At 34.4% G+C, this 144179-nt stretch overlaps 14 protein-coding genes and 1 long non-coding RNA gene across 21 annotated transcripts; 8 read left to right on the forward strand and 7 right to left on the reverse strand.

Moving 5' to 3' along the window:
• The first annotated feature begins 783 nt into the window (after positions 1 to 783).
• Positions 784 to 21257, forward strand: LOC130630515 (uncharacterized). Of its 6 annotated transcripts, XM_057444034.1 has the most exons (31): positions 784 to 1508; positions 5606 to 5651; positions 9772 to 9814; positions 10000 to 10321; positions 12001 to 12129; positions 12201 to 12226; positions 12847 to 12903; positions 12986 to 13049; positions 13298 to 13329; positions 13561 to 13623; positions 13709 to 13777; positions 13901 to 14331; positions 14885 to 16541; positions 16763 to 16825; positions 16907 to 16990; positions 17114 to 17173; positions 17415 to 17468; positions 17706 to 18073; positions 18213 to 18234; positions 18479 to 18544; positions 18619 to 18690; positions 18777 to 18848; positions 18933 to 18971; positions 19053 to 19094; positions 19187 to 19274; positions 19376 to 19541; positions 19613 to 19765; positions 19845 to 19887; positions 20469 to 20504; positions 20580 to 20615; positions 20691 to 21257. In XM_057444034.1, the coding sequence occupies exons 3-31, from the start codon at positions 9782 to 9784 to the stop codon at positions 20721 to 20723; spliced, it is 4380 nt and encodes a 1459-aa protein (XP_057300017.1). In that variant the 5' UTR covers positions 784 to 1508; positions 5606 to 5651; positions 9772 to 9781; the 3' UTR covers positions 20724 to 21257. The 6 variants fall into 6 exon arrangements, with proteins under 6 accessions (XP_057300017.1, XP_057300018.1, XP_057300019.1 ...); XM_057444035.1 differs by lacking the exon at positions 19053 to 19094; XM_057444036.1 differs by lacking the exon at positions 18479 to 18544.
• An 8598-nt stretch (positions 21258 to 29855) lies between these two features.
• Positions 29856 to 31127, reverse strand: LOC130630082 (uncharacterized). The gene has a single exon (XM_057443480.1). It carries the CDS (start codon positions 31125 to 31127, stop codon positions 29856 to 29858), a length of 1272 nt encoding a protein of 423 aa, XP_057299463.1.
• Positions 31128 to 31326: 199 nt separating this feature from the next.
• On the forward strand, positions 31327 to 34380 carry LOC130630517 (uncharacterized). The gene is made up of 2 exons (XM_057444040.1): positions 31327 to 32391; positions 32544 to 34380. The coding sequence occupies exon 2, from the start codon at positions 32715 to 32717 to the stop codon at positions 34011 to 34013; it is 1299 nt and encodes a 432-aa protein (XP_057300023.1). The 5' UTR covers positions 31327 to 32391; positions 32544 to 32714; the 3' UTR covers positions 34014 to 34380.
• A 127-nt stretch (positions 34381 to 34507) lies between these two features.
• LOC130630083 (uncharacterized) lies at positions 34508 to 37085 on the reverse strand. The gene is made up of 3 exons (XM_057443481.1): positions 37072 to 37085; positions 35910 to 36491; positions 34508 to 35603 (listed from the first exon to the last, which is right to left on the reverse strand). Exons 1-3 carry the CDS (start codon positions 37083 to 37085, stop codon positions 34508 to 34510), a joined length of 1692 nt encoding a protein of 563 aa, XP_057299464.1.
• Positions 37086 to 39079: 1994 nt separating this feature from the next.
• On the reverse strand, positions 39080 to 39985 carry LOC130630084 (uncharacterized). Its single transcript, XM_057443482.1, has one exon. It carries the CDS (start codon positions 39983 to 39985, stop codon positions 39080 to 39082), a length of 906 nt encoding a protein of 301 aa, XP_057299465.1.
• Positions 39986 to 50677: 10692 nt separating this feature from the next.
• Positions 50678 to 95715, reverse strand: LOC130630524 (uncharacterized). Its single transcript, XM_057444050.1, has 2 exons — positions 95662 to 95715; positions 50678 to 52150 (listed from the first exon to the last, which is right to left on the reverse strand). The coding sequence occupies exon 2, from the start codon at positions 51759 to 51761 to the stop codon at positions 51207 to 51209; it is 555 nt and encodes a 184-aa protein (XP_057300033.1). The 5' UTR covers positions 51762 to 52150; positions 95662 to 95715; the 3' UTR covers positions 50678 to 51206.
• Positions 67204 to 67935, forward strand: LOC130630085 (uncharacterized). The gene has a single exon (XM_057443483.1). The coding sequence runs from the start codon at positions 67204 to 67206 to the stop codon at positions 67933 to 67935; it is 732 nt and encodes a 243-aa protein (XP_057299466.1).
• Positions 70678 to 99319, reverse strand: LOC130630520 (solute carrier family 22 member 7-like). 2 transcript variants are annotated; one of them, XM_057444045.1, is made up of 10 exons: positions 99142 to 99319; positions 91345 to 91539; positions 90147 to 90244; positions 88978 to 89074; positions 75800 to 75934; positions 75241 to 75436; positions 74304 to 74540; positions 73963 to 74097; positions 72185 to 72385; positions 70678 to 71135 (listed from the first exon to the last, which is right to left on the reverse strand). In XM_057444045.1, exons 1-10 carry the CDS (start codon positions 99164 to 99166, stop codon positions 70904 to 70906), a joined length of 1551 nt encoding a protein of 516 aa, XP_057300028.1. In that variant the 5' UTR covers positions 99167 to 99319; the 3' UTR covers positions 70678 to 70903. The 2 variants fall into 2 exon arrangements, with proteins under 2 accessions (XP_057300028.1, XP_057300027.1); XM_057444044.1 differs by lacking the exon at positions 99142 to 99319 and adding an exon at positions 93596 to 94053.
• Positions 97005 to 105022, forward strand: LOC130630521 (uncharacterized). The gene is made up of 2 exons (XM_057444046.1): positions 97005 to 97211; positions 103638 to 105022. Exon 2 carries the CDS (start codon positions 103719 to 103721, stop codon positions 104817 to 104819), a length of 1101 nt encoding a protein of 366 aa, XP_057300029.1. The 5' UTR covers positions 97005 to 97211; positions 103638 to 103718; the 3' UTR covers positions 104820 to 105022.
• LOC130630523 (uncharacterized) lies at positions 99467 to 103715 on the forward strand. The gene is made up of 2 exons (XM_057444048.1): positions 99467 to 101688; positions 101851 to 103715. The coding sequence occupies exons 1-2, from the start codon at positions 100801 to 100803 to the stop codon at positions 101854 to 101856; spliced, it is 894 nt and encodes a 297-aa protein (XP_057300031.1). The 5' UTR covers positions 99467 to 100800; the 3' UTR covers positions 101857 to 103715.
• A 566-nt stretch (positions 105023 to 105588) lies between the features above and the next one.
• On the forward strand, positions 105589 to 106666 carry LOC130630086 (putative zinc finger protein 840). The gene is made up of 4 exons (XM_057443484.1): positions 105589 to 105688; positions 105801 to 105865; positions 105952 to 106062; positions 106292 to 106666. Exons 1-4 carry the CDS (start codon positions 105589 to 105591, stop codon positions 106664 to 106666), a joined length of 651 nt encoding a protein of 216 aa, XP_057299467.1.
• Positions 106667 to 109195: 2529 nt separating this feature from the next.
• Positions 109196 to 111590, reverse strand: LOC130630525 (uncharacterized). The gene is made up of 2 exons (XM_057444051.1): positions 110718 to 111590; positions 109196 to 110253 (listed from the first exon to the last, which is right to left on the reverse strand). The coding sequence occupies exon 2, from the start codon at positions 110235 to 110237 to the stop codon at positions 109860 to 109862; it is 378 nt and encodes a 125-aa protein (XP_057300034.1). The 5' UTR covers positions 110238 to 110253; positions 110718 to 111590; the 3' UTR covers positions 109196 to 109859.
• A 304-nt stretch (positions 111591 to 111894) lies between these two features.
• LOC130630526 (uncharacterized) lies at positions 111895 to 113501 on the forward strand. The gene is made up of 2 exons (XR_008982086.1): positions 111895 to 112016; positions 112152 to 113501. It is a non-coding gene; the product is annotated as an uncharacterized LOC130630526 (long non-coding RNA).
• Positions 113502 to 126185: 12684 nt separating this feature from the next.
• Positions 126186 to 132215, forward strand: LOC130630518 (uncharacterized). Its single transcript, XM_057444042.1, has 2 exons — positions 126186 to 126386; positions 128206 to 132215. Exons 1-2 carry the CDS (start codon positions 126344 to 126346, stop codon positions 132156 to 132158), a joined length of 3996 nt encoding a protein of 1331 aa, XP_057300025.1. The 5' UTR covers positions 126186 to 126343; the 3' UTR covers positions 132159 to 132215.
• A 2009-nt stretch (positions 132216 to 134224) lies between these two features.
• LOC130630522 (uncharacterized) lies at positions 134225 to 139784 on the reverse strand. Its single transcript, XM_057444047.1, has 9 exons — positions 139674 to 139784; positions 137934 to 137972; positions 136963 to 137166; positions 136554 to 136634; positions 136147 to 136314; positions 135713 to 135766; positions 135288 to 135452; positions 134686 to 134748; positions 134225 to 134599 (listed from the first exon to the last, which is right to left on the reverse strand). Exons 1-9 carry the CDS (start codon positions 139723 to 139725, stop codon positions 134430 to 134432), a joined length of 996 nt encoding a protein of 331 aa, XP_057300030.1. The 5' UTR covers positions 139726 to 139784; the 3' UTR covers positions 134225 to 134429.
• Positions 139785 to 144179: the final 4395 nt, after the last annotated feature.

The raw sequence follows: 144179 nt of genomic DNA on the forward strand, positions 1-144179 counted from the left end.
CACTGAACTTGGATGTACGAAATGAAAAATCTTTTGTCAATTTTAAACGGTATATTTCTAAGCACGAATGGTAATATATATTCATATGTGACTTATGTATTGTGCCTAGCCAGTCATGATTTTCCTGGTAGTCTTTCTTTCATAACTTCAATCGGTGTTTCTATCACTTCTCACGCTTCTTTTGAAACAGTATCATTGTGTATGATGATGTCTGAACTTGTGCTTTCTTAGTAGTCTGTCATAGCATTTCACCTCAGTTGGTGTTTTAACAATTCTGATGCCTCTCTTTGACTCAGTGTCTGAAAATTTTATTTTAATAACTTATTTATTTACTTGATTATTTGACACATTTTAATATATATATAGTCACACATTCACAATTACGATCAACTATGCCATTCTCCTTCACAGTGACTTATCCTGATACGTGCCTACTTGCTTACTCATCACTCGTCTTTATCCAAGAGTGCTGCACTTACTAACTATGCCTCTTCGAAACAAAATTTTTATAGTATTTTTAGCTTTTACTTTCATTTATTTTTGTACAGGTCCTGCATTGATACCAGATATGTATATATTCTGACGTAGTCAACCTGTGTAAATATGAATAATAATAATAATAATAATAATAATAATAATAATAATAATAATAATAATAATAATAATAATAATAATAATAATAATAATAATAATAATAATAATAATAATAATAATAATAATAATAATAATAATAATAATAATTATAGTTAATTGGTGGTGCATTTCAGACCAACATTTTTTATCTTTGTATTTCTTTTTTTTCTAGTGGTAACACAATAACATTGTTTGTATTTCTTTTAATGTAAATAATCGTTGTTTTGAAACACTTTTATTGGCCTTCCTTTGTTTTTCGTTGCTTGTATGGAACTTTGGTCTGAAAGATACCACCAAATAATACATGATGTTTTTCTTGTTACAATGCGTCGTACAGCGTTGGTCATATTATTTTTTTGTGCATTCACTTGTGAATAAATAAACCCCAATTCACTTTTATTTAATAAACATATAAAGTTTTGGAAAAATTTGTTTGTCCAGAAAATAAAGCGAACTTCTAACGATGCAACACGCGTTGCGGTTTTCATGAGAACGGAATCCAGTGTCGAAAATAACGCTTTCTACAGGACCGAAATTTGTAGATATGGCTTTGCTTTTCGACCTTACCAGTTATTGGCCTGGAATTGTCAATGGTATGTGTCAATAATGACATAAAACATGCATTCGTGTGCTCAAAAATGGCTTTTAAAATACAAAACCTAGAACAGTTAGTCGGAATTGCCCCACCATTTAAAACACAATTACATCGGAAGTTGTCAATGAAACGAAAATCGTTATCGCCATCAAGAACAGTGTATATAGAAGTCAAATTTTATGTGCCCATTCGGGTTCACACCAAGTATCAACAGTGGCGCAAAGTTTTTGTGACTGTTGGACCCTGTTGGTTTTTTCTTGTGAAAAAGAGTATCTGCTAGGTAAGATCTAATTATTTATTGAATTTCTGAGTAGTATATTGTTTACCAAGGTTTCCATTAGTTAAAATTTAGCTGGGTACCTAGTTATGGCTAGCCAGAAGCTAGCTAGGTATCTCTAGTTAGGTTCTGGCTAGGGCCAGGAGCTAAACAGTTCAAGAAGGAGCAACTGCCATTTAGGCTATTATATGTAGTATATTTAAGCTATGATAGTCTATGCAGGTGATATATCATAATGATACCATTGTTTTCATTAAATAATTGCAAATGGTTGCTAAGCTGTGATATTCAACAACCCAAGGAAATAATCAAATATTATTTGGGACCCAACGTCACCAGCTGAATGTAACTGTTCTGCCCAATCTTAGGACGCTGCCCAATCTTTGGACATAAAATTGCCCAGTCTTAAGACTGGGGTGTCACAAGATTGGGCAAAAGACCAGGGTGTCACAAGATTGGGCAAAAGACCATGTTAGGCCCATCCTTGGTGCCTTTTAGATTTTAAAGAAGGGATGTATGTTCTGCCCAGATTGCGAAACGGCCTGTTCACAACCGGGACAGCCGGATTATGTATGCATGGTCCGATTATGTTTTTTCCCTGGTTATCAGCGTTCATAACCCGCTTGATTATGAACGCTAATATAAATGGCTGGCATTTTCTTCAAACTTTGTAAATTAAACATTCTCTGGAAGATAGCACACCCCTAAAAACTAGACATGGTGAAAGAAAAAAGTGTGGACGTAATTCTTAGTATAAACTACTCTTGTAAATACATTTCAACATATATACTTTAAAGTAACTAAATTTCACGGAACCTAAATTATTCTTTTTGCAGAAATTATTTTGGTGAAAAGTTATTAAACTTGCGAATCCCAAAATTTAGTATTTGCCACGAAATTTTGTTTCATTTAAGAACAACAACAACTTTGCCACCAGGGCTATTTGCTTGTCAGAAGTGATGACAAATGATATAAAGCAGTCAGCCCCGATTGTATTTGTTTTATAAGTCTCGAATAATATTTAATTGTCATACATAAGCCGGCCTTTCCCGATTATGTTCGTTCTATAATAAGTGAGAAATAATATTAGACTGTCGTATATAAAATGGCCTGCCCTGATTATGTTCCTTTTATAAGTGACAAATAATATTTTTTGAGTAATAAATCGGCCCATCCTGATTATGTTGCCCTAATTATGTATTTTCTGCCCTGTTCTTAACCAGGGCAAGCTGCAAGTCCCAACAAACATTCTCAGGCACATTAAAACATCATATTTTGGGTACTGTTGAATTGACCCAGCCAAATTTTGGACACAGTAGAGTGAAAATCATAGCTAGCTAGGTAGCTGGTAGAGAACGTGTTATACATTTAGCATTTATATACAGCTTGTAGTAGTGGCTAAATTTTAAAAATAAAATGTTTATATTTATGAAGAATCAGAAAAATCGTATTCAACCATATTATTAGTTAGCTAGCTGTTAATTTCATTGGATGAGATGTTTAACTAGCTAGCGAGCTGTAGCCAGCTAGTTAATATCATAGTCTATAGAAGAAAAACCTTATTAGACTATGCTAATATGGTTGAGTAGTTTCAATTTTTTATACATAAAATACATGGTATATATAAATTGTCAGCCTTCTGATTTTCCAAGAAAAGTTTCAATTTAAAGTTCCTATTAAGAGGTAAATTCTAAAAAATTTATTGTTCTGTTTGTCTTCCACAATTGTTCTAAGATTGGGCATGTACTTCCATAGATTGGGCAGTCCAGTCTTAAGACTGGCCACCCATTTGTCACTGTCAGAAGATTGGCCTGGCCAGTCTTAAGACGGGGTGTGTTCCAAGATTGGGCAGAACATAACCCTACAGTGCCACTGATTTTTATGAGAGTAATAAAAGGTTGAATATTCCAGCACCGCACTGAAAATGTTTCTCGGGACTCAGCCCAAAAGCTATAGGACATGTTTTTTAGACCCGGGCTGACATTTTCAATCATGAGAATTGCTAATAATAGTTTTCGCACCTGTATTATTGTTGAATTGAGATGCTGTGAAAAATGGCTTTTCGATGTCCTGAGAAATGCATAAATTTTTGAACTCTGAAACTATGATAATAGGTCCAAAAACTTTTGGCTCTATTTCATTGGACTGGTTTAAAACCACAGCATACCAGGTTTTGAGATACTCTTTTGATTTTTTAAGAAGTTATGGGACTTTTAATTTTAACCACAAATACGATTTTATACTGTTATTGAAATTGTTTTGTAAAATTACCACCTTTAGTAATGTTTAAATTCACAAATGATGTCATGGCAGTATAATAAGCTAATTAATAATTGCAAGCATTTGCATACTCTATTTCATTGGACTGGTTTAAAACCACAGCATACCAGGTTTTGAGATACTCTTTTGATTTTTTAAGAAGTTATGGGACTTTTAATTTTAACGACAAATACGATTTTATACTGTTATTGAAATTGTTTTGTAAAATTACCACCTTTAGTAATGTTTAAATTCACAAATGATGTCATGGCAGTATAATAAGCTAATTAATAATTGCAAACATTTGCATACGTGCCATTAAAATTAGGGTTAAGTATCCCCTTTAACCTTTTCCATGAAAATCATAAATGCAGTAAATATCGTAAAAAAGCATAGTTAAAAATTTTTATTACGTTCTTTTAAATCAAATTGTTATGTAATTGTATATAATAACAAATTCCTCATGAAGACTCCCAGGAGCTAAATAATTTGGAAAAGCATTTTTTATATATAGTTTGTTTGATTTTACTGTTGGTATATTACTTCTGCAACTAAAATAAAACACAGGCTACAACAACCTGTAAATATCAGATATTTACCTAACTAGTCTAAAATCTCCTAACTAGAATACTATCCTAATAGTATAGTAGCCTAATTTGTTTTCCCTAAATGATGAAGATTGGTTGCATATAGGTAATCTTTACTTATATCACTACATAAAGCTTTTTTGTTTTGATAGATAGATAGATAGATAGATAGATGTGCATATTTTACATGGCTAGCCTCACAAATATCGAGGGATATACCCTGTCTATTATTTCCAGGAGGGGCCATGGCTTAGATGGAGAGTCCTAGAGTATTTAATGCTCATTTTGAGCTACGCAGACCCAATTAGTAGGGCCCACGCTCTACCAGACAACTCCCGGCAACATCCAACGGCCCACACAGTGTGCCATCTCCCCAATTTCCCTCACATGACTTGGGTTAACCCGGGGCTATGGTAACATTCACTCGCCCATGTTGAATCGCCGTCAAGAGGAATTGAACCCCGGTCTCCCGCACAGAGTACGAAAGCTATAACCACTAATCTACGGCGCCACCCAAATGTAATTTATTAACTATGTTTCAGCTGTTCGACAGCCATTCTTAAGTACAAATCATTGGCATAAACAACTATTGCAATATTTTTATACAAATAATTGTATATACGACCATATCCGATGATCATAACCTTGGCCTTAAATGGACTGTCCGGTGAAAAATGATTATAAAGTATTATTTTAAATTATCACATAGAAAATACCTTTCTTTTTTGATATTATTCACTTAATCATACATAATCAAACTTTTTATCGTAGTTGTTGTTAATGCATGGCTTCATCTTGTTGCTGCAAATGTCGGAAAAGGTCCTGAGTTAAAAATTTAATATGCGTAATTATGCATGTTACGTAAGAACAGTGGTGAAAACATACTATATGCAGTGAAAGTGTGTAGCGTATTCGGTAGAAAATATAACCCTCCCCCTAGAAGTTAGGTGTTTAGAAACTTATTTTATAAAAAATTTCAATTTTAACCTCTTCTCTGCAAATTATGAAATGCGATTATTACTATGCCTTCCTGGAACACAAAAATCATGGTATTAGGTTTTCGTTATGAACCGGAAGATTTATAAAATACGGGTTGCTCCTGAAACACATTGTTTCAAACTCCGTATTGAATTAAAGTTGAAGTGTATATACCCTAAAAATTAATGCACAGCTATAAACCATCTCATTTTGATAACATAATTTTGTTAACATATTTTTAGACATTTATACTAACTTTGCGTTATATTTTTTTAGACTGAAGCTTTGAAGTTTTGTGCAGTTTCCTGGTTTGAAAGAATTGGTAATATTTTAGTAAAAGTTGTTTGTATACAATTTACTGCCTCATTTCAAGTTACCATGAAATACTGTAAAGAAGTAACTGTAGCTTAAAGTTCCTGCTGAGAATTTACAGGCAATCGGTAACCTAATTGTAGGGGAAAGGGTGGGGCAGAGGACAAGAAAATTTTACCACTTATTTCAATTTATTAACACCCCTCATTAATTTGCGTTCTTCAATAAAAACGTTGTGGAGAACAAAAATATTTATATAAATAACAAAAGCTATCCAATCCTGTAGAGGAAACATTAGCCAATGTTTACAGTGTCTGATACAAGCAGAATACCTGTTGCACTCTATACATTACCCTCCTAGCCCTCTTCCCCTTGATTTCGGCCCCCTACCCCAACTATTGAGTTGAAGGAAATTACCATCCCTGCCCCCACTCCCACTCCTTAATAAGCCCCTCCCACTACAATTAGGGTTACCAAGTGTAGTCTTATTTCTTTCATAATACAACGTTTTTTTCATAATACAAAGTCAGTAGTGCTGCTAATTAATCCATTGTTACTTTTGCTGCCAAAAATATTTTGTCAATTTTTAATCGGGGTAAAAAGATAATTCGTTACTTGGGATGTTTTTTGCTATTACCTTGTATCACTAAAGTAATATAATAATTTTTTATTTTTTAGACATTTTCAGCGTTACACGTTTTATAAAAGAACACTTGGTGTTCCAGTTTCTTATTTTGGGTACTTTATAAATTTAGTTTTAGTTAATCAAATCTACTAAAATTCCTTTAAAAAATTTCAATACAAAACCGTGTTTATTCCAAAATTTCCTTACATAAATTTTGCCTGCAAAATTATTCTTGCTAAAAAAAATCAAACATTGATTCGAATAAAAGTGGATTTCGTTTCTGATGGCAGTATTCTTAACATAACATTTAGGTGATTTGAAAGGCAAGCCCTTTAAAACGAAAAGTAATTTCTCAATAAAAGACTTTTGATAATAGAACGTACAATTTATGGTAACTTGAATTTCTATTACTTTTGTTATTGTAGAAAATGTATGTGTTTGTGCGGTACCTCGTATTCAGTTGATACGCCTGTATTTTATGCATACACTCGTATTCAATGTAGGCAATTGTATTTGTAGGGAATGTAGGCGCTCGTTTATAATGCAAACACTCGTATTAGTTTTAATGCAAACACTCGTATATAGCTAATGCAGACACTCGTATATAGCTAATGCAGACACCCGTGTATAATGCAAACACTTGTGTATAATGGAAACACTGTCGTATATGGCTAATGCAAACACTCGTATATAGCTAATGCAGACACTCGTATATAGCTAATGCAGACACCCGTGTATAATGCAAACACTTGTGTATAATGGAAACACTGTCGTATATGGCTAATGCAAACACTCGTATATAGCTCATGCAGACACTCGTATATAGCTAATGCAGACACCCGTGTATAATGCCAACACTTGTGTATAATGGAAACACTGTCGTATATGGCTAATGCAGACACTCGTATATAGCTAATGCAGACACTCGTATATAGCTAATGCAGATACTCATTTATAATGCAAACACTCGTATATAAGAAGACACTCGTATTTGCTACAGACACTCGTATTTGTTGCAGCCATTGATATTCGTTGCAGCCACTCGTGTTCGTTACAGGCACTCGTATTCGTTGCAGACACTCGTATGTAGAACCTCGTATTTCAGTGATTCGATTGTATTTAATGTATCCACTTGTATTCAATACAGCCAAATGTATGTGGACAGTTGCAATTAGTATAGACACTTATCTCTTATTTGTTGCAGTCACTTGAATGCCGTAATTGTATTTGATGAATGAATTTTATTTAATGTTATACTTGTATTCAATGTGTACTCTCGTTTTTTATGCAGACATGTACTTTATGTAAACACCTGTATTTTATGCAGGCATTTGTATGTAGTAACTCGTATTCCGTTATTACACCAGTAATTAATGTATATACTTCAGTGCTTCGAATAAACGCCTGAGGCGGTTATTTAAGTTTTCGATTTTTAGAGGGGCGTTTATTTAAGAGATCTCTACATTTTCTATATACATATCTATATCATCCATATCGTCAATTATATAATGATGTAGTCCAGCGTTGACCTTATCTTCATATTTATTAAGTGAAACAAGCGTCCCTGTAAAGGAGAAGGCGTTTATTAAAAGGGGCAATTGATGAAAAAACCTTTAAAAGAGGGAAAGGGCGCGAAAAGGAACAGGGCGTTTAACCGAAGCATTGCGGTACTCATATTCAAGCAGACAATGTGTGTAAACACTTGTATTTATGTAGACGCTTGTGTTATATGTAGATGCTGGTATTTATGTAGACACTCATATTTTATGCAGAAACTTGTAACTGTGCGGAATATGTAAACACTCGTATTTTATGCAGGCACTCGTATGTAGGAACTCATATTCAGGGAGAAAACTGTATGTGGACACATGCATTTAACACAGAAACTCGTAAAACTCTCGCAAAAGTTTGTGTTTTTAACCCTAAGCATATCGGATTTTATATCCTCCATAACTTCTGATAGCTAAAGCTTCCTAAATGAAATGGAAACACAAAGTAACAGTAGGAACTGGGAAAAACGACTAAGTTGCGGTCACAAACGTGACAAGGGCCTGACAGAGGGCGGTTAAAACTTCCTTTATACTTGGCTATGACTCGCATCAACTTTCGTCAACTCGCGTCAATATAAAAGCGTAAAAAAGTGCTTAATGTAAAGACAGCAGGTGAAAAAAAATTGCCTTCAAATATGCTTCCAAATGTGAAAATCTTTATTTTGAGTACATATCTTAAAGTTTATAAAATAATTCGCAGAAAAAGACAACCGATAAATTCATATTCTTGCAGAAAAAAACGAATTCGAGTATATCCATGTCTTTTTAGTAATCGGGGTGATAGCAAGTTCCGAGGTTGATGTAAAGAACGGGATGATATTAAGGGGTGAGGTTGATATAAAGAACGGGGTGATAATAAGTGCCGAGGTTAGTACAAGGACCGAAGGTGATAATAAATGCCGAGGTTGATGTAAGGATCGGGGTGATGATAAGTGCCGAGGTTGATATAAAGAACGGGGTGATAAGTGCCGAGGTTGATATAAGGATTGAAGATCACAATGAGAACCACGTGAAATAAAGATCGGGGTGATAAACACAGCCAAGGTTGATAGAAGGACCGAATATGATAATAAGTACCCCGTGTATTATAGGATCGTAGGTGAGAATAAATGTCGAGATTCTGTAAATGCAAGTAGTTTGCTCAGATAGTTCCCTGTCGGGCAGGCGAAACAGGGAAGAAACAGTACCTGGTCCTGATGATAAACTGATCATTCTCGTTGTTTGATAACCTACACCTATCGTTTTTCTATCGTACTGTTTAATAAAATATTCTTTCCTTAATTGCGTAACGTTAAGCCGCCCTAATTTTTATCGATTTTGCAAGCGTTGATAATTTGTTTTTTTTATACAAACGGGTTGCTGGAGGAAAAGAAACACAGTAACTCGTTTGCCCACAGGCACTATTTCCGCAACTTTATGCTACTAGTCAGTAGCCCGTAGATAAATCCACGGGTTATCGTGTCCTTTATCTACCGCATTTCGTGTGTTTCACTACTGCAGTGACCATTTTGCGTGACAGACACACTGACGTATACGGGTATTATAATATAGATAAATAAGTAACAAGAAAAACCCGTTCATTTTTGGGAGTATTCAAAAAATTTCCGCAGATACAATATTTCGAGAAAGTGACAGAAACTCGCACTTTGTGGAAATTATTTCACGTTGCAATTAAACCTTATCTACTAAGATTAGCCGTATAAATAAAAATTGGATCCTGGTTGAGAAAAACAAAAACACAAAATACAGCCTGCAGTTACTATCGCGTAGGAAAATTCACCTGATACTTCCAGTTCACCGAAAACAAAGATGAAAGTTCCATTTAATTGCTAAGTACAGGTGGCTACGCCTTATGAATTAAATTTACGCATCATTTCCTTCCACCGGTGTTATTACAACTGCTTACTTCAGTAGAACTGTATTTGTATGAATATGTATTTTTATCTTTATTTTAGAATTTTCGACATGGAAGGTAGAAAGTCTCTCTGCAGAAATACAGTACGGCAATTAGTTTATGTAACAAGACTATCAAAACAATAGTTGTTGTAGTTTTACATAGCCAGATGTTAGTAATGTGTATAAAACATAGCCTATTTACCTATTGCTATGTTAAAAAAGAGTTGTCCGAATTTTTTTTAAAGTTATGGACTTGACTTGATAACAACGGTTTTGTTTATTATTAGCCTACCATTCAGAAGTACAGTTCTCACGAGTTTGATAACTTGAAAGATGCAGTGAGAAAAAAGTCACCGTGCAATGTGTTAGTTGGCGTTATTGAAAAAATAATGGCTTTGAAAAATGTTTTGGTTATTAAAGTAGCTGATGGCACTTGTGAAGCATTTGTTCGTGTCCAGGAGTACTGCGACAAATTATCCAAATATATCAGCTCTGGGGATATATTGTACCTAAAAAAAATAACTTTTGATGAGGATAAAATGGGAGAATTTGCCAAAAAATCATTGATTTCGAAACATTCAAACATGGTGTTACCATATCCAGAGCATTGTAAGTAACTCTTAGTAATTTTATTTTATTTTATTTATTTATCATTTATTCGGCAAAATTAGGTAGGTGCAAGTATTTCTTGTTTATTAACCATTTATAACGATTTTCAAATTTCTTACGTTTCAAATTTTTAATTACTACTAGTCGGTAGCCCATGGAAATATCCCGGGTTCGCCCGTCCTTTTTATACAGCATTGCGTCTCGCTAATTGGGCAGCTAAAATACCATTTTGCGTGACAGACAAACGTATACGGGTATTATAATATAGACTAGTCGTTAAACCGTGGAAAAATCCACGGGGTCGCCCGTCCTTTATATATCGCATTTCGTGTTTCCGTAACAAAAAGACAAACAGACGCACGAACACACAGACGGAATACGGCTATTATTAACGAGATAGCCGGTAGCTCGTGGAAAATCCACAGGACCGCCCATCCTTTATATATAGCATATTTCGTGTTTCCGTAGCACAACGTTTTTCTCGTGCACAAACAGACAGACGGAATACGGCTATTATTAAAGAGACTAGTCGTTTACCTGTGGAAGAATCCACGGGGTCGCCCGTCCTTTATATATCGCATTTCGTGTTTCCGTAACAAAAAGACAAACAGACGCTCGAACAGACAGACGGAATGCGGCTATTATTAAAGAGATGTGCGGGCATCGTGATCTTAAATTCAGTCGCACGGTAGCACACTTTTAAAAGTCACTTTGTTGGTGTTGCTAATAATATGATCGATAATTTTCTGGTCGGCGAGAATATGTGTTGATTTCGTCCAAACATTTGTAAGATATCTTTGTATTTCATTGTTACTGGGTTATCGGTGTCGTAAAGATCTATGTTAAAGTCATCAGTAAAAAAACGAGACTATTCCGTTTTTTAAAAATTTCTGACAGTTTTGGTGCTTAAATTTATTTAGCTATTCAATTTTTTCACTATCCACAAAGTTCAATTGATAAAATGTCCCTAATTACATGAATTTAAGATAATCTTCCGATGTTACTAGGTCAACGGTGCGGAGCATGTTTTTTTATGTATCATTATGTCAAAGTTCATATTGTTCAATATAATATAAAATCCATCGAACATTGAAGAAAGTGACTGAGCGTCCTGATGAGCTGTTTTGAGTTGTGTGATTTATTTTTTCTTTGTGTGTCCAGTAAATGTTTTGATGCGATTGATGAGAACCAGGCCACGGATTTTTCGCTATATCGCCTGACAAAATTATGTTAAAAGTTGCTATTGAATTACTGTAATATAAAATGCGTCTGTTTGATCGCTTCAGTGGAGAAAACATGAACATAAAACTTGTCTGTATAACCATAAAACTAGGATTAACTCCAAAATTATCACACCACCAAAACAGCATCCAATTGTTACCATACATATATCAAAACAGTCAATAATCCAATAAGCTAGTTAACACTTTAACAGGTACAACTCGTTTAACATATAATGTTTATGTATCCACTCCACATTTACACGTCTGTTACACATCCGATCATCTCTCGCTCAAATTTTATAATGTTTTTAATGTTAACGTTCAAGCTTTTTAACGTATTGGAGACGTGTTTGAAAAATAACTCACAATATTGTCTTTCAACGTTGAAGCTATCCCATGAATGTAATGCCTTCTTATTCGCATTATCCTTAACAATAATATGACAATATTTTTTAGGGAAAAAAATGTTTTATTTCGAACATTTGGAGGCACTTCATTCGTTTATCTACTGCAATTATAATATTGTTAAAAATACATCTGATAACGACGAAAGCGAATGGAGCATCTTTTCCTTTAGCGAAAAAGGTTAGACTATTTCATCAAGGTGTAGTATTGTGTTAGTCTGAAATAGAAATTTTTTATCTTTTTTTTTTTAGATCCAGAGTTCATTATCACAATTGCAGTGAGTTAAATTACTTTGTACTTTTAACTCTACTGAGCGAAGTTTAGGAAGGGTGGAGGGAGGGGACTTGGAATTCTTTCTGCACATAGCACTTTATAAGATAGATAAAATGAAGAAAACTTTAAAGAAGATTTTCTTAACAAAATATTTCTGAGAGATCACCCAATTCCAACACTTTGATGCATACCGTAAATGCTCGATTAAGCGCCCCGGGCGTTTGTTTGAATGTTGGCTTTTAGGGTGGGCTCTAGATGGGCAGTAAGTCAAAAAGCGCTTATAACAAAATATCATTTTTCTGTTATGTTAAAGTCTGTTTTAAGGAAACTATATTGGTCGCAAAATAAAAAGAACAACGGATATAGATGAAGCAGGTATAAAATAACATGCTTCTGAGCGTAAAGGTTTATGGTTAAATTTTCTCTGCGTCAATAAAATGATAGCGGATTTTTTAAACAAAAAGGTAGACAAACATTTTGACAAATGTTTTATGATGCATTTTAAATTTTAAAAATACTTGATTAAGTGCGCTTATTCGGGAGTGGGAGCTTAATTGAACATTTATGGATGCTTAGTAATAGTTATAATGGATAGTTATAATGCGTTTGCTATAAACTTTGCAGTCCGATGAAGCGCCAGCGCACATGGAGGAAATGAATTCAATGCAGAAAGATAACCTGGTAAAAAGATTAACTTCTCCATAATATTTTACAGCGATTTACATTTGTGTTCTTATTAATGAATTACTTGTTTTATCACTAGGTTCAAATTCAAGAAGAAGAAAGCACTTCGGAATACGAGCCCAGCTCATTGGATAGTGAATCAGGTACAATTAAGCCTGTTAGCCTGTTATTATTATGGGCTAAGATTTTAAATTAAACAAAGTCTGTTAAGTTGTCGGCCGTCCAATGAGCTCTGACAGGTTTGCGTACTTGTTTTATAGATATTTGTTCTAATTGCGACGAACTTCGAACCTCGACCAACGTTTGCAATGTATTAAGTCCGAAATTGTATTTAATCTTTTAAACATTCTCTCTTTCCTTGGTTATTTTTCCTTTGCTTTTTTGCATTTAGAAAAAGAAAGAGAAGATCAACATCTTATAATGGTTAGACATTATATCACCCTCTCTTTTAATCTATTTTCTGTTAAGCTTTTAGCCGGATTTTGTGTTTCACAAGGGAAATTTACAAATTACCCGGGCATATTATGATCAGATACAAAGTTAAGCTAAAAAACTGATAGGGGACCATTTAGTCCATTGTTTTCTACATAGCTTGAACTATTCCTGTCTACACTTTTGTTTTATTGTCTACTGAAATGTGACTTACTTATTTAGTATCATAAAGCTAAGAAAAGAAAACAGTCTGATGTCAACAAAAACACTGCAACTAACAGAAAGGTACAAATGCAATTCTTTTCTTGTTATTGTATCTATTCACACAAACATGGTCACTAGTATTTCACATTTTAATCTTTTTTATTAGAATGGAAAAAAGGAGAGTGGGAAGATGGAAACATCAGACTCCGAAGAGGACATCTTCTCTCAACGCAAGGTATTATAAAACCATAACGATGTATTATATATTAAATATATATTTTATATATAATAAATTCAGCTGTTGTGCTCAATATCTGTTGTACAATTTTTCGGATATATAGATTTACTGGTTTTTTAGACAAAGAAACTAAGACAAGCAGAGCAAGCTGCGGAGTACCAGCCACAAGACATTATTTGTAAAAAGCGTGAATTTCAACACCGCTTAAAAAAAAGGAATGCCCCTCTTAGAAAAGTGAAAACCGAATTGCAATTGAAGAAGCAGAGAAAGAAAGTTGAAGAACTCGTTTCCCAACATTTGGGTTCTGCTGATGCTATAACACAGCACTATCATGGTTTACAAAAAAAGTACTATATCTACAAGTGTTCTGTCTGTGGGGCGTTTGTGAGCGAAAAATTAAGAAGACACTTACAAGAAAAACATAAATACTCATGGTCGGATGCCAGGCTACAGGAAACAAAGATGCGTGTATTTTTTCTGTGGTGCAACGCGACAAAACATGAAACACATTTACCGTTGCCGTGTATGGAGTGCAGCGAATGGCATACGAGGTAGAGTTATTTTCTAGCTATCGGAGCTCCTCTGGGCATCCTCACCCTTGTCAGGTTTATTAGTAACTCTCTTTTCCTATATTGTATGGCTACGATACTTTGTAGCCTTTATATTAATCTTCAATTTAATTTAATTTAAAGACGTTTAGTAGTAAAGTAGCAATGTGAAAAAGGCTGTTTTGAACGTTTATTTTTTATTTTTTAATACAAATATTTTATTTTTTACCAAAAACTTTCCGTTACTTACTTACTGTTAATTCGTGTAGAGCGACCTAGACGCTGGATACAAATTGTTAACGCCCAATAAGGCGCATTGTGGCACTTTAGGCGGAGAGGGTGTAGTGGTAGCGCATTTGACTTGTAACCATAAGGTTTAAGGTTTGATTCCTCACTCTGCTCAATTTGAATATACTGTAGTCAGCCCATTTCAGCTTTTTAATGGCCGCTAATTGGCTTGTGTGGCAGGCAAACAAGTTAGAGCAATGCTATACTTATCTCTCGTACTTAGATTTCGAAAAGCGAAAACATCTCATTGCTTATACTATATTTTAAGGCTAGATCATCATCTCAAACGTCATCCTTTTCATAAACAGATGTCTATGGAAGAAATAAAAGAAACAGTAGAGCAAGCTAGGGCTGAACATTGGAGCAAAGGATTTGGCCAAAATGGCAGTAAAGTACCAAGTGAGGACAAAGTAACAGAAAAGTTTAAATCTAACCTAAATGTTGAGGCGGATGGCGACGATTTTGTGTCAAGATCACAGCCAGTGCCTTTGCAACATGATCATCCAAGTTTGGACTATATTCCGTCAGGATCTTGCCGTCTCACTTCGTCCAAACGAAAGGAATGGGGTGTAAAACCTGATGATTTTTTTAGTATTTATTTTTCCACTGCTGATGACTTGCTAGACAATTTTCAAGAAGAACTGCTACAGTCTGGCCATACAAAAGACAACTCAACTCAACATAGAAACCAAGTTGAATTAATATGGACATCGATAAGCAAAGACCTCGTCATGTTTCCTATAAATCCCCTTTCGAACATGCATTTGTTAAGGGATTATTACCATCGGCCTACATTTAAAACTATTGGCAAAAAGGATGGAGTGCAGGCGAGCACCTTGCGTGCACGTTATGGATCTTTAGGAATGTTTTTACAGTACCTCCGACGTAACGAGATTTTTGCTGGAATGAGCAGATTGCAGCTTTCCTCTCTTTCACAATCTGCTAATGATTTCAACAAGCAGTTAAACCCGTTGGTGAAGCAGAGAAAGGTCGAAATTAGAAAGAACAAGTGCAAGCAGCTGCTTCGACCAACGCATTTTATCAAGTATGGTGAGAGCAAATTTGTGCAACATTTGATTTCACAAGTGCAGAAGGGAGTTACAAAGAGGAGCCAATTTACAAGATCGTTTGCTATTCAATTTCGTGACTATTTGATCACCAATTTAGTTATTGGAAACGGATTGCGTGCCTCTAACATTATCGAGCTGACAACAAAGGATGTGGATAATGCTACAGTTGTGGAGGGCTATGAAGGACATAAAGTACTTTCCAACTACAAATACAAGACAAGTACAATTTATGGCGAAAAATTCATCGTCGTAAATGACATGCTCTATTTGCAACTTCAATTTTTCCTTCGCAATTTGAGATCAATAATTTCAAAAAACCCTTCATTAAAAGTTTTTCTTCCTGCCTCTGGAGCGCCGAAGATGAGCCAAACAAATGTGTCGGCAAGCTTAACGGCAAGTTTTAAACTTGCAAAAGTTTTATTTCAAAATGAATACCAACGCATTTCATGTACAAGAGTGCGATGTGGTCTGGCAACGTTTGCTTGTAACGATGGCGGCTTTGAATCAGGTTTTTTTGCGAAGCATTTTATGAAAAACAAAGAACAGACGACGGACATGCACTACAACTTACTGTCGAATCGCAGACATGCGTTGAATATAGCCATGAAGCTATATGCTTCTTTCAACGGCGTCGATGGAGAGAAAATTACGATTGAACCAAAAGATGTCCATGAAATAGCCGATAAGCTTAAAAAATCTTCCGGGAATCTGAACAAAGAACAGATACTTCGCTGGTTAAAAAGTAACGATCCACATGTCACCAAAAGCGAGTTGGCTGATTTCGAGGAAATGTTAGCTGAGTGTGATCAAAAACCAAGCGGAAATACTTCAAGTTTCTATGGTGCTTCGCAGCAGGTAAACAATTATTTTAAACGTTATGGTACCTAAAGCCACAAACAAAAACAATAAAAAACAATTATTTTGGCTACTTATTATTTTACTTTTTTTAACTTTTTTTTAAAGATTTATTTTAACCGACGCAATTGTTTTCAAACAAACTAAAAACTTTTGACTCATAGCTTATTCGCAAAAGTTAAAAAAGTGAAGTACAATACAGTTTAAATGAATTTCCTTAGGAGAAAGATATTGATTTTATTTCCGTTGCTAACTTGGATGGTACTACCACAGAAAACGAAAAGGTTTGTTTTTACTTAACATACAAGATAACTAGCTGATAAACAGTGGTAATAAAACTATCATGATCTTCATATAAACTTTAGCTAAGTAGCGAGCGCAGCTCTGAAGATGGCGACAGTGATAGCGAGAATGAAAGTTTTGTTAATTCCCACGATGGCAGCTTAGAGGTATAGTCCGCAAACTACATTCTTTTAAAACAAGTTTATATGTTTTGGTTTTACACTTTTAGGCAGGTTAAATATTAGACACGTTTATAATTTACGCATGTACTTATTATAATCTACCCATAGGAGCAGTGGACAGATAAAAATGTTAAAAACATCAGCAAAAAAGTTTCTACTAGGACGAAGGTATATTTTGCAATATTTGAAAAATATGTTTAAAAGCAAGACTAAACTTCAGATCACGAAGCAAGCCTTTTGGTTCCAAAGAGGAGTTATTTGAGGCAAAAATATTTTGACGAGTATATAATCGACTTTTTTTCTATTTTAATGAGTAGACTTAGTAATTCGAAAATATAGAAATATAAATTTATGAGATCGTTCATGTGAATATCGTAAGCATTCAATAAAAAGTGTTGTTGATTTTTAGGTCGAAATAACATCTGATTCCAGTGGCTCAGATATAGACTGCGATCATCTACAGGTAAAGTAATATCTTTAAGCAAAATGTCAATGGGTCTTACAGCTTTTTATAAATTTGATTTCGGTCATCACTTGGTTGCACACTATCCCTACAAACCCTTGAAACAAACAACATGTATATGTAGTAACCTAGCTTGATAGCACACAAAAGACATATAGACAGCGACATGATATTTTCTTATACTTATCTATGTTATGTTATGTATCTGTCTATGTGTTTATCGTCTGGATTGTTTAGAGTGATATCCAGGACGTTCTGTTTCAATATGACCAAAGGCGACCAGGAGATCTCATATATGCACGACAAAGTGGTGGAAGGATTGCCTATTTGATGTGTGCTCACTTTTGTGAGCCATTGATTATCCGAAAGCCATTTGATAATGAATTTAGTGTCGAAACATTTAAAGATGAAGAAGTGGCTTATTTTATAAGTAAAATTAAGAGCAGTATTTTGCGCAAACATCTGGAAATGTTTACCCCAACGAGTGTTAAATTTTTCGTACTGGCCCTAAGAAGAAAATATTGGTCTAATGTTAAGCTTAATTTCACAAAATGGAAGAGATTCAGAAAAGAAGGGTCTAGCATGATTCAAATGTGTAAAGATTAGTAAGTTTGCTGCTACTACTGTTTTTATATACGTTTTCACTCAAAAGCAGCACAGGATGTGCAAAAACCTAATCTTGAACCCCTGATAAAGTATATACATATTGGCTTTGTTTGAAAATTCCTTTTTCTTTCTTTCTAGCAATGATTTTTCTGTTACCTCGGTGAGTGTTTTATATTTATGTTTTACTTTAGAATAAATGGAAAGCCATGTCATACTTTTTAAATTTTTCTGTTCCCGTACAAATTGTTATTGATATGAAGTTTCAAAGATATTTTAAAGGTCTATCTATATAGAGCTCTCTAGAGAACGAAAAATTATAGTGATAAATACGAGTCAGAAAAATACATAGTTTATGACGGTATGTATCTCTTTACGTGTTTTTCTGACAATTCGATATTTAATAGCCTGAGCAAAGAAATAAAGATAATGACCTCCATCACACTAGTCAAACCAGCGATTACAAAGAAGAGGTAAAACAAATTAATGCTGTTTTGAAAACAGAGCCTGTATGCATTATTACCGACTATCATTATGTATATTTTAGTCAAGTAGCGCCAACCAAGACTTATCGCAAAAAGACAATGCCAAATCTGCGGTCTGCGTCAAGCAAACGAAGGTAATTTAGATGCAATGAATTTTGAAAAAAAAATATCATTTAAATAAAATCTTACCTAAAAAATCCAAATTATTTTGTGGTTGTAGAACTATGAATTAAGAAAGGCTACCGTCTATGTACCACCAACAGTATGCGACACTCCATCATTTATGCATGACGTAAGTGATTTTTTTGTTTGTTTTTATTTGGTTTGGTCTGCGAGCATACTAGATTGAATAGTCAGAATGACTTTTTGAATTTAGCCAAACGAGGTGAAGCAACAGAATCCAAAAGCATCAGAGGTAATAATATGGTTCTAATCATCATTAAGTCATCGAACTACCTTTTTTTCACTAAACACATTCCATTTTGGAATGTTATAGGTTCTCCAATCTTGTAACGACCATTTTACGCGTCCAAAAGAAGTAAGTAACACGGAGCCGGCATTACACTGAATAATCATGCTGTTTACTCTTTAAATGTTATGATTGTATCAAATAAAAGTATTACTATTTAGGAACAGGCTTTGGGGGATGAGCAATGTTGCTTGACAAATGTAGATCCCTCAAGCAATTTCATTTGCAAAAAGATCGACAGTTATATAGGTAGATCGCTAGTTCATGCAGTCCATAACAAACTCTTCCAAATATCTTCCAATGTGAGCACGCTGGTAATAAAACACTGATCAATTTTGTTGATATTCTAGGCCATGGTGTATTTGCTTTAAAAAAATTCATACCTGGCGACTTTCTTCTCCAGTATCCTGGAAGTTTAGTGACCGCGGAAAAGGGTGATAAACTGGAAAAATACTATGAAAAGAAAGGAAAAGGATGCTATCTTTACTTTTTTAATTACCATGGAAAAAAATTATGGTAAGAATTTCGTTGGATTATCAAAAGTACGCTGATGCACCTTTCTACACATTTTTTAAATATATTTTTAGTGTGGATGCTACAAAAAACAATCGGTTGGGCAAATTTGTCAATGACAGCCAGAAGTCCTACGCCAACAGCGTAATGAAAGTAAAGACGTTTGGTGGGAAACCTTTTCTTTGCTTATACGCATTGAAAACTATTGAGAAAGGTTCAGAGATCAGGTAACTATCTCTAACAAAGAAATGTAAACAATTAAATCCTGTCATCAATTATTACATTTTTTACAATTTCTATTTCTAGATATAGTTATGGCGAAACTTCTGGTCTGACTTGGCGAAAAATGGTAGGAGAAATAAAGTTAATTTAACTGTTAAATAAGGCTATCCTTTTCATAAAAACCGTGTTGTTGCTTTGGCCACCTAATACAACCACCACTTTATGTTGCGGAATAAATTTACAAAAATTAGCTAATTGAAAATATATAATTTGTCATTAAAATTAATATAAAGTCATTAAAATTTCAAAATATGTTAGTTTTTTTCAAAACACATAAGTGTAATTTCCAAAGTAAACAAAAAAGAGCCTGCCATAAATTTGACATCGCACATACCGGACGAACATGCCAGAATATGTGCTTCGGCCATCTAAGTCTGCAATGCAACAAAAACGTATTGTGCGCACACGAAAATTGCAGTGCGGCGCTTTGCTAACACATTTACCTAATATTTGATTCAGCCTCAGTCTTGAATACATTTTTATCACAAATATCAAGTGTAAAGGTACTACAGATACATTTGCGATCATTGTTAAGGACGATAGTTTTTCAGCATGATCAACAATAAAATGAAAAGTTACTTACTTTTTCTGTACATGTTATCTTGATGAAATTTATCTGATTGTTTCTTCAAATTGTATCGTTTATAGGCAAACTACAAAAGGCCATTTTCCTTGACAACTCTGGTAAGTAACTCTCATTTGCAATTTGCAGTATGAAGCAACCGCCTTTTTAAACACTTTGTTCTACTTCTTAATTAGGGTAAGATGGATGAATCAGTAGACGCCAACTTAGAGGTAATCAAGATTTATACCACTATTATTGTGGCAACTAATTCGTGTTATTTAAAAAACTTTCCATTTCCATTTTAGCTATCACCTGATCGAGAATTAGATTTAGGTTAATGTTTCGTTTGTATTTAATGGAAGGTCCGTTTATGTAAATGTTAGATTTCACTCTATATGTTTAGATAACTACAGGGTCAGCGGACGTTAATTTTTTCTATCTCTTTAATTTTTAAATATGCTACGCTAAAAGTATTGAACGATATTATTTTTAACTGCCATTTTGTATATTGCGTGTATATATGATTATACTCATTACTGCGTATCTAACTATTAACTTTTAGTTGGTTCTTACAAACTAAGATTTGGATAGTTACAGTACTATTTTAACCTAATTTAGTGATAATTTCTGATCTTTGGCGAAACTATAGCGCTGTCCCTGTAAATGTATTTATTCAATCTGTAATCAGTGTTGATTTAAAGATAATTATAGTTACGAAATAATTAGCTTGTAATGGTTGCAATGGTTGTTTTGATTATCCCAGTAATAATCCTTTGTAAACAATTATGCAAAACTGCACCATTACTTTTAGTTCATCTGTAGCCAATTATTGCTTAGTTCTTGTTACACGATAAATTAAAAGACACACAAAATGTAGCATATTTTGGTATTCTTGTCAGCGTAATTGCTGGGAAACCTTTTCTTTGCTTATACGCTCTTGTTGTTAGTAATTTAAAAAGTGGCGGCTGATCATCACAATGATGGAATTGATCTGGTAGATCTGTGACAGAAAAAAAACCTAGAGGGTTTTGAGAAAATTAAAATTCTTTCTCTTCCAAGAAAAGAATTTAGAAGGAAACAACGCAACAAGTGAATAGTTGGATAAAGCATCAACAAAGAGTAGACTTCGACACATATTTTTAAACCTATTTAAACCTGCAACAATGCTTTTTTTGCATTGATCGAGTCGGGTACTTTGATGGAGTTATCACTCTCCAAAGATAAGGCTGGGTGTAATTAAACCCCATTGCCGATTTAACTATTTGGAAAAGATAGTTTACCTCATCTATTATAAAAAGAATAGGTACGATTTGCGGATTGTTTAATACTGGTGGATTCATTTGAGATTTCTGGTCAAACACTGGTATGATGGCAATCGCAATGCAAATCAATTGCAGACAGCACAGTGCGCGATACGGATTTGTGAAGTACTGCACCACTTATTGCGACAAAGTAAAAAAACAATATATGTATATAAAATAAGAATAACAATAAAGTGAACTACACCTTCATAGTGTTTTTAGAACAAAAGGATATGTTTTTATCAAAGAAGTTACTGACCATAAAAATGTACCTTCCCCAAATAAACTAATTAATGTTTCGCCCAGAAATGCATGTTGTTATGTATTTTAAGAGTTAGCACAAAATCTGAAAAATAAACAGTTAACAACACTTTAAATATTGCATAGTTCTTCCAGCAAAAAAATGTAAAATGTAAAAAATATTCTTGCAAGGAATAAATTATTGCATGCAGTCCTTCCCCACCAAACTTTACACAAAATGTCAAAATGAACGGTTTGTGAGAAGTAGATCCGTATTAACAAAAACAGTTTTTTCAGCAACTTGAATACTGTCTTTAACCAAAAAATTTTTTTCACAAAATACAAATCTCATACAGTAGACTGCTACGAAATTTATATAAAATATTTACAGAAAGTAAAAGCATGGTGTAAAATCTAATTAGAGGGTCCAAGGAGTCTCTATTTATATATATGTATATATAGATAACGAGACAGTCAAGTAATCGAGACAAATTTAGGATATGACCGTAGGCTGTCTGGTGCGTTTATCATTATTTCGCACTTTTTAAATTGGTTATTCTACTTTGTCTAAGGGCCGGAATATTTCCCATATGAGAAATAAGGCCCTTAAGGCGGGCTTGCACGTACAGTTTTCTTGTTAAAGAAATCTTTCGAAACAAGTATTTCATAGTGTAAGGAGCATTTCGAAATATTTTAAAACATTTCTAAAGTTTTTACCACCTGCTTTCTTCTAAAAGTTTTTTCAAAGGATGCCGACATCCTGACTATATCACATGGCGTACTTTCATTCATCACTTTGAGTTTGACATTGTGTATCTTCTAAACAAACGAAGATACGTAATTTTACGAACAAAAAACACAAACTATAATTGAATTCGATGCAGCGCGTAGATTTCGCAACAGGCAGGCACCATATACGCCAACAGCAGAGGAACAAGGATGGTAAAAAACGTTTTATTTGAAGTAATATTTCCAGTGAGTAATAAAATAAAGGTGCAGTTTTTTCACTTTTGAATTTTTTTTGTATCGGGTTGACCATGGCACCTGAATTACACCATGACTCAAGTGATTACAAACATTTCGCAATAAAGATTGATATAGTGTAAAAAGCTTGAAATTTTTCTTTCGAAAGTTTTCTTTAACAAGAAAACTGTACGTGTAAGCCCGCATTTACTATATTGTTCTTTTAAGATAAGCGGTTTTTTTAAAGATAATGCTGAACTACACATTGAAGCATTCCCTCAAAATTTTAAAATAAAGCTTAAATATGGCAAATTTTCGTAAGATGCAGATAATAACGAAAACAAATTATTTCGGACTAAATTAAATAACGTACACGATTTATTTCAAGAAAATTTTTGGAAAATTTCCAGAGTGTGAGACTAACGGACTAACGATGAGCTAACCATAGTGCGCATAATATGTTAGCCAATTTCAAATTTTGAGCTACGGGTAGCTGATGTATTCGTTTCACGTTCACACTACGGTGCATCGTTAGCTCTTTTGTAGCCGAATATAATACGAGAAAGTCTTGCTATTATTACTACTTCGAAGAAGACGACGTAGCCTGGAAAGAAAGGAATTATCAATATTACGAAAAAGGAAACGACTTTAGGTCAGAAAGGCAGGAAAAATCTTTCACCCTTAACGCCAACTCTTCTCCTTCTTTTTCAAACGTCATTTTTTAATTTTGTAAGCCATTTAGTTTTAAAACAACCTTTTACAACAAAACATAAATCACTTTGAGCACGATTTATGTCGGCTTCCCTTGAAGAATGCTGAAAGTGAGCTTATCTCCCTGTTAGCCATAAAATATCAAAAAATCGGCTAACGATGAGCTAGCGATGAGTTCAGCAGTGAGCTAAGCAGGTATTTTTACGTTGACACTATGGGCTAAGGTCTTAGCGCGTCATGCGCATTATGGTTAGCTCATCGTTAGCCCATAGTGAGAACCAAGGTTAAACGATTTGTTAAGCGGGTCATTGTTCCTCTTTGGTTTCCTTTTTTTTAAACTATACTTGAAAAATAATTAGATTAATATAAATAAATTAGAATTAATGGACATTTTCAATTCTCCGACAAGTACTACAACATAATTTACCGTACACAAGGTTACAAAGATTTATTTTCTTTGTTTTTGAAAGGAGCAAAAAATTAACTTTTCTTTTAAGATGTTGCCTTAGGTAAAAAAAAAGAAAAAAAGATTAATGAGACATATCAAAAAACGAATATCAATAAAGGTCTGAAATATCCGACCTGTTATTATTACAAGTTTGTTAGACATAATAATGTCTGAATTATCCCACCGTCTGAATTATCCCACCATGTCTGAATTATCCCACCATTTGTCTGAATAATCCCACCATGTCTGAATATTCCCACCATTGTCTGAATAACCCCACCATAATAATGATAATAATAATAATAATAATAATAATAATAATAATAATAATAATAATAATAATAATAATAATAATAATAATAATAATAATAATAATAATAATAATAATAATAATAATAATAATAATAATAATAATAATAATAATAATAATAATAATAATAATAATAATAATAATAATAATAATAATAATAATAATAATAATAATAATAATAATAATAATAATAATAAAAAAGTTGCAGTTTGCTATTAGCGAAACCAACCGAACATAAAATAATATGCAAAATGATTAATTTGTAAAAATATTAGGTATTTGTACCTTTTGTACCGTTCAACAGAGTAGTTCTGTTATAACATTCAAAAACTAATAATTTCCGTACCGCTACACTAGACTGGCATCCTGCCGTGCTTCACTCAACCTCGAACCCAGGGCCTGTAGCGTTTTTTGATATGAGGATGAAACGCGTACGAGGCCCTGGTACAACAGACTTACTCAACCAATGAGAATGCGTATACGGCTTTTTTAAATTATGCTAAAAAGATAATAAATGCAGAAGTATTTTTTGCAAGCACAGCATTTTATAGTAACAACAAATATGGCGATGAGCATTACGCAGATTTTTTGGTAACTTGTTTATGAAGAAAATATTTATTAATTCACGTTATTTTTGACTTTCCTTGCATCGTTAGATAGATAGATAGATGTGCATATTTTACATGGCTAGCCTCACAAATATCGAGGGATATACCTGTCTATTATTTCCAGGAGGGGCCATGGCGTAGATGGAGAGTCCTAGAGTATTTAATGCTCATTTTGAGCTACGCAGACCCAATTAGAGCCCGCGCTCTACTAGACAACTCCCGGCAACATCCAACGGCCCACACAGTGTGCCATCTTCCCAATTTCCCTCACATGGCTTGGGTTAACCCGGGGCTATAGTAACATTCACTCGCCCATGTTGAATCGCCGTCAAGAGGAATCGAACCCCGGTCTCCCGCACAGAGTACAAGAGCTATAACCACTAATCTACGGCGCCACAATACTTATATTTTTAAAAAAACTGCAATTTAATTTTTGTTTTCACATGCTAAAAAGTAAACAGAAACTTGGTATAGATGCAACTTTTTTAGTATGTATGCTGGCTAACTAGCTAGATACTGTTAGCTAGCTTGAAGATGCACAACAATGACAAGTAATCTTTTTTATGTCACAATTCAAGGGATATTATTTGACAATTTTTTGGGATAAGAATACTAGCTAGAGCATTAAAAAATATTTTAGGAAATAAAGTATAGCTAGCTGTATAAATAAAAGGAAATATATATATACAAAAAATAACAACTAATATAAATCTTTGTTTTTAGGCAAAGGGAAAAAAAATATCACACCACATAAAGTTTATAGTGGATGTGATAAAGTGTGTAGACTGTGTGCTGAGACTGACTTAAAACGATTTAGTCAAATTTTTGGAAATATTGGAACATCAAAACAACTTCAAGAGAAAATACAAGGCACTGTGGGTATCACAATTGTGTAAACTGATAACATAAATGATATAATCTGTCGTAAATGTGAAAGAAAAATTGAAAACTTTGTACAATTTAAGATTTTGTGTCGGAATGCACAGATAAGCTTTCGGAAAAATTGCAGTGTGAAAAGGGTAATATCGTCACCAGAACAAAAATGTACCACAAAGAAACTCAGAGGTAAAATATACATTCTTTCTTACCTATGTTTTAAAAATTACATATATCTTTTTTATATATACTATGCATATACATGTATACTTTTTTATATTTTATATATATTCTTCAAATTTACTATCTTGATTTATAGTGTCACCAAAAAAACAACTGGTTTATGAAAAAGCAGGAAGCACATCACAGAATTCAACAGTGGAATATGATAAGTCTGTGTACCGTAAAGACAGATTTGTATTTCAATCAAGACTATTAAGTGAAGATCAAGTTGACCATATCAATCAGAAAGTTAAATTAAGAATCTTATATATTAATTCCCTTGCGTGAGTAAAACTGTGAGTCCACGACACGGAAATCACGGGTCACTTTTTTATGACGTGGCTGTACGCTAAAATTTAACTAAAAAGATTAGAAATGTACTTCATAGAAATCGCACATAAGGTGTAAATATATAACCCGCTGCTAATAACGATATAAATATATATACCCTTATGCCAAAAAACTCTATGTTAGCATATATATATAGGTATCGCTACATATGAAACGGTATTAGATATTCACAAAGCATACGGACTGTTAAATGAAGTTCCTAGCATAAAACGGAAATTGTGTTTACGAAAAAGATGGCTGTTCTTTTTGAGTATTCTCTACTCTTTCATTCAAAATAAATCTTTAAAAAAACATTTGAAGAAGAGCATGGTTTTATAAATTAATCATAGCAAGGTTCTGTAAGGTTTTTTCATGTTTTATTTTCAGTTTTGATTATATTATTGTTGCCAGACATGTTTTATAGCTAGCATCATAAAAAGCCAACCACCACCAACAACTAGCTAGCTAGCTAGGAATATATATATATATATATATGTAGCCATGTTCTTTATACCTAGCTAAGTCTCCAGTTTATATTTAAGTGACTAGCTATTAGCTGCTGTAGCTAGCTAATGCTAGCTTTAAACGAAAGATTCCCAGTATATATATTCCCACAAAACACATCAAACGTTATTAACCCTGAAAATTTTAAACATTTTCCTGGGTTTTTTTTGGTTTGCGAAGTTCTTTTCCTCCAAATATTCTGAAAATAAAGTTTAGAAATTACTTATTTTTAAAATGTAAATTTAATTTGTTTCAAATTGTGGGCAAGAACCTTAATCAGCATGCTAAAAGAACTGACTTTTCTTAATTTAAAATTACTAAACACAACCATTTTCTTACATTTAGTGTAAACTTTTGTGTGTATGGCTTATATTTAATACACCAAAAGAGCTACTTTGTTGATTTCAATTTTATACTCTTTGTAAGCTATTTTTTTCTTCTTTTTGACATTTCTGTTTTACCACTCAATTTTTACATTTTATAAGTTATTTGGAACAGAATGGTATGAAATAGACCAAAATACCTGATCTTAGTTGTTTTTAATTTACAGGCTGTCTGTGAAACTTTAAGGGGAACATTTGGTGGAAGACAATGGCATGACATATACTGATAGAACTGATTTTTGTTGTGTTAGATGTTATATCTGAACCTTTTTGACATTTTATGTTAATTTTGCGAGGAAGGACCATATATATATACACAGAAGAAGAATTCGATTTTACACCTTGCAAGCTTTGTTTTTCTATATTTTGTATAAATTCTTACTGGGGAGGACTCCGTGCAATATATCGAAATGACTGATCCTTCTCGATTTAAAGTTGATGTGTTCTAAATCGTATATAGTTTTGGAAATTTTGTGAAAGATTTAATGGGTAAGGGCTAGATGCAATATGTCAAAAAACTTTTTTTGTTGAATCAGAAGCACTCCCTATAACCATTCTTTTTTTTACAGTTTGTGAAGCTTTTGTGAGGAAAGAGTGTATGCAATATTATCGAAATAACTGATTTTTGTTGCAAACTGTTTTTCTTTGGCATTTTGGATTAAAATATTGTTTTAGAGGGCATATGCAGTAGATATATGTACTGAAATAGTTAAATTTTGCAAACTTTAATTTTGTCGTTACCTCTCATTTTTTACATTTTGATTAAACTTTTGTGGGAGACTGTCGGTATGCGAAGGACCAAAATAAGAGATTTTAGTATTATTTAGAATTTGTATTTTGTGTTGCAAAATTGGTGCAAAAATTGACATAAAATGAACTTATATACAGATTGATTGCTGTTGTTTAACATGACTCATTATGACTTAAGCTAAGGCGCCACGAGGAACATTTTCATGCGCGTGCTATGCAACATTGCTGCATAGCACGCGCATAAAAAAAATTACTCGTGTCCCATGCCTATTTTTCACTGCAATGCAGCAAAAAAATGTTGCATGGAGCAAACATTTTGCTCCACAACTTCGGGGACAAAATAGATCTGAATCTATTTTGCTCCCGTGCTCCGGGGACAAAATGTGCTGAAAAATTTGTTGTGGAGCAAATGTTGCACGTGTCCCCACCTTCTGCAACAAATATTTTACAAAATTATTTGAGGCATTATTTTATTGACCAATCAAATCACAGAAAGATATAAACAAGTTTTTTTCTTGAGAAGTTGAACTGCAAGTGAAGAGTAGCTAGTGAGAAAATAGCGAAAATGGCGGATGAAAAGAAAAAACTATCAGACGAGGAGAAAGTTACTTTAATAAACTTTTATAAAGCGAACCCAACGTTATGGGACAGTGGGAATATATATTACAAAAATAAAGACAAAAAAGAAGCTGCGAAAATAGACCTTGTCACTGAATTTGAGGGGGCGTATAGCTGTGATTTTCTAGAAAAAGCATTCCATTCTCTTCGTTCATCGATGCTCCGTGAAGTTAAACGTAATGCTGGAAGCGAAGTTCCATCGAAAAAGTGGAAGTTTTATGAACAAATGGAGTTTATCGTAACTGATCTAACAAAAGAAAAGAAAAAAGCGCAACTTTCGTCCGACGAGTTGGAAGAATTGATTGATTTTTATCGTGAAAATCCCGCGCTTTGGAACCACACTCTACAAGATTATAGAGACAGAGTGTTGCGCGAAGCTCTGATGGTCAAACTGAGTGAGCGTTTTGATGGGAAGTATACCGTAAACGAGCTCAAAACGTCATGGCATAACGCATTGACAAAGTATAGAAGTGAGCGCAATAGGGAGATTGGATCAAGATCCTCTGGTGCAGGTGTAAACGAAGCATATTTTTCTACCTGGGACCATTATAATCAAATGGATTTCGTTGAGATTACTTGCGATATGGATGAGACCGTCGATACAATGAACGAGGATGAACCACGTATCCCTGCTCCTAAAAAACGACGGGAGAAGAAGATGACGGAGGAGCAGTGTGCCAAAGCCGAACTGTGGAAAGCGTTGACAACTTCCATCACACAAAGGGCTGATCACCATGAAATCCGGCCGCAACAAGCTTCTACATATGGATGCGAAGCGCAATCTGCTGTCGAAAAACGTGCCCAAATTTTTGGAAGTACAGTGGCCGACAGTTTGGTCCAGTGCGAACTAAAAGATTGGCCAAGGTTGAAGAAAAAAATCATGGATATTTTTTTCGAGTATGAAGAGCAGAAACAACACCAATCTATGCCTACCAACCATCATGCTCGTATGTTCGCAGCTTCAACGTTTACTCCATACACCCCATCATATCCCATGGCAAATACATATACTGGTATGCTGCAATCGCCACCTCTACCTTCTCAAAATCAGCCGTATTCACCCGCAAATTCATCCTGTTCGAACGATACGTTTTGATACGTTACGTTATGGTTGGCAGACATTTTCTGGAGTAAAATAAATCAGAAAAATATATTAAACGTTCAGTAAATCTTATCATTTTTTATTTATCCTCGCAAAAAATAAAATTAAATGTCAACTCTAGCGCAATGCCACTGCCAGCGTACAGCACCTTCCATTACGAAATACTCCGTGAACTCGTCTCTTATTGCTTTGGCTTGATTACTAGATCGATTGCCGTAAATGTCATTGGACAGTGAAAACCATGTGCCAGTAGGAGTATCTTCTCTCCAAGCACCTTCGATAATTTCACCACGCTCATTCTCTCGGTCGACAAGACCAATTGGTAGCTCAATTTTGCCCACAGAACTTTTGCTCCTCTGCCAGTTATGCAATGCCACTGTTGCCATTGTGATGGTAGAAACCTTTTCTGGTTCTAAGTTTATAGGTCGACGAAAAATGCGCCACCGATTTGCCAATATCCCAAATCCGTTTTCAGAAATTCTTCTCTTTCGTGACAGTCGATAATTGAAGATGCGTTTGTTTACTGTCAGATTTTTTTGTGGATAAGGCTTCATCAGGTAATTCTTAAGAGGAAACGCATCATCTCCTGTTATCACATACGGCACTTTGTTGTTTCGACCTGGTAAATTGCAAACCTCTGGTAAATTTAGCGATCCACTGTCTAGCGCCTTCTTTAAATTACATTGGTCCCATATACCTCCATCAGAATTTCTACCGTTCGCTCCAACTTCCACATAAAGAAACTCATATTCTGGCCCGACAAGAGCCATGAGCACTACACTGTCTGTCCCTTTATAGTTTCGGTAATGAGACCCTGAATTTGGGGGCTGCTGAATGACGATATGCTTCCCATCGAGAGCACCTAATCCATTTGGGAAGTTCCAACGCTCATTGAACTTTCTGGAGATATCTAGCCATTCCCCCTGTGTTTTCGGAGTTGAAAGGAAGGTTGGACCCAACCTCTTTATGATAGCTTCAGATACCTCCATAACAGCTGCTGAAATTCTTTTTCTTGACACTCTGAATTGAAATTCTAAAGACCTGAAAGTCTCACCAGTCGCTAAGTAACGTAGGGCCACGCAAACGAGCTCAGCTGGTGTGATAGAATTCCTCATATTTGTATCTTGTTTCTGCAAATCCTCAGAAAGAAGACCGACTAGGTATTCGAATTGAGCGTTATTCATACGTATATACCCTCTACATTTTTTCTCATCGTTTTTTATTTCGTTGAAGATTGTATGAAAAGCGCCAAGACACTCTCTATTCCCAAGCCACGGTTGCACCCAGCAATTTCTTGGTGGTTCTTCACGATCTTCCTCTTCTTCTTCGTCCAACAAAAGTAAAGCTAAAATAACTTCTCTGTTTATTCCTGCCATATTTTAATCACACATGAACTCAATAAAAAACTTAAGGATACGGTATACCCTTTGAGCATGATTTTTTAACTTCGATTTTCGAAATAATCTTGCAGCAAATAAGATGTGGCGCCACGAGAAACATTTTCATGCGCATGCTATGGGACATGTTGCATAGCACGCGCATGAAAATGTTCCTCGTGGCGCCTTAGCTTTATATATATATTTTATGAAAATTTGTGACAGAATACTATGTGAGATTTGAAATTTTGTTTACTTTATTGATGGTAAAACAGCATGCAAATTGCTAAAAGGACTTTATTAATTTTAGATTTAAACACCGTTATTTTGTTGGCATTTTGTCTAAAGTTTGGTGAGGAAGGACTGTATGCAATATATCTAATGTTTTATTGCATTATAATTTGTCCTTGCAAATCCCTTTTTTTACACCTTAGATAAACAATTCTGTCAGAGGCACAATTTATTGTTTATTTTTCACATTGTGTGTCAACCTTTGGCAGGGTTTGCAATAAACTAACTGATTTTAACATATACAATGAGAGAGATTTGTGTTTGACATTGATCAGCTTTTTTGTATATATGTGGCGATTTGAGTGATTTAAATTTTATGGGTGAGATGTATGTTGAAATGCTTTAGGAAACTTCTTTCCGAATAATTTTCGCATTTGTCAGATGGTCAGAGCAAGTAATTTTAGTAGATTTAGATTTTAAATGTCACATAAATACTGCAGTTCCTGAAAACCTTCAATTTTTTTGGTCATTTATATAATAATGCAGATGTAAGATGCGCACTCCTGTATTGTTTGTTTTTTGATGGACGCATATCTGCTACATAAATTAAATGGAATACAGTGGATTCTTCCACGGGAAACAGCTAGTACCAAGTACAATCGCAAATATCTCATCTCTCATACCCAGCATTTACTTCTCACAAAAATGTATCATCACAGCATCTATTGAAAGAAAGTCAAAAGAATTATGCAAGAAAAAGAATGGTAGTGTTTTATATGGGACATTATTTGAAGATATGAATAACTTTAGTATTGAGGCAATTTGGAATGAGTTGAAGGTATCTCAGCCATTTTTAATAGATGTATTTGCTGCTACATCTGGATTACAACTTAGCCCCGATAGATTGCCAGAAGTTGCAAAAGTCAAGTTTTGCTTCATATACTCTATCCTAATGAATATTAAATGGGAAAAGCTATAACTTTTTCAAAGACTTAACACAGTTTCACTAATAGAAGGCGGTGCAAGTAAAAAGGTAATCTTTTGTATCTTTTTTAGCACTTTGGCAAAAATTTAGCATAGAGAAAATAACCAAATTTCACAAGTCCTAAAAATGATTTTCACTTATCAAACCTTTTCTAAAACTAGCAGAGTATAAATGTTATTAGACCATTTACTCTTGTTTAGCTTCAGCAAAGGTTACACAAGCTTGGAGTAGCTCTATCATACACCTCCCGTTCATACCTGTTGAATTTGATTGGAGGACATTTTTGTGACAAAGCAGTTAATGCAGTCAAGGAAAACAAATCATTACGTGGTACTGGTGACAATTGGGATTTGCGAGTATTAAAAGGCCACATGACCAAGGAACTTCAAAATGAAGATATCCATTTATTTGCCTCAAATCTTTACATTAATAGAGTAGATTTTAACCATTTGTCCAATGATGCCCCAATTCGTAATTTAAATGACTGTAATCGTTGCGTTTTCCTGTTGAATAGGAATGATTTAACAAGGCTGAGAAATAATTTCATGGTTTTAGTTGGCAGAATTTGCTTTGAATACCTTCCGAAGTTCAAATTTTTGAAAAAGGTAATACCTAAACACATCCAACATGAATTTTCATATGAAATGGCAAAAAGCTCAGTTATCATCAGTTTACCAATTATTGATGCTAATGAAGTGAAATATGATGATTGTGTGAAAATCCTCAGAACATATGAAAATTGGATTTTTGAGATCTACAAAAAAAGTGGCAGAATAAACGAAAGGGAGGTTGAAAATCCTATTTTTCCTAAAGACGATGCATCTAGACCTGATCAACCTGGAGCACATTTTCAGTCAAGTGAAGATGATCCTATGCGAGAAATGAAAATTCCTTTTGCGGGAGATCAATTGACCCGTGTAAGGTTTGCTGGTGCTAAGGATCTACTTGCAGATGCACATACACCAACTGACAGGTTTGAGCACTGCTCTCCGTTCAAACCAGTGATGTGGCACTGTAAAGCATCTTTTCTACAGGGATGTTATAGTATGTTATACGACAGCACTTCATTTAATCAACAAGGCACATTAAAATTCTTCAGAGAGAAATATAACCGTCGAAATGTAACTCCAACAAAAGTCTTAGATTCGTACGATGGTTGCGAAGAATTATTAATAAGTGTTGGAAAAGCATATATTGTTGTAGGGTTGATGAAACACTTTGGAATGGCCAGCCTTGATAGTTACCCTACATTGAATAAATTTAATTCAAATATGTGTCACAAAGAAACAACTGAAATACAGAGCTACTACAATGAATCCATTGGATCTTTTGTTGACAATTACATTTTTCAGAAGGGGCAATCTCCTGAACCAGGTGAAGATGAAGATTATATAAAAAATTATGCATTGTTGGTGTCATATCTAACTATGATTCTACTGCAACTGAAAGATACAGCAGCGGAAGGTGATGGTGAAAGAAATTTGACCAATCAAAAATTGCTTATGCCCATATTCAAGTCATTTAATACACACAGCAAGTATGCATTGGAGATGTTTGTGTCCATAGCACAAATAGAGTGCCTATCAACACCACGTTTGTCTGCACAACTCAAGTGGGGCTTTTTTGTAACTGGACGGGTGGTATGGGTCGAAATATTGAAGATGATTTAGCTCAAGAGATTTCCAACAACATTAGTAAGAATGTAGTAAAAAGATTAGGTGCAAACAAATCCTTAACATCTATCAGCACAATTTGCAAAGCAACAACAGGAATCAAGGCACTTCTAGAAAACCTTGACAAAGTTCTAAATGTACCAAAAAACAGTTCAAGACACACAACCACAAGCCCTTATGAGGATGAATTACAAATGATCAATGATCTACTACAATTAGATCCATTTGAATATACACCTGGACGCTTTCATCCATCATTTAGAAATATAAAAAGAAGCCCTCAGTTATACCTTGACACTAATCATTTCCATCAATGGCTTACAAAGCATAAAAAGCAAGTTTCTGGAATGTAAAAAATGTATATATATATCACACACAGGTTAGTTTACACACAAAAAATAATTCCATAATAAGCTAAGAGTAGAATATATAAGAAAACTAAAATTGATTAATGTATGTAGTAACATTACCTCACATTGTGTATTATGGAATTACTTCAGTGTGGTATACTTCTCAATAACTTTAAAAACTCTGCTACTAACAAATTCCTCCCACAACTGATATTCTAACAAGCTTTCCACATCGTTGACATACTCAATGTTAATAATAATTTCTGAAAATTTTTCAGCCAAGTTTCCTGTATCCACAATGTTATAAAACTCCATGGCTGCATCATGTGTGGCTTGGTCGTGATCTGCCAGTATATTATCAAGTTCATCTGATAGTTTCTTTAAACTCTCATCTGATACTTCTCTATATTTAATACGTTCCTCTTTTTTAGGTTCTTTCAAGAGTGAAGAATCACAATTGCTACAGCATTGATCCTGGGGTTGATAATGATATCCAAAGTGAATCATCAATACTTTACGAAGGCATTGTGTCGTAGTACAAAAATTCACCATATGTTCATCAACTTTATTTTGTTTTAAACGCCTACTGCTGATATCATGCCCGGTATAGTACAATCTTGCCAATGCTTCTTGCCCTCTTCGACCAGCCCGTCCAAATTGCTGCATATAGTCTTCGATGGTACTTGGTGGACTTATATGGAAAATTTGTTCGATATAGGGTGCATGAACACCCATACCAAGCGCAGAAGTTGCTATTATAACGCGAATGTTTGAAACTTCTTTTGCAACTTCAAGGAGAATTTCGTTTTTCATTGACTTTGTTTGTGGTGCGTGAAATTGCACAATTAAACAATTGCTAGGGTTTGTTATGTTTTCAACATACATGTGTTCCTTTAATACATTTTTTATTAACTTGTATATATACCCACAAAACCTTAATCCACAATATATAATAGTTTGAGGAAAACTTTTCTTTAGTGATTTTAGCTCCTTTGCAAGTGGCAAGATGATATTTTCAATACCTTCTTCACCAACTTTTCTCTTTTCTTTGCACATGTATACATTTTTTCTGTTTGGATTAACAGATATTATTGTTGGGGTTTTCATTCCAAGTATATGTTTTATTTTAGCCAGTGTTTTTTCTGTTGCGGTAGCTGTAAGTGCGATAAAAGGTACCTCTCTAAAAAAAGCTCGCATTGCTCCCAAGTTTTCAAATTCTTTGCGAAATTTTTTTCCCCTTAAAGATAAAGAAATATATATATATTTTAGGATTAACATTTTGTTAGTTATATATAATAATTTTGTTAGTTATATATAATTTTATATCTGTTTTATATTATATATATACATTTTTGTTATTCAGTTGTTGTACAGATATTCTTGTCTTTGTTATTTTATTAGCATTTTGCAATTAACATTACATTATTGCATATTTCCTTATTAGAGAAATTATTCTTGTATATATATATATATACATATATATATAATATTTAACTTTTTTAAAGTTGTAGCTATATATATACCTATATAAATAAAGTAGTACTTACCAGGTGTCCAAGCAGTGAGCCTCATCAATGACACATTTTTGACATTTTTTTGATAAATTTTCGTTTTCATCAAAGTTCTTCCTCTCTCACTCAATATAGCCTCTGGATGGCAAAATAGGAAGTCACAATGACCATCCAATACAAATGATGGTAAGACATCTTCTGTTTTATCACTCAGACAGATATCCTCAAACAACGTCTGTACAGCATTCTCCTCAAAATTTAAGTCACGTAGGATGTAGCAAGTCATTCCTACTTTTTTCAGAAAATTCACTTGATCTTCCATAATTGCGTTTAAACAAGTGATTACAATGACAATTGAAGATTTTTCGTCTTTGTTTCTCATGACATCTGGTAACAGTTGAAAAATTAAAGATTTCCCATATCCTGTTGGAAACACCCCAATGACATCCTGTCCTCTTACTATGGACTCCAAGCACTTGACTTGTTTGGGTTTAAAGTTAAGGTCAGGAAAATTTCGACACTCCAGAGATCTTTGAATTTTCTCCAAAATTGCGAAGGGTTCCATCGCATCATCTGTTATTTTTGACGTAGATGTAAAATTTAGAAATTCTATTCTATAATATTTAAAATAAGAATAATAATAAACATTTAAAGTGGCTATCCCAGAAAATCACAAAAACCTATAGTTAGTGGATTGTTTCCACTATACAATACTATATGTATCATACACCACAAAATGACTAGAAAGCCATTAAGGGTTGTATTTACTCTGTAATTTTACAGTGTAGCTATAGGTAGCGCTGGCTAAAGTACCCTCCCGCCACTAGAACACCATCTTCGATCGAAAACGTCACGCATACATTACGTTTCTCTGCATGCTTAATTTTGGGCGAATTTCAGTCTGTTGTACCAGGGCCTCGTACGCGTTTCATCCTCATATCAAAAAACGCTACAGGCCCTGGGTTCGAGGTTGTGCTTCACTAGTCTCGGTAGTAAAAACGGCGACAAAAAAGGAGCCTATTTTAAAATTCTACCGGCTGAAGCCGTAGAACAATGAAGCGCACTTTTGCCTGATAAGATGTTTCTGTGTTTAGTATTTATGACATAAAAATCGCAGGATAAAATTTTTCGTTAGATTCTAGCATAAGGGTAATTCTGCCTTTGGCAGTTTTTACGGGTGTGGTTGAAGCATACCTTAAAATCTGCATGTCTGTTTCTCTAAGTACTAGTTTCTGATCTGACTGTCTATATGTAGCATCAAATGTAGACAAATTCAAAATGTTAATTGCAGAACCAGAGTCAATAAGAGTGTTAATAGGTACATTATAAATACCAACAGATACAGAAAATGTTTAAATGTTCAACTCAAGAGCCTGGGGATAATTCTGTGATCGTACAGTATACAAAGATGCGGTATTAAGTTCCTTCTTGGATGATTCACCTTTATATTGGTTTAAAGGACTGTAATTTCTTATTGTAGGTTTAGAAATAGATCGATACGATTTAGAAGGAGCGGTACTGCGACAAACGTTGCCAAAGTGCCCATTTTTTTGCAATTATGACAAATTGTATCAACATCACGACAACGAACATCCGGGTGAGGGTAGGAACCTCCACAACGCAAACAGGATTTAACACTGGGTTTAGAGTGTGAAGAAAATTTCTAACCTGATGGAGCAAGAATCTTTAATCTTGTGTGTTTAATACAGTTTACCTTCTTCGCGTTCTGCTTTGATATTTATTTCGCTCTTTTCAACAGGTACAGATTGAATATTTGTATCTTCTAAGGTCTTTGCATAAACCAAAAATTGCGTTAACGATAACGTTGGATTTCGAAATAAATATCTTCGTAATTTATTACTAGTTGTTAAATTTCCAACTGTCGTTTAATTTCATTCTCTACTTGTTCTCCAATTGAGCATTTTTGTGCTTATTGGTTAAGCGGTATAAAGTATTGCTGAATGTTTTCATCTTCTGATTGTATCATAGAATAGAAAATATAAATTTCATAGCTTGTATTTGTTTGTGGGTTGAAATGTTTATAAAATACATCTGACCCACATTCGTATGTTTCATTTGTATCTGTAACAAGTAGACTATCGTAAATGTCATATACCTCTTCTCCTACGTAGAAGCAAAAGTAAAGCTACTTTTTTGTTTGTTGTCGGTAATGTTGAGATCAACACAAAGGTTCTCGAAACGTCTTTTATATTTAGTCCATCTGGTGGCGATTCTAGTAGTATCGTCTGTGTCGAATGACGGGAAACTCGGCATGTTCAACGTACTAACGACCATGATGTAAGTTTTATCATGCACTTAGCCCCAGTGCACACACACACAAAAAATATGGAGGAGGTTGTTTCTCCTCCCAGGATGTTAATTCTTCTTGGGCTTGGATTGCAGAATGTACCTTTCTTGGTATAAAAGTGAAAATTGAATATTTTCACATGCTATTATTCTTCATGTGCAGGGGGTCTAGATTTTGCTAATTAATAAAAACACAGTTTGTGCAACCTAATGGTTTTTTGGTGCCGTCTAAGAAAAAAGCTGTTGGAACAAGGCTGCAGTTTTTACAAGAAGTCTTAAGTATTTACGTCGAATAAAATTTTTTAAATGACATACATATTTGTTTTTATTATGTTGAAACACATGTTACAAGCGACGCAAAAATTCCCTTATAATTTCTTGGTAACTAAAGTATGTTTTGCAATCAAAAGCAATCTGATATATGCGACAGACGCTTTTTAAATTAAATAAACAATGTTAATGGTTATTGAAATAATACCAGTAGATATAGAAAGTTCACTGCAACCGTTAGTGCACGAAATTATGAAACGATTTTCAGATTTTACATCACAAACTTGTAAGCAGCAATGGTAAGCATATTGTCTCTCTAATATTTATAACACACGTACAAATGTTATTTTAACATAACTAGTAGAACAGCGCCCGCGGCGCGATTTGTAAAGTGGTCGGGCAACATAATATAGTGACTAAGGAGGCGGCACCTTGGTTGGCGCCGACGGGCCGAGAAAATTTTTACTATAAAGACCCTTCAGATTGGCTAAAACAAGCATCTTTAGCTATAAGCTACAGCAGAAATGTATGTCAAAATAAACTCTTTGCAGAGGAATAATTATTTTTTCTCACAGAATATCAATAAAAATCTATTTTACATTTTTCATAAAAAGTAATAAAAACGTTACAAATCGCTTTCTGTAAAAATACCAAAAACATTTTGCCTAGATGGATGAGCCCTTACAAACTCATTGGCAATATCTATTAAAGAAATCGTATCTAAGATTTCCTTGTGTACGTTCAACAATGACAAATCGTTGAACCTTTTCTGATTCATGCTAGAACGTATCCAGGTTTTCAACCGTCTCATCGTAGAAAATGATCGTTCCGGAGTAGCGGATGTAGCTCCCATTGTTAAAACCAATCGTATGATGATGACGACATTTTTTATCAATTTTCGTTTTTCGGTTGATAACGACTGTACAACATCTACAACATCGCTGAAGTTGACAGGACTGGATTCACGAAAGATAGTTGGTACCAACTCCAATTCACACAACAACGATTGATCGTCAAAGTCATCACAGAAACTTGCATTAACGGTCTTCATTTCTTCTTCGGCTGGCGTTTTACTTATTGACTTCAACAACAGTTGTTCCACTTCTGTATATACTCTGAAGGCAGGTTGCTCAAACCTCTCTTTGATGGCGCTGACAATTACGTCAATTGCTTCGAAATAGATGGCCTTATGGTGGGCATGAGCAGTTTCTGGATAGTAGGCTTCTCCAGTGCTGCTTGGATTTCCTTCCACAAATTCCAAGATGTCGTACTTTGGTCTTTTGCGTTTTCTTGGCGCTGTTGGCGAAGAAACGAAATCCATCGAACTTGCTGACTTGGTAACTGTCTCGTAGAATATATCAAAGTCTCTCTCGTTTCTCATGCCTTGCATCGTCTTGTTCGTAAGTTCAGCCAATTCTTTACCGCTGATTGCTGACATTTTTTCTTTCTGAAGTGTTATGGACAGATTATCTGTGTGAGCATAAAGCTTGCGTCCTAGATTCAGACCAAAATAGAATGAAAATGACTCCATCTGCTTTTTACACCCATTAATCCTCGACTTCGTTTCAGCGTCTAGCTTCTCATTTAAACTCTCGTTTCACAACGCCATCAGTGGTTTGTTGTTTTCGATGATCTTCTTGAAACAGTTCGACCGAATTGTCCACCTTGTTGTACTCAGCTTATCCAGCTTTCCTGCATGTTTATCAGTTCCTAGGGTTCCTTCAACATTTGCAGTCAGCTTACCCAGCATGTTCTCCCGTTTCGGTGCAATGTAATGTCTTCATATTTCATAGTAATGGAAAAGGTGAAAAAGAAAAGTTTTGCCTTTGTTATAGTTCAATTTTTTATTTTAATTATACAGAAAGACCGTTAATGTAATGCTATTTTATTTGGAACAAGAACTCTCAAATCAGAATGTTCTAGCTAAAAAAAATTATTACTTTGCAAAAAAGTGGTCGGGCCACGGCCCGGGTGGCCCGCCCGTCGCCGCGGGCCCTGTGGAATCTGTGTTATTTTTCTCGTTTTTTATGTAGATTTTGGTCTTATTTTGTTCCTAATTAAATAGACAGAACAGAACTTCAGAATCCAACCTCTCTCGTTCTTTCTTATGAAATTTTTCTTTTTAAAGTTCTCTTTAAATTTTAGTATTACTTATGTAGCTCAAAACTGGGTTCATAACAATCACGCGTTCGCGGTTACTTTAAGGAAAGAAACTTTAGCAAGTGAAAATTTAGGGAAAAACTTTCACCAATAGCCCCTTTTAAAAATTCTCACGAAAATTAATTTTCTTGAAGCACTATTTCAACTAGAATTAATTCTATCGCTTATGTAAGCCTCCAACTAGTCACTTTTACTTTCTGGCCGAAATTATGAACTGGGTTAGTATTAGCTTCTTGTTTTGCTTTTTTTTCAGTAATTATAACTTTAAAAACAGAAGATTAACATTTGAAGCGCTGGCTTATTTTCTGTATGACATTTCACGATTTTTGATCTAATTCGGCAAAATCAACATACGCGAAAAATGGGAACAGGAAGAGAAAAAATATTTCATCCTAAAAAGTAATTCTATTTCTTATTTATCATAACAAGGAAAAGACTCTCGACGACTGAAATTTTTTACGGTGAATTTTTCCACGCAGTCATATGAACACCAAGATTTTCGTCAATGCATGTTAAGATGCATAAGCTTGATCGTTCCTTAATAAAAAATTTTTTGAGAACAAACTTTTGAATTGTAGGACCTTAAATTCGTAATCCAAATGTTGAAATGGACTTGAGGATATCTTTTTGGGGAAAATTCCCAAAGAGTCCTATTTGTTTCTGGCGTCAGCACAAGCACATTTTTTTGAATTTCATAATTTTTGACGAACGGTTCCAGATATATTGGGGTTTAAAGGTTTTTGACGACGTCATCATCCCATTCATTTCGCAGCGGATTGGAGGAAACAGATTTGGGAAACTTACCCAAGTTGGTCTCATGTTATCCCTAGTTGCCAACACGGTAAAAAAAAATGATGGTTCTACCTCGTTTGCAAGTGCATTATTATTCAGAATATTCATACAGGATATAGTCACTTTAGTGTTGGAAACACTGTTATCAATGTGGGTCCTGTGTTCGGAATGTATACATTAAGTATACACCAATAATACCTACCCAATTTCCCTCACATGGCATAGGTTGACCCGTAGTTGTGGTAAAAGCACTTGCTAAACATGTCCGCGCTGTGGACCGAACGGCGGACCTTGTGATTGCGAAGCAAACTCCATAACCACAAGGCCACGCGCCACATGACGCTATATGATGTACACATCTTCCTTTAGAAGGGATAAGATTTTTGTTGGATTTGTTTTTTTTGGTTTACATTTGAAAATTACTTCAATAAATTTCAACAAGCTAGAGAGTTTGCTACTTACTGTATTTCATTGTAATTCATTAAATTCAAATTCAAATTAAGCTATTGACGTTGAATTAACGTTAATAATGACGTCGTGACATTTTGTTCTTGTCGAATAACATTTAAAACATGCATTTTTCGGCTACCTTAAATAAACATTACCACAACCACTATGCTTGTCACAGACACTTCGTATTGTTATATAAGACTAGTCGTTAAGGCCCGTGCAAAAATCCACTTAGACAGGAGAACAATGGAGGGAGAACCTTCATTCGAAATTTGATGACGTCAGGATGGAGCTGTCAATATACAAATAAAATTTGTTTACCTGTTGCCTCTGTTCTGTAGATCTCAAACCGCTGATAAAGAAATAGTATATGTTCATGCACATTTAACGAACGATAAAATAATATTGGGTTGTAAAGGTATTTTGAACCCGTCTGTGCCAATACGGGTGGTATAACCTTGCTTTGGGGATATTAAACAACTTGGTCCCCGGTGAACCCTAGTTAACCACGCAGGAGATGATGTCATTTATTTTCAGTTGTTTCCAAGATATATAGACTTAATTATAACTGTTTCATTTGCGGTGATAGGGATGGTACAACGAATTTTCCTGAATTAATATTTGTCGTTTTTCAACTGATATTTTTAAATTGCTGTCCTTTGAGAGTCGTGCAAGCTATCAAGTATTGACAAATATTATTACTAAAAAAATATATATATATTATATGACAGAGAATATAAAAAGTGTGAATTAAACTTTTGTGTTCAGCATAAGCATAACGTGATCTTTGGCTTTTCTCTACTTTCGCTTTCCTTGCCACTGTACGCTTTTCCAGCACAAAATGATAAAGTCTTGAAATTAGAGCAGGGCTACTTTGTGCGATGCACAAAGACGAAGGAAGTTGTGTGTATACATCACTCCTACCTGTTTACTACGTTTACTAAACTGAACAACAGAGTAAAAGAGAATCTGTGAGTGTAATCAATCATAGTTCCTCTTGCTGGCTAATTATATGCAAGTTCATAAAGTCGCAACACAAAAAAATATGTAAAAGATTTTCCAAAAAGTTCTAAGATAGATGCCATTGTTGTGAAGCTACTATCTATCTAGCTAACTTTTTTGTGTGAACTACCTATGTTGTCATTTTTTGGTAATAAGATATATGTTTTTTTGAAAGCATAGCATTCTATGACTTTAGAAGGCCACAATTTTTATCATCAACAATGACATGCTGAACGTAATAACGAAATAATGTGAATTTTATTTTATGTTGTTTTGTGTTAACAACATCATTTTGAGCGCATTTTTTATTTTTTAAAAATTAAAACATATTTATTTAATCTTACTTGTAAGTGTGACCTTTCAAAATAAATTTGAATTAACAGAAACAAAAGTTGAATGCATTTTTCAACATATAAGCTACATCTATACTGCTTTTCATTACATATGGTAAAGTGATATAATTGAGATTTTAAATCTTCCAGTAAGGCTCCTTGTTGATCTTTTGTGAGCAATCTTCTTATCTTGGTATACTTTCTTTCTTAATCTTTTTTCTTTTTTGTAATAATCTATATTTACCGTTCTATTGCTTCGTTTTATTTCTTGTTTATTTATTTTTTGTGTTGTCTTTTAACAAAAGATGTATGTTTGCACTTATTCTACAAACAATGTTCTTTTTATTTTGTTGTTAAATTTGCTTATGTGGTATTCATTTGTTCACATGCCTGTCTAAGTATGTCACACAAGTGAGTAATTTATTGAACAGAATGTCCTTATTCGAACAGTTATGGTGATGACTGATCTCCCTCTTTTACCCTAAAAATAATAATAATCAAAGCCAATTAAAGATAAAGATTAACCTAGTTCATATTCACACTGTAATGAGCAATTTCAGAACGCATCCATACTGAAAAGAGAAACACATGTATTTTTTTCTTTCTCAAATGACTGCATACACACTTTAGTTTTTCTGTTAATTAATTTAAACTACTTTTTCTTTCTTTTTTTTTACTGATTTATTCATCCTCCAAAGAAGGCTTTTGTAATATGTGTGCTAACACCAAGAGCAAAGATACAACATGCACACAATTTTTTTATCGTTTTTAAACGCTTTATACCGCCCCTTGCTCTCTTTCGAATAAGCTGTCTACGTAAAAGTAATGGTCTATGGTAGTTCTAACATACTAACCGGTGGCGCGTGGAAAAATCCACGGGTTTGCCCGTTCTTTTTATACTGAATTGCGTGCATCCTGCTACTTGCGGTACCATTTTTCGTTACAGGCGTATTTATACTACTGTCCTAACAACAACTTAAAACCATTTTGTCTCACAATATACTAAATTTAAAATTTTTTTACATTTTTAAGCTTCTCGTGCGCTGTATTTCGCTGTATTGGATTTTTCAATATGTTTATGATTGAAATATTTTTTAAAAAAACTAAAAATTTTTCAACTTTCAAAATAGACAGGTCATATGTGATAACGGTTTCGGACCCTTGAAACGGATATTGAATCCTTAATTCTACCAAGTAGGTAACTAAATATTTCTTCCATCAAAATGCAACCCTATATACGTGTCATATGCATAAAAATAGTTATAAGCAAAGGGAGGGTGTAACAATACTTTGTATATTTGTTGTTATGCCTTTTAACAGTTTAATATAAGCAAAAATTTCTTTGCTAACTCATGTAATGTAATTCAATAAATCAAGGATTAATTTTAGGAGGAAGAGGGGGCGGTGAAGTGAGAAAAAGAGGAGAGAGAATTTCTTATAAGCAATGTTCCATCGCTAACAAGTTAAGGGGAAAAGGGAAGGGGGAAAGGAATTTAAATTTCCAATAAATCTAGACAAAGAGGGTATTGGATGGGCCTAAAATCTCGACTTTTGAGGGGGACGTCATTTACGAAGATTTGAGCTTGTACAATACTCTTTTTTGTAAATCTTTTAATCTTTCAACCCCTGCTTACTGAGTCAAAGCATACATGGAAAAAGAATCTAATATGTGGTAATTGACTTAAGGATGTTCCATGTAGTAAAGGTGAATAGGTTTGCGAAAAATAAATCTAAATTTATATATATGCAAACGTTCAGTGTAAAGAACATTCACCTTGTCCACTATTTTCAATATCTCAATGTAATCGCTCACAAAGAAGCAAAAATCTTTCATATATGTCATCTCCTTCCTATAGAAAAATTGATAATTATTTATTAACTTGCAATATTTGTTAAATTTGTCTTTTAGGTTACAGTGATTACGATTATTGTTGTTATACCACTTGCTGTGGTGCTGTCCAAATCTAAAGGTACGTTTATGTACTTACACTTGCCATTAAAAAACATTATTAGAAGGTAGCCGGGAGGCATTTCATGTATATATTAGATAATACAGGTAAATCTGTACGGTAAAAGAACTATGCTAGGTTCTAACATGTTCAAATTCACATTTGTTGACTTCGCAATAGGGAGAGAACATTGTGGTTTTCAACATGGCTATTTATAGCATATATTGTAAAATCACTTAACCTAAGGGTAAAAAGAGACATTATCCATTAGCCTTGTAAAGCTTTCAAGGCTTACTTTGACCCTCGATGCTTATATTACCTTCAGCATGATAATATTGCATTGCTTCATGATTGTGTTATGTATTGTGTTTTAGGTATTTTTTAGAAAAAAATAATAATTTTATTCGATGCTACTGGTAATCTTCTTCTTTTTTAGATGAGTCTCGTACAGGTGAAATGTAAGTTTTGACATAACTAAATACTTTCATAATGGACCATTGTTTTTAAGAACAACTATGATGTGCGCTATTTCTAGACCACGTCACACAAATTTAAAACATAGTTGAGGTTGTTTAAGAACATAAGTTTTCTGGGAATAACAATTTGGAAAAACAAACAGGATGACACGAAAATGCTCTTTTGAAGAGTCTTGAAGAGTTTTGAAGAAGTGTATATAAATTTCATTCAGATAATTTGAATTTAACATTTAATAATTAAGTCACTTTCTTGTAGTGAAGATATACGTGTTGGCGACAAACAAAAGTATATATACAAAATAATAAACGATCTTTCTAAACAATAGTTTAGTAGTCGATCAGTACTACGTATTTTGTTATTTTTAATAAATCTTTTTGTTAATATCATTTTGGTATTACTTATTTTACACACAATACCCGGTTAGATTTTAAATTCTCTTTTACTTGTGTATATATATATATATATATATAGTGTACAAAATAATGTTTTTTAGGGAAAATGTGGTTCTACTAGTTTCACTTGATGGTTTCCGTCATGATTATCTCAGTCTTGGACTTACTCCAAACTTGAACAAAATTGGTACGTTTGGATATGTATCATCATACTAATATTAAATATTTTTCCCTTCCCTTTGAGATGAGATTAAATTACCCAAATAATACAAGTCTAATATGGTGCTACACAGCTTACATTATATTACATTGTTTTTTCTTTTTTTTAATTTTTACACTCTCTTATTCGCTGTAATTACTGCTGGTGGAAAATGTTTTGCCGTTGAAAGAAAATATCTGAATGGAACACTTCAATTTTTATTGAATAGAGTTCCTCTGGTTATATATTATCGTCGTCGTCATCGTTTAGTGTGCTGACAGCAGGTTAACAGCTTTGCACAAAGATATTCACACACCACGTCGAATGCACTATTCAAACAACAGGTAAATACCAACGCATGGTATGTAATTAACTAACACATCAACCCACTGCAACGACCAGTGAAAGATAAATATTTTGTTCACGTATTATTTACCCATTCGCTTTGCAAAAGGAGAAAGAAAAAAATAATAAATTAGCGTGAATTCGGTTTCTATTTAAAGCTTGCGTTTTTTAAAACCTCGTTACATTTACTCTATTGGTTGATTTTTTCCTTGTTGTTGTGGTACACCATACACTTGAAATTTTCAGACGTCACAATATTGGTATACGCAATGTAAAATTTAGCGTCAGGAATAAAATCATTCTGAGTTCTTTCCATTAAACCGATTCCTCTATTGCTAGTTTAAACCAGATTCTTTTTATGTTACAACCTCACAAATGTTTAAAATTGTCACTGATCAATCTACTGGATTTATATACTTCTTTTACCGGGATGTTTTAGACGCATTGGAGATCTGTTTTTAACGCCTGATAAATGATGGCAAGTATTGAGGTATACTATCTACGTTTTACCACTGTCAACAAATGATTGCATTCCTAAATGAAGTTTCGTATATTTCTTTATTTCTTAATTTTTTGTCATCAGAAATAATACCTGCCGATCATGGATGAAAGGCTATCACGGCATCGACAGCATTGAAAAGGATATGCAGGTTAAGTGGACGCTATTGCTTTTTTGTAGTTGTCGTCGCTGCCGTTGCTAGGGACAGTTTAACAGCAAATCATATTTTTACTTTCAGGCCATATTTATTGCCTCTGGTCCTGATTTTAAATCTAATTACACGTTCGAGCATATTCAAAATATCGAGATCTATAATTTGTTAACAGGTACATGAAAAATTGTGTTCTTTTTAATAGAGTTTAATTAGCACGTCAGTCGGAGGAAATAGTTTATTAGAAAAATTACTACTAGACCACTTTTGTTTATGGCAAACGTTTTGCTAGACGACTTTTGTTTATAGGACACTTATTACTAGACCACTTCGATTAACATAAAACGTGTTACCAGACTACTTCGGTTTATTGGAAACGTATTACTGGATTATTTCTGTTTATAGGAAAGTTATTACTAGACCACTTCGTTTTACAGAAAACTTGTTTTTAGACCTCTTCGGTTTATAGGATACTTATCACTAGATCACTTCCGCTTACGGCAAACTTGTTACTAGAACGTAAAGGGTAGAGATAGAGAAATGTATGTTCTGGCACAGTTGCACATCGCACACACACGCACGCCCCCAGTCAAACACAACAAATCCCATACCATCCAACACAAGTACTTACCATGCTGTGCTTAGTCATGCATATCAAAGTAAATTCCCCATCATGCTGTGCTTAGTCATGCACATCAAGGTAAAGTCCCTATCATACTGTATTGATTCATTCAAGACACAGGAAATGTGCAGCAAAGCTTTCATAAAAGACCACGGCATGTTCTGGTTTATTCCGGTCAATTCACATGTGCAACAAAGCCGTTGAATATCATGCCTGTCTGTTAAGACTTGTACCAAGCAAGTTAAAAACGCAGGACATTGGTAGCAACATGTGTCCAATATGTAGGTAAATCCTCGGACCTTGCTTAAGATTAATAAAATGGTACTCTGTTACTGGTGCTCCGTAGAACTGGGCGACAAAATAGGCGTCAGGTGTCCCATGAGATACGTGTCATTTCATTTTCTTAAACATTTAACCCAAGGGAAAAGTTCTTAGGTTTAATACACAATAACTTTGGCCGTAATTTGACACTTTGGAACTGAAACGCGGTAAAAGGTGAAGAACTGGAGCGTTTGTGCCAGGCTTCTTATTAAAAATGTGCATTTATTTCTTTTGTCTTTGAATCTCTAATAGTTTGAAAAACATTTTTAGATCTTCTTCGCATCAAACCAGCTCCTAACAATGCCACTGCTGGTAGCTTGCGTCATCTTTTGACACCTGAATGTCTAAAGACTTTGAAGCCTGTTGCAAATAAACGTAAAATTCAACTACCGAATTGTGGATTTCCTGATGATCTTGAAGAGGCTTTGAACAAATGTAAAACATGTGTTTGTCCCCACTGCGGTGTGAGTTCTCTCTTCTTCACTTAACTTTTTTTACGTGCGTATTTTTCCCCATGTCTCAGATTTTAAATATTTGCAACCTCCCATGCGTTTATGTACTTACATTTTTGTAAATTTCGAGAATTAAATTCCCCGATAAGACTTTATTTGCAAATTTAATCTTGGTTAAAGTTAGCTAGTTTTTTTTGACCATCCCAATGATATTTAAGAGATAGTAACAGTGAATAAGATTTAATATATATTATATTTGGTAAAATCACTTTAATCGTCGATTCACGATTTCGCTAATGCAGTGGCGATTCTTAAAATACCATGGGTGCAAAAACTTTAGACATTAAACTAATTAACGTTGGCATTTTGCAATTGCTGACCCAATTTTTAATGTGTTAAAGAACCTTTGCCGACGTGAAAAAATGCAACCTAACTAAAAAGACATATTTTTTCTGGTAAAAGTTGCAAAAAGCGACCATCAAAGCGTGTTAATGTAACGCGGAAATTTTGTCATAATTATGGTTATCTGTTTCGTAAAAAAAAAGAATCAATCTGAATAAGCTTGCAGACTATCCTAAGAAAAAAAAATTCGTTGTTAACCGGTTCTTTATCTCCAATTTGATATGGACAAACCATAAAAAGAAGACATTCAAGTTAAGCTGGATTCGCAAACAAAAACAGAACGGAACGGGTAATACTTGAATTTGTTTGGCCAATTTGCTTATCACTCTTTTATTTAATACTAGTCGTTAGCCCGTGGAAAAATCCACGGGGTCGCCCGTCCTTTAAATTAACCCGTTGCAACAAAGTGGACAGAAATACATCACATTTGGTATTGATGCGCATTTTAAAAATTTTGTGTTTCCGTTACGGGACACAGCTTTCGCGGACACACAGACAGACAGACGGAATACGGCTATTATTATAGAGATACACACTAACTAGATTTTGAAAAACACAATTTTTGACCCGATTCATCCCATTTTTGTGTAGAAAAGGTAGCTGTATCATAGCTTTTCCCATGTTTTCAACCTACGTTGTTATCCCATTGTTCACCCTCCTCCGTTTTCTCATTACCTTAATGATCCTCCTCCCTGCTCTCATAAGCTTAATTAACACTTTTCTGTGTTCTTCCTTTTATAGTTTAATATGTCATCGAATCTGACATTGTTCCGAAAAAATTTAAATTTGACGCAGAGAGAAGGTAAAAGAACTGACTCTTTGTAAAAGTTATTTAACATTTGTCATAGAGACTATTGACTTTTTGAAGTTTCTGTTTCTAACACTGTTTCTTAAATTCATAATAGAAAAAATCCTGATCCTGGTTGTTCTTTTAAAAAAGGGAATTACGCACCCTTTTCTAATGGTCTTTTATAAAACACTTGGGTTGGATAATAGGAAAAAACCTCTTTGCTTTATACCGTACTAAGAGGTATTTCTCGTTTGATAATCGCAGAAAACGTTTTACTCACGGATTTCTTAATTCGTGATTGTTAGTAGTAGCTAGTTTTGTGTAATACTGCTTGAAATTGTTTTACAATATAACTCAAATTTGAATTTCACCTTTTTATATAGTTACCCGATCTCATAATTTACACTTGCCGTGGGCGTTACCTGAAGGTCACCACGTGCAATGTATTCTCACACAAAAGCATTATGTCACTGGATACAGTACCAAATTGCACATTCCACTTTGGGTTGGTTATAAACTGACGAAAGAGGTTTGGATCTTGTTAGTATGTTTTGTAAGCGAGTGTCTTTATAAATTTAAGTGGGATCTACTGAAAGTTTGCAGATCCTGTCCTCTGTTTTACAGTCTGTTCGGCAAGTTAGTATGTTTTGTAAGCAGGTGTTTTTATAAGATATCACCCTTTTTTAAATTCAAAAAAGATTTACTGAAATTTAAAGAGCCTGTCCTCTGCTTAACAGTTTTTCCGGCTGTTTTCTAGCTTTCGCATTTCTAAAAAAACTTACATTAAATGCATCCATTGTAATACATAAATTTCAATACATCAATTACAATGCTGTTTATTGAATTTTCCGCCATTTTGTTTTTAGCAACTACTGGTAAACACTTCACGTACAAATTGTCTTCGTCGCGATATCAGACTTACCAGCGCACAGAGTTCATTTTGCAAGTCGTACAGTCGTTCAGGTTACGATCGAGGCCATATTGCTCCCTCAGGTATTTGTTTTTGTACCCAAATTCATATTATATTAGTAATTTTGGAGATAATCTATCCACTTAAAAGGTATGGAATTAAGAATATCCTATTCGTAAGCACGTAAAAAATTTCACTGTGAATCACCCATCTATTTTTTCCCACCGTTTCCTGCAGCATTGCTCCCTGTTAGCATGAAGCAATGTATTTTACTTGGACAGGGGTTATTACTATTAGTATAGGTGCAATTATTATGTGGTCTTAATAAGTGATAAAATTTTGTGACTATTCCTAACTTTTATTATTGCTTCTGATAAAAAAAAAATTTTGGAAAAATTTTGTACTTTACTGCGGGGTATTGCTTTTTTGGACGGGGGTAATTTTTTTGGAATTTTGGAAGCCGTTGACATTCATGTAAGAAAGTTATAAGATGTATTGGGTATATAATTATTTATTCTTTTCACTTCTTCCCAGCAATGGGTGATTAAGAATAAATAGCAAATCAATATGGTGATATTGGTATTCTCGCCTCGTTGGCTTGGCAAAGCACATATACAATACACCTCGCCTCGTTGGCTTGGCAAAGCACATATACAATCGCCTCGTTGGCTTGGCAAAGCACATATACAATACACTGCTTGGCAAAGCACATATACAATACACATTCTCGCCTCGTTGGCTTGGCAAAGTACATATACAATACATTCTCGCCTCGTTGGCTTGGCAAAGCACATATACAATACAGTATTCTCGCTTCGTTGGCTTGGCAAAGCACATATACAATACAGTATTCTCGTCTTGTTGGCTTGGCAAAGCACAGCACATATACAATACACTCGCCTCGTTGGCTTGGCAAAGCACATATACAATACACGCCTCGTTGGCTTGGCAAAGCACATATACAATACACGCCTCGTTGGCTTGGCAAAGCACATATACAATACACGCCTCGTTGGCTTGGAAAAGCACATAAACAATACACACAACTATGATGAACGGCATGATGATCAGCAACTGGATGAAAAAAACTTCTCTAGCCCATGGATCCAAACGTGGGAGCTTTATAGCCTTTTTTCTAGAGAAGAAAAACCGTGAAGATGACCATTTGTTATGCCGTGCATCTTACAATATATATCTTCGTAGTCTGTTTTCCACGACTTTCGTCATAAATTCGAAGTTTGATAGTACATGAAAAAATAAAAGATATGAAGAACATTAAACACTGTTAGCAAAAGTTTGCGACGCCAAGGCCAACTGACGATCAAGGAAGAACCCTTGCGAGAATCGCCTGAAATACTAACTCACTGCGCATGAGCAGTCACACCTGCAAAGCATTGCCGTACAGAATCTGAAAAGAAACTTAGTTTCCAGCAATCTGCGATAGTGGAAACCTCGCTTATATGTATGTTGGTTACTAAGAGGTAACCAAGGTGTTGCTAAGGTGATATATGGTTACTAGAGACAAAAAGCAGGCCAGATTTGAAGGAAATATCGATCCAGCAAATTGACGTCATTTCGCATCCCAATGACGTCATTATATTGTTTTCCTTACCTCGATTATCTGTAAATGTCATGTTCTACATATATGCTTAGTTTAATGACATGAGCATCAACATTTCTGGTAGAACGGGCCTTTTTATCTTTATCGTTAAAATAAGAATTTTTTGCCAAAATGACGTCACTTTTTATTCCCAATGATGTCATGTGAAACACATATTTTGGTATTCATTCCACAAATCTACCAAGAAGCAAGGTCATACCATTAGTAACACGCGAGAAATTAAAACGTACTGAAAATTTGGAAAAATGACCATTTTTCGCATGTGTGACGTCATTTCTAATCCCTATGATGTCATCAAATTACTTTTTTTTACCTGGATTGAGTTTGTACTAAGACATTCTCCAACTAAGCCAAGTTTCATCACTTAAGCACAAGTGGTTCAGGATTTTTGACCAGTGGGTACTTTTAACCCCTCCCCCAACCCCCCAACCCCCCCCCCCCTGTTACCAGGGCCAAAAAAGCTCAGATATAATAGGGTTAAAACGTTGCGAAAAGATCACAGAAATGTATTTTTGATTCAAAACATAGTGCGGAAATTTTGCAGAGAACGGTCATCCTTTTGGCTCCTGGTCTTGTTTTGCACGCTCGAGTTTTTGCTCCATTTATAAACAATCCAACATAGTAGTGCAATAACCTGTTCAAGATGTATTGCGGATTTTTAAAATCTTGAAGTCAGACTAGGTGTCCTTAAACATATTGAGTATTTATCATTTTCCAGAAGAAAAACCTTGAAAAATCGGGATATCAGATGTATTTTAGATGGAAATGTAAATATTTAAAAAATATTTTCAGTTGTTCTGCCTATTCATGAGTCCACATGCTTGGTAATGCCATTTTCGTTTTTACAGTGTTGGCTATATCTTGATACTTGAGTCTATGTGCTTTGAAAGCTTTAATTATTGAAAAAAACCTTGAAAATGCTTAAAATATGGAGAGAAAAAACCTTGCAAATCTTAAACGTGTTAAAGAAATTCGGTAGACAGTTTTTTTTTTGCATTTTTCCTCTAATTTAGGTGATTTTAATTTTGACGAATTTGCAGCACAGGATACTTTCATTTTAAGTAACATAGCTCCACAACACAAATTCTTTAATAAATTTGGTAAGTCACTTGCTTACTTGATTGTATAGTGTAGTGCTACTCTCATTGTTGGATTTAGCATAAAGATGTCTACCAACTTGCTATGTTTGTTCTCAAAATACTCGAAGAATCTTATTAGTAAGTTGGTAATGACCGCGGTTATGAGTAATGACTTTTAGACCTGAAATATTTAAAATGCAGCTGAATAACCTTATTATCGCCATTTTCATTTCGATTCACCTCACATTGAAACAGAAGGACCTGGCGTTATTGTTTCTGTTACTGCTATTTTATTTATTTCTCTTATTTTTTTTAAGGTGCATGGTCGTATCTTGAAGATCTAACTCGTGACTTAGCAAAGAAATATGGAAACATTCACGTCTTATCCGGCTCAATATTTGATATGAATAATGATGGCCTTTCTGACGCTGGGTTGGACCATAAAAGGTTAGTACGCAACAAACAAACAATCATATTATTTACAAGTTATAAACTTCTGTCGGTTAGCTTGTTCGCATTCGTTCGGGTTTTGCGCGCGTTTAACTGTAATAGAAAGTGAATTTCGCTTGAGTACCCGTTTCTCATAAAATAGAATTTTGCTCCCCTTTTCTTCTACGCTAATAAGCTTTTAGCTGCTTCAATTAAAACACGTGTGCAACAGAGTCTCTAGTGCAAATCTTTATGCTTGGAGAAAATAAGACAACCGTTTTTTGTCTAGCTTAACCGTATCTTATAGTGTGCACTAGTATAAACCCTTACTCCTAAAAATCGACCCCCCACCTGCATTTCAATCCCCCACAATCTTAAAAAGCGTAATAAAACTGTCGAATTAAGTGCTATTCACAGTTTTAACCCTTTTAGTCAAATCTAGCCGTAAAGTATGTACGAACTATTTTTGCATGTTACCTTGGATAAAATGTTATGCGCAAGATTATAGCGAATAAACACGCTTTGAACTGTGTTTGTAAAAATTAGTAGGTAAAACAATTGCTTTACAAGACCTTGTTTCCTAATTCCATTTACTTTCAACACAAAACGCTAGCTAACAAGGCAGGTATTGTTTGTATCATTTTTATGTTGGCTCTGAAATTACTAAAATATTTATCATTTGTTTCCACACATACTCAGGTGGCTTCACAATACCACTGGCGATGTTCCTATACCAACCCATTACTTCAAGATTCTCGCCAAATGCAACAACGCATCTAAACCAGTAACCGATTGCAACAAGGAAATAGATGCACTAGCGTTTATTGTGCCACACAATGAGGAGAAGATGTGTTCCGTAAGTTCTGTTGTTGTTGTGTCTCTACTAACGCTGTGCTTGTTTAAAACCTCTTTATATTCATCTGATGATTTTGGTTGTAAGTACTCGTGCTTTCTGTTTGAATGTAATTTTTCGTCAAGTCTTCTACTGTACTTCGCGATGCTCTTCGTTTTTTAAATCCTTTTTAAATTGTGCTTGCTCTTGGTGACTTGTTTTCGATATCTTTCGTTTTTTTTTGTCAGAAAGTTATATTTTTATTTTTATATTATATTTTTAGTCTTTTTGTAACATTCTTATGTTACTTATGGTTTTTAATGCTTTAAGACATTCAATGAATATAGACATTTATGTCTCGTCCAATTTCCAATTCCATAAAAATTTCTTTTATTTAAGATAATAAGGGACGGGTTAGTCAAAGGGTGAGAAAATTATTTCCAACAAACATTTCCTGTGTTATGATTGGTTACTTTAGAGTACGGTTATAAACTTGGGTTCTTATATACTTTGTTTAAATGTAATTTTATCATAACCTATAAATGTTTTTTGGACGTATAAAGGTAATGGATAAAATAAAAATTCTCTACTCTAGCTTTGGTCTGTTTCTGAATACACAAAGAAACATGTGGCTACAATTAGAGATGTTGAGTTGATCACTGGACTTACTTTTTTCTCCAGCTTAAAGACTTCTGACCAAGCAAGGTTAAAAGTGAAATTGAACACAGACATATGGCCGCATTGATTTTCGAAGGAAGAACACACATAATCCGCACTTTTCATTATCATTTTTTCATTTTCATTTTAATCTTCTTTTTCTTCCTCTTTTCTTCTTTTTTTTGCGTATATTTAATTTTTTTGTTAGCTAGCATTTTTAAGAAAATGGTTTTCTGTATATTAAAGAAATACGATTAGAAAATGCGTCTTTCTTGCTCTACATATTTTCGCCCCAAAATATTATAATGCCGGAGGCTGTATGTGCTTGTTTTTCATGCTTTTTTATCCTCAAATATTCTTGTGTTTACAAAAAAAATTTGCAAAACTTGTCACTGTTCTGTAATTTTTTTTTCCACAATACACCTTTTCCGAATTTGTTTTTTTTTAATGTAACGATTTCTCAAATTGGTTAAAAAAATGAATATGATTTTTGAAATTCTCACCTAAAACTTGATAAAATGTGAAATTTTTAGATTCATACAGCAAACAAACAACCTGAAAGAAAGTTTTTTTAATTTCGCACTAATTGACCTCTGCTTGAAACAGAAGCTTATAGTACAAGTCGAAAATTTGACTTGTAGTAATTGTCAGACTTTGACCGTAACATTAACACGACCATAATGTCGGATTAAGGTAAAAATTTATACATGCACCAATTTAATGATGCTAAATATAATCTTTAAGTCCAAACATAAAAATTCTAAAATTCTAAAATCATGCAATTTGGGAAACGTGTGTTAATATCTGAATCAATCTCAAAAAATCCTTCTCTAAACGCCGTTTTAACTAATAAGCGCCCTTTTATGAATGAATAGCACTCATTTCCGACATCGCTTTTTTGAGTAAGTACTTATGAAAAAAAAAAATGTTCAAAATTGATTGTTTCTTAACTCTACACATTATTTTCATCTTAATCTATAACAAAATTTACACTGAGAACTAATTCTTAATTTTTAGGTCATTTTTTTGGAGTTATTCATTATTCATTAGTAGTTTGACAGTATTGTAGTTAATATATTTACCTTGTTAGTTTATTAGGGCTAATTTATACGGTCGCAATAATGTCGCGTATGTTTCAAATCTGGTATAATGTTTTTGAAGCTGATCGCCTATTTACATTAAAACGTCTTCTTCATACGTACAGGTCTGTTGAAATAAATTTGATGCCACTGTATAAAATAGGCCTAAGATATGTTGCTCTTTCGCGATTTTTTTTAAATTTCGCGAAATTTAGATTTTTCATTTTGGAAAACGATTTCATTTTTTCTTCTGATTTACCTTGCACTGTATATAATAGGTACGTAAATTTTAACCTCAACAGTTTTATTTTTTCCACTTAAAACCGTTAATTAAAAACGAATTTGCATCAATTTTGTAGAAAGTCGTATGTGTTAAATAAAAAATACCAGTGAATAGAAAGCTTTCTGAATTATTTGACTGCACCATCTAAACCAAATTGTCAAGGGAACGACCGTTCAAATATCTGTAAAAAAACATAAAATACCCAAATAAGCATGCAGCAATTTGCTGGCAATAATGAAGTACCTAAAAACACCCTCAGAAATAGCGCCGTAAAATTTTGATCATAAAGATGACAACAAAAGTTCCCTAGCACTATATCTTGATTACTTGCAGTTAGACCCTCTCCTCTGATTTGGATTTTATTGAATTATTATGAGACAATAACAATAAAACAATTTTTACTATTCCTTTCCTTCTCATTTACCTAGCACTGTATATAACAAGTACATAGATTTATTCTATGTTTCTGCATAAATCCGATAAAATCATTTTAAATCGAGAAAAAGAAAATGCACCAATATCTTCCTTCCACAAAATTAGGACTTCCTAACTTGACTAAAATTAGTTCTCACAAAAAATAATTCATTTGAGGTATTACCTTTGTAAGGATATGTATGTATTGAATAAAGAATATCATTATATGGATAGTTCTTCTTATTTGACAATATCGTCTGAATCAAACTGTTAAGGGACTGTTCACATCACCTTTCACATGTTTAAAATTGCAAAGCATGCTGCAATAATAAAGTACCTAACACACCACTGGAAAACGCGCCGTAAAGATTTAATCACAAGAGATTGCATTAAATTTGTCCTAACAGTTAATCTTTTGCAATTGCACTCTCTTTCCAACCCCTAATTATGGAGCATACGAGCAGTTCCTAAACCAACAGGACTTACATAATGCCTCATTGAAAATAAATAGTTTCAAGTATTCTAAATTGTATTGATAACCAAGAAAGAATGGACCCATTATTTTGTAATGATTTGTATCATTGATAAAAAACTTGGTAAGTGTATTATTGTTGTTATTATTCATCGTATTCATGCATAAAAGTTTTTGGCGTACTTAAAAAGCATATTAAACTAGACTTTACTGTAAACTTCTGGAGAATTTTTAAGTTCCAAAAAACACGGGCTTACAGGCAGAAAAGTGGCAAATCATTCCGTTAGAAAAACATCGATTGGAAAGCTTTTGGATGCAAATGTCCCCGAAGTTTATGTAGCCCAACACAGTGGTCACAAAAATATTGATTCGTTAAGAAATTACAAATCAGCTAGTACCACTCACCGTTACAAAATGTCAAACATCTTGAGCTCAAATAATAACCAACTTGACGTACATAACCAATCGACAGCTCTTAATACTTCCAGTTCCACGCAGTCTTCCACCCTCTCTTCATTTTTTTCCGGAGGAAATTTTAACAATTGTACATTTAATTTTAATACGAACACTCCACCAGCGAAACGACAAAGAATTGAATTTTAAAACTGTTTTGAAAATATTCCATTTTTAAAAGTTGTATTGTATTGTTTATTTTTGAACGAGTTGTGGATCGAATGTCTGTGTACGTTCGAAATATAAAGAAAGTTACATGGTTTCCATCTAAGGCTTGTTTTTGTTAAAGACCCCTGGACTCTAAAACCTTTTTTTCATTAATGGTTATGAAATAATCAATGGGGTAATAAATGTCTGTCACTCGCATGGACCTCACTGCGTTCGGTCCATGACGTCATGACCTCGGTCTATATTTTCCCGTATAGACCGGCTAAACGGTTAATAAGCCATTAATATCAAATTATGCCCTGATAGTCTAATGGCTATGCCACCCATGCAAATGAAGGATCTATGTTCAAATCCTGTACAGGGCCAGAAAAATCATAATTATTTTGCACCAACAACAACCAGGTGATCATGAGCATATGATATAGCCATACTGAGGGTAACAGGTAATCTTGAGTTGTAGAGGGCAGAGTTCCCTTGCCTGGCAAGCATATACTTCGCCTTTGCCTAACCTCTCTATGCCTTTTCTGATCCCTGCGTACTATGCCCTTGTTTGTGCCTCCCACGCCTCGCTCCCCCTGCCTTGCTGACTCCCCTTTCTGTTTCCTTGCCTGCCTTTTTGAATAATGCTCTAATAAGCTTTCGAGGTAATATTTTGTCCTTTCATCGCTCTTATCAAACAAATGAAGTGGTGGAGAATACTATTGCGATCATGTTTAGTAAAAACTACTCTCTCCTCCTTTGGCAAGGGCAATTGTCAGACTGTTCTTCCTCTGATTTCACTTCATTACAATTTTCATCATTCTCATCTATTGCTTAAAGTAGAGGTGCACAACAATGCGCTACATTCACCCATGCACACCTGCACTAATATGATTTTATGAAGTTTATCCTACATTGAATCTCTTTTATAACTTAAAGGAAAAAACTTGTTTAGACAGAAACTTAGCACCGGTACTTTCATATGTTTCAAATAAGTATTATTTGCCTGCAGTTTCTTTGTTATTTTCAAATCATTGTCCCATAAAATATTGCATTTTATCCCGCAACTGCTGATCTGTAACACAGTAAATACTCGGTGCATATTGTTCTTTCTGGAAATAAATAGCGCTTTTGGCGGTCAATTCTGAGTGGCACATTAAATCAGCTAAATCATGTGAAAGCTCTTGTTGGTGCTCGTAGACTTCACTTAAAGCAGATTTCCTGTCCAACGTAGCAATAATACGCGGTTGCACCTTGGTGTGGCCAACAGCCTTACCCCAGAAAGAATTAGGTTGGACTATCACTATTGAAGAGGTCATGTGCTTAGGACTGCAATTAACAAAGAATAAAGATGATTCTTCTTTGTAGAAATCAATTCTTTCTTCCATTTCTGCATAAGAGATTAAAGCGATTACGTAAGCACGATAGCAAAGATTAAACTACAATCACTATTAATTCGAGGTGAAAAAAAGAATTGTTCTAGTGAATAAATCTATTATCCTAAAAATTTAGGTTTAAGAATGGGTTGATATTTTAGGGCCACTGTTGTTTCTTATTTATATCAATGATATATTTAGAGCATCTAGTGTCTTAAATTCAATTTTATTTGCTGATGATACAAATTTATTCTTTACTCATAAAGATATAAACGTACTTTTTGAAACCACTAACCTAGAATTGGCTAAATTGGCTGATTGGTTTAAAGCGAATAAATTATCCCTTAACACTTCAAAAACTAGATATACCTTTTTTCACAAACTTAGTAAAAAAGATAAAATACCTCTTAGGTTACCTGGATTAGTTATTGATCATGTAAACATAAGAAGAGAATATTCAATGAAATTTCTTGGAGTTCTCCTAGACGAAAATTTAACATGGAGAGAACACATTAAATTAGTGGAAAACAAAGTTTCCAAAAGCTTAGGAATCTTATATAAAGCCAGTTTCGCTTTGAATAAGAACTGCTTAAGAAGCATATATTTTTCCTTTATACACTGCTATTTAAACTATGCAAACATTGCATGGGGTAGCACTAATATAACAAAATTAAAAAAACTGCACATTCAGCAAAAACATGCCAGTAGGATTATATTACGACAGAATAAATGTTCCCATTCTAAACCACTGCTAAAAGAACTGGGTATTCTTAATGTATGTCAGCTAAACATTTTTCAAGTCCTTATTTTCATGTATAAGATTAAAAATTTAATAGCACCAAATATATTCATTACATTATTTAAGAAAGTTCAACATAAATATCCAACTAGATTTTCAGGTAATAATTTCCTTCGGCCAAAAATCATATCTAATGTAACAAAATTTTCAATATCAAACCGAGGCCCAAAGCTCTGGAGCATGCTTCTAAACGATGAGATAAAAAGCATTCCATCTACAAAACAATTTAAAATTGCACTAAGAAATCAGCTGTTACGAAGTAATAACGAACAAGTCTTCTTCTGAAACAACACTACGTGTGATAATTAAACGCTTTCTTTTATTTAACATAACATTTAATATTTTATTAAGTTTTTAATTATCAATTTTTATTTGACGCTCTTTTTAATGACGGCTATGTCAGGTGTGAGATGATAAGACTGCATAGTCTTCTACTTACTCCTGCCATTTTATTCTACGTACGTGATACAGTTATGTATATATATATGTATATATATATCCTAATGTAGAAATTTATGCCTGTACTTATGTGTATGTAGAACTTGTATCTGTAATTTTGAAATAGTTGTATGTAAATTTCTTTTGGCGAAAAAAAAAAAAAAAAAAAAAAAAATATTGTTGTGCTAAGTCTACCTTTTATAGCTCGTTGAGTATGTTAGCATCTCCATCTCTCTCTTTTTTTACATAAAGCGGTCTATAAAGGAAAAGTAGACACTCTTGGAATTAAAGCCAAAAGGTTGGTTCCTAAGACATTTTATAATCCTAATCATAATTCATCAACTCTTTGGGAGCATCACTTCACTTGCAGAATTGTGTAGTCTTTGTACACTTCACTTGATTATGACTCACTTATTGAACAATCAAATACACTGAGGCATTGTGACAGGCGCCTCTTAGTATTTTTTGACCATTTTAGTCAAGCTTCACCTCCCCCTCCATTCTTATAATAATCAGGAAAGTGGTATTTGAAGTTTAAATCAATGCTTTCTTCCCTTTGACAACAATTGGGATACTTTGACTCACAAGAAATTTGACCTATGCTCAAAATAATAAGCTGTAATTATTTTATAGAATTATTTAGGCTTACCTTCATTTCCAACAACGTTCTTGATTTAGTGCTAGGAACGTAGGCGGCAGCAACGTAAGCAAAGGCCGTGCGCTCTTGACTTATCAATCTTCGTCACTGCTTTTTCTGAATTAATCGTTTCAGGTTTCAAGCGCTTCAAATATTTTACACCCCCTCGTTTTAACGTTTTTTTAAACACTTCATACTCGTCCTCACTTTTGTCGCTCTCTTAAAACCATTCAGACTCAGTTTCTTACTCATTGACTGTAAATGCAATCTTTAAAAGTAGGCGAAAATCTTTGTGATCCATAATCTTATGTGTCTGTCGCAAGGGATTGTCCAACCTTATCACAGTTTTAAAGTAGCCTGTTTTTTCGTGTACGTTCTTTTTTTTAGTTTTCCGCACTTCTTTGTACTGGCGTTGTCGTAGTTGCCCTGTCTGGATTTTTACTGCTCTTGCGTTTTCTGCGTCAAAGTTATAAACAATCATTACATGTATGTTCTAAGTTTGTTCGTTAACTCCACAAAAGGGCATACATTTTTTTAGTTGTGTCTGATTTACCACCTCGTTCTCCATGCTTTTTGTCAAAAATCTAATATTCATCTGTAACATTTGTCTCAAAAACATTGTTACTAAAGACGTAAATCGAGTCTTTTTGACTATATACCTTTCTAATTTTCAACAGAGTACTGATACCGATTATGCTCTCAGGTTCTTCTTAAAAGGGCAACGAAATGTGTTGCTTCGACTGGCTTTACGTGCAATAAAGCTTGTATGTCTCTATGCAAAATTTTGAAGGATAGTTAGTTAGTTCAAAGTTTGAAGTTTGAAGTTTAGAATCTGTTTGTCTATTGTAATCACGTATGCACATAAAACAATGTTACCAAGTTTGAAGCTCTTGAACAAAAAAGAAATGGCGCGTTCGTTTGTTTAAACTAGGTTTTTAACTAGTTCGAAGGTTTCCAATCTTTTATTGATGTAGTTAAACTCATCTGACTTTTCGTCTAAATCGAATGCGCTATTGGAGATTATTCTACTTTCCTTTTCCCAGCAATCTTTAATTTTCTAGATGTTTAACGCTCGCAAATTAAGCGGTTTTGTGCTCGCAAATTGAGCGGTTTTGTGCTCGCAAAATGAGCGGTTTTATGCTCGCAAAAAGAGCGGTTTTGTGCTCGCAAATTGAGCGGTTTTGTGCTCGCAAATTGAGCGGTTTTGTGCTCGCAAATTGAGCGGTTTTATGCTCACAAATTGGGCGGTTTTGTGCTCGCAAATTGGACGGTTTTGTGCTCGCAGATTGGGCGGTTTTATGCTTGCAAATTGGGCAGTCTTACGCACGCAATTCGAGGCCACGAATTTTGCGCTGTATCGACAAATACGCTGAGTGTTAACCGGCCTTCAAATACCACATTCTAACGTTACTCCAAGTGTGTATATATTTCTGACGTTTTTAATAGAAGTTACGCAGTTTCTCGCGCTGGTGTTAATCGAGTGTTTTTAATCTATGTATACAATTTTTTAATTAAGATAAGATAAAACAGACATAATTTTTTTTGTCTCGTCAGTTTGATATCTTCATTTGAGTAATTACAATAGACAAACAGATTCTAAACTTTCACGTCTTTTCACATACTTTATATTTTAATTGTAAACAAACAAAAAAAACCCACAATACTTGCTTGATCTGAAATATTTTAATAAAACAAAGAAATAAACAAGAATGAAGAAGAAAGGCCAAGTTCTGCTACGAAATTCGCAGTGAAAATGATTTCTTATTGGTGCCTGTTACAACATGGTCACAATTCAACTAAGTAGTGAAAGAGTCCAACAGATATACTAGCAGCGTTGACAAAGAAAATGACAGCAGTTACTCATAATTCTCAGTTAATTGCTGCTTTAAACCGTCCATTTGGCACTGATCTGTTTTTCCAAGTTTTATTGTACGTTGTTTTGAGTATTTTAACATTAACTGCGAACACAACGCTTCTCTTTCTCTTACGAAAAACACGTCAAACGGCGGGAAAAGTTAACATGATCTTTATAATTCTATGCATGGCAGATGGGTGCGTTGGTTTGGTTACTATACCCATCATGCTCAGTTTTATTGTTACTTCACATCCATGTTTCAGATATTTACTGTTGAACATTTTAGCACGTATACCGCCTGTTTATTCGACAAGTTTAACATTATTTTTGGCAATTGACCGCTATGTGAGTATTATACATAACCGATTGATCACTTTTAAGTTGATAATGCTTGGTACAGTAGTATTCACTTTTTTATTTTCTTTGCCCGATACTTTTTCGGTACTGTTCCGTAAAATGCCGCAAACTATCTACTCGGACGACATTATAGATAATATTTTACTAGCCACTGGTGTGGCATTTTGTCTTTCAACCCTTTTATTGAACGGTAGATTACTACATTTCGTGAGGTGTCAAACAAAAATAATGGAAATTAAACTCGCCACTGTTGTTTTTCAGCGAAGGAACACTATGAAAATTATTAGTTTTATAATGTTGTCGCAAACAACGACATACGTGCTATACCTATCTGGTAGATGTATCTTAGCTTTTGTTTTTGATGCCAACAAAAATAACGTGCACATACGCAGTGTATATTTCACATCACTGTGGATCATATTCAGCAATTCTTTCTTCAACACTCTAGTAATAATGTTTCGCAACAAAAAAGTTTACCGATGCTGGAGGGATTTCATTGCAGGATGTGGTGGTGGAAAAGAAACAAGCGAAAACGTATTGAGATCGATAGTACGATCAGAAACCAATGGTTGAATACTGCAAGGAACAAAGAAACAAAAAAGGGGGATGAAAAATGACCTTGCCAAAAGAATTTTTTATCATCTTTCTTCATGCTATCATTATTGACTTTTAAACTATTTTTATTACTAATCTACTATTCACAATACTGTTCATTCATTATACTTTATACTTTGTGAAAAAATCTTTGCATAGATTTTGTGATTAGTGAGGTTTTCAATTAATTCATATACTTCTGACTAAGAAAAGAGGTTGTTTATTGGAGAAAATTTTAGATGCACTCTTTTTTTATACGAGGTCACACTTTATAATATTAATGAAGCCTAGATTGGGTAAAAAAATAATTTAATAACAATTTAAAAGCAATGTTAGGCTTAGTTTTTATTTAGTGTCTATCATATCAAGTCACAGTAGTTATAATAATCTGGTCACCTAACATAGCATAATCAAGGAAACAAGAGAAACAAAATTGAAACAGACTTGTCTAACCATTTATGCCTAAATGAGTTCGTTTAACAATGGTCTATCTTTAAATAAAAATGTAAAAATTCAGCTTGTGTTTGTAAACAAAATACATCTACATTTTCCAGAAAACTTTGATACAAGTAAGGGCTACATAAACTGTTATATAAACGAAGTGATATGCTGTTTTAAGACAGAAAGAATCTAATAAGCTATGTGTTAGCCTCTATGCCTCCACCCCCTGAGAGCAAAGTCATGAAAAAAAATCTGAATATTGCTCACTAAAGTCTTACTGATTTTTTTTAAAAAATGCATGTATATAGTCATAAAAAAGTGATAAAAATGTTTTTATAACATATGAAAGAATTGTTTTCATGTTTAAAAAAACATTTTTATTGTCATGGAAACAAATGAGAAAAAAGATTGGGAAATTCCTTAGATCATTTAAATGATGTAAATAATTGAACGTTAGGAAGTTTAGATAAAATACTAGAAATGATAGATTCGTTTTAAGGAAATACCCTTAAAAAAAGTTAAACTTCGGCTTTCAGCTCGAGATATTCTCAGCCACAAGTAGTAAGGTAACAACTTCTGAACTCATCTACCAGTACGAGCCTGTATGCTTATACTGTGGTCCGTGATCGGGGTCGGTTATCAAAAATTTCGTGTACAACCGTCTGACGAGAGTGCACGACCATGGTTGCCCTCGGGTAAAGGTAACTCCTAGTCATCCCAGGGTCAAGGTGACAAGGTTTGGTGCTGCCTAAAAGTGCTGCCCGACCCTCAGCCCGTAAAAGGGATTGACCGCACTTTTGTTTTATTCCTATTTTTTAATAAGCTAAGAGTAGAATTTACATTCGTGTTTACAATTTACATCAAGAATTGTTACAATGAACTAAATTTTTTCGTTCTTTTATTTACTATCTACCAAAAAGATATATTTACAGTTTAATTTATACTGTTATTTTAAGCTATTTTTGGGAAGTCTTACTCAAGCTTTGTGTTGACAAATTAGTCCTGAAATATTTTTATTAAAAAAATACAATAATGACGCAACAGTTAACGGTGAAGTTGGAGCCCCCGTCAATCATTTCTTAGAATCAAGTTTTAAACAACGGCGATGGACGATTTTGGGCTAACCACTTCATATTAGAAAGGGAAGGAGATGCTCTAAAAACGATTTTTTTTTCATTATTAATCATCCTTGAGAGTGAAGTGAAAAGTATTGTAAACAACAAATCAGTATGGCTTGCGCTACAAAAAGGTAAGGTGGTAGCATAACAATGCTAAATAACGTAAAAAGATAAAAATTATTACTGTTTCACCATTCTTTAAAAAGATAAGTGCTATTACGAGTAGTAATATTAATTCTTAGATGCTTTATACTTGATTTATTAGAAAAGATAATATTGCTTTAACCTGTTGTCTCTTCTTTATCTAAGGACGGCCAGTCGCCGTCGCGTTGTTAGAAAAGATACAAAATGCCCCTGGGGACGAGTTTGATATTGCTTATTACTGTTTGTAATAAAAAAATAGTGCCAGTGTTGTTCAAATTAAGTTAAAAATGTTTAGAAACAAACGTTTCAGGAAGGCATTACTCGTAACGTAATTGTAACGACAGCTTGAATTCCCCGTTCCCTCTATACGGCTAATTCGCAATGCATTATGGTAGTTGTATTCCGCGAAAACGTAAACAAACCATTCGTAGTAACAAAAATGGCCGAACAAGTACACTTCATCCTTAATTCTACTCAAAACCAAAGCGATATACAAAATTCTAATCAAGACAACAGTTTTTTTCAAAACTTGGGCTCTCCTGCAAGCATTGGCTCAAACTTTTCATCAAGTTCAAGCTTTTTATTGCAAGCTAAAAGTAAAGGAGGAGGGATAACTTGCTGTGTACCTCTCTGTCAAAACAACTCAAAGAAGAATCCAGACTTATCTTTTTATGTCATTCCTAAAGACTCAGAGCTTCGAAAGAAATGGCTTTTTATGATCAGTAGAAAGGATTTTGTACCTTCTACATCGCATAGAGTTTGCTCTGTTCATTTCACTGGTGGAAAGAAGACATATATGAACAATGTTCCCACAATAGTCCCAAAAACTATCAAACCAACAGCTAGCAAACCAAGAAAAACTCTCAACAGTACAAACTGTAAATTGCAACTATTTTCTCCTGTGAGGGCTACGACAAATGACATTGCTGCAGAATTATCTGTGGAGGAAGAGTTAAAACAAGAGTTGGAAAAATTGAGAGCCGAAATTAGTTGTATGAGAATTCATGAAAAGGAACTTGATCAAACTATTGAAAAACAACAAGCCACTATAAGTGACATAGCATTTTCAATTGACCGGTTTAAACACAATGAAGCACACTTTAAGTTTTATACCGGATTCGAATCTTATAAATTATTCAAAGCAGTTTTAGAATATTTACAACCAGCTGCAAATAAACTAATATATTGGGGTTCAAATACTAACACTGAAAATACAAAAAATATAAACTCTACAAAACGAGGCCGATCACGATCATTGAGCGCAGAAGAAGAATTCTTTATGATACTGGTTCGAATTCGATGTGGACTTTTGTTAGAAGATATGGCTGTTCGATTTAATATGTCGACAAGTCACATAAGCAGAATATTGATTACATGGACAGATTTTTTACATTCACAATTCCGTATGCTTCCAATATGGGCTTCAAAAGAAACAGTACAAAATAGAATGCCGAAATGTTTTCAAAAAAGTTACCCAAATACCCGTGTCATATTAGATTGTACAGAAGTATTTGTGGAAATGCCTACGTCATATCGCACACAGTCCAGTACCTTTTCAAATTACAAACACCATAATACAGCAAAAGGATTAGTCGGAATAGCTCCTGATGGATCAGTGACATTTGTCTCTGATTTGTATGGTGGACGCTTTTCGGATAAACGAATAACAAAAGATAGTGGTATATACGATTTGCTAGAGCCTGGGGATTCTGTGATGGCTGATAGAGGATTTGAGCTCGAGGAAGATTTACCTGATGGAGTAACATTAAATATTCCACCATTTTTAGATGGAAAACCTCAGCTAAGTTTATTAGAGGAAAACGAAACTAGAAGAATAGCATCTGTACGTGTACATGTCGAACGAGCAATCGAACGTATAAAAAATTACCGAATTTTACAAACAGTTTTCAAACTATCAATGGCTGCTGAACTCAATAAGATATGGGTTATTTGTTGTTATTTAGTTAATTTTTTACCACAGTTGGTACCAGATGTAAATACGAATGACTAAAAATTATAAACTTTCGTACACTATATATATATATATACTAGATCATGAAATATAAAGACAAAACAATATTGTGAGGAAACAATTTTATTTACTCACACTGTTGTTCTGTAATGTTGCTGTGCATGAAAGTGAAATAAAAGTGTGTTAGCTCAGGCAAAGTAATTCTGTTCCATTTTTCCTTTTGAAAAACTATTGTTTCCACATGTCGGTCAACTTTTGTATAAACAATAAAATCAATTTCATTGACTTGTGTTACTGCCATCACACCTTGACATTGGTGAAAATAATTATGTCTTTCTTTGAGAAAATTTTTCAGCCATAACATTACTTTTAACTCTCACTTTCTTCACGTAGCTCTCCTTGAATAGTTGGTATCCAAGAATTTTATGCTTTGTAGCACCCTTCGGCTTGCTATCACAGCTATTTCCAAGAACTAAATATTGGTGAATTTTCTCCTGGGTGATCGAAGGCATAGCTGCAAGATCAGTTGACCATTGACTTATATCTTCGTGTGTTCTTTCCTCCACTTCTTCGTCCCTCTCGGCATTTGTTAATTCTTTAAAAACAGGTCTTGGTACCACACAAGAGCTTTGAGAAAAGCTAGGCCCAAGATCTGTAGAGCTTAAAATTATATCTAAATCTGTATCCTTATTTATTACTTCCATTTCGACTTCTTTCACTCCTAAAACCTCACTAACTAACAATATTTAAATGTTTACATCAATAACACGGGTTTTGGATAAGGGAGATAATGATTTTCTTGAGGAGATTTGAAAATTATCACAAACAATAACGGCTTTTTGTTATTATCGCCACAATAAAAAGAATGCTGTTATTTATTTACAAACTCTCGCTTCTGGGAGGGAAAACTGTAGAATACAACTACCATAATGCATTGCGAATTAGCCGTATAGAGGGAACGGGGAATTGTATCTTGTATGTAACTGGATATGTTATAGTAACAAACATGCTGGTTTAGTTGTGATATTTCCACGAGCTTAAATTATGTAGCAGTTATCGCACAGTGTCGGGAATATATCAATTCTTTTATGTTCTCGTGTACATATTTAACGAGTCTAAAAAACGAAAGAAATATACAACTCATTTATTGTATAAAGAGAGCAAAAATCATTGTACTATGATATACTAGACAGATGTTTGCTTACTCACACAGTTAGGTCGGTAGCGTGTAAAACCCAACTTTGGGAAACAAACGGTGATTTCATGCTGCGCCGTTTAGGTTTAAGCGCGAAGTAACACCGGATAAGAATCAGGTGTTACTTCAAAACCCACTAGTGAGAGCTCATTTTTCTAAATTCTCTGAAATATTTCGTTTTTGGTTCCAACTCGGACCATAATCAGGATCAACAACTTTTTATTTCCCATTATCTTTTTTAGCAAAAGTTTAAAAAATGTATTTATTTTAAGGTTTCTACTTACCTGCAGCTAGGGACGAAAATGTACTTTAGTTTTTTAGACTTATTCTACACGTTCATAATGTTGCACATCTAGCTAGCTAGCTATAACTAACATCTGTTATTCTCTCTTTTATGACTATCCAGCTACCACAACTTTAAATTGTGATTAAAGGTGATCATATAGCTAAGTGATGTGTGAATCTAATGTTTTTACAAGGTAGACTTAGGTAGACTTTTAAGTGTATTGATATAACTAAGCAGTTTATGGGTAGTGTGGGGAAGCAGTTACAGCTTACCTCACTTAAAAAGCAGGCGAAAATAAAATCATGTTGTGTAATTAGGTATAAAATTCAATTAAAGGAGGACAGGTCCAGGCGGACCGTACGGCGAGCAGAAAATAGGGCGCATTGCATAATAAAAGACCGCAAATCTCGCACGAGTATACTAAGAACCCAGACCTATATCAGTTCTCATTTTACAAGAATTTTAATTTTCATTACTTGCTCACAACGTTACGGTTTGCAATAAAAATTTATGGTGAGAATTTTTTTTATTGGACAGACTGTTAGTGATTGATGTTTGGTAATTCTTGGATGAGCTCCAAGCTCCATCTTGCCCAGTGTGTGAGAAGTATGCTGAATGTAATCAAAGACGTTTAGTCTGTGATACATGTTGGGAAACCATTCCTGCTTAGTACCTAACTGCAGAATTCCGAAATATTAGACTTTCCAGTGGCCATTTTATCGTACCTCCTTTTTTAAATGTTCAAGATACTTGTGCATTATACACTTGTGACAATGAAGAATTGCTTGTCAGCATTCCAGGTTACCAGTTCAAATATTAAAAAAGAACAGACGTCCGAGGTGGTGGTATTGGAATCTATGTCAAACACGAACTTAAGTTCAAAATCAGGGATGATGTCACCAGCATTACTAAACACAAATGGATAGAACTGAGTGACAGCAACAATAATTATTCTTATCTGGTAGGAACTTTCTATTAACCGTCTTCTGTAAAAAGGGCGAAAAGAGATTGGTTGAAACGCTTTAACACTGTATTATGTCATGTTGCAACTAAATGGGATTGTATTATCATTGTATCTGGTGCGTTTTAGAGCCTAGTCTGAAGGCAGAAATTAACTGTAGCGCGAGTTAGTCGCTTGTTACGCTCCACTTAAACGCCTGTTGGGCAGGTATGTTTTAGAACAGCGTCTAATTGAGGCGTTTAACATGCGGATAGCGACTAACGCCAGTTTGGATGCCTAGTGGGAACCGATTTGTTTTGTTTCAATTAATAGTTGTTTGTGCATAAACAAGGTATGTTCAGCATCTGTAGAATTCTCATAATATTTTGTGGGGCGTTGTTGGTTGTTGAGACCTTCTTAACAAAATATAACTTCTTTGTCAGCACCGTAAACACGCGGATGCCGATGCATAATTAAAAAGGGCTAAAATATCATATAAACAATAAAACAAAAGTTTTATCCAATTGTTGGTCGTTCTTATAAACAAGCCTGTAGTTCCAGTGTTGTATAAACAGATTTTGGTTCATTACAACTCAGCTTCCTCCTGCGAATGGTTGGTCCGTTCCTCCTGAAAATGGTCTTCCATCGGTATATCATGAGTGTTCATCAAAAATAAACACAGGAGACCGCTGATCAGTGCCAGCGTGCCATTTACAGTAAATGGTAAATGAACAGATACTTTTCTCAAAAATTTGTTCTGAGGAGCAATAATACCACCAACACGACCAAAGACAGATGCAAAACCAAACGCTGAACTCCTGTAAATAAATATTTATGTAAAAAGATAGTCAAAGAATAGTGAAGAAAATGTGGTAATATTTGTAGATTCCCCCACAGCAAAAGAACAAGTTGGGTTGACATGAAAGAGGTTCTAAAATTGTCTAAGAATTTTTTGTTATTTTTTGTAAAATCTTGACCGGTTCTCATCATTTTTGAGTTCAATAATTATGCTAATTAGTCGTTAGCTCGTGGAAAAATCCACGGGTTCGCCGGTCCTTTTTATACTGCATTGTGTGCGTCACACTACCTGCGCAGCTAAGCTACCATTTTGCGTGACAGACAGACGGACGGACGGACGGACAGACGTATACGGGTATTATAATATAGATTAATGGAGGCCGTCATGTAGTTACAAATGAGGTGCTTTCTTAGGGGAATATTTTTCATCTATCAAGTTTAATATTTAAAACATATTTACAAAAATAATAAGATTTAGGTGTCCTGATCATCATAAATGCCAACAAATGTTTCTCCATATCTAACTCAAAATGCCATAATTCCGCATAATTAGCTAAAGTTTTTTCTGATTGCAAACGTTTTAGGCGTGTAAAATGACTTGATATGTATTAAGAATTTTTGGAAATTGTGAACACTTGATGATTTTTTGACCACCTGTTAACCGAAGATTAAAAATCGTGATTTTGCGTTTATTAATTATTTTGTCGGAAGCATTGAGCATATAATACACTCATTTTGCGTGGATTTAATTTGCTGAATAATGAGCTTACTTTATTACAAAAGATGTCTCTCTATCACACGGATCAATGTCGCGCTAAAGAAGCAGGAAATAAGAATGCCCGGAAATTTGCCAATCACACGAAATTTTTCTTTAAAAAGTTTTTCCGCCTGTCAACCATTTTTTATAGCTACTGTTCGGAAATTTGTGAATGTTTTGTGTATGTGTGAAAACACTCAATTTGACCTCATAAGTACGGTTCTATCCCAACCATGATTTAGAGACTCAATGAGATATAGCTAAGTATATTTATTTCACGCAAGTAATAGAGTGATAAAAAACTTGATTTACCTTACAATTGTGGGAAAAGATTCTGTTGTAAAAATGATGAGTGAACCCCATGCCGCTGCCAAAAAGAACCTCGACGTCAAAGCTAGCACATTCATTGCAAGTTCGAATTTACTTGTGGAGGAGAAATACGCTATGGTCACACCAAACGATGACAAGGAAGTACAGATAAACAGAAACATCGTGGTGTATCTTCTTCCTAGACTATAAAAAATAAGAACAATACTTGTAGTCAGACAGATAGGTAGGCCTATCTATCTAGCTTCCATCTATCTAGCTTAATTTTTTAACTATACGAAACATTAAATAAAAGTCAAAGGAAAATCACTCGATACAACAAAAGAAATTTAAAGTGCGCAGGACTTTTAAAACAGTACTTCCCGAATCCTTTAACAATCAAAAGTGTACCCTGCACAACTTTCTTTTCTTTAAAGATATTTTTAAGACTAAATCAACCGAAGTGAACTAAAAAAGGTTAGTTTATGTCTGTACTATGCCGAAAATAAAATATTTAAAAATTAAGTATAATTTTCTCCAAGGACAACTACGGCAATTTTGAGCTAAAGATGCTATTAGACACACTAGTTTTGCAAAGTTTTAACACAAATCCAAAACTTAAAAACCTTATTGATTTCAAAAAAATAGTTTAGCGGTTTTTGCGTCGCTTTTGGTGAGTAGCTATTACGCCAAACCAGAATTCTTTTTGTCTTCTCTTTTTACAGCAAATACAACAAATTTTCTCAGGTTGGAGGTGCTTTTTTGATAAGACAATTCGCTTCTTTTGAATCCTCAAGTTAAAAATTCGTTCCATACTTGACAATTCGTTCCATGCGTGACGAATTTACTAATTAAAATTGGTTTGTAAAAGTGAGGAGTTTGTTCGTCGTGCGAACAATAATAAATATGTTTAAAAGGTACGAAAAATGGCGCAATAAACTTCATCTACCCATGTGTATGGTTTTACTAAATTCTAGAATAAAAAAAAAGCTTAAAAATTTTAAGGTCCCAGAGCTATTTGTCTCCTTTTTTTCGGGACGGCATCCAAAACAGAAAAAGACCAGGTATTGAAGTTACCTGACAGATACGAGTCGCTTTGGCGAGTTAGAAACATGAAAGTCTCTCGTTTTTTTAGTTTTTTATCGCATGTTTTTTTTTTGCATAATCGGTAGCCCGTTTATAAGTTCCCTCAACTTTTATATATGGCATTTCGTGATTCCGTATCAGCATTTACTTTTTGTAAACAAACTGTCAGAATGCTACCTTCATTATTAAAGAAATCAACAATAATGATGCCTGAAGTTAAAAGAAGAAAGAACTTTTACAACGGCCTGTAATTATTATTGAAATTGTTTACTCAGGATAGCCTCTTCAGCTCTATTGGTACTGCTATCAACGAGGCTCCTGCGTAGGGGGTCCTGGTGCATTGAATGCTCTCATTGTGCTACGAAAGTCGTGCTATTGCAGCAATCACTCAACTAAACAACAGCCTAAGATATCAATTCTATTCCCAAGCTAAACGCTAAGCTGTAGGGATCGATTCATACTTTTATAGTCTCTGTCATGACTCGGCCGGGGTTTGGACTCAAGACCTCTCACACTGAGAGCAAACGCTCTGCCACTAGACTACCAGTCAGGAGTTAATGTGGTAGACCAAATGTTAGTTGAAACATCTTAAACAGTTACACGTGTTGGTGCAAGACCTGATAAACTGATAGCTAATCTTTTACAAAGACTAACAACAACAACATCAGGGCGTGTATTAAGTACATAAACATATTTACCATTTGGTTAGAAGATATACGAAAACTAAACAAATAGATTCGCCTAAACCCATTAATGTCATGTTTAATGTCATATCACCAGAAAGGTCACTCACGCCAAGTGTGAGGGCGTAATATGTAAACGCGCAGTTAAACCTAAAAATAGAAAGATGGTGTAAGCTAAATACCGTATTTGCTCGAATGAGCGCCCTGCTCGTTAGATAGCCGTATATCTGACAAAAAATTATCAATAAACAACCTCTTACTTTTTTTTCATAAAAAAGTATATTCTCGCGCGTATTAATTTCTAGAAATGCGTAAATTAGTAGGAATATGAGCTAGTCTTCTTTGCTATCTCTTACCACATGTATGAAAAGATAATAATCTTGTATCTAGTTGTCACACGCTTCAAAAGAACAAAATAACTGTATTTTGCTGCAGAAGATTTATCAGGCTTAAAACTTTCTTCTAGCAGTTTCTTTGTAGACATAATATCCGGTTCGGGTCGGCGGTTTGCTTTGGCAATTTTTCGCAACGATTTTATACCTTCTTCTTTTTTGCCATGTATAAACAACCAACGAAGACTTTCAGGAGAATACCTGTAATAAAAAATAAAATAGTTAAAGTGAATGAACGTTTTTTTAAAGCAACTGCGGTTTTTATTTCAGCCTCAGTTGATATAGGACAAAACTTTGATTTTAGCCTCATAGTTACTATGAAGTTGCCAATCAAAAATCCTGATTTCAACAGAATTTCAGCTTACAATTGATATTTTTTATGTTTCTTGGTATATTATCCAAGTTGAAGCCTTGGTAGATTACTTTTTTAAGTTTTCAGCATTGACAGTTTCGTAGTAGTAATTTAAGTTTAGTCCCATTCTTCAGTCTTAATTAACTCAGTAACTTATTAAGAAACTGTGTAATAACTAGTCGTTAGCCCGTGGAAAAATCCGCGGGTTCGCCCGTCCTTTTTATACCGCATTGTGTGCGTCTCGCTACTTGCGCAGCTAAGCTACCATTTTGCGTGACAGACAGACAGGCGTATACGGTTATTATAATATAGATTACTATGCTAGTATCAATTTGCGATTTTTTTTATTTTTATGGAGCATTAAGGTGTGTTTTAAAATCCCTTGCATTATCGTAAAACCCGTCGCAGAATTGCTTACATTAGCATAACATGTGAAATTTAGACTGTTTTTCAATATTTAACGGACTAAATTTAACATATAATGCCATTTTTTCATCCTCCTTGCAAGCTCTGTCAAGTGGTACAAGCGATGAAATATGAGGATCTTACCATAACATGACCGCAAAAGGGGCTCCTAACCCAGCAATGGTATAGCATAGATGTCTCCAATGTGGAATTATTTTAATCGCAATACCAAACAGAACCACGCCTATTCCCCAGGCGATTATTGGAACGATTCCCATAATTGTTCTCCATTCTGTGCTAATGAATTCCAAAGCATACACGCTAACGAGAACCAAGAATCCTGCAAAATACAAAGAATTTGTCATCGCTTCCACAAATATTATGGACATGAACATTCATTGCAAGATCTAAGCATTCCTAATAGTAGAAGCTCGTAGTACGTTCGTTCTGTATGGTGGACGCGCTAACAACGCCGATAACTCGAAATGCATGAAACAGAACAACGAATAGTTATATTTTAAAAACGTTTTGACTGTGAGATGTAGTGTGGTTGGTATCAGCTAATAAAAATAAAGAAATGCAAGAATAAAAAGTACTAGTCAATTGCATTTTCATTTGCAATAAAGTTAGAAGAAGAAAAACAAAAGAGTACATATTAAAAAATGATTGCAATTATCTTTGCTAGAAAGTATAATTCGCTTACCTCCAAGAGAAAAACCGAGAAATAAAATTACAACCGCCATCATATGCCAATTTACTGATAATCCAATTAACAAAATCAAAACAAGATCAACCACGTATACTAACAAAACAGATCTTTTTCGTCCAATCAAATCACCTAAAACAAAACAAAAAAGATGATAGCATGCAAACAATGGATTTTTGTTGTTATTTTTGTTTGTTTGTTTTTTCCTGCGTAACCCCAAGCGAATACTAATATGTTAGCCGAAAGTTTTATGAAATCTATTTTTAGGTAACTTTTGTTAGTGAAGAGATGAGACTAACGTACTTTGAATCCACCCTTATAGGCTTCAAAAAGGCTTAACAAAATTTGGGGCTACTTAACAGCGTTATAGAAGAATTACGTGTATTGGCTGTTGATAGGACATTATTTTAATTTTCGCAGCATTATAATGCTAATACTGTTTTTAGGGGCTGTTCATATGGAAAATATTTCCTCGGTTAGCGGGGAAATATTTCGGCATGATATAATTTTTGCTTTCTGTTCATATGGTTTGGGCGAGAAAACTTTTTCTCGGGTGAGAAAGTACCATGTGATAAGTTTCTATTGTTAATTGCGATATGAATCTATTGTTTATTTTTGAAAATTATGCCGACATAAATTTATCTCGTCTACTGAGGAAACTGTTCTTCTTCTGTCCATATTCTGTTACCAAGATCTCGATCGTGCGCACCCGAGATCTCGGTAGGCGGGTAAATGTGTTTTCTCATATAAACGCAACTAAATTTTGGTAAGAGTTTGGTAACAACCCGAGTTTACGACTTGATATCATGCTAAAAAAATTATCCGGTTCCCGAAGAAATATTTCCCATATGAACAGACCCTTATTAATGAAAAAGGAGCCTAAAAAATATTGAAATTGTTGCAGTATCGAATAAGGCATTTTAACATACTAACAACATTTCTTATATCATAAACTTCTTTGTGTTGTCAGTTGAACACATCTTTTTGCGTTTTTTTCCTAAAATTTTCTTCACTTAGTAGGTCTTTTAACAAAAAAAAATTTATAATCAATTTTTTATCAGCCTTGTGTTTACAATTTCTGGCGCTAAATATGTCCTAAAAGACGTTTTCTTAATTATTTTGAGCCTAGAAACTATTACTATTAGAAATGCCAGAGTAATGAAAAATGGCGTCTGTGCTTCTCAACCTCGCAAGTCACAAAACTTACAAATCATATTTCTTTTACTCAGTTTTAAAAAATGTAATTCATTTTTGTCGCATATGTTTTGTGCGATTTTGTATATTTGTAACTTCTGTATAGTAGATTCAGGGGCGGATCTAGGAATTTTTTTTGGTTAGGCAAAATTTCATAGATTTTTTGGCAAAGTAATGTCAAGGGTTGTGGTGTTGTACGAGGTAAATCGGCCGTTTTGTGTTTTTGCTGTAAAAGGAACTAAAATTTTCCCAAAAGTAAGGTTTTTAGTTATTAAGAATCCTTCTAGATTAGAAACGAAAGTTTCTTTATAGCCAAACAAAAACAGTAACCCCCGTAGTTTTACCACTTTATCCTTGTTAAAACATGCGGATGGAAAATGCGTCCGGTTAGCAAATTCGATTTGAAACAGGGTTAGCGTTTCCATAATTTCTTTGAATCACATACTGGTATTAAGTATCTTAGCATCTTTTTTCGTTTTACGCACATAATACGAGAACAAGTAATAAGTTGGGGATTTGCTTCATTTCAAAACATGCAATAAGTCTAATAACTAACAATACAACAAAAAATTACATTACAAGACAATTTTAGGAATAGATAGTCAACAGTAGTGCAACGTAGAAATATTGTTTGGAAAATTATAGTCTGTGTTAAGAACCTGCAAATTCACAAAGAAAACCAGCATATAAAAGAATGAAAGATTTCCAGTTAGACTTACAGTGTAAGATCGCAACATATAATAAACGTGTACAAAAAGTATATAGTAATCACCTCTTCATGAAGTTAATACAGTTTAGCATTAGGGTTACTGGTGTAGTTTTGCACCAATTTCTATTAAGCATTAATTTTAATGCTATGAAATTCCCACAAGAGAAAGGCAGTTTATTAAGCCAGAAAAGAGTTAGAAATTAGAAAAATAACATCAAAACATTTAACATGTCTCATATTATTTACCCTTACATGTCCCTGTCAACTATGTTTAAAAAATATTTTAATACTGTAAAATCTTTAAGAAAGTTTTAGTAACTATAAGCCAATTATGAAGATTCTCATATAAAAAGCAACATATATACAAATCCTACTCATACCTATAAGTTGACATGACATTTTGTTAGTTTACAGTCTGTAACAGAACGTTTTTTAACATGCAATTCTTGTTTCGATCTGTATATGTTTTACGTGAAAATCATTTCTATGATTTACTTGAATATTCACAAGTTATTTTGATTGATTTTTTTCACCAACTTTGTGGATTATACCAGATATATATCCATTGTTTACAGTTTTCCAATATTATAAGGATTCAGAACAAATCTTCTGTGTTATTTACTTGAATATTCATCATAGGTACCAGGGTGACATCAAAATACAAGTTATTTTGATTGATTTTTTTCACCTTCTTAGTTCCTCTTATGAAACACAACTTTGTGGATTATACCAGATATATATCTATTGTTTACAGTTTTCCAATATTATAAGGATTCAGAACAAATCTTCTGTGTTATTTACTTGAATATTCATCATAGGTACCAGGGTGACATCAAAATACAAGTTATTTTGATTGATTTTTTTCACCTTCTTAGTTCCTCTTATGAAACACAACTTTGTGGATTATACCAGATATATATCCATTGTTTACAGTTTTCCAATATTATAAGGATTAACAAATCTGTGTTCTTTTAATTGATGGTGATTTTCGTTGTTAGAAGAATATTCATCTTAGGTACCAGGGTGACATCAAAATATCTTATCCTAAAACAAAATTATATACGTTGTATTGCTCAGCAAGATGAGAATAAGAAATATTATAAAACAAACTTGGACTATTCTTAGATTAGGTATTGCTTCATTCTTTTGTTTTTAGCAATTTTATTACAATTAAAAGTAACATGGGAAAGTCAAAGAGATCTTCTCGTGTTCTTAAAAGTTTTAAAATGAGCAGTGGGATGTTGCATATAAAATGCACTGTTTAAAAGTTCCCACAAAGTCAAAGTTCTTAGGGACAATCACAATAAAAAAGTATATGCTAAGCGTATAAATTTGGCGGTGGGACGAGGTAGAATCCTTTGCCGTTTAATTATATCTCATACTGTATACATCGATTTCTTAGAGAACAGAAAGTATTAATAACTTTTAGTGTCTACCTGCTTAGCAGGGACACATGGCCGAGTGCTTATGGTTTCAAGGACTGACAACATTCAAAGATTACCTTTTCTGATTTGATGTTTAGGGGAGGGAAAGGGGATCTGCAGATCTATTAACATTTAGCTTGGACTTTTGCGTTCATGAAAGAGCTGTCCCTTAGTTATCTTACAAGAATGTATTCTCTCCCTAACAGAAACAAAGATACACAGTTGCATAAACGGCTACACAAAGCCTACACGAAGCCAGTGACCCTTAAGACGTTAAAGAAAAAAAACTAACAAAATTCCAACTAATACACATACAGGTAGCTAGTAATACTCTATACCGAATTTAACATACACATCAAAACATCTCTCGACCGCCAAGACAGTGTTGACATAAACTGCCTCAGTTAGCTATCTCGTTTAGCATTGGGCTTTTATGTTTATAAACAATGCATTTGATCAAGGCCAAGTTAAAACCTTTTGTTTTGATAAGAAAAAGATTTAAATTACACGTTTTGTAAGAACATCTGGTGGTTTACCACTTTTAAGAATAGTTCTTGACACAAAAGTGCCTAAAATTCAGGAGCAGCTAAAACTAAAATATTTCAAGTATTACTGAATTTATTGTCTCTTGCAGAGGAAGATAAAGGTTTGGTTTGAGACAACAACACGGCACACGTGGCCAAAATACTTCTCTCCAGCATTTCCAATCCTTTCAATATCTGAAAAGGTTTCCAAATTCAAAACTTCTTTATTTAACTTAGGTGGCATACAATTGCTTTAATATTCTAGACATTTGAAGTGCTCCCTGCAATTGGACCTGATCCAGGTAAACCATGTTGAAAAAGAAACATCCACTCCATGTAACCGTACCCGTGGTCGTTTTAGGCGTTTAAACTTTAAAACCCACGGACGTTTTAGGCGTTTTTTCTTCACATTCCAGAATTTCATTCATTGGAACTTGAAAACCCGCGGACGTTTTAGGCGTTTTTTCTTCCATCTGTGATTTTCATTCATTCGGAACTTTAAAACCCGCGGACGTTTTAGGCGAATAGACATTTTGCCTAAGATCGCCCCGGGTTTGCTTATTTGAGTAAAATAAAACACGCACGCCGCGCATCGTCATAGTCGAAATCGGCGGATGCCAAAAATAAATTGATAAAAATAATTTAGTTTTTTTTATAGATTATTCTATCTATAGAGAATTTTTTTTCTAGTTCACAAAACTAGGCTTAGGCAATTGCCTAGGCTGCCTAACCCTAGATCCGCCCCTGTAGATGTTTTATATAATGCTTGTTCATAAGAGCCAAATAGTTTAACCGACTTGTTATAAGCAACTAGGTATAAGCACCCAGTACTGAGCATTAACAATCATAGAGTATTTCAGTGCATAGCATTGTTAGCAAATGACTATAATTAAAAACCTACAAAAAAGTCATTGTTTCTATTTTTTTGCCATTAACATTTTCTATTTTTTTGCCATTAACGCCTTAACATTTCCACATTGTATAGTAGAGTATCCGATATGGCAGGGTGTTCATAGTTTTTCACACGTTAAACCTCAATTGATTGTAATTTTTTCTTATATTTTTATTTTATTTCACGTTATATGGTAAGCTAAATCCTCTATGTTGGCTATTTTAGTCAGTTCCCAATGTGTTACTTTAGACTTCGCCAAAAGGTGTCACTGTGTTTAGGTGTTGGAGTTGCAAGACAACTGTACGGCTAAAGAACTGTCGAACAACTATATTAGAAATTTTGAGAAATTAAAATGAAGAAGAAATACTTTCACAAGAAATTCGTATATGAAAAAAAATATAACTTTTGTGTTTAACCGGCCTATCAGGCAATTAACTCGCCATAAGGCGGTTACTAAGATGGTTAATAACTAATGGTAGGGGTTATATTGAAAACTCTGCATTAAAAAGGCAGTTTAATACAGCGCGGTACCTCGTCGTTTTACTTTTTTAATCATTACTTCTATTTTGCTAAATACTTGTTTTTTCAGAATAACAACAAAACATGCTCATGTCAGCATGCGGCAACACAAAACACTTCGGCTGGTTTGGATTCGACCTAAACATGCTAAGTCGCTACATGGTGGAGAGAGTCATGTTGTGGCTCCTATATATAGTCGAAACGCGCCGCCACATTTTGCCGGCGTAAATAGGCAGTGTTTGCGAACAACATTGATAGCATTAGCTAGGAGACGCAACATAATTTTTCTTACCACTTAGAAATCGGAATAGCTAAGGTAGGGAATATTACGCTAGGTAGCAAACGAATTTCTGTTGTCAGAATACTGAATGCGCTTCTTGATTGGTTACTTCTTTTTGTTCTTCCCTTAAGCTATCATTGTCGGAAAACCCTATCTTTTTTATTGTTTTAAGCGCAAATGGTCTCCAAACAAACATAATTAATTCCGCTACCATTTTGGCCTTGTGCTCATTGACTTAATTCGGAGTTTGCTCTAAGAATTTTTTTTGTTGTTGTTTATTGGTTGATTTGAGTTCGGGATTTGCCCTGACACCTTTGCTTGCGTCTAGCTTTCGTGTGAGCAGGGGCGGATCTAGGGTTAGGCAGCCTAGGCAATTGCCTAAGCCTAGTTTTGTGAACTAGAAAAAAAATTCTCTATAGATAGAATAATCTATAAAAAAAACTAAATTATTTTTATCAATTTATTTTTGGCATCCGCCGATTTCGACTATGACGATGCGCGGCGTGCGTGTTTTATTTTACTCAAATAAGCAAACCCGGGGCGATCTTAGGCAAAATGTCTATTCGCCTAAAACGTCCGCGGGTTTTAAAGTTCCGAATGAATGAAAATCACAGATGGAAGAAAAAACGCCTAAAACGTCCGCGGGTTTTCAAGTTCCAATGAATGAAATTCTGGAATGTGAAGAAAAAACGCCTAAAACGTCCGTGGGTTTTAAAGTTTAAACGCCTAAAACGACCACGGGTACGGTTACATGGAGTGGATGTTTCTTTTTCAACATGGTTTACCTGGATCAGGTCCAATTGCAGGGAGCACTTCAAATGTCTAGAATATTAAAGCAATTGTATGCCACCTAAGTTAAATAAAGAAGTTTTGAATTTGGAAACCTTTTCAGATATTGAAAGGATTGGAAATGCTGGAGAGAAGTATTTTGGCCACGTGTGCCGTGTTGTTGTCTCAAACCAAACCTTTATCTTCCTCTGCAAGAGACAATAAATTCAGTAATACTTGAAATATTTTAGTTTTAGCTGCTCCTGAATTTTAGGCACTTTTGTGTCAAGAACTATTCTTAAAAGTGGTAAACCACCAGATGTTCTTACAAAACGTGTAATTTAAATCTTTTTCTTATCAAAACAAAAGGTTTTAACTTGGCCTTGATCAAATGCATTGTTTATAAACATAAAAGCCCAATGCTAAACGAGATAGCTAACTGAGGCAGTTTATGTCAACACTGTCTTGGCGGTCGAGAGATGTTTTGATGTGTATGTTAAATTCGGTATAGAGTATTACTAGCTACCTGTATGTGTATTAGTTGGAATTTTGTTAGTTTTTTTTCTTTAACGTCTTAAGGGTCACTGGCTTCGTGTAGGCTTTGTGTAGCCGTTTATGCAACTGTGTATCTTTGTTTCTGTTAGGGAGAGAATACATTCTTGTAAGATAACTAAGGGACAGCTCTTTCATGAACGCAAAAGTCCAAGCTAAATGTTAATAGATCTGCAGATCCCCTTTCCCTCCCCTAAACATCAAATCAGAAAAGGTAATCTTTGAATGTTGTCAGTCCTTGAAACCATAAGCACTCGGCCATGTGTCCCTGCTAAGCAGGTAGACACTAAAAGTTATTAATACTTTCTGTTCTCTAAGAAATCGATGTATACAGTATGAGATATAATTAAACGGCAAAGGATTCTACCTCGTCCCACCGCCAAATTTATACGCTTAGCATATACTTTTTTATTGTGATTGTCCCTAAGAACTTTGACTTTGTGGGAACTTTTAAACAGTGCATTTTATATGCAACATCCCACTGCTCATTTTAAAACTTTTAAGAACACGAGAAGATCTCTTTGACTTTCCCATGTTACTTTTAATTGTAATAAAATTGCTAAAAACAAAAGAATGAAGCAATACCTAATCTAAGAATAGTCCAAGTTTGTTTTATAATATTTCTTATTCTCATCTTGCTGAGCAATACAACGTATATAATTTTGTTTTAGGATAAGATATTTTGATGTCACCCTGGTACCTAAGATGAATATTCTTCTAACAACGAAAATCACCATCAATTAAAAGAACACAGATTTGTTAATCCTTATAATATTGGAAAACTGTAAACAATGGATATATATCTGGTATAATCCACAAAGTTGTGTTTCATAAGAGGAACTAAGAAGGTGAAAAAAATCAATCAAAATAACTTGTATTTTGATGTCACCCTGGTACCTATGATGAATATTCAAGTAAATAACACAGAAGATTTGTTCTGAATCCTTATAATATTGGAAAACTGTAAACAATAGATATATATCTGGTATAATCCACAAAGTTGTGTTTCATAAGAGGAACTAAGAAGGTGAAAAAAATCAATCAAAATAACTTGTATTTTGATGTCACCCTGGTACCTATGATGAATATTCAAGTAAATAACACAGAAGATTTGTTCTGAATCCTTATAATATTGGAAAACTGTAAACAATGGATATATATCTGGTATAATCCACAAAGTTGGTGAAAAAAATCAATCAAAATAACTTGTGAATATTCAAGTAAATCATAGAAATGATTTTCACGTAAAACATATACAGATCGAAACAAGAATTGCATGTTAAAAAACGTTCTGTTACAGACTGTAAACTAACAAAATGTCATGTCAACTTATAGGTATGAGTAGGATTTGTATATATGTTGCTTTTTATATGAGAATCTTCATAATTGGCTTATAGTTACTAAAACTTTCTTAAAGATTTTACAGTATTAAAATATTTTTTAAACATAGTTGACAGGGACATGTAAGGGTAAATAATATGAGACATGTTAAATGTTTTGATGTTATTTTTCTAATTTCTAACTCTTTTCTGGCTTAATAAACTGCCTTTCTCTTGTGGGAATTTCATAGCATTAAAATTAATGCTTAATAGAAATTGGTGCAAAACTACACCAGTAACCCTAATGCTAAACTGTATTAACTTCATGAAGAGGTGATTACTATATACTTTTTGTACACGTTTATTATATGTTGCGATCTTACACTGTAAGTCTAACTGGAAATCTTTCATTCTTTTATATGATGGTTTTCTTTGTGAATTTGCAGGTTCTTAACACAGACTATAATTTTCCAAACAATATTTCTACGTTGCACTACTGTTGACTATCTATTCCTAAAATTGTCTTGTAATGTAATTTTTTGTTGTATTGTTAGTTATTAGACTTATTGCATGTTTTGAAATGAAGCAAATCCCCAACTTATTACTTGTTCTCGTATTATGTGCGTAAAACGAAAAAAGATGCTAAGATACTTAATACCAGTATGTGATTCAAAGAAATTATGGAAACGCTAACCCTGTTTCAAATCGAATTTGCTAACCGGACGCATTTTCCATCCGCATGTTTTAACAAGGATAAAGTGGTAAAACTACGGGGGTTACTGTTATTTGTTTGGCTATAAAGAAACTTTCGTTTCTAATCTAGAAGGATTCTTAATAACTAAAAACCTTACTTTTGGGAAAATTTTAGTTCCTTTTACAGCAAAAACACAAAACGGCCGATTTACCTCGTACAACACCACAACCCTTGACATTACTTTGCCAAAAAATCTATGAAATTTTGCCTAACCAAAAAAAATTCCTAGATCCGCCCCTGGTGAGACAAACTAAATTTTGATTTTAAAGAAAGTTTAGTTAATCAGGCTACTTACAAATCAAGAACATGAATATTTTATTACAAACATGTTCGAAAAACATACTCAAAACATTACGTCGAAGATGTTAACAAACTTTCTAGTTTCTGTTTTCTCCGAGATAACAATTTATACAACTTCGTCCGCAGGGCTCTTTTTCTCTTTCTAACAACAGTCATCATCGAAATCTGATTGGGTGTCACATTTACTACTTTTGTCGGCCTGCCGTAATGTTACCCGCGAGTTGTATATCGAGGAAATAAGTAAAAATGGCGGAAACAGGACAATAAAAAAATGAAACGAACTAGAATTAAAGCTGTTTAAAACTTTGTTTTTGGACCAAAAAAGTAAATATATAAAAATCCGAAAGTATAGCAAAAGCGTAAAGTCAAAATTTCTATTTAATAGAGGCGTATTTATATTCATGTCTTTGTATTTTTTCTCTAAAAAATCAAGTTCCTCACAATATGTTTCCTCTACTGCAAAGAAGGATTTTTGATATTCTCGAACTTGCGTTAGTATCTCTGCTACCATGCCTCTTGCTGAGAGCACTTGAATCTGATCCCTTATAATAGAATTTAACGGGCTGATGACTAAAAAAATATTCTTTTTATCTCTTGTTGGAATAAAATAAGGCAGTAGCTGATAAATAAAGAATTTACCACATCCAGTTGGTAAAACTGCCAAAACATCACGACCCAGCAATAATAACTCCAAACACTGCATTTGCTTTGGTTTAAAATTAAAACACTCTAAAAAATTGATTCTTCCAATGAAAATTGAACTCTTTAAAACAAAATACATATGGAAGTTTTGTTTCTGCCAGCATAGCTAGATAGCGCATGAAAGGTCTACTCTAAGATGTTGTAACTCGCATTGATTTTCTGTGACCTTGATATCCTCTTGATAGATCTAGTAATATTGCGGTTCAACGAGACAAATCAAAGTAGCCACATAGAGTGGGCATTTTTTAGTCTGCGGTGCCAGGGCTATTTCTTGTCGCCGTCCGAGATTGTCAGAAAGAGAAAACAAGCCCTGGGAACAAGGTTGCAATTTATAGTCTTTAATGAAAAAAAAATTTCGAAGATGTCAAAAAAGTATGGTGAAAAAAACGTTTAGGAAAAAATGCAGAACTACTGAAGTTTTCAGGCCCTCAACCTCGTCCCCAGGACCTCTTTTCGCTTTTTTGGGGATCTTCGCGCCATCCCCGATATCAAAAAAGCGAAAAGAGGTTCTGGGGACGAGGTTGTCAGGCCCTGTCTTATATACGTTGTAAACGAAAACGTCATGGTGGTTGTTGAAGGAGAGTCGAATTTTTGAGAATTCAGAATTTTAAGAAGAGACCGCCGAAGTGTTTTTTTCTTCGAAGAGAACGAGAAGACTAAAACAAAAAGAAGTTGTTTACGTTGTAAGTATGCTAATAGTAAAAAGACTTTTTGTTTTATTTTAAACACGAATTTTTACGCGGGGTTGTTTGAGCAATGTGGTTATACGTTTCACTTCACGTTCTGAACGTCGTAAAATGTTTACAAAATTCTACAAAAATGAAAAATAATTAAGAGCGTTACTACTTATATATTTTCTCTTTAGAAAGACCCACTAAAAGTTTCTAAAAAGATGATTTATTGTAAAAGACTGTCTAGCTATATCTGCTTTTCTTACCATTTTAGGTTACACTGTAACCAGACAACATTTTCAGGTAGTAATACACACTTCTTTTATAAGAATATAATATGCATTATACGAATATCTGGATAAGAATTTTAACCTTAAAACAATAGGTCTGTTAGACAGAACAGTAAAGAAATAAAAACAATGTGGTTTAATTTTCAAACATTTCATTTTCCTTCTTTACTATGTATGCGCATTTAATTGGGTTTCAAGTCAGACCATATGCTTAAAAGATTTAGGATATATTTAATTAAAATAACAGCTTTTATCTCATTTTTTGATTTCCATAATGGAATAAACGATTCCATTATGGAAATTAAAAAATCTGTTTACATGTTTTCAATGTCATGTTTTGAGCACGTTCTTAAAAGAAATTTTCTCATTAAAAATTTATGATTCTCAGTAAGAGAGTTTATGCTCTCCATCACAGCTTGAATTTTCACAGATTTTAGCTTTCATAATCATGGCAATAAATAAAACATTTTGATTTAATCCCCTCGTCGATGTCGTTATAAATTGTTTAGTCTTCTTTTGAAGAAATTAAAATTGTCGTTCCACGGGGACTATAGTCCGTTTCACCTACCCGCTTTCCCTGCGTGGTGGGTCCTGCGAAAGTCAAACGGAAAAAGTGTAACCCCGTATCCCAAGACTCTAAGGGTGGGGCCGAGGAGCCGAGAAGCAGGGCTGGTTTAATTACCAAGACCAGAAAAATATCACGGCATATGGACAGGTGAGATCCAGGTGTTTCATTCGGAGTGTGAATTTATTCAGAGTACGTCTCGCATAGTTTTGCATTAGGACGTCAAATTTCGTCGACAACTTTGCTTAGTACAGTTTGAAAAAAAAGTGTATTTCACTGTATTCATGTGACGATTTTTGTGAAAAGCTGAAATGGTTGGAGCTACAGATTTCAACTCTTAAACCTTTTACAGAAAGCCAACACGAGTACAAAAGAAAACAAGGAGTGCTAGAGGAAATTAAAACTTCAAAAAAAACATCAAAGTATAGACAACAGTTTATAACCAAATAGAAAACGAATAATGCGCTAAAAAAAGTTAAAATAATCATCTTGCGTTGAAGACATATATGGCGGGCAGATATAAAAATAAATCCAGCTCAACTGTTGCATTTTTATTTGCAAAACTATACTAATGCGTGTACCCGAACGGTCATTCAATATCTCGTTGAAAAAATTTGGATTTTGGCACAGAAAATGTTATTATCTAGATCTATTCAACACTTTTTATTTATTCTAACCAATTTTTTTAACCATGATTAAAACTAAAGCTAAATCGCACACAAATTTAGTTTTCCATTACCCGCTAACAGTGTTTTTTTTTCTTTATTAAATATGGAAAAACCTTCTCCATTGTTCCCTTTATATTAATTCCACTCGTATCTACAACTATTGTTTTCAGAAATTATTTTACCACTATATTCGTAACGCGATAGGGATTTTACTCGTAGCTGGATACAGCGACTTTCTACGTCAACTTTTTTAACAACCAATAAAAACTCAGATAACGCTACCATCTTTGTAATAAAAATCAAGCCTAATGAGCGCCGGCGTTAAATTAAAAAGAAGCTTTACTTTTTACCATGTTTCTCATGTTTACTTTGGCAGCATTCTGCTGACAACCAACCAACCAACTAACCAACCAACCAACCAACCAACCAACCAACCAACTAACCAACCAACCAACCAACCAAACAACTAACCAACTAACCAACTAACCAACCAACCAACCAACCAACCAAACAACTAACCAACTAACCAACCAACCAACCAACCAACCAACCAACCAAACAACTAACCAACTAACCAACCAACTAGCTAACTAATTTGCAACGAAACAGTCTGCGTAATTAATATCAAGAACTTCCTATACAAATACAGCTTTTAATGTGGGTGAAGGAGTTCACAAAAAATAAAAGGCAGATGGTTTGTTTTCAGTCAAAGATGACTTGACGAAAATAACGAAAGTAAAACTACGTACAAAAAGAGAGGTAAAACTTTTTTGGAAATAGGTGATTGGCGAGAAGAGTCTCTGGACACACGTTGTTAAGTATGTAAATTTCAGTTTGTGTTAAATCTAAGTTAGTAATGGACTCAGTTGTATGGTTGCTCGGAATAACGAGAAGAAAAATTTAATAATTAAGAGCGCGTTCCAGAAAGTTTACTCCACAATTTAACGAAAGAAAAAAGATATTCTCTTCCTACTCAGGCTTAACGAAAGAATCAAAGGGGATTTGCACTAGGCAATAACTGAAAAACAAAACTGATAGACATACCTAAGGGTCCCATGATTCCAGCACCTAATAACACACCGACCATCTGTACAGTTGTGATGACAGTCGGAATCCAGTCTCTGGAACATACCAAGCTCCACTATAACAAGAATAATTGATACTTCTTTTAAAGACATAAGTACTGCAAACTCTATCATAAGAAAGCCAATTGTTACAAGCTTGGTTTTAGCTACGTTACTGTTTAAATAATTTTTTAAAATATCTTTTAAATAACATTAAAAGATTACTTAAAAGGTTACTCTAATGTATGCTAATGCTCTTGCTAAGGTTTGAATAAGGAAGAAAGTTCATGTCAACCATCACAAACAAGTAACGAATGTAACGGCAAGCACAACCTCGTTCCCAGGACCTATTAGGCTTTTTATATTTGGACGGCATGAACAAGTTTTTGTTATTCACGCCGTCCAATTATAAAAAGCCTAACAGGTCCTGAGGACGAGGTTGACGGCAAGGGGGGCTGTTGTTGATAGAATTCAAAGGGAGCTCAAATTTTATAATGGCCAGTACGTCAATGTCATTACTCTTCGGCAGCTAATTGTAGGGTGTAATAGCAAGGGGGCGATATTTTTGGAAAAGATTATAAACAGGGGGTGTTAATAAATGGGACGAGGTGGATTTTTGTAGAAATCCATAAAATAGGGGGGAGGGGGTGTCATTACCGGGGGGAGGGGGGTTGGTTAGACTTGTTTTTCTTACGCTAATTTCGAACAATTATCTCAAGTGGCAAATATATTTGAATGAGTATGATACCCTTGTATTGTAATGATAATCAAAAGAACATAACAGGTTTTATCAATCATTGATTAACACGTCGTATAGACATAAGTTTTATTTTTTTAAAAGATGGGAGGGCTGTTAATAAATGGACATAGGTGGTGATTTTTTTCAAAAATTGCAAACTGGCCCTCCCCTTACAATTAGCTGCCGAGGAGTAGTCATATAATAGTTATGTCGGATAAAAATTGGTATTTTTAAGATTTCTTAGTGCTTTTAATAAATTTTTAAATTTGCAAGAAATATGCGCTGTTTGCTTTCCAACGTTATCAAGAACTATCTTGTCATATATTAAAGTCCAAAAAAAAATCCATACTGCTTTTTCAATACATTCAGAATACTGTTTATTTCCATTATTTCAAGTATAAAATACTTACCTCGCTAACAATGGTAAACATGGTGTCGTCGAAGAAGATTGTTTCATTGTTGTTCGTTGGACATTTTTTGAGCTGTCTAGTGATGGTGGTTGTGTTGTCTAAATTTGAAGCAGTTAGTAGCTATATATTCTTATACTTCTTACCTGTATAATAATGCTCGCTGAGTTTGAATTTAACATTGTATTATATAACATCATAATAAGATCTTAGATTTGCATCTTTTATGTAAAAGCATTCCGTACAAACGTTTTGGTTACTGCTTTTAGAATACATTTATCGACGAGTACATACAAATTATAATATGTAACTGATGTACACTTTTTCATTAAATAAACATTTAAGTTTCTTCTAAGGATGGAAGTGCTAACACTTTGTAAAACTCAAACGTTTTTATATGTTGAAAGTCTCCCTCCTGACTGAGACATCATATTACCATAAAACTTTTAAAAAAATGTTTGTTAGCATTATAGAGGACATTTGGGATGAAAAGATGACGCTTAAACTGAAATTACAATTGGAACTTAAAATATAAAATTGCAAATATATTTGGTAAATGAATAAAAGGCTAAATTTTGACTAATTAAATAAAATAGGGAATTTGATAACGATATTTGAAGAAGAACAAAAGAATTTCTCACTCGATCTTTTTACTGACCACTTGTTAACCGATGTCACAGACGTATTGTCATACAAAATTGCCCTGACAATTCTTATAGTAACTAAAAAGAGTGTCAAATGGCACCCAAATTTCGACCTGTAAAAGGGGATAATTTAGAAGTTGGTACAAAAATATTAGATATCCATATCCAAGAAAATGTTTCCTGAAATGGAATAGACGGAAATAGAACTGAACAGAAATTTTCTGCCGGTAATTTTCACTTTATATTATTGCGCACATTTCAATATAAATAGTAAACACACTGCGTAATAAGAGATTCAGATTGGCTAAATAATTTTCTATCTGTCGCAGTTGAAGTCGATTCTAATTTTTCCGGAAAAAAAATTCCACTCACGTGATGTAAACATTTAAAGTACACAAGCTTAGAAGCTTTTCTGTTCCTTTCGGTCTGTTTAGATGAAAATTTAGATGAAAAAGTAAAAAAACAGCCTTAAGCAACCACAAGGCTCAAACTTTTCAAAATACAGAAGTGAGTGAAAAAACTAAGGGACTAGCAATAGAAGTCTCGTTTACTTATACCTGTGGAGTTATATTTCACACTTTCAATCCACCAGTCTGGTTCTGCACCACCAAAACTCATCATAATCATACTGGAGGCGATAAAGAATTTCGTGAGAGAGCACGATGCCAAGATAAAGGCTTGTGTCCGGCCGAAACCGCCAATAGAGGAGACCATGATCTCTTGATAATTTGAAGGTTTGGTTGGTCTGCCATCTTGAAAGAAATAAACAAAAATTATATTTCTGATGCGTCTGATGTGACTCTACCTTAAAAAGAACCCGAGATATATAATGATGTTGAACTTATATTTAGAGCTCTTTCCGTTTTTAAGATTTTCACATTTAAAGAATTTTCGATTTAATTATGCTGCATAAATTATAAGTAATACAGCAAAGTTTGACATTTTCTGTCAGTAATTTTTGACCTGTTAAGATTGTGCATTAAATTTTAATAATGCATAGATGTTATAAAGGTGAATTGATTATTATATTTTTTTTGCTAAAAAAACACTTGTTGGCTCGTCCCAGGCCTCTTAATTTTTTGCTGACGACCCCCATTACTTGGATTCTGCAGGTCGGTTTGTAATTAAACTTTGTGAGTAAACATATAGGGCCTCCTAATTTTTAATTTACTTTGCTTCTGTGTCTTTCTTTTTTTGCTTGCTATTAGAGCAACCGATTTCAAGAGTATTCGAAATTGTTAAGCAACCAAAAACTCCTCTTCCTTTTAAGATAGATGACTATTGATTTCGCTTATTTTTTTTATAAGAAAGATATGTTGACACTCCCTTTGGTTCCAAAAACCATATTACTGCTTGACTTTTTGGGACGAATTTGTAACTAACAGACGTTTATATATTTACAATTGACATCAAAAAATGATGATGACATTATTATTAAGTAATGACGTCATCTTCCAACAGCGAACATCCAACGCACATAATGTTAGATGGAAATTTAACCACCTGTTTTAGTTTTAGCCCCACGCTCAAAAAATTGATCCTGGAGTAAAAATATATTGTAAGTTTACCTTTTCTTTTTAAATCTTAGTGAAAAATATATAAAAAAATAAGGACACAACTTGATTAACTTCGTCAAAAGTTACAGTCGCAAAACAGACACGAAATCCCTAAATAATAACATCTTCTTTTAAATAAATATCTCAAACTACTACTTCAGATATATCTTAATATTGCAGACGAGGTTAATTGTTATGTTATTGTAACTAGTTTTTATGCACTCTCCATTTCTCTAGTTTTTTACCATGATGTGGAGTGTTCCGTAATGCGGACATAGTGGACACTGTGACTAGCGCATTTAAAACGATGTTCAGCTGGCCTAAACTTTTCCCAAACGTCAAACTTTCGCAGACAGGTCACGGAGTATTCACAAGGTGATACAGTTAGAAAATTCACAAATCAGCAAAAACTCTTACAAAATGATATATATACTAACATATACTATATATATATATACTAATCTTCATCCGCTAAATCGTAAACAACAGTATAATTTTTGCGCTATCAATTCATCACTACAACTTCTACATATGATTTCTCAGAGGTTTTAAAGAAACAAGTATGGTTTTTCAGAACTTTAAAGAAACAGATATCATTTCTCAGAGCTTAAAAGAAACAAGTGCTTCAATCAATCAGATTCTTAATATAAAGATAACATATGTTCCATTACAACCTGAATGTTTTTACACACACAGAATTAATTAGAAACATGATAACTCGCCTTCTTTTTGTTCAGAGTTTTTAAGCAACACGGAGTCGTCCATCATAATAATACGCTTCTCTCTTTACTTGAAAATTTTTGTTCACTTACATCGAATGCATACGTCTGGATTTATAATTACAAGTTCACAATACCTTGTTAAACGATAAAGCAATTTGACGATACTGTTAGCTAGCTATCTGCATGTAATAAAAGATACCTCAATCGCTATCTAAATTACTGATTAACAGAAAAAAAATGTAGATAAGTTGTCTAGATATGTTCTATAGATATAATCCGCTGTTGAAGGAAGCTCTAGCATTCTAAGTACGCTCAAATAACCTATAATAAATGTTTTGTAAATAATCAATCATATAATGCAGGAATTGTTGGGGAAGCGGTTCTTTAAACTTAAATAAAACCCTATGTAAATATTATGCAAATAAAATAAATATAATAAACAAGAAGTGTAGCTAATTTTGATTTAGATTTGTACGGTTATGTAAAACGCTTAGAAAATTAACACAAGAATCTGTATTTGAAATACTTACACGATTGGCCTATCTTTACCAAAGGCTTTGTATGTGAATAGTACGAACAAGGACTCTTGCTTGTATAGTCATTAAACAGTAGTGGTTGATCCATGAAGAGCTAACCCGTTGACAGCATAACTAATAAATTTGATCACTCGCTCATGAACGATGTTAATTACTGCTTAATGTAACAATCTCTGATAATTATCACAATTAAAATTTAAATATTTGTAGAAGTTATTTTGTTTAAGGAATCGATCGTGAGTATTCATACATTATTAAATAGTGGCTAGACCGAGGTTTTAATAAATAATAATCCGTTACATTGATAATTTCCAGTGGTAAACCACATTCATTTTATTTATTTAAATGTATTTATTTTAAAAATTAGTGGTTCAGTATAGCATAATGGGTACGAGAGGTTATAAATTAATTAAAAAAAATTACAACTTGCGCAGGCTTTACAACGATGCTTATTTAACTCTGACAATACAACAGATTTTTTTTTACATTCGCCTTTAAGGAAACCTTAATAAACTTATGAGGATTAAGGAAGAAGATTATAAAAAAAGTTATTATCCCTATGACAATAGCTGTATTCCCGTATGTCATAACAAAGTGATGTAACCTAATGCACGAAATATTTTCAAATCGAATTTCACATTACATGTGTTGTACAGAGATAACGAAAATAAGGCGTTAAAACTTCGTCTCTCTTTAGGAAGAGGGAGGGAGGTAGGGAGGGAGAGAGGATGTAATAATTAACAAAAACGAACCAGACCAGGGTGGTCTATTTGTTTTGTTTACGTTAGCTTAGTATATAATTATATTTGAGTGAAATCATGAATGAACAAGGAGGAGGGAAAGGGGGTGAATGAGTCCTAAAATTTAGGAATATGTAGGCGTGCCTTTTGAATGTTCTTCCAAAATTAAATTAATTAAGTATTTCAAAATTCAGGGATACAAAAAATACAGAATGAAGTCTTTTGTGTATCAAAAACAAAGGTCATTTTTTCTAAGTGTAAAAACACTAATGATTGCGTCCATCAAAATATTTCACCACTAAAAAGTGAGAACAGTGTGTACATTTTGGCGAAGCAAAATCAAAACAAACAAGACTGCGCATGACCAGATACATTTCGCCGGTGAATTAGCCATCCAATTCGTTTCGTGGAAAATCGTCTTTAGTGGAGGGGAGACGTCCCGGAAACATTTTTTCTAGAGTCACAATGTGAAGGAATTTAGGCTGAGTGCATTATAAAAATACATCATATTTCTCAACCTCAAACAAAAAATCAAACAATGTGTTTTCTATTTAATCACCCTATTCAACTAAAATTAACTAATCTATTTACCAGAAAGAGTTTTTTTTTACTTACAAACACAAGTTAAAAGCCAGCCTACCAAGTGAGACAGCTAAAGTTGGCGAGTATATCAGTCTGACCAGCTTTTAAAGTGTCCGACCTTGTGCTTTCTGCGTTAATTTTCTTTAACTTTTAATAATACATTTTTCACAATTTTTTTTACCTCAAGCATTTCTGAGTAATACTACTTTCTACTTCTCATACGTAATTCGAAGTCTGACTACTATATAGGAACCTGTTGTTCTCTATTTCTACGAATACTTTTTACCTCACAGACCTTCTTATATACAGCAAAGCACAGTTAACTCTCATTGTAAAATGTTCTCTTTCATCACGTTACAAGACATGCAACTTGTAAAATACAAGTTGCATCTGCCATGAAAATAAAAAAGGCAGATCCCCCTCCACTTTTTCATCATAAATTTTGATATGCTTTTCCAAAACAAACTTTGCACCCTTATTTATGAATAAAATGACAGCAATAAATTCTTTTTATTCTTAGTTACGTCATAAACCAAACAATAAAAAATGTAAAAAAACTGTCAATTTCTGCTATCCACCGCTTCTCTTAACGGCAAATTTGGGCTGATAATTGTCATAGGTGATTTCAACTTGTATTAAACGTTCTTATCAACTCAGCTTAAACGTTCTTATGAACTTGTATTAAACGTTCTTATCAACTAGATTGCGAGGCTTCCTCTATCGCAGATTGCTGGAAACTAAGTTTCTTTTTGGATTTTGTACGGCAATGCTTTGTGGGTCAGACTGTACATGCGCAGTGAGTTAATATTTAAGGCGATTCTTGCAAGGGTTCTTCCTCGATCGGTAGTTGGCCTTGTCATCGCAAAATTTTGCTAACAATGTTTGATGTTCTCTAAATCTTTTATTTTTCATGTACCACCAAATTTCGAGTTTATGACGAAAATCGCGTACGAAGAGTACGAAGATATATATTGTAAGAAGCACGGCATAACAAATGGTCATCTTCACGGTTTTTCTTCTCTAGAAAAAAGGCTATAAAGCTCCCACGTTTGGATCCATGGGCTGGAGAAGTTTTTTCAACCAGTTGCTGATTATCATCCCGTTCTTCATAGTTGTGAATTTATCGGAAATTGTTACCTGTTGTGCTATGTTTAAGTTTTTCACGCGTGTTTATCACGCTGAATTAGCCGGTTTATGTTTTGTGTTGTATTGTAGCCAAGCCAACGAGGCGAGAATTCGGTGTATTGTATACGTGCTTTGCCAAGCCCACTATGCAAAGATGCCAATTATCACCAAATTGAGTTGTTATTTATTCTTAATCACCCATTGCTGGGAAAGAAGTGAAAAGAATAAACGTTTTTATCAACTTGTATTAAACTGATAAACTAGATTTAAAAGTTCTTATCAACTCAGTTCAAACGTTCTTATGTAATAGGTTTAAATGTTCTTATCAACTGAGTTTCTAAACGTTCTTATTGTATTAAACGTTCTTATAAACTAGATTTAAAAGTTCTTATCAACTTGTATTAAACGTTCTTATGTAATAGGTTTAAATGTTCTTATCAACTGAGTTTCTAAACGTTCTTATTGTATTAAACGTTCTTATAAACTAGATTTAAAAGTTCTTATCAACTTGTATTAAACGTTCTTATGTAATAGATTTAAAAGTTCTTATCAACTTGTATTAAACGTTCTTATGTAATACGTTTAAATGTTCTTATCAACTGGGTTTCTAAACGTTCTTTTACCTAGGTTTCAAAGGCTCTTATAAACTCGGTTGTAACATTTGTATAAACCTAAGTTTCAACTTTCGTTATGAGCAAGGCTCATGCGTTTTTATAAACTAAGTTTTAAAAGTTCAATGTTAATGTCAATGTTCAATGTCAACAATGTTAAAATGTTTTTATAAACAAGGTTTAAACTTTAGTAAGAGCTAGGTTTTAACGTTTTTTATTAAATAGATTTTAAACGTCTTGATGACTAGGTTGTACACGTTATTACAAACTAAACTCTAAACATGCCTCGACTAGTTTCGAAAAGCCCTTATAAGCTAGGTTGTGAAACAAAATAGGAAATAACTTGGAAACGAAAGCCAGTCAGTTGACATAATGATTAAGCATTGGTGATTTGATTTCGCTACAAAACAGATGTTAAAGTATTTACTGTGAGCAGATGAAATTGCAATTGGACAAAAACTTTTCATGGAAAGAACATGTTACTTGTCACATAACTTGCTCGCTCAGTGAAAGAGAGACACCACATGTTTTTAGTTTTCAAAACAAATCGAGGTGAGTGAAAAGTCTTTTATTTTTTCCGAAAGGGAAAGTCGGAACGCAGGACTTCATAGGAGGATTCAAAACCCTATAGACGGGCAAAGAGCCCTAAAGGGGGAGACAGGGTTCTATGGAATAACCCAATACTTTAAAGGAGAACTCGTGCTTAATGTGAGTAACAAAAGCTCATCTAGACTGTGTTAGTTTTAAACTCAAATTCCTCTGTACCAAGTCTGTTCTTTCTACTCTTTACTCCATTGTTTAGAAAGAATTATTTCCGTTATAAAATCGTGCTAGAATTATTTAAGAATCAAAAATGTGCAACATCAATAATTGACAATTTCATTCACATTTTCTTTAAGAAATTTTAATATGTCTGTTGTAGTATAGGTTAGCGATAATAACATTTTCTTTGAAAAAAAAGAACGAAATGAGGCCACGGTTGTTCGTCTAGCTTGTGTATTTATAAAAAAGTAAGCATAGACAAAGTACCATTAACATTGATTATTATTATATATATATATCGTTAGCCCGTGGAAAAATCCGCGGGTTCGCCAGTCGCAGCTAAGCTACCAGACGGACGGACAGATGTATACGGGCGTTATAATATAGATATTTAAATTATTTAACTTGAGTCTTGGGTTCTGGGTTACAGGGTCTCTATAGAGTACTTGATCCGGAGTTCTATCGCAGGGTTCTAACTTCCGTTTTTTCAATATTCCCATTTTTGTGTCGTTTATTCAAACGATTAATAAACTTAAATGTTTCTTTCTGCACTTTTTTTACAGCTCAGTTTCCACTGCAAAACAAATTAACCTCTCATATGAATATATCTATTTACGCCTGATTTATATTTGTAGGAGAGTATTAAGAATAAATAAACAAGTAATTGCAATCAAATTCGATCTCCAACTTCAATAAGACCTCGAACGTCAATGTAGTTTTGACAAATCGCGTTGCGTGTCGACATAATACAGTTGAATCCCTCTAATCCGTATCTCAAGGGGTAACCTTTTATTCAGATTACAGAGAGATTCGGATAGTAGGAAGTCTCTCTAATTCGATTTTCTACGTTTCAAGGGTGAAAATTCGGATAAGATAGAGAAATCGATCTTTTTTGACGAAACGAAAATGAAAGAACTTACTGACTTGCGATTTGTTACGATTTCTCTTTGTCAAAACATTCGAATTCGACAGAGATTCAAATTACGAAAAACAAAAACATTCGAAAGTGTTAATGGTATATTTACACCCAAAAATTCGGATTATGTAAGAAATTAGCCGAAGGGACCTGAAAGTTAGTTCGTATTATAGAGGTTTTCGGATTACAGAGATTCGGGTAGTAGAAAGTAAATTATAAAAGTTTCTTAAGGAGATTTGACGGTAACTTTTAATTTGTTCGGATTATTGAAAGATTCGGATAATAGAGATTCAAATTAGAGAGAGTCAACTCTAGTCGAAATTTTTAATGGGATCTAGTAGGAAATCCTAATAACAGAGAATAATAAGCAACTCCTAAAAGGAGCCCTTAAATATTTGGTTGTGCTGTTCGCTTAGTAATCACAAGGTCAGTGGTTCAGTCAACAACGCGGGCATGTTTAACAAGTGTCTTTACCACAGCTACGGGTCAACCATGCCATGTGAGGGAAATTGGGTAGGTAATGCCGGTGCATACCTATTGTATATAATCCGAACACAGGACACACATTGATAACAGTGCTTCTAAAACTGAAGTGGGTATATCCTGTAGAAATATTCGAAATAATAATAATAATACAAAACTAACTTTGTGATGAAAAAACGAATAAATTGTAAGGACAAAAAGACATCAAGTAATTTGACACACATGCTGGCCTGTTTTGTGATGGTGTTAGCTACCTTATAACACAAACTGGCCTGTTTAGTAATGGTGTTAGCTACCTTGTAAAATAATGTAAAATATTACCTTCTTTCTTCATAACTATGTTCATGTGTGACAGCTGAAAATCATTCCGAAAAAGGACATAGGATGGGTTTGTAAATCGACTGCAAACGATAGTTATATATATATATATAGATATAAATTAAGTTAAAATCTTTACGTTTGTTTACGTTTCTTTTTTAACACACGTCGTGTATACATTGGAAAGAATTTAGCCCGCTGTGCATCTCAGATTATTTATTTTTGTGCGTAAGGATACTCGAAGTTCGGTCTGGATGATCTCTGCAACTTGCAAACACGGTTAAACGCTAGTGGCTTAATTATGTATTTCTGATTTTGCTAAGATCTTAAAAGCACCTAAGTATAAAGAATTTTAAATGATTTAAACCAAATCTTTGAAGATACTTTTATTTATTTTTACTATTTACCTAACGTTTTTGTGAAGAAAGCTACTCTCAAACGCAGATGATATTTATCATACTCTCACTTAAATAACTTCACAGTCATTTAAAAACAATGTTTCGGAGAGTTGGATATAACATATGAATTTATTATCTGTTCGCACTGAATTTTGTGTTTACCTTTTAAAGCACATTGTGAAAGAGTTTTAACTGTTGTATTTGCTAAACATCGACAACTAAAGTAATTTCCTCTGACACTGCATTGCAAATATTATCTTTCTCAGGAACCTGGACATAATTTTTGTTGTTGAAAGTTGTACAACAACATTGTTGTATTTATTGACACCGTCGAAAATATGATTTGTGAATACCAAAACTTAAAGGCTTGTGCAAAAGATAAAGTTATTGTGTGTAAGCCAGATGGGAAACAAATTAAGAAAAAATAACATTTTGATATTGCATGTTAAATACGTGAATCAATAGAAAGTAGTGAAAAAATAACTTAACACGAGGTAGATCCCGATTTAAATATTAGTTTTCTGCAAAAATAATGTCGAAGTTCTTTATTTTGGATGATTAAGGGGGCCACGAAACGATTCAATAAGCTCAATTCCAGCACATTATGTAGAATGGCGTGTACAAACGGACCACTGAAAAGGTTACTGTGAAAAAAATTATAAACACTTTAGAACCACGTAGACGTTTAGACAACCTGCTTATGAATAATATATTAGTATTATTTTGGCGCTAAAATAAGCTACAGTCTGTAAAATGTTAAATGTCTGTAAATCAAAAGTTTGTTTAGACGAGGGAACAGAGCCAACACGAGGAGCTGTATTTGTTTAAAAAAAATGTTGTTATTGGCTTTAAGAAGGTAAATAATACTTCTAAAAAGATTTTGAGCTAATTGTGCTTCGACTGGCTTTATGTGTAATAAATTTGTATGTTTCTATGCGAAATTTAGAAGGATAAAGCTAGCTAGCTAATTCAGAAAGTCTGAAGTTTATTTTATTGGAAAGTTTAAGTTAAAAGCGAGGTAAGTTTTTATATCGAATAAAATATGGACACCCAATATATGTAGGGAACTTGTCTGCCATTCTCAGTTTTATTTGGATACCTAATATTATATTTAAGATGTTGTTTTGTCATCAGAGATCATAAACTTTTTTTTCCGCCACTAGCTGGACTTTCGTGAAGTCAATAAAGTCGAAAACCAATAGCCGTTTCGTGGCCCCTTAAAAGAAAATGTAAAACAATGCGAAAATGAAACAGAACAAAGTATATGGATGATGTTTTGAGAAACATAGAACGTAATAGAATTGACGAAAAACTTCTACAAATTAACGACCTGCATCCGTCACTCAAATTTACCATTGAAAAAGAAGGGAAGAATACGTCTATACCTTTTCTGGATATGTTAAATATTCGTTCAAATAACAATTTATCATCGACATGGTACACGAAAGCTACCGATACAGGCCTGACGATGAACTTTCATTCACTGGCACCACGGAAATATAAACGGTCAGTCGTATCCGGCCTAGTTCATCGAATACATCGAGCGTGTAGCACATGGTCGAATTTTCACCAAAGTCTAGAAAAAGGTAAAACTGTTCTTGAGAAAAATCAATATCCGAAAGCTTTCTATGACCCGATAATTAAAAGTACGATATCTAAGATTATGGAAAATAATGATAACGAGAATCCTGATGAAGAAAACGAGAAAGAAGAGTCTGAAGAGAAGATGATTTTCATTCAATATCGTGGGCGAGTTTCGGAGAAATTTGAAACTTCTATGAGAAAGTTGAATATTCCGTGTAAAATTATTTTCACATTGAAAAAGTTGAAAAGTTCTCTGCCTCCATTGAAACCTGTAATTGAAAAATGTTTCAAAAGTTGTTTGGTATACAAAATAGAATGTCCACGATGCAACTCGTGCTATGTCGGACAGACGAGCCGACATTTAATCAAACGACTTAAGGAACATAAAAGAACTGGTCCGGTGGGAAAGCATTTCGACGATTGCAATAATCTTTTAACAATGGAAAATGTATCAATTTTATGTTCATCAACACGGAACGTTTATCATTTAATGACTCTTGAGGCGATAATGATCAATTACATCAAACCGGTTTTAAATACAAAAGACGAATATAGAAGCAGAGCATTGGTAATAAAAATTTAATTACCTTACTCTCTTCTAAACTCGTTTTGTTTTTAGATTTTCTTGTAAATTTGATTTGTTGTAGTGTGAGGTGTAGTTTATGTATGATATGTTGAATAATTTTATACTTGTTTTTAACTGTTTTTAACATTATTTATTTGCTTTTAGACCTGAGGATGGATAATGTTTATCCGAAATATATTGTCAATAAGAAATAATAAACATACTCATTGTTGGTCCTAATATTGGTATTTTATCGTGAAGCCACAATGTTTTTATCTTATTAGAACAAAGTTTGTTTACATTTTTAACACATATTGTTTTAAGCTAATTGTTAAAATGTTTTTTCGCAGATAAAAACACAACAACGCGTTTCTATTTATTTTTACTACAATTTATGTTGTTTTTTTAACGTAATATTTTTACGTATAAATGTACGAAAGAAATTATTGTTGTTTTTTAAATGTGCTTGGGGAAAAATGGAAGTAATCAGTCACCATATTTTGGTATCCTTATTATTTTAGTTTTTGTTATCAAGTTATCGTCTTACAAATGTTTTACACAGTTTGCAGAGTTGAAGAAAAAGATCAAGTTTAGGTTTTCGAACAAAAAAAGCATAAAAATATAAACGAGAAATGGTTACCATGAATGATTACACATTTTAAAAACTAAACTTGTAATACAATAAACTTTTGGTAAAAAGTGGACAATAAAAATAATTAGTCGGTAAAAATATTACTCCCTTTTCACATGAATTAATTATGAACTGAGTTATATATATATATGCCGAACAACACTCCAAACAAAAGGCTTATAATTCTTTTTAACGATTTGTTTCGTAGCTAGGTTGCATGTTTCCAATTTTCTGTTCAGCTGCTTATATTTTGATCTAAATCTCAGCTTGCTCAAAAGTTAAACCAGTCTAACATTTCATCCCACACGCTTCTCCCATGTTGGATGAAATGTTGAATGAAAAACTCTATGTTGGATAAGGTAAGATCTTTAGTTTGCGGGCACTTCTCTCATCCAACCTTTGGAAGTTTGAAAGTTTGGTCGTTCATTCACTTTTTTTATAAAAATGGCGGATGAGAGGAGTTTTGTAGTGCTTGTTGTGTTAAATGAGCTTTATGGTTCAGATGACGAAAAGGACAACACGTGGTAAAACAAGAGAAGAGGGTAAAATGGATATTTTAATAATTTTCATAATATCATGAATCACTGCTATAAGACAATTTGGTTAAGCCCTGCCCTGTACTGCCTGTAAATGCAAAAAATATTGTTATGTACTAACGCACTTGAATTGAAACATTCTATTGACAGATTCAAATGCTTTCGAAAGACGTTTTAAACGGTTTAACGTTCGAGATTTACAGAATTTGTACATGTAGAACATAACATACCACCAAACCAATCGAACATAAATGATGCATGTCAAACAGAGACTTTTTTGAACTTGCCGAAATTGTTGGATGAAATGTTTGACAGCGATCAAACTTCATCCAACATCATTCAACACAATTTTTTTCTTCTTTCTTGAAATTTTTAAATTTTTGCCGTCAATTTTTAATTATATTAAAGGCAACAAACAATTTCAACGCAAGAAATGTGTATAAAAAGTATAAAATACGCGGTGTCAAATATTATTGCGCTGAAAGAGCACGGATGTATACGATACTGAATGAGCGAACAAAACCTTCTATGAAACAAACGCGCACACTCGCGCGTATTACACGCTTATCAAAAAGCATATTATAGTTGCGTTTTTATTTATTTGAATGTATTTCGGAAAATAAAATGGTTACATGACAATATTTTAGTTCGAAAAAAGAATAACCAGATTTTCTTTTCACAAAATATTGTCAAAACGTTTATGCATTTTTGTTTTTGTTGTAAGGATGGTGTTAACATTAGAACCAAGATTAAGCTTTTAAATAACCATATCTTGTGTGCTTTAGGTATAAACTCATGAACGTTGATTGTGTTGTAATGATAATCTCCACATTCAAATAATAGCTGCACAGAAGATTATTTAGTTGATGTCGAAGAAGCAATTTGAAGATAGTAAATGTTGCACTCCAAACCGGCTCGTTGCGGCATTTGTAATCATATTGATTCTTCCTATGTACACATTTTTAATTCACATATCAGGACTAATTAACATTAATAAAAAACCAGCACAGTTTGAAGTAGAATCACCAATAAACGCTATTAATGTCGAACTAATGAAAACCATTGAGATTCTTCGTCCAGACAAAAAGATTGAATATTACAAGTATTTATCTAATTTGCCAGGCAGTCAAAAGAACCACGCACGCATAGGACATGGGCAATGCCTCCCACCGTTGAAAAGCAATGAAACCTCAAACGAAACACAGTTTATACTTTTAACTGATTTTATTCCTTACTTTGAGGAAGCACATCGAAATAACAGTTTAATATCGCAACAAAGGCCGCCTACAGACGAAGAAATCGAGGCAAGACTTTACGAGTTAGTAGAAACATTAAACGGCAACTTGAAACATGCTAACATTAAAGCAGTATATGTATTTGTCAATACGGTGACAGCGGTTGAATATCTTCATTCATTGAGTTTATCTAATAGCGAAAATCTAGTTATACAACATGAAGCCGTGCAGCACACATTCAAAACTCTTGTCCAGTACGCTTCTGAATGTTTAGAAGACCAGTTGGTGATTATTGGCCAACAGGACATCTTATTTGGTAAAGGCTGGGACAAAGTTAGTCACAAGGTAATGTCTGAGCGTCGTTTGATGTACGCATTGACGAGACAGCCAGCTTACCAATCAAACTGTTACTACGGTGGTAAAGGTAGTCTTAATTGTAAGGATAATAACTATATGGGTAGCCATGATGTGTTTGCGTACCATGTTAAGGGTTTGTTTACACCTAAACTGCTTGAGTTATTGGATATGGAACAAAATAAATATGGAGCAGAGAACGTTTTTATTTGGGCGTTTAAAGAGAAGTTGAAGTACAATGTTACGAATCCATGTTCTATATTGTACACACATCATCAACATTGTGTTCCGTTACGTGCAAAGGATAAGAATCGCGCACGGGTAAATAAGGCCAACACCACTGGGATGGCTTCGTTCACCGATAAACTTGTACCTTAGTAGCTATAGTTTGACAATTTTCACGTTTCATCGTATAGATAGTTTTCTCTCTCTCTCTCTCTTTCTCTCTCTCTTTATATAAGAGAAGTTTTAGCCCAAAGTTTAAAAATTGCAATATATTTCAATACTTTGAAGTTTGTAAAGATTTATAATGGTATTTAGTGTGTTTTTTAAATTTTTTAAAAATAAATTTTTTTAAAGGGTCCTTGCTTCGTTTATTGTCTCCTCAATCATCTTAAGTATGCGCGAAAATCTTCAAACTAAACATTCTCATCAAATCTCTTTAATTTTCTCCGCATTGTTTTTGGTAATTCGTACTACATTTGATTTTCACGTAGCTAAAACAAAAAACAGGTAGTGATTTTAAAATACTGAATGTAAGCACTCTTCTGGGTATTAAAAACCAGACAGTTATTTTAAGTTCTTTCCAGTAATGGGTCTTTCCTGAGAATAAACATTGAATATTGCGTTTTGATTGCTTTGAAGTTTACAGCGAAATATTTCGCCGCTGCGAATTTTTTTTCCGTACACGGTAGGCAGTATCATTGACCGTGGGCAGTATCATTTTAACCGTTGGCAGTATCTATTAATTTTTTCAATATTTTTCGGAAACCGGTCCTTTGACATGCTCAAGTGTTTGTACCGCAAATGCCCGAGGAAACTTTTGACTTGACCGAAAACAAAGAGAAATACAGAATATGAGTGTGGAATAACTTATTCGAAGCGAAAGTAGCTGGTAAGTACCATTAATCTTTATATACTAAGATAGATGCTTGTTTCTCAAAGATTATATAAGTTTTATTTTGATCGAGTTTTTCTCACTGTGATTACTTACAACATGTCAGAAGAGAATATTGATTTCAATGTTGGTGAGAGGTTTTTTCACACCATCGAATTCTACAGCATTTATACCAAGGTTGTTCTTATATGCGTAAAGACCCAAAATATAATCAACTTTTGAAACTTTGTTGTCTGTTTTAGCATCCAACGAGAAAACGAAAAGCAGCAAAATAAATGGCTTTCATTTGTTTTATCGCGAAACAGTGGTAAGTACAATCCCCTACTTTTGTGTCATGAGTCAACTCCGTATAAACAATGCTCACAGATTTTATCGAAACATTATTTCCTTCAGAACACCTTAATGAGTGAAGCGACTGTTGCGGATGATGCCCCGCCAGAACTGGCAGAGATGAGTAAAATTGGATCAGAAAGATGGAAGGCACTTGACGATGCTTCGAGAAAGGTGTGTCTGTGTTAAAAATAACACGTTCGTTTTAAGTTGTTTTTTTTAACTAATCACAAAATATACAATGTACAAGGCAAATATCATACAGTAAACGTTCAAATGTAGGAACACGTGAATAACAACCTCGTACTCAGAGTGAATAACAACCTCGTACTCAGATCTCTGTGACATATTATTTCAAATTATACACTAGATTAATTCAAATTTTACGTTTGATTCATCGTAGGAATGGAACAAGAAAGGGCAAAAGAAGCGAGAAGAAGATGACTGTGGTCAAACTGAGTCGTTGATTTGCGCAAAATGCAAGAAAACCTTCACGCGACAGAAGGAGTTCAACTATCACAGCAAGAATTGCGTACTATGTACTTGCGATATTTGTCAAAAGGAATTCAGCAACAAAATTTCTTTGAGAAAGCACAGGAAGATTCACGATAACATAATCACGTGCGCTCTATGTGAAAAGTCGTTCTCTTCACAACAAGCATTGAAGAGACATACCCATTCAGTACATGAAACACAAACTTATGCATGTGATGTTTGTACCAAAAAATTCTCGACTCATGGAAATCTGAAACGTCATGAGAAAATACATTCTAAGTAAAATTATTTGTTTACTGTTTACTGTCCTTTTTAATGGCTGGTCTCTTTACTTGCGGAGTTAAAAACTTTGTTTTAGAACCCATTGTTCGGCCGGCTTTTTTCGCAACGGGTTCGTTATTACTAACATTTTTAGTAAACGAATGACCTCGTTTCAAACTTGGTTCAACGTTGAACGGGTTCTTACGTTTCGTCATCCCTTTTTGAATAGCAACCTTGCTTCCGGAAATTGTGCTTCGTCTTTTAACAGCCTCTGGTTGAACTTTTATTTTCTTGCCAGTTCGACTTTTAGAATGAGTTTGGTTGGTAACTTTTTTACTGTAGTGAATATCACTTGCGAATGTGTGGAATGCAGAACAGAGTTTTGAAGTCTGAGTTTCGTACTTTGAAATTCTGTCACAAAACTTTGACACTCCTCGTAAAAAATCATTGTTATTGCGGTTTAACTCGATCATCCTCAATATTTTTTCGCTAGCTTCCGTGAACTCCGATATAACACACAGCAAGAATATAACAATACCAGCAACAGTGAGAAAATGAGTTGTAAACAAACTGTGTCTGTTATGTACAAAACTTCAGAAACAACAAGATGAGAGAGTTTTGAGTATGGAACCAAGAAGCTAGAAATATGTCAAAAGATGTTAACATAACTATTAAAATCGTCAACTGATATTGAATAGCTTCTGCGCTTTATATTCATTATAAGGTTACTCAGAAGACAAAATGTAAACACTATGTTCGTCCGCTCTGCACTGCTAAACTACCATCTTGATTTGATTTTTTCGGCTATTTCGGCATGATACTGCCAACGGTTAAAATGATACTGCCCACGGTCAATGATACTGCCTACCGTGTACGGAAAAAAAATTTGCTTCGCCGCTATAAAGTAGGAACTATTTCTACTTTTCGGCGAAGCGAATTTTTCGTAATGAAAACAAACAAAACTGCCAATGCTCAGGTACATTTCGGTTAATTCGCCGTCTAATACGCTTCATAAAAATCCCCCTTTACTCGTTCACCGCATTTGAAATATCCTTTAATATTCTCTTTTTTTTCGAGGAAATGTGCTCGAATCTCTACAATGTTCTTATGAACACTGTCATTTTCTAATCTAAAGTTCTCAAATTCCTCAAAATGTACTCTATAAAAAGAGTTTCAACCCTGCATAATTTTGAGGAAAATTGTGCTTCTTAGATATGCTGTTGAACTGAAGATAATAATGTGAAACTAAATTAAATAATTTCTTTATTATGCTTATTTTTTTCGGTGCATAATTTGCATAATTTATGTCTAACTCCAAACATTTTTTATTAGTCAAAATAAAGCTTATGAGACGATGTTTCTCTGGTTTAGGGTCATTAGATTCTTTGTTTCGTCTATCGTTTTGTTTGGACACTATCTGTAACATATAGACCGCCTGCATTCCCTTTTGTTTGTTTCGTTACTGCGAGTTTGCACGATGCACAATGTCTACAATACCTGCTTTTGACTTCGCTTAATTTCGGAAACCCGCCTTTTATTTCAAGTGGGATCAATCCATGCGAAATTTGTGCTATTAACGGTCAACTAGTCTTTAGTCCGAGGAAAATTTCTAAGAAATTCGTCCTCCCTACATATCTCCTACATGTATCGTTCGTGCATCATTGCTCGCCTGTTAAAATGTGCAAAGTCACACAAACTGTTATGAACATATAGACTAGTTGTTAACAAATAAGAATGAATATTGTAAAATATCGCATTTGCTATTTTGGCTAAACATATTTTGTACATTCTTAATAGCTACGAAGAAAAAATCTACGGTTTGGGTCTCTTCAGAGTTTTTTCCCGCGATGAATTTTTCGCGTATCGGTATTTCGTGCATCTTTAACGCATTTCGTGTGATCCGTAACACAACCTTGTTTTGACGCACAAATAGACAAAACGCGATCCGATTTTTTTGTTAACATTAATTCGTGTGTTTTTGCCTTAATAGAAAGGTCTAAAAAACATAGCTAAAGGTTGAAGCAAATAGAAAGTCTAAATCAGCAGTTGGATAATTTATGCTGTACATTCTGGCTGTACATGTAGCATGTTTTACCTTGATCCATTTTTTCTAAAAGTTACATTGTATATTAATTGGCATTCCTTCCAGAAAATACTCTCACATTGTTGATGAAACATCTCTGTCAGGGAAATTGTTCATGGCTTATACAAAATTGCACATTTTCGTCTCTAATTAAAGTTATCATTATCTTATCTTAAATAAAAACTAGTTGTTGACCGCATTTTCTGGTTTAGAAAATAAATGTTTGGAGCATTCGTGACATAAAATCAGTCTTCGTAACAAACAAAATACTCCGTATATTCCGCGCAGCTAAGCCAGTATTTTGGCTTCTTAGTTTGAATACGTCTCTCATGGTGCTTCACAGTTAATCTGTCATGTTTTAGTTCTCTTTCAGTTGAAGCCGCTTGTGTATTTCGGTTTTAAAATCTAGGCACACAAAAAAGATTGTATAGGTTATTTCTGTTTATTCAAAACAAAGTAAAATAAATAAAAAAAGCGAACTCTAACTTTTCTTGCTTTGTTTGTGACTTAATTTAGATTAGACGTTGGCCCTGAAGACTTTACAATGTTATGATAAACAGCGACACATAAAAAACATCTTTAAATAACTGCAAACTATATTTAATGTATTAGTCACTTCGATTTAGTTTCTGTAAGACTTTCACTTTATTTGAGCATTTCCTAACATTAACTAACATTCAAGACAAAAAACTGCCACAAAGTAAACAATAATAGCTAACAAGGAGTCATCCAAGTCAGTGAGTCATACACCTTGTCTTCATGCGATAACTAAAAACTCTTACGGTTTCTGCATCTCGAGCAACAACGGCAGATTGGAAATCTAAGCAATGAACTTATTTTTGTAAATAGTACAGTCAAGATTATAAAATACGAATGATGCAAATAGCTGTAAACCTCATAATGTTAATTTTACTGCCACGTTGATTTTCACAATTGCAAACAAACACGTGTCTACTGACGAATCATTCTTTTGCATGTAAAAGTGTATCCGCATTCTGCAAATTTTTAGTAGATGTCCATCTATTTTGGTTTGTCTACAGACTTTAACTTTGATTTGTGCCCTTTTAATTTGTGAACAACACACTTTTTAAATAGAGGTGTTCCAACTGCAATTTAAAAGTCCATTTCCACGTTAAACTTCCTCTGAAACTCTTCCAATAAACTTTTGATTTCGCTGGACGTTTGTTCCTGTTTTATCGTAGTTGACTTTTCTTCTCACTTTTACTATATGGGTAGTTGTGCTAGCTTTTGTGACAGGCACACTTCCTTGACTTCTTTTAGCTGCACGTTTTTCATTCAGTTGTTGTTTTACCCACATCTCAAGTTCATTGTCTTTGTTACCAACGCGTGGAAACATCTGCACAACGACCATCACAATTACAAGAACTGCTATAGTTATTGTGAAGAAGTGTGGTGTTATGTAAGAGCCAATGCTGACGAGAAGGGTACATATCGAAATAGCTGGTGCTAGACTTTGTGCGATCACAGGTATTTCTTCGTTTGTTGACATATTGACCAGTTATTTTCTATACAATTTTACAGTTTTGTTATAGCATTTCCTTACAATAAAGATTCATATATTGAAATTCTCTATCTGAAAGAATCATGATTTTAATAATGTGAAAGCTATTACACGGATTAGCTGAATGATCAGATTAATGGTTGTTCTTCTCCCATTCATTAGGAATCATGTAAAGATGTATAAGAAGTCAAATTTTAAATCGATAGAATTATAGATGCCATGTGGTGAAATTAGGTGAAAACAGTTCGATGTGAGCTAGTTTAGAGTGATAAAATAGGACAAAACATTTATTGACATAAAAAATTGAGCTATAGTATTGCATGACAAATTTTTAGAGAATTACAATTAACGCTAAATTACCGACGGGTTTGATACATCAACCTTTTAACAGCCAATTAGGATAAATATTATTTTAAAAGGGGACAGGATAAGAGTGATCATTTATGAAATTTCAAGTAGTTCACTTACCGAATGACAATATATCAGCGATGATGTATTATACTTTGGAGCTTGAACGAATTGACAATATGATGTTATTTTTAAAATATTTTTTGTAGTCATGGCGACACAACAGCTTGCATTAAAAGATCTATTTTTTTTTGTATGTTAAATCTTTTTGCATAATCTCACCACATTTTTAACTATACAATTAGTCATAATTAATATAATTCTTCTAAACACTATGGCAATCAAAATTAATATTCTTTGCTTATACGATGAGCAATATATCACATATCTATTCGCCAGCCAGTGAACCAATCAACGGCAGTTCTTTAATCGTACATTTCCCTCGCATCGGAATTTTATACAATTACTCTGCGGTTGTCATTGTCCCTGGAAAAACCATTCATACACACTGAAGTAATACCAAAACAAAAACCACTCATATATAAGTAATACCAAAACAAAAACCACGCATATATAAGTAATACCAAAACAAACACCACACATATATAAGTAATACCAAAACAAAAACCACGCATATATAAGTAATACCAAAACAAAAACCACTCATATATAAGTAATACCTAAACAAAAACCACGCATATATAAGTAATACCAAAACAAAAACCACTCATATATAAGTAATACCAAAACAAAAACCACACATATATAAGTAATACCAAAAGAAAAACCACACATATATAAGTAATACCAAAACAAACACCACTCATATATAAGTAATACCAAAACAAAAACCACTCATATATAAGTAATACCAAAACAAAAGCCACACATATATAAGTAATACCAAAACAAAAACCACGCATATATAAGTAATACCAAAACAAAAACCACTCATATATAAGTAATACTAAAACAAAAACCACGCATCTATATATTAATACGCCTTGTGTGTGTGTGCGCACGGTGAGGCCACGTCACACAAATCACAGGTCATTTTCTTACGACGTGGCGTTACGCTAAAATTTACCAAGTTAAAGAAAACGCAAATCAGGGGGTTACTATATAAATATTTAATTCTCTTTTCTTATTTTTTTTTTTAAATAAAACTCTTTTTCCTTACTCATTAAAACTAATTTTTATTTTAATTTCAAATGGTTTATTTGTTATTTTGTTGTAAAAGCCCCGCTGGTCGTTTAAGATAGAATAATTAAATTTTACCCCCGGTTTACCATGTGCGCGCCGTATCTCACGGAAACAAAGTTTATTAACTGAAAAATGAAAACCGAAGCGAAGAAAGTTGTCTCTTTTTCAAAGTAATCCTGAAAAAAGTTATTTCAAACAAGGTTTACTCATCACGAGGTTAGATTAAAGCTTATTTGTTTCTTCTATCTTTTTTGTGTTCTGGGACCTAAGTTGCTTTCTTTTAAAAAAACTATCGAATTCGAATGATAATTCGAATCTAAGAAGTAAATAACAAAACTGTTGTCATTGTAGAGCGACTGTTGATGTCGAGCGAGAATAAAAAAGTTTATGTTGTTGCCAGAAATATTTGTTATAAAGAAGAAAAACGTACGATAATATAACGTCGAAAAGAGAACTGATTAGAAATGTATCAGACAATTGTAGCTAGCTATACATTTTAATTTGTTTTCTTTGGGATGAAGCGAAGTTTAATAATTGAAGTAAAAAACTGATTGGTCTTTTATCCAGAGACGCTAGCTAACTGAGAAAGCCAAAAAAAGGCAGGTGTGTTGTTTAGTTTATCTGGTAAAGAGATAAGTTTAGGTGTGTAACGTTTTTTTTTAACCGTTTTAACTTTCAGAGCTCAGCTTTTCCTTTAAATTTTTAGTTCCTTGTTGAGTCTTAAATGCGTTTTCTTTTGACACAATTTTTATAAGAATCTAAAATGTAAAGCGACGTTTTTAAGCCGTTTACACGCTTCCAGCTAAACTTTCCCTTTAATATAAAGTTAAATATGTTTTGTCTTTAGCCTGAACATATTTAACATTTTTTGTAAGAATATACTCTAAACAATGGGTCAGAATATCCTAAGAATGTCTAAGCTTGGTTGTTTCTTTTGATATAAAAATTTGTATGACTGAACTTTTTTCTCTCCAAAACAATGGGCAAGTACACCAGGGAAAGCTAAGAACATGAAGGCCGAAACGAAAAAAACAAACACTATTCTTATAAAATACAGCGTGTATATAATAGAGAAGAGTTTATATAAAATGTAGAAAGTATTTTTTCGTTGTTACTGTTTTTAACGCTACGAAGTGGTTGATGTCGTTATAATAAACCTTAATGTAAACAAAGTTAAATCAATGATTACATTTGTTACGTTACCGTTTAAAATAATATTCGATTCTTCAATTCGAAAACACTGCATTGTTATCATGCACTGCACGTTTGCGCATTGGGAAGGTTGCTATATGCAATAGACTAAATAGCTAATTTGGTATGATGCATTAGAATCTGTACGTTGTGGAAACTTTGCAATAACCTTATTTGTGTGACTTATCGATTTTTTCTAATGTCTGGTATACCATTTTCCCTTTTATATTTCGGGTATGACAAAGCAAGTATATAGTTTTAACAGATTTGTTAGCCACCTTCGATTTTGTTAAACTTTTTGCATTTTTATTTGTTGCTGGACATGCTTATATTTTTAAGCGTTCTGCTTCAGCGGGTACAAATATAACGCAGATTGTGAGCAACTTCAATCCCAGGGTTTTTTTCTCTTTTATTGTTATTTTTTTATTGCTGCACATATTTATATTTTTGGACGTTTTGTTCTAGTGGTTATAAACTAGAATAATACAAATTGTGACTTTTAAAGATTCATATTACTGTGTTGTATGTTTTTGTTTGGTATCCCTTACATCGGTTTAATGAGAGATTCAGTGGATTCCCCCACGGGTATTCAGCTAGTATATAAGTAATACCAAAACAAAAACCACGCATATATAAGTAATACCAAAACAAAAACCACTCATATATAAGTAATACCAAAACAAAAACCACGCATATATAAGTAATACCAAAACAAAAACCACTCATATATAAGTAATACCAAAACAAAAACCACACATATATAAGTAATACCAAAACAAAAACCACACATATATAAGTAATACCAAAACAAACACCACACATATATAAGTAATACCAAAACAAAAACCACGCATATATAAGTAATACCAAAACAAAAACCACTCATATATAAGTAATACCAAAACAAAAACCACGCATATATAAGTAATACCAAAACAAAAACCACTCATATATAAGTAATACCAAAACAAAAACCACACATATATAAGTAATACCAAAACAAAAACCACTCATATATAAGTAGTACCAAAACAAAAACCACTCATATATAAGTAATACCAAAACAAAAGCCACACATATATAAGTAATACCAAAACAAAAACCACTCATATATAAGTAATACCAAAACAAAAACCACACATATATAAGTAATACCAAAACAAACACCACACATACATAAGTAATACCAAAACAAAAACCACTCATATATAAGTAATACCAAAACAAACACCACACATATATAAGTAATACCAAAACAAAAACCACACATATATAAGTAATACCAAAACAAAAATCACACATATATAAGTGATACCAAAACAAAAACTACGCATATATAAGTATTACCAAAACAAACACCACACATATATAAGTAATACCAAAACAAAAATCACGCATATATAAGTGATACCAAAACAAAAACCACACATATATAAGTATTACCAAAACAAAAACCACACATAGACACTGAAGTACTAAAGTCTACAAGTTTTTTTTGTTATAGCTTAGTTTACCAAAAAATTTAGGCCAAAGTTTAAGAAGAACACGTTTCCAAGCTTAGAAAAATTTACGAAAGAAAATCCAAGTAGTGTTAGTCGCTTTCTCGTAAAATACATAACAATAACTAATGAATTTTTACCGACCGATTTGGGTTAAAAAAGAAGAACAATATCGGCAGTATTTTAGACATATGAAACAAAATTTAGTTTAGTGAACATAATTAATTAATTTAGTGAACATAGAACCAATTTTTATATTTTAATTTGGTTTGTTAATTTAAAAAAAAAGGCTTGGAATAAAATAGTGACAAAAATTCCACTTACAGAATCTTCTTAAAATTTTTTGTTGTTCTTATAACTTATTAATTGTCCATTTCTTAAAACAGGCGCGAATAATTAAAACTTTTTTAACAAAATAGACAACGCAATGTCAGCCAGGCTTGCATGATATTTCTGCATTTCGGGCATCAACTGTGGCTGTTACCTCCAGAAGGCTTGGTGCGACCTTCTTAACCTAAAACATCAAGGTGTTGTATCAGCCTTTTGCACGCATCGTTGATTTTATATATTTTTGGATGAATCGTTAACCTTTATAACAAAGACCCCTTCTTTGTTATAAAAATATAAGCTATATATAAAAGATAAAAATAAAAGCTATATTCCAATGACTTTTGTATAAGAAAATTTTAAAGTTAAAGGCTTTCTAGATCATGTACAACTTTCCTGATATTATCTATCGTTTCCATGAAAATGATCTCACCCGAGGCCCCCTCCTCACCTTCCTTAACAATATTATAAACATCTAGCGCGAGGTTTTGAGCCGCTTCCATTTTTGTTGGGCGTGACATAGTTGGTATATTTTTTTATTAATGTACTTAATTCTAGGAACCCAATCCCATATTCCTTTTTAACCCTTATACCTCTGAAAAAAAGCTGTTCCCCTTCACGTTTGAAGTTACCATTAATAACATTTACATCTATTCGGGTTTTATCCAGAGGTTCCAGGTTCCAAATATTATTAATATTTGAAAAAATCGCATACCTCTTTTTTTAGTTTAGTTTTCATGAGTCTATCGGCATCTTTATTTAAAACTTCCCTTATATAATAAACATTAGTGCATTCAGCTACTACCCTAGACCCATATGAAGAAACGAAGCAGCTCTTCGGGATTAAAGGCAGAAAACAGAGGGTCCAAGTAAGCCACATTCCTTCCACAATCCACCAAAATTAGGACCTCTATGTGGACATCCCCAATATGTCCCAGAATTATGTCATCTTTCCTGACAGTCTCAAGCTCTTATTTGACCTAACGCTGATGGGTACAAATACAAAGCGTACTATAGTTAGCAATATATGCAAAAGCCTGGTGCGAAACCAACGCATTATTTTGAACGGTAATGAGGTACAGAATATTAGCAACTACAAAACTCTGGCGGTCTACCGAGACTTGTGGTTACCCAAATTCGACAGGGACAACAACCTCATTTTGGAAGGCATCAACACAAATGATAGGACCATCAGGGCCTTGCAGGTAAGTGCTAGCGATCATGTCGGCACGGATGAAGAGAAGAGCATTGTTGCCGCCTACAGGAACACATCCTGCATCCCCTTGAGGAAGATGTTTGAATTGACGAGAGATCTGCCGTTCTATCAATCAGGATTGTACGTTAGGTTACAGTTTGTAATACATTTCGCAGCTTACGGTGCCGTGATCAAAGATGCGGCGACGGCAGCGTCGGGAAGCACGGCAGCCAAGGCAACCGATGCTGCATACAAAATCACCAACATCAAGCTGGATTTTGACAAGATCACCCATGAAGGTCTTGCAAGTCCCATGATGTCCCATTATAGTCGTCTCGCTCTGTCTTATGAGCGAATCCTAAGAAGTAAGGTGGTTACTATGAAAAAAGCCGATACCATCTATAACCTCCAAATCGACACTCCTGTGAAGAGTTTGAAAGGCGTCTTGCTGTTGTTTGTAGATCCCGGGAAAGTAAAGGCTTATTCCGGTATCAATGAGGTCTTTTACAATCCAAAAACTGAAAAGATTAGTGTCACGGTGGAAGGTGAGCCTAACGAGCTCTTTTCGCATGCCATGCTTCCCAAAGATCATCTCGAACAAGTCGTCAACATTTTCGGCAGCCATGATAGTAACGTCACGATAGGGCAATTCTTCAATGAGCGATACGCCCTATTTGTGGACTTCAGGGCCTCTAATGATAATATTCTTCACGGTAGTGGAAGGCCTTTACAGCGTCTGAGTGATGGCATAACGCTGCATATGACCAAGAAGGCTGATAACACCGGGGATTTTACGGCCTATGTGTATCGTTTGCAGGACGCGCAGTTGAATATCCTGGACGGTAGGTTTCACTCTGTTAAGTACTAAATAAAGAGAAATGGCAAGGATCGCTGCCATAATAGCAGGCGCTGCTATCAATGCACTAGCATTCTCCGGCACGAACTTTCTATTTAGCAAGCTCTCAGGGCATGGGGAGGCCGAGCGAAAAAGACATAATGAGGCCATGGAAAAGCTCAATGATGCCCAGGCCCAATGGATACGGGACAGACAGGTCAAGCTTGACTGGTTTGCCGAGCAAAGGGAATTGCAACTAAAGGCCGGTGAAAGCCTTCGTGAACTCGATGACGATATGTACCAATGCTATATAGCATCAAACAAGAAGGCCCCACAATTGTCCGATTTTACACCCCCTCCAAACCCCAGCAGGGAATGGGGAATTGACTTTCATTGTTGGATCCTTATCCCTGCTAGGATTCATAGCCTACAAGTATTTGTAAGATCGTTTTTGACATATAATAAACATGTCAAAAGCATCACATAGTGTTACCGAGGAAGAGGCGGAAAAATTAAGCAATATATACTACACCCCGGAACATCTGTGGACCGGACGCAAGGCCATCAAGTTGCTTGCTGCAGAAGCTGGTCTATCCAAAAAAAGGCCAACCACTGGCTATCCAGGCAGCTCTTGTTTCTACGACACATCAAGGGCCCTAAAAAGATCGATTATCCTCATTTTACCGTTACGAGGTCTAAAGAGATGCATCAATTTGATCTGTTGTACGCCCCATGATAGGCTATATGGCAATACGTACAAGTATATCCTGACGGGTATTGACGTTGCTTCAAGGTAAAAAGTAGCTAGACCCCTAAGAACGAAAAAAACCAGCAACGGATAAGATCAAAGATATGTACAAAGCGGGACTTTTACACTACCCAAAAACCTTCCAATGTGACAATGGTTCTGACTTCAAGTCAGATCTAACGAAGTTGTTCGAGGACAAGAGGGTGGAGAATAATAGGGCTACTACCAAATACCACCACACGTTCACGGCTTTCGTAGAGAGCTACAACAAGGTACTTGCCGAAAAGCTCTTCAAGCCTCAGGATGCGCAAGGGCTGGCTTTTGATGAGACTAGTGCCATTTGGGTCAAACGCCTGTATACTATCGTAAAAAGTCTCAATAATACCAAGACTGCTATGATTGGTATAACGCCTAACAAAACTATTAAATTGGATGAGATATCCCTCGCAAAAAGCGAAGAATATCCCGAGGAAAAACCCTTACCTGAGGATGGTTTCTACCTGGTACAGCCAGGGAAAGAACATAGCAACTCGAAAAGACGTGCCACCGACGCCTTTTTGAGCAAGCATACTTACAGGTTGGACCATATAGTAGCAGGTAGCCTTGTTTATTTAAAGGACGGTCCCGAAAGGAGCCTTGTTTCGGAGGAACTCATGCAGGTACCAGAGGACGTTTGGGTGCCTCCGGAGCACGTGAAGGATTGGTAAAGAGTATTTTCAAAAGTACCCCTAAAGATCTTCCAACTCTTTACTCGGATCTCTTACATACAGCAAAGGGGGTTCGGTATAGAACGGATATCCATAGGCTATGCCTTTGATAACATCAGGCTCACTTTGAAGATCAATATCAATTAGGCGTCTATCTAGTAAAGGAAAATTGAGGATATTGCTTATTGTTGTCAAGTCAACCAAATCCGATAGCCTCAAGTCCTTATCCTTGATGACCTCATAACAAAGTGCATCATACTTGTTCCTCCTATCCGAGACGATATAGAGCCCTAGGCTTTGAATATCGGCCTCCAGATCTTCGTCAATCTCGATGCCCATGCCTTTTTACCTGACTATACTCTGTTTAAAAGCTCTAAATCAGTAGTACATTCAAATCCTTTATAGTATTCTACATTTCGATACCTAAAATTTTCCAGGCAGGTAGGGCAATAACCAGTCACTGATCCTGCCTTTATACAGCATCGCAATAATGGTACGCGGATACCATAGTTCACTGTAAATTGATTCCTTTGTACATAAGCTTCAATATTGTTGATACTTCAATACCTTTACATACACCCAAAAGGGTTGAAAAATGATAATTTTAATACCCTTGTGAGTATTAAAATTAGTGCCCGTTTAAGTCATTCAGCGAGCTCTAGGAGACGTTCATTCGTGTAGTGTTCACCAAGCCTAAAATGTCTCACACGCTCCGGGTTGACTTCAATACATCCACGTTCTCGAAGCCAATTGTAGTGTACAATAGCATTTGGAGTCTCTGCCAGTACCACAATCTCACCCCTGCGATAGTCAACAAGCTTATTCCGAATCTTTTGCGCTACATACCCCTGTTGATCACAGATGGCCAGGTATGGAAAGGGATCGTCGTTGTTTTTCTGAATAATTACCATACTGTTATCTTTTTCTGGATCCTCGAGGTGGGGCACCGCACATTGCTATAGCTCCTCAATTTTATCCTCCAACACCACGAGCTGTTTCTTTCTATCGTCTAAGTCATCCTCAAGGAGCGCCATGGTAATGTCCTTATCCTCTAGGCTTGACGCTGCTCCTTGAGTTCATCTTGTAATTTCTTAACACCTTTTTGAGCTAACCATTTTATTAGTTTTACTGCCTTGGGTTCCTAGAACGGTGCGTAATTTTAAGGGCCCCTCCTAACGTGACAAAGATGTCATGCCGGTTTTTCCTTCCCCCTAGCATACCTTACCGAGAGTAGTCGCCGACTATACCCAGTATACACTCTATTTCTCCCTTTTATATTGTGATATGGAGATCAAGACCATACTGCCTAGCATTTGGAATGCATAGGAATCTCTCAAGATTGGCTCTTTTGAGGCTGATCTTGTTCATCAAAAAAAATCTCGATGGCTCCAGCGGGCACGGCGTTTAGCGAAAGCTGCGACGACAATTTCTATATACCAATGCTCGGCCAGAGGTTTTCATTGTGGTCATCCGGGAATATTCCAAGTCCTAGGATGTTCCAGGCTCACGTACAAGCATGCGTGCTTTGACTTTTTCAGCTCAGCCTCGATGTCGTCCCAATCGGAGATCATGTTGGTTTCCCCATCGATTAGCTTTATATGAAGCCTCTCGTGCGGATACCCCAACAACAGGGCTTTTTCTGCCTCCTGAGGTTCTTGGTAAGAGCTGTATACGATTGGGTTAAGAGCCAAAGGCTGTGTTTGCGATGCCTACCTGAAATAGCCAATTTAAGGAACGACTGCCTTTTTTATCGAGGCTTTCATCGGCTATGACGTCGTCCAAGAAAAGGATCTCCTCACCCGCCAACAATGAGGAGAGTTTTTAGATCCTTTGAAAGAGTTGATCCTTGGGCTCTATCATGAACACGTAAGGGTCCTTCCAAATTGAGGCTCTCTCAAGGTATGTCTTATTCCATTGCAGGGTAGGGCATAGTATCACGATATTAAGATAGCGTGTTCTATACTCATTTTCGAGGAGGTTTAAGACGTTTTGCGTTTTTCCGCAGCTTGTGGGGCCGGTGAAGATTGCTGTGTGGGGGTCTTTCACAATGTCTAACATTTTATTAATAGTTCGACCACTTTCTATCATGGATTTTAGGGTATATCGCGGCACAGCTTGAACATATTAGCACGCCACCATGATTATTCACCAAGGTCTCTCGACAGGCAGGGTAGAGCTTGGTATTTTGGGTCTTATATTTGGGAAGTAGCGGAGTATATGTTAATTTCCTTGTAGGAAACGCAGTACCTTGCGATAGCTCTTGACGAGTAGTGCCTTATCTGGGCTCTCAGAGGGTACTCTGATGAGTTCGGCGTACTGAGATATAATGTTGTATGTCAACAGAGTGTAAAGAATTAGGTAATTCTCATTCTGTTAAAACCCCTGAATTCTCCCGTCAATAGCAAGAGGGTCTACCTCGTGTTCGATAACATGGTCCTTGCCTTTGACACGCCGCTTCCCCTTTACTTTATCAAGCCAACCTATACAAATTTTTGTCCTACTATTCTCCCTAGTCTTAAACTTGTCGGGGGTTAAAACATGCTTGCATTTTGAACGTGCCCTGCTCTCCATTTACTATGAAGAGACTTGCCTTGTGTAATGCCTTAGCAACCTCGGCAAGCGTCAGGGACTTCCCTGTTTCCTGATACTTAAACGGTACCTTGTGGTGAATATGCAAGAATTCATAGTCTTCCCATGTCATGCCTCCGGAAAATGGGCCTTAATATGACACCTACAGATAGTCATGAGTTTTACAGAGACTGGTTGCCTGTTAATTGACCATTTCCCTTGATCTTGAACTGGTTCAAGGTAAGATAGTGTTTGCATCTCTGGCAACTTCTGGTTCCCTCCATATTTTTATTTGCACCTAGGGACAAATAGAAATTTTGCTACACGCTCATTTAGGTTTCGGCACGTTACTTGCGGGGATCCATCCCTTGGAGACGGCCACTTCACGACTAGCCCTGCTTGCTCCAAAATAGGCCACAATCTTGAGACGTCATTTGTGTCCATTTTTGTAGATGGCCTTGTTATACCCAGGAACTTCTTACCTGCCATGGCATACGCAAAGGTAAAACTAAGGTCTACAATTGTTTCGTACAACGTGTCCAGAATCTCCTTTTCTTTCGGGGTTACGTTTGCATGAGGTGTCGCCATTTACTATTACCGCCTTTTGAAAGTATCGATATTTGGCTGGTCTTTGCCCTGTTTCCTCTACTGAGGCTCTAGATAAGTCGCCGGCTTGTCCTCACCTCTACCAAATCTGTAACAAACACCTACTCCTATTGCCAATATGGCAAGCATATCTACTCCATACATGTAGACTGACTGTACGGAACTTGCCGCGGAGGAGGCTTTGACCGTAGGGTTTACAGTACCTTCTAGTTGTTTCATTTCTTCCTTCTTCTTCTTCATCTGTGCTGCCAACTTGTGTCCTTGCGCAACCCTTCCCGGATGCTTTAATGGCTTTGTGAAGACTCTCTCTTCTTGCTTCTCTTCTTCCATTTATCTTATAGCTCTTTCTCCTTCTCCTCCGCCTCCTGTTTCTTTTTACCCATATGTCTAGTGGTATGCCTTGCTACCAGGAGGGGTGCCAGACATCTACCGATCGTACAGTACACAAGGATCCCGAGGTCTGTCATACTATCCCGGATAAAAGGGTCTTCTTCAATATCTTGCCGCAATTCGTCAACAGAGTTAAATGTCCAAAAATTCCCGATTAAGCTAGCATATAAACTGATCACATGAGTAGCAAGTGTCGTAATCTGACCGGGTTGTACGAGCCGTTTTTCATCTTCCCTGTTTAATGCTAACTTGTTTACATCCTGCGTGTAGATTTCATGCCTCTTGTTTTGAATCAACACCTGACTCTTGTAGATATCAACGCCCTCTTCCAAGCACAGCCTGTAGTCGTCAAAGATGATCGAATTTTCGGTCACGCACTTCTTCACGCCTTTTGCTTTGCGATCACCGCCCTCTTTTGTAAGGCTCTTGTAGGCATAGAGTTTTGCCCTTAGGGTGATGAACTCAGTTATAACTTTCCCATCTAATTCATCCTTCATCAAACCAACCACTTCTTTGTTCTTGCCAATAGGGAGAGGTCTATTATCATCTGGATTATAGGCACTTGTATCGAAACGGCCCCCGACATCCTGTGCAATGTCGCGATAAAAATCCTATGTTTGTATGTGGTACACAAAGGAGTCCATATCATGTAACAGAGCTGTAATTTGCTACCATACTTGGGCTGCATGAAATCATAGTGGAACTCGTACATTACCATTTTTGACAGGTCCAATTTAGCCTGACCAATGTACACGGGCTTGTTCATCTTGACCTCCGTCTTGCCCATCTCTACACCTAAGAGGTTTTTACTAAACCGGCTTTCACCCTTGAAATTGGGCTTTCATGACCAGCTTCATATACTTGTCCTCGTTGATAATCAGCTGAATGTTGCGATGATTCCTAATATTCTTCATGGTCTTGTCAAATACGCTTAAATTCATCAGCCTGTAGAAGTCCTTTTCAAACTCGTTGTCAGCCTCGTGTTGTGATCTATATACCAGAGCCAGGGCTTCTGGCTAAATTGGATGGTCCTGCGCCCTCTTTAGCTCAAGTCCATTCTTTATAGCTTCGTGAAGGGCTCTGATATGTACCACGTACCTCCGCTTGTTTTCTAAATTTGGCACAAATTGTCGTGCGTTCGGGTAGGAACGGCGACTCGTTATGTGTATCGTGTAGTCTCTCCTGGTAGTCGATGTCAACCTCTAAAATATACCCATGGTTATTGTCTCTAACAAGCTTCCCGATTTGGTTTTCTGTAAAAGCCTCGACGTTCGATACCCATTTGAAGCCATCTGTTGGGGGCTCCTGTCGCATGGCATGGTCGTAGAGGTTGTTGGCATCAAGGTACTGCAGGTAGAAGGACTCCTCATTCGGGTTATTTTGGTCTCACATATACTTGTTATTAGCCTTGGCACCGGTGTACAACCTGGGTTATATCTCCACCGATACTCTTCTCGAACATCAAGAGCTTGTCGGGGTCTGTGAGAAGCTCTAACCTAATATAAATACTTATATATATATGCTCTTGATTGGTGTAGGGAACTCTATACCCTCCCAATTGTAGAGGTCTACGTAGGGTCTCAGCTTGGTGATTCTTTATGGATCTTCGTATGATGTAGGCCAGCGATGAAGCCCCATTTAAAACATTCCTTATCCTCGTTTTTGGGTTAATAATTGCCTTTTTCGAAGCTTTAGGTGCTTCTATATATGAGGAACTCCTTGTTAGCCGTAGCTTATGGAAGTCTACCTCACGGTGTAGAATTCGACTGATCAAAAATCCACTTTGTGGTAGTGCTGGATGCTCCACAAACTCCTGTGTATTGTTTTGAGCAAACATCCTATCCAGCACGTCGTCTACGTCGCTGGATAGGACTGAGGCCATATTACTATCGGAGGCCTTTTCACCTCAATGTACTCGTCGCTAGCCTTCTCCGGGTGTGTTTTCTTCTTCCGCATGATAGGAACGGCTGTATCTTTGTTGACCCCATATCTTCTACATGATCCTCAACCAAGGTTTTCATGTTGGGTCGCACCATCCCCATATAACCGTTGACGTCGGCTCCCCCTATGCCGGGAAAACGAAAACTTCGAAATGTCCTGTGGAGCGCATGCTTATGTTCTTGAGGTGTATAGTCTTGCTCTGGTAGGTAGTCTTCCTCAGCCTTTTTTCTACCTCATCATGAAGTGTAGGTCTGATGTTGACTGCCCTATTATAGAGATTCATCACACTTCGCTTGAAGACTGCATAGATTCTCTTGACTCCTCTTTCATAGGCTTTGGAACAGTGTCCACAAGCCAGTTGTACCACCCTTTTATCTTATCCCCCACAACCGAATGATTCTTCGACAGTTCCTGTTTCTCGAAGAGGTCGATTTCGGATGAGGGTAATACCCAGTTGTGCCATTCCCTAGTTTTACCCCCTATGGTTGGACGTGTCTTCGCCAGTTCCTGTCTCTCGAAGATATGCATATCATCTGATGTTATAGGTCTGACTGGTTCCCGTGCTACATTCCCCAATAGAGCAATCAATTCACCCTTGCGTAGCTTGTAATACCCCGTAAGTCCACGGCTTTTCGCAATATCACGTAATTGTTTCACGCTGGTGCTCATTTTTTATTGTAAGAATTTTTATTTTGTCAGAAGATTTCATCACGATTAAATCAACGCAGTTGTTCACCTCTTGACTGCACATGCGTTGATCGACGTCACTGATATGCAGGGGAATTCCCCCTACATAGTGCAGTAGAAGTTTACTCATTTTTGTATGATTTGATGACGTCAGCACTCTATAGGGAATTTACCTTGAACTTTATGACTCAACACGGCATGATAGGGACTTACCCTACTAGGTCTTGGATGACCGGGGATTTGTTGTGGTTTGACCGTGCGCGTGTGCGACTGCGCCAAAACATACATTTTCCTATCTCTACTTTTAAATTCAATCAAATTCGACCGCCAGGCCGACGTTGATCGAGGAAGATTCTGCGATGTTCTATATTTAGTAACATCGATGCGATCGACCTTAATCGATTCGACCACATTCGTTTCAGTGGAAACTTGCCTTAACTTATTGTGACACATTCGTGTCGCGAAATCATCTAATTTTATCTCACGTGTTCAGTTTCTAACTCTATTTATAACTAAAAAACAAGATGAATTTAAACATAAATTGACGTGGTATAAATACCAGAGTTAGTATTGTATCCTGATCTACAAAAATCGTCCATAGTAATTTCAATTCTAAATGTAAACTGTAAATATCCAACCAATGTATCCCTTTTTCTTCCGTATTCTCAGTCTTTATGCTCTATAAACAAGGAAGAAAAACAGCAAAAACAAAGTCAGCAAAAAAAATCAGTAAAAGGATTGGTTACAGAAATCTTGTCAATTTTTACAGGCAGTTTTTGCTGATTGAGTAAATTCCTCTGGTTATAAATTCCCATAGTTTTAATCCCCCTATTGTAAAATGAAATCCTTTACTTAGCTGTAAGCCTCTCTTCTTAAGTCATGGTATTAGGAATTGAAAAAATTTCTATCATAATAGCCGTATTATGATATGATGATGTTCAAAAGGATTACCGCGTCTTGTTACGGAAAAACAAAATGCCATATATAAAGGACGGGCAACCGCGTGGATTTTTCCACGGTAACGACTAGTCTATATTATAATACTCGTATGTCATCTGTCTTTCTGTCACACAAAAGTAGCGAGACACATGAAATGCGGTAAATAAAGGACGGACGAACCCGTGGATTTCTTTACGGGACACCGACTAGTTCCACTATAACATCCCAGGAATAATATCCCCATGTGCAACGAACAATGATGAGAGCTGTAGATAAAGACGGGAAAATACACATGTAGAACTTTGTAGGAATCCCTCTGGATACAAGCCCTTAGAAAAGTTGTTTTCAAGCAAAGTAAGGAAAGCAGTTGTTCTCCCCAGCTGCACATATCAGAAAGTAATAGACTCTTTGAGAACAAAATTGGAATTAGTAAATACTAGATGCATCCTTCCTTAATCAATGTAACTTGAAATAAAATTAAACTGTTTTTCATTTACTGTTTCGTTATATTTAGCAAATTTAAAGACAACTTTGTACCCTATGTGCGGGGCTGATTTGAGCTCTAAGATATGCTGACTGCAGCAGAAAAAACTAATAGGTTTTGCTTATAATCCCGCCGTTTGTCTTTGCTATGGTTGCATTCACAAAAGTTCGAAAGGTCACATATATACATAGAACACCCATTATTGTAAAGAATGCAAGCTAATATAATACTAATCATTGCAAATTTCAAACCATAATAACCCTTTAAATATTTTTTAAAGAGCATTATTACATTTGAGAAAACACACGAGCTAAAAGACAATACACGGTGGAGCTTATATCAGCTTAGATTAAACACTAAATCTAATAGAGAATTTTTCAAATGCTGAACTCGTTGTGTGTATAAATAAATACGTTTGTTGATAAGATGTTATTGGTAATATTTTTCCAAGTTTTGCTGCTTATTCAAGGTAGGTGTTTTAAATGTGTGTCAAGCCACATAATAATGGGTTTAGCTCACACTAAATTAACAAAAAAATGAATTGGAAGACTTCCTCCGAAAAGGTATTTGCAAGCCCAAACATTATAAAATTCAAGCAAAGTTAGTAAAACGTTATGGTAGTGGAGATTTCACTCCGCGATTAGTTTAGACCTTAAGGATGAAGTTTTTATGAATGATGAGATCATTTGTACATCATTCTTAGCTAGAAGTCTGGTTGGTTTTAGGTCAACAAAATCGTGTCCTCCCTCAAAGCTACCTGTTGGCCACAAGGTTTATAAGTGTAGCAATATTGACTGTTGAAAGCTGGGTAATTGATGTTATAACATCTCTTTCTATCTAATTATGAAAAAGAAGTAATGTTTTTTCTGTCATTTTAACATTAATTAAGTGTCAATTGCTCCAGTTGACCCGGTTATATGGCTACTTAAAACTTCAAGAAAGTATTTTATATTATGATCTGTATTATTTTAACATTCGCTAAGAATATTTGAAAGATGGTTGAGCCTATTTTGAGGATGATTTTATCAGTAAAAAGATTTCGCAAAAGTACACAAGATGAAATAATACAATGTCTTATAATTATTGGATATGTTACAGTAGTAGCGCTATCAACTTGTAATCATCAGATTTCAGATCGAGTCTCCACTCCGGCGCACTTTAAATGTAGTGTTGTCAGCCCATTAAGTGTCATCTACTGACCGCTAACCGACTTGTGTGGCAGGTAAGGAAGTTAGAGCGATGCTATACCCATCTCTGGCAGTAATGTAACATAGTTGCAGTCGGAAGGGAGGAAGAGCCAACCATTAAGAAGAAATTCCCAAGGACATTAAAACTACTCTTTAATTACTTAATGCACGCAGTATGCTTCGTAAGCATTTTTAAATGTATACATTATAAACGGTAAAAACTCATTGATAAAAATAGTGATTACTGTAAAATAATACACACGTATTTAAATAAAAAGAAATTAATTAGGGGTTTACATGCTTGAGAACTAAATATAAGCTCGGTTTAATCTGCTCTTCTTCAAGATGATATACGAAAGATAATCAATAGAAGGCCGACAAAAATCCACCATACGAAAAAAAAAACATTAGGGAATCTGTGTTGCTCTTCCTTATACACAAACAAGGTGCCTTATAGTAAGATCGGAAACATAGAGGCTAATACAAGGAATTTTAGCGTAAGCGAAGTGTATACAGGTTGTGTTAGAGTTTTAGTTGAAATGCGCGAATAGATTTGTTAAAAAAAAAGACAAAGATAGAAAATGATTTTGTTGGGAATTGACTCCAAATAAAATTATTTATTTATTTATTCAACCTGTATCGGAACAGACGTAAATAGATTTGCTGACGCCCATTCTTTGCTTCTGTTTGCCGTTGAAATAAACGCTCGGTAGAAAAAATAAAGACAATTTTAACCTTTTTTATACTTTTAAACTTTCTTTGTCCAGAATCTCTCTCTGAATTCCGGTCATTTTCATCGCAAAATATAATTTCGAAATCAAATTACTTCTTTTCAACACAAAATATATACCCTTGTCAATCAGGAGACAGTTATAAAACATTTTGAATAAGGTGTTACAAAAGGTTTAGGGTAACATCATAGTATATATCATAAAAAATAAGGAAAACGAGTTTAAAGAGTTAAATGTATCTAAACGTTTGATTGATGTTTAGATACATTTTTTAACTTCTAAGTCATTACTAAATATATATTTTCAATTCTGCTAAAAAGAATCTTTTATAAAAGCATGTATTTTATTATGCAATGACCGTTCACTTTAGGCCACAACAGCAAAGAAATTTATCTTTCACCAAACGGAGCAGATAATTTTAGCTGCACCTTTACAGAACCATGTAAATCACTGTCTCATGTTGTTGCCATCTCAAGCAAATTCGATACCATATACGTCTATGGTGGTGTAGTTAAGCCAGCTGTTTATGTATTCAACCAATCAATTGCATTAAACAAATCAATTACCATTAAAAGAAGCCAGCATAGTGGATATAATCCACAATTCACATCAAGCGACATAAAGGAACCTATGCATCTGTTTCAAGTGACAAACACAAGTGCATGTATTGATGTAGAGTCCGTTGATATCATCAATATAAATTTTGTTAGGTACAGTTTCAACACAACACCACAAAAACCGATCAACATATCGCTTAAACACCTCGAAATAAAGTCAACAACAGCTTTAAGTGCATTGCCATTTCGTTCATTCATACACGAGTACTCCGATTTTAGCCTTTCAATTAACATCCTTATTTTATCAAGCAAAATTAATTACCATGGCAGAATTATCTTTCTGCAAAGAAGTACCCAGAAGAATATCACTTTACTTGTAACGAAGACATCCATCACTTCTGGCATGTTCGAAGTGGAACGATCGTTTAAGCGAAAATCCACCCGAGACATGAATTTTCTCAACGTCACATTTGTCAACGGTACAATGACGTCTAAAACAAAATCTGCACTCGTAATGAATTGCGATAGAAGCCATAATCATGTCAGCACTTTATATATATCCCACTTTGATTTTATCCACAATATGATAGTTTTAAGTCTTAGAAACATATCCTCAGTGAGAGTATCAAAATGCAACTTCAAGGGAAACATCTTGAATGACTTGATTTTGGCAGACATTTTAAGCGTGGTCGTAACTGACAGTACGTTCCTAGGAACTTCGCGTCATTTGGTTGCAAACAAATGTTTAATGTATAAAATAAAAGGGGGTGCGATTTATTCCAAAAGCTCAAATTTACATATATTACGCTGTTATTTTAAACAGAATAAAGCTGAAACAGGAGGTGCAATCTATGCTACCAAGACAAATATCACACTTGTGGAAAGTACTATACGAGACAGTTTTGCTATGAATGCAGCAGGCATCAACGTTTTTAAATCTGACATTCAGATAGATTCTTGCAAAATCAGTCACAATTACGCACAAGTGAGAGGAGGAGCAGTGCTGGTGTCACAAAGCAAGCTCAAAATAACCAACACAAAGATCGAAAAAAACTTTGCTGAAAAGAACGGTGGTGGAATCCATATATTAAAATCTATGACAGTAGAAGTGAATAAATGTTATTTCAAAAGAAATACTGTTTCAATAAATGGTGGTGCCATGAACATTGAGCGTAGTAATGCATTGATTATATCCTCTGTCTTCAACAGGAATGTTGCTAACGCAGATGGAGCTGCGCTTCACATATCCAATAGCAAAAAGGTCACTATTTCAGAGTCTAAAATGTATCGAAACCGTGCATATGAAACCGGCGGTGGAATCAGAGTTATTCGATCAAACGTTAATATCACGAAAACTGTTATAACAAATAACACGGCCAAGCAATTTGGAGGTGGCATAAATGTGCTTAGTAATAGTAACGTTACTATAAGTGGAGTGAAACTAAAGTGGAATGCAGCCAATCGTGCTGGAGGCGCCATACACATAAAAAAATCTTATTTTAATGTTTCAGCAACGACAATCAATGAGAACTATGGCAAAATTGGTGGAGGTATTGTCAGCGAAGCTAGTTCTCTGGGGATTTACAGTACTAATTTGATAAAAAACAGGGCAACGCATTCTCCAAGTGCCATCTATTTTAACGTGATACAAGGTAACACGTTAAAACTCGAAATGAAGGATATTGATATTATTGCGAGTGGTAGTTTACCGGTAGCTGATGCTATATGGATAACAGCAGGGGACCAAAGAAGGGCTAGTGTGTTTATGGACAAGGTACAAATTTTCTTAAAACGCTCTTCGTTCGGTGTTCCAGCTATATTTTTATCCTTATCGGGAATTGCAAATTTGAATTTTAGCTACACATGCCCACCGACGTACAATGCAATTTACACAAAGGTTCAGAGAACATTTCAACTATCTGATAATTATGTCTACACATTTCGTTGTCAAGCATGCCGAAGTGGAACGTACACTCTTGGAACAGGGTTCCAACAGACAAAAATACATCCTCTTCGTAGCATCACACAATACAACAAGTCCCTCGAATGTTACACTTGCCCCTCCGGAGGGAACTGTAGAAAGCAACTGAAAAGCAGAGAGAACTTCTGGGGATATGTTGACAAGGAGCGTGCAAAGTTTTTACCGTGTCCTGAAGGTTATTGCTGCTCAGAGAGTCAAAACACATGCCGGTCACTTTCATCCTGTGGGAAGCATCGAACAGGTAAGCTTTGCGGACAATGTAAAAAAGGATATCACGTGAATTATTTTAGCGATAAGTGCGAACCAAATAATAACAGAAGCCTGAAAGGTTTGTTTTGGTTTATCTTTATCGCACTTGCTATGACATATTCTTTTTTTTTGGCATACATGAAGGAGATCGGCTTTTATTTTAAGTATTTCACGAATTATTGTATAAGTCATTGTTGCCAGCGAAAAAAAGAGATCAATGTATGGGAAGCAATGCCGTTAGTTCACTTATCTTCAACGCCTGAAATAACGAATCAAGAATATTGCTTTGAGAAGGATGACTTTGTTGTTGTTTACGGAAGCCCTCCTGTGCAAGAAGTAGAAAAAGCTGAAACAAGTTACATACAAGAAAAAAGTAGAAATGCTGGTATTTTTAAAGTGTTGGTAGGTTTTTACCAAATCAAAGCCCTACTTACCGTTCGAGTATCGGAAGATGCCAAAGAACTTTCTAGTAGTGGCAGTTTTCTAACTTCTGTATTCAATTTAGACATTCCAAAGGAATTTGTCGAAATGTGTCCACTGCAAAGCATTGACACCATTTCAAAACATGTCATTAAAGATTTATTTTTTCCAATGTGTATGCTGTTTCTTGTTATGCTACCAATCTCCCTTGCAACTGTATGCTTAACATATGGTCCTCGCAAATACAGATGGCCATGTCGAAGACTGTTGCTTCGAGGATCACTTTGTTCCATGCAAGTCATATTAATCAGCTACACCATATTGACAAAATTTTCCATGCAACTTATACACTGTCGTCAAGTAGGAGAAGATTTTATTTTATATATAAATGGAGAGATCACTTGCCATACTTATTGGCAGAAAGCTATCCTCGCATTCTTTTTTATGTGGGTTCTACCCTTTCCTTTGGCATTGTATAAGGCTGTTCGTTTATTGGAGAGGAACAAAATAACAATAAAATCATTCTTTTTTCTCCTGTTGCTTCCAATTTTTTGCTTAATATCTAACTGTCTACCAAAGAGAAAAGAAACCAAACTAACCAGCTCAATTATCAGTCTATATATTTGTAGAATGTTTGAGGAACCCTTTCGAAGTCGTGTGAAACACAATAAGAAGACTTCCGTTCTGTTCTGGGATACGTGGAGACTCTACCAAAGATTGATCATAGCTGTGTTTGCTATTTTTTTTATCGATCCGATTCAACGTCTCTCTTTTTTGTTACCTATCATGCTGTTGTTGTTGGTGGTTCACTTGAGAGTCAAGCCTTACAAGCACGATTTAGTCAACTGGTTAGAAACAGCATCCCTTGTTAGTTTATGCTTTTTGACTGGATCAAACCTTTTTCGTGGGTTCCTTTACGTCTACAGCATGCATGAACAAGAAAATTTACTTTTAGCGTTACGTGTCCTGAATGCTATGGAATTTGTGTGCACTCCATTCGTGGGTTTTGTCATTTACGTATCCTTGAAATTTGCAGCTGCATTTTTTTACAGTATGTACAAGTGTAAGAAGAAAATGGAGTTTGTTTTGGTGGAGTTTGTCAGCAGAATGGTTTAAATTTTACTTTCATTTTAATGACCCTAATATTAAAACTGTTACTTTTAATTATTACTTGATTCTTTATCCTTTTACTTTAAATTAAAACAACATGCAGTAGAGAATGTCAACGAATATATTTTGAGAAATTGAGAAATATCTTAGTCTGAATAAAGCTCAAGTTAATTAGAACTAAGCTTGAAAACAATAATAAAGCATTAATTTCCAAATTTATTGGCTACAATAGCCATATGGGTGCAACGGGAGAAGAGATGCGGCGTTGTGGCATTTGAAGGGTGGGTTATCTTTTGTCTGCAAGTATATCGGTGAGGGGAAAAATGAGATCAATGTTCAAGAAATTGTTATAAAATTTTATCATTTTTTAATAAAATCGCGGTTAAAAAAAACCAATCCTGTTCCTATTATTGCACATTTGCTAATAAATTGACTAAGCCAGCGGTTAAAGAATCGAATGTTCCTTGTTTTTATAAATAGAATCCTGAATAATTTCATCTGCCTTGATAAGCACCGTACTTCATAAAATCAGTAGTGCTACACGTTGAAGTCTGGTAGTAAATGTAGTAGTCCTAGCGTTAACGTTTGATCTACTAATGTATCCTTATCTTAATTGCAACGCTTGACTGTTTACATATGTTAGTAATATAGAATATAACCCATATGTACCTGATGTGTGAACGAAACCCTTCTTTAATTTTTTTACAAAAATTAAAGTGACGAGAATCCTAAAAGATTTAAAATGTACACTTTAAAACGTTCGTTAAAAGTTGGGTCAACCGAGGCGTTAAAATTCGAAATGTCTTCTAGTGCGTCGAACGCAGCCATAAAGGATCCTCCTGTTCACTAAAACCCGGCCCATCATTATTGCGCCCATCCACTTTCATTATTGCGCGGGCGGAGTTAGTACTGTAAAAGATCTTTCATAACTTTTCATAATTGTTTTTTGCCAATATCCCCCTTAAATTAGCAACTGCCAAATCATTTTATGTATTAGCTAACTTTTTCTTAATTTTTTGTTATCTCAATTTCGGCATTAAAAGCATTGAATAAAGAAATTTCGCTAGTCAATGTAATGATCATCTTAATGACTTTTTGTGAAAATTAACTTTCGCGATGGGATTAGATGTTTATTATTTGCTCAAGGAAGTCTTAAAGAAGCGCGTCAAAAGTTGTAAAAAGAATCTCATTTTGGATCTTTCCAAACAGTTGGTTAACAACTATCACAGGAAAACGTAAAAAATAAGGATAACTGTGCTATAGCGACCATGATTTTACTTAACAAGTAAAATTACAGAGCAAATCATCCATGAGACAGTTGACGTTCGTAAATATTTTATACTCACATATCTTGAGAAATAAACTTTCGTGATAAAACCTTTTCAGACATTTTCGCGATATGGACTTTTCTTTATTGAAATTATTGGTTTGGGGTTTCGAGTTCAAAAAGAGTGGAAAACATTTAACACAGTAGTTGTTATGGTATTTTCAGATTCTAACAGAATCACCAAAGTTTACAAATTTCTTGCCTTGTCGTACATTGATATAAGTCGGTGGCCCGTGGAAAAACCCATGGGCTTGTGCCTACCTTTTTAATACCGCATTGCGTGCGTTTTGCTACTTGTGGTACGATTTTACATGACAGACAGACGTTACAGGTATTGTAATATAGATTATTTCTACGTTGGATTTTTCTAGCCAAAAAATAGTAGAAATAACTGAGCTTTTATGAAAAGATTTTTTATCAAGACTGCACCCTGGTTACTGGCGTGCTGACGCTTATCTAGAAGAGGTTTTTTATTTATCCAAAATATCTTTATTATTGCTATTATTCGCCTGTCCTATATATATTTCGGATTCTATAAACCAACCATTGCTATTTTGTGCATCCTTTACACCAGTTACCAATTCGGATACTATTTTGAACAAAATACGGCTTATAAAGGCTACTTGTTAACCCTTGGAAAAATCCACAGTGTCACATCATTTATATATCAGATTTCGTGCACGCGTGGCACGACTTTCTCGAAAGTTACCTTATCCTACTTTTTAGTGGTTGCATGTAACAACAGAAAATAGCCACAAAAACATAAAATATTTGGTTTCAAAAAATTGTTGGAAGGAAAACAAGGAAAACCATTTAACGAAATAAAAAATTTATTGAAATTCTACACCTTTACAGGTCTAATTACAAAATATTTAAATTAAAAATCATTTTCCAAAATCTTCCAGATTATCTCCAATTTGCACCAATCACAGTTATTTAAACTGTAAAGTTTAAAAATTGTCTGGAGAATCGCACCAGTCTTTGTCTGCGCGATAAACCAATCCAGTTTGACAGGTGAATACATTACACAGTGAAAAAGTGCACGCGTAGTAATTTTGTGCTTTCACTCCACTGGCTACTGGATAATTTCCGTTCTGTTTTAAATTACAGAAGTTTTCAGCTACAAGAGAAGAAACAGTACACAGTAATAAAAATGCATAACACAGTTTCATTTAAAAGATATTAACAGAAAATATGATTACTTACGACATGTTTTGACATCCACTGGACTATCAACAGGCTGTAATGTTGGACATCCAGATTTGACATCTAAATAAAATATGTCGTGATAAGAATACCAGGTGCAAGTCTTTTTTGCTGAGGTCAGCAACAAGGTTGTTTTTGCGTTGCAAGAAATAGTGCATGGATTGTAGAAAAGTGCGTAGCCACATAATCTGACAGGGGAGAAAATTAATGGTGGCAAACAAAGCAATCCAAAAAAGTGCATTATAAGGCATTGGATTTGGAATTTATTTATGATAAGAAATATATCGCCTCTCTAAAAGTTTCGGGATATCTTTAGTAACGAGCAAACAATTTTGTATTTGTGTCTTTTTTTTACAACAGAAAGTGTTCAAATTCTAAATTATGAACAAACAAAGTGCTTAGTGAAACGCTGCCTGCCATTTTGCTTTGTTTTTGAAGACGAATAGGAAAGACGCGTATATTCTGGATACATTCCACAATTTAAGTTTGACATAATAAAAGAAGTAAAAGAAGTTATGGAATTAACAAATCTTAGTGAAATAGCCTAATATTGATTCCTTTTTCATATTTTATAGCGATGTTCGTCACTAAAGAGCAATTACTTGTATAATTGACGACACATTTTTTGTCGCATATATCGGCAAAGGCTGTTCCAGGTTGGCATGATCTAACCATGCAGGTCCCCTCCATACAGGTGTGATATGTAGATGAATTTGAACTGACTTCGTGGTCACCGTCATCTTTTGCAATGCAAAAATCGTCAGGACCTAATAGGGAGCAAAAATATGTAGTCATTACATTTGATGGTGTCCCATCACATCTGGGTATGTATTACAAGGAAGACTTCTTTTAGCATTACCAAAGAGGAATATGCTAGTTAAAGAGCTTTTAAATTTGACCATAAGCAATATTCAAAATTACATTTTCTGAAGGATTTTGAGCCTTAATAACTTTACAGACTAGGCATGTTTACACTAATTCCTATTAATAGATGGATTTGATAGTTAAGTATACTGCATTTACGTACATAGATGTTCTGGTGCTGTCATAGTTGGTGTTACAGGACATTCTGAAGCCAATTCTAAAAGGAAGATGTGCATTCAACTTTCATACATTTACTCCTCACAGTCACAGACATATCAACATGTTGTAGAGAAGAAATATTCTTCATCAGAAGCAATGCCTGTTATATGCACATGGACGTAAAATTAGTTTATTTCTGGTTTGCCATGTGTTTTACGCAAAATAGTTTTTACTTGTGTCGTAAATTTATTAATAATAACTTTTGGCCAAAAAAACTTGTCCATTTATATTAATTATCCACAAAGTTACATATTTACATGTTCTGATGTTCAATAAAACATTACGACATGTAAATTCGTTACGCCTAAATTATTTCAATCCATCATAATATAGGAACAATAGAAACATGCTTTCCACAAAATAAGGTGCTGCACTTACGTGTATCATTAACTTCGCAGGAGCCACACACTTCGACGTATATCAAAGATCCAGCACATTTCTGGCACTCTGTAGCCACTTCGTTGACGCAAGAGAAGAACATGGAATTGTCAGCAGGATTTCGAAAGGTTGCGTTTGGTTTAGAGACACAAAAATCGATTGGTGCACCTGAAATTACGAAATATATATATGAGAATCTTCACAGATTCTTCGGCAAGCAATTTTGTTTGCTCTTATATTTCTAGGGTCAAGGAAAAGAGTTTTTACTTTTTATCATGATCATTTAACCTGAAAGTTACTATATGTTTTGCACTTTTAGCATCATGGCGTCTCCGTTGAAACGTTTGGACAAGAATTAAGAAAAAGCAAGATGTATTTCAAATAAGGGTGCAATGCTACACACTTACACGAAGTGACATTCACAGGTGCTGACGAATTGGATTGCTGTGCAGGTGGTGAAACAGGATCGGAACAGTTTTTGCTAGCAACTAAAAAAGCAAAGACAAGTAAAGTAAAGTAAAGCAAAGACAACTGAAAATATCGATATAAATACATATTGATAATTATCAAATACACATTAGAATTGTAACGTATGCTTCGCGCGAAATTCTCAATAAGTTTGCGAAAACTAGTACACCTTTCACGCGGTAAAGGAAAAACATGCACCATTGCGAGCAAAATTTCAGTTGCACGAAAGTTAATACAAAATCAGACCTAAAAAATAACAAAAAACGAACCACCAGAAAAATTATGAAAATATAGTGCGAAATAGTGTAAAGTAATAAGTAAATATAATTTAAATGAAGTTTTTCTTACCATCCTTAGGTGAAAGGCACCTTTTACATTCTGGTGAATAGATAGTACTTCGTCTAGCGCACTGTTGGCAACCCATATTAAGTGGTGTTATACTACCATCAGGTAATTCAATTTGATAACATGCGAAATATTTCGAAGGGTCTTTAGGATAAACGTAATATTCCAACGGATCTGTTTTTCCTATACATAAGTCGTTGCTGTTACCTGTAAAAAAAAACGTTAGTTTTATTTTGATCAGTCCAGCCTTATTAATGACTATGGATGACTTTGTTATTCTGGCAATGTGATGATACACGAACTTATTTTTAAAAGGATAATTTCACCATAGTCCAGTTTATATGTTGTACTTTCATTAATAGGTGAAGATAACACAGCATTATGCATGATCTCTTTTACATAATAAAATATGCAGCTTTGTCATCAATTTAGTCCTTTCTGTTATTCTCCTACCAATGCTACCAATAAATATATCTTGCCACTCCAGTCACATTAATTCATTTTTTAAAAATTTTAAAACCTTACAAAAAAGCTGCTGTGAAAATAAGCAAAAGTTCAAACTTTCTTTAGTGAGAATTTTCTATGTAGAAGAATAACTAAAGATTTATCTTTCACATCTCAATGATATTCTTATACTTTTTCATCTGCTTTTATCCCATATTAGTAAGAAAAATTTCACTACTGTATAAAAGTAAAAATACCCTAGTAACGTTCTTCATCAATACTATCTCCAGACACTTCCATTATCTGTTACATTTCCTGTGGCAGCCGTAAAAAAGCCTTAATTTGCTCTTTCCAATGGCAACGTTGTAAATATTTTACTGGCTGTTGTTTAGATCTACAATAGTGGTTCTTATGTGACCATAGAGTAAGTGTTTAGTGGTATTTTCGGACTCGTGGAAAAAAAAACTTATACAAAGAAGCATAGAACAGGTTAATAATTTGGCTGACTTCATGATGATAATGATACTTACATTCGTCGTTCGGTTGAATTGATTGTCTCTGTTGGCCATCTATAAAAACAACGTAAAACTGGTTAGTTTTTTCAAAGTTATAACAGATGCCTTCCTGTTTTACTGGCTTTGGAAATGACACAAAGTCTTGTAGCTATTCGATTGTTACAGCTTATTAATTGCTTTGTTTATTAATAATAAATTAAAGAGAAGTGGCACAGCTGCTGCGTGTGTGTGCAAGGATTAATGCCACTCTTTGATTGTTTGAGTTTTATTGTCAGCGTGGTACGTGGTGAGTTGATATGCCGTAACACAAAATAGTTTGGTCAATCGAGTCAGTTATTAGTCCAACAAGATGTGGTTAGAAAATCGGGTTGAAGTTTTAAAATCATATTACATTAATTTGACAACAATTAGCGTTACTTTGGCAATAAGCCATTGATTTAATTGCACAATGTGAACACTTGTATAACAAAATGAATAATATGTTAAAATGTAAGACACTGCATCATGTGTGGTAGATTATTCTCTTCTCCCCTCCCTTTTCCCCGTAGAATATTCTGTCCCCAATTTAAGGACACTAGAAGTCCAAATTAATCAGAACAATTAATTCCATGAATACATCTACTCTGAGTAATATTTCTCTTTTTTTTCAGCAAAAGATAAAAGTAGAAATAAAACTAAACTTCAACCTTGCTATTGTGCTTAATTTGTTTTTATTTTTAAATCACTCTTAACCACTGGCCTGATTGTTCTAATGAAACTGTTAAAAAGGAATGATGCACAATTATATTTATATAATGCGTCATAAAGTTCAATATAATTTTGTTTTGAAAAAAGTAAGCAGACAAGACGAATCTGATCGTATCAAAAAGTAACAAAGATGGTTACATAAGTAATCAACACGATCTGTGTATAAGATAAAGTTAATTTGTTTGTCATATATAGCTTACTGAAGAAAGGAAGGGCACGTACGATGATGACTAGCAACCATAGTTAATTTGGCTGATCTTATCAGAAGTATAGAAAAGCAACAAAATAACAATTTAGCTGATTCATGTAGCATTACTTTTAATGAACCGCGTTGTCATTTTTTTTATTTCGCTTTTTTTGTTTAGTTTTTTTCTTTAGCTTTTTGTTTTTACTCCAAAATAGTTTTCGCTATAAAAATACAAAATCCATTATCCATATAAATTCAGTTAAATTTGAGAAAAATAAACTCAATGTAGTGCGCATGCGTGGCCTTCTTTTCAGCTGCTTTTCGCCATTGTGTCTGTTTTGACTTGGATATTGCTGTTTTGTCAAATAAAGTATTAGGCAAGGTGCGGAATATTTTGACCAGCATTGTTACTACTGAAGACTTAGGAAACAAGCCATGTAAAACCTTCGGATATAAAATAGTACCTCTTACCTCAAGCTCTCTCGATTCGGAGCATGTTTGTCTATCTATAGGGTATTGATCACTATCCGAAACTTTATATATGATTATAAATCTTCCGTACCCTTGTGAGTTCCAGACAGAGAGAGATTCGACTGTAATTACTTTCTCCATTGCCATTAGACAATTTTTTACGGTAATTTTAGTTATAATAAAAGGCTGAACGTATTAAAACACTGATTGGTCATTAAAGACATTCGTCCAACAGCGTACTGTTGTCATTTTGAAAAAAATGAAGTGAAATAATAAATAATAAATAATAAAAAAATATATATATGTAAGTTCTATATAAATATTACTCAGAATAAAAAAACAAAAATTACCCGTGCATCCAATTGTTAGCAGTACTACTAAACCAAGAAAATGTACCAACATTATGTCGACTTTGTTGCTGTCTTTTCCTCAAAGAACTGTGATTTTTTCTGATTGTCAACGACCTCGAGTTTATTAGACTTTAAATACTGTGGGCTGTCATTATTATAAAATGGCTGTTACATAACGCGTAATTAGATTTCTAAAAACAATAACAACGCTATGAAATGGTATACTGACGCAGGATGTAATTGGGCGCTGGTTCTTTTGATTGCATTTTTAAGTACATTTTACATTACGAGCGATTATAATCAGTTGTCCTTGGTTAATTTGAATTCTCTGTGGCGGTTACATGTGTTTGTTGTGTAAGTAACCCCCATCAACTCAAAACTTAATCTGTTTTCTAATTCTTTTTTAAAAAAAGGCAGAAGTTGTCACAAGTTAAAAATTTATCAAGACAAAATTAACAACAACTTCCTTGAGGAAATTTTTTGTATTGTAGTCATTTAAAATTAAGAAACCTTTCCAAGTATGTAAAGGCATCGACCACGTCCAAAGAGCTTGTTTCTAATATCGGTAAACTTAATTCTTTCAGTGTATATACTTACACGCTGCTAATGATGTTTTCAGCTTGTGTTTTTTCGTGTATCAACAAAAAATGTAAAATATTGATACCTAACATAAAATAAGAAGGGAAGAAGAAACTGACATACATTTAACTCCCAGTAACTCAAACCTCCAAGGGACCGAGCAAAACAGTTTGATAACGAATGTTCGAGTTAAACGAAGCTTCTGTTATGTCGAATTTAGTCCAAAATGAGGTTATAGTTTAAGTAAAGCTTTCACATGAGATGAAGGTCATAATGTTTAATAAACGCTAAATCAGGTATTTACAGCTAACTCTAAATTCATACCTAAAGAAGAAAAAAATGAATACAAAGAAACGAATAATCCAGAACAGAAAAGATTGGACACTCAAAAGATTGCGTCGCAGTTTTATTAACTAGTGTATAAATAGCTTTAAAACTTCTTTGGTCATCAAAATAGAGTTGTTATGCCAGTCACCATTTTTGTGATATTAAAATCAATTTCCTAACGAGAGCCTAATTGTAATTGGTGCGAATGCAATTAAGCATATAATGGAATGAATAACAGTCATGTTATGGAACCAATGATATATGACTTGTCGGTTTTTTTTTCCAAAGATCGTTTTTAAAGTTGTTGTTTGATAATGTTAGACATATAATGATATACAGTCACAAGCTTTTGGAACCAGTGATGACTTTTTTCGTTTTATTCCAATGATCATTTTCAGGGTTGTTGCCAGACAGATAAAAATTAATGTTATTTTAGATCTTGGTAGCAGCTTTTGAGAATATTTTTTTGAGAAACTTAAATTTAATATTTTTTCGTTTGCTTTTGTTTACCTTCTGCTTTCCTTCCTATGTGAAATTTCTGGATAAATAAAGCTAGTACTGTCCCTCAAGAAGGAGATTGCTGTCGACACAAGGTCAACAGAAATCGCAAGAAATCTAAGTGCATGTCACAAAGAGGAAACATTAATCCACGCAATCATCTTCACAGTTACCTCAAGGATACAAGAAGTTTATAAACAAGGAATTTAATATGGCAATTTTTGTAAATGAGTGGAGAAAGAAAAGAAAGAATTTTTACGAGAAGCGGAAGTTATTAACTAAGTCATTGTGATGGTTGAAATTATTTGCGTCCATTGTTTACGCGAAAAAATGTTTTAGAAGGCAAAACATTTTCTTGTACTTCTGAAATTCCGCAATTTTAATCTGTGCTAACGAGAGCACGAAATTTACGTGAAAGCAATTTTGTATAATTCTTTGAATGTTATCTAGTATAAGCTGCCCTCCAATAGAATTCGCCTGCTTTATAAACATCTTGCGTGGTAAAAATGTTTCTAACTGTTTGACATTCACTGAGCTTTTTTTTTGCACGTAAAAACACCCCTAATATGATTTCATTGCCATTTCCTCAAAAAAGGAGGAATGTTTCTAAATGAATTAAAGGGAACTAGTCTGTGGCTGTAGATAAATTCACAGTTTTTCCCGTCCTTTATTTACCGCGTTTCGTGTGCCTCACTACTGCAGTTACCATTCTGCGTGACAGACAATATATGTGGGTATTGTAAATAAATAAATCCACGGGTTCGCTCGTTTTTTATTTATCGCATTTCGTGTTGCTGTTTGACACAATTTTCCTCTTTGGCACAAATAGACAGACGGAATACGGATATTATTAAAGAGATTTTAAAGATGGAAATGACATGTATAGACTGTGTCGGCAAAAATATCAAAACCTTCTGTCAACCTCAGTAGTTATTGACATCACTTTTAACTTCACTGAAAGAATCTGAACTACTTATCCCCAAGGTTATAAAATTTTTGCTATCAATTTAAATTTTTCAAGTATTACTGACGACGGCCTAAACTCCTGACAGACCTATCCACTGGATAGAAAAATATTATATCATACGGAAACCTGAATTTCAATCAGGCCATAAGGATCGCAAATGACGTCATATTTGTAAAAAAAAGTTTGTTCTTATGAAGGCTGTTACTCCTGAAATTAAACTTGGTATTTATAGATACTGGAGGTAAAAAAAATTATGACGTCATAGAGATCAGAAATTACGGCATTTCGGTGGGACGGTATTTTCTTTAAATCTCATCTGTTGGCCCTAATGACCCATCTCCTTAGCAACACCATAGCAACTATACCTAGTAACGGACATAACCAATACAACATCTTACAATATTTATGCATTTAAGTCAACACATTTTAAAATTTACAAAGAATTACTGCTGTTTGTAAAAGGCAATACCCCTCGTAAAGTATATAAAAATGGTTCCTTTTTTCTATTAAAAGTTAGGAAAATTCATTTAATTGTATGTAACCTTGTTTACAGGGTGTTTTTAATCGTAAAGGTTGGAAAAATAAAATACGCAGATTCATGTTACATCTGTACAAGGTACACGCAGCCGTAAAACCAAATGCGTTTTTTTGACAGAGTTCATTTCAAAAGATAAATTAGTTACAGAATAATCCATAAACCTTAGCTCTGAGATTAGAATGCTTTAACTAATTACTTGCCATTTTTAAAAGTCTTCATCATTAATTTTCACTGTAAAGGACCCATCGCCATCAACCTCGTCCCCAGGACTATTTGCTTCTCAACGGCACCGCGCTTTCTGATAATTCTAGCAGTAAAAGGTACTGGGGTCGAGCTTGCATCACCATAAAAGTGGAAAATTAAACCCTAAGACCTTGTGCAGTGCGGTAGTCAATGCAAGTGTCACACTTTTGGCAATGAAACGTTCTCATCAAGTTTTCATTATAATGGATAACAGACAAATACTTTTTACTCACGATCTGTCCTACGAATAAATCTAATTACGCATCTTTTTAAATGTCGTGGTTCTTTACCAACCTTTTATAAAATCAGCATTACATTTTCAGAGGATTTTGGAACTATCGGGATTTAGCACTTTTGTATTGAATCAGGAAGTTTTATGGTTGTGATGACATACCAACAAGTGATCTTTTTTCTTGAGAAACTATTTTAAAGAATTCATCAGGCAACTTTTACGTTGGATCATTACCCAAACTTTTTTCTCATAATTTGCAGTTTGCGAATGAAGAGTCATTTATGATATTTTTATTTTAAGGCAATTTGAAATGACAAGGGATTTAAAATGATCAATCTGAGCATTAATAGTCACTAAATGTTGAATCATTATGGGGGAAAGAGTGCCTTAAACTTAACCTTTACGTATGTGAGGTACAGGCCACCTGGAGTTAGTGATTTTCAGAGTACTGAAACCTTTTTACTCATTTTAAACAATGTTTTAACAAACTCCTCCCAAAATAGAACTTTGATCTTAGGATATTTTAACTGCAACATGCTTTCAAAATATGCTCTTTCCTCCATAATAAAGGAATTATGCTTCACTCTTTCCCTAAAAGTCAACAGGTCGTACAGAAAATAGTAGCGCTTTTATTGACTTAATTCTTTCTAACAATTCTTGTATTTCTAAAATTAGTGTCATGGGTTTAAGCATCTGTGATCACAATTTATTTTATGTAATCAAAAAATTGAACCTAAAACTACAGGGTTCATGCCTAAAAGAACTTCACTAAAGAAAAAAACGTATCCTAAGAAGTTAGATAAAAATTTAGTCATATTTAAATAATTATGATGTCCCTTTAAAAATACATAAATTTCGCGGTCGTGTTGAGGCATGTGTTAATAAAAGCCATCCATATCATAAAACGGAAAGCATTAAAAACAAAATCCATCATAGACTGAGATCAAACACAAAAAAGAACCAGGTAATAGAACTCCAAAATTCATTTAAAAAGGAAAAAAAATGGACTTCCACAACAGGCCAAAAAACTTTGGAAAATTCTAAAAAAATTGATTCCTGAACAGACAATCTACCTCAGCAAAACGAGTAGTCCAAAACGATGGTACAAAAACATCTCATATT

Source organism: Hydractinia symbiolongicarpus, chromosome 2 (assembly GCF_029227915.1).
Source record: "Hydractinia symbiolongicarpus strain clone_291-10 chromosome 2, HSymV2.1, whole genome shotgun sequence".
NCBI lineage: Eukaryota > Metazoa > Cnidaria > Hydrozoa > Anthoathecata > Hydractiniidae > Hydractinia > Hydractinia symbiolongicarpus.

What these genes read in the sequence shown, in the direction of transcription:
- LOC130630083 (XM_057443481.1), bottom strand. An exon ending in ACTGCTTGGACACCTGGTAA is followed by an intron (nt 35,604 to 35,909) that starts GTACTACTTTAT and finishes TTTATCTTTAAG; the next exon opens with GGGAAAAAAATTTCGCAAAG.
- LOC130630525 (XM_057444051.1), bottom strand. Translation starts at nt 110,237, where the DNA reads ATGTCAACAAACGAAGAAATACCTGTGATCGCACAAAGTCTAGCACCA.
- LOC130630085 (XM_057443483.1), top strand. Translation starts at nt 67,204, where the DNA reads ATGATACTGGTTCGAATTCGATGTGGACTTTTGTTAGAAGATATGGCT.
- LOC130630082 (XM_057443480.1), bottom strand. Translation starts at nt 31,127, where the DNA reads ATGGCAGGAATAAACAGAGAAGTTATTTTAGCTTTACTTTTGTTGGAC.
- LOC130630521 (XM_057444046.1), top strand. Translation starts at nt 103,719, where the DNA reads ATGTCGAAGAAGCAATTTGAAGATAGTAAATGTTGCACTCCAAACCGG.
- LOC130630524 (XM_057444050.1), bottom strand. Translation starts at nt 51,761, where the DNA reads ATGCCGTTCATCATAGTTGTGTGTATTGTTTATGTGCTTTTCCAAGCC.
- LOC130630515 (XM_057444034.1), top strand. Translation starts at nt 9,782, where the DNA reads ATGGAAGGTAGAAAGTCTCTCTGCAGAAATACA. An exon ending in ACATCTTCTCTCAACGCAAG is followed by an intron (nt 13,778 to 13,900) that starts GTATTATAAAAC and finishes CTGGTTTTTTAG; the next exon opens with ACAAAGAAACTAAGACAAGC. An exon ending in ATTCAAATGTGTAAAGATTA is followed by an intron (nt 18,074 to 18,212) that starts GTAAGTTTGCTG and finishes CTTTCTTTCTAG; the next exon opens with CAATGATTTTTCTGTTACCT.
- LOC130630086 (XM_057443484.1), top strand. Translation starts at nt 105,589, where the DNA reads ATGCTTGTTTCTCAAAGATTATATAAGTTTTATTTTGATCGAGTTTTT. An exon ending in GAATATTGATTTCAATGTTG is followed by an intron (nt 105,689 to 105,800) that starts GTGAGAGGTTTT and finishes TGTCTGTTTTAG; the next exon opens with CATCCAACGAGAAAACGAAA. An exon ending in TTGACGATGCTTCGAGAAAG is followed by an intron (nt 106,063 to 106,291) that starts GTGTGTCTGTGT and finishes GATTCATCGTAG; the next exon opens with GAATGGAACAAGAAAGGGCA.
- LOC130630517 (XM_057444040.1), top strand. Translation starts at nt 32,715, where the DNA reads ATGACCAAGGAACTTCAAAATGAAGATATCCATTTATTTGCCTCAAAT.
- LOC130630522 (XM_057444047.1), bottom strand. Translation starts at nt 139,725, where the DNA reads ATGTTGGTACATTTTCTTGGTTTAGTAGTACTGCTAACAATTGGATGC. An exon ending in AATTCAACCGAACGACGAAT is followed by an intron (nt 137,167 to 137,933) that starts GTAAGTATCATT and finishes TTTTTTTTACAG; the next exon opens with GTAACAGCAACGACTTATGT. An exon ending in CTGCGAAGTTAATGATACAC is followed by an intron (nt 135,767 to 136,146) that starts GTAAGTGCAGCA and finishes TCTTCCTTTTAG; the next exon opens with AATTGGCTTCAGAATGTCCT.
- LOC130630518 (XM_057444042.1), top strand. Translation starts at nt 126,344, where the DNA reads ATGTTATTGGTAATATTTTTCCAAGTTTTGCTGCTTATTCAAG. An exon ending in AGTTTTGCTGCTTATTCAAG is followed by an intron (nt 126,387 to 128,205) that starts GTAGGTGTTTTA and finishes CGTTCACTTTAG; the next exon opens with GCCACAACAGCAAAGAAATT.
- LOC130630523 (XM_057444048.1), top strand. Translation starts at nt 100,801, where the DNA reads ATGGATGATGTTTTGAGAAACATAGAACGTAATAGAATTGACGAAAAA.
- LOC130630084 (XM_057443482.1), bottom strand. Translation starts at nt 39,985, where the DNA reads ATGGAGTCATTTTCATTCTATTTTGGTCTGAATCTAGGACGCAAGCTT.
- LOC130630520 (XM_057444044.1), bottom strand. Translation starts at nt 93,689, where the DNA reads ATGGATCAACCACTACTGTTTAATGACTATACAAGCAAGAGTCCTTGT. An exon ending in GGTAAAGATAGGCCAATCGT is followed by an intron (nt 91,540 to 93,595) that starts GTAAGTATTTCA and finishes ATTTCTTTCAAG; the next exon opens with ATGGCAGACCAACCAAACCT. An exon ending in CCTTTTGCGGTCATGTTATG is followed by an intron (nt 74,541 to 75,240) that starts GTAAGATCCTCA and finishes TTTTTATTACAG; the next exon opens with GTATTCTCCTGAAAGTCTTC.